The sequence below is a fragment of the Cyanistes caeruleus genome, unplaced genomic scaffold (assembly GCF_971803275.1).
Source record: "Cyanistes caeruleus unplaced genomic scaffold, bCyaCae1.hap1.1 HAP1_SCAFFOLD_89, whole genome shotgun sequence".
Taxonomy (NCBI): Eukaryota; Metazoa; Chordata; class Aves; order Passeriformes; family Paridae; genus Cyanistes; species Cyanistes caeruleus.
In genome coordinates this window covers 1,658,566-1,800,465 of record NW_028255894.1, presented here as the reverse complement: position 1 = coordinate 1,800,465, position 141,900 = coordinate 1,658,566, and the positions used below count along the sequence as shown (strand labels likewise).

General features: G+C 50.4%; 2 protein-coding genes and 2 long non-coding RNA genes across 4 annotated transcripts; 1 reads left to right on the top strand and 3 right to left on the bottom strand.

Annotated features, from left to right (window-relative positions):
* Positions 1-68,613: 68,613 nt before the first annotated feature.
* LOC147646662 (uncharacterized) lies at positions 68,614-69,646 on the bottom strand. Its single transcript, XR_015281821.1, has 3 exons — positions 69,568-69,646; positions 69,231-69,287; positions 68,614-68,941 (listed from the first exon to the last, which is right to left on the bottom strand). It is a non-coding gene; the product is annotated as an uncharacterized LOC147646662 (long non-coding RNA).
* A 2,253-nt stretch (positions 69,647-71,899) lies between these two features.
* On the bottom strand, positions 71,900-74,529 carry LOC147646661 (uncharacterized). The gene is made up of 7 exons (XM_086873167.1): positions 73,959-74,529; positions 73,710-73,859; positions 73,376-73,440; positions 73,109-73,258; positions 72,772-72,920; positions 72,302-72,449; positions 71,900-72,052 (listed from the first exon to the last, which is right to left on the bottom strand). Exons 1-7 carry the CDS (start codon positions 74,080-74,082, stop codon positions 71,900-71,902), a joined length of 939 nt encoding a protein of 312 aa, XP_086729293.1. The 5' UTR covers positions 74,083-74,529.
* A 3,553-nt stretch (positions 74,530-78,082) lies between these two features.
* Positions 78,083-83,358, bottom strand: LOC147646660 (uncharacterized). The gene is made up of 3 exons (XR_015281833.1): positions 81,460-83,358; positions 80,394-80,522; positions 78,083-79,334 (listed from the first exon to the last, which is right to left on the bottom strand). It is a non-coding gene; the product is annotated as an uncharacterized LOC147646660 (long non-coding RNA).
* Positions 83,359-93,817: 10,459 nt separating this feature from the next.
* Positions 93,818-131,219, top strand: LOC147646659 (uncharacterized). The gene is made up of 6 exons (XM_086873166.1): positions 93,818-93,826; positions 94,385-94,779; positions 117,933-118,811; positions 125,553-125,704; positions 126,106-126,156; positions 131,152-131,219. The coding sequence occupies exons 1-6, from the start codon at positions 93,818-93,820 to the stop codon at positions 131,217-131,219; spliced, it is 1,554 nt and encodes a 517-aa protein (XP_086729292.1).
* Positions 131,220-141,900: the final 10,681 nt, after the last annotated feature.

Below are 141,900 nucleotides of genomic sequence, written 5' to 3'. Positions count from 1 at the left end.
CAGTGAAAGCCCCTCCCAAGGATGGAATTGCTGTTGTGTGGGTTCTCTGATGTGCTGGGTGCCCTCACAACCCTCCTGGCCAGAATGTCTGCTGAGGGCCAGCCAGGCTGCTGCAGTGGCACTGACCTCACAGCCATCACCATTGCAGCCATGTCCCCTGGGCCTGGCTCTCCCCTTTCCTCTGCCCCTGCCTTGTCTCTGCTGCCATGAAGAGTTGTTTCATTATTATCTTGTCCCCAAGGTGCTGGGGCCAATTGCTTCCCAGTCAGGCTCCTGGAGCAGCAGTGGCTTTTCAGAGCCCAGCCAGAAACGAGCCCTGAAGCAGCAGCTCTGCAGTGCTGGCCACCAGGCCGGGGTGCCAAGGGAGCCTTCTGGCCATGGCCTGGGAGCAGCTGCTGCTGCCAAGGTGCCTTTGGTGCCTCAGGCTGTCCCTGGCACAGCTCCCAGCACAGCACTCTGCACTTGTGCCCGAGCCCTTCCCTGGCTTGGGGCTGGCCTGGGGCTTTTCCTGCAGCGGGATCTGCCCTGGCCATGGCACAGGAAAGGCAGTTCCTGCTGGAGCAGGAGGCTGTGCCTGGAATGGGCTCAAACAACTCCAGCAAGGCCCTGTTTACTTCAAAATTGCTTCCTAGGGCACTAAATTCTAATAATTGTTATAGCTCCTATACTGTGGAGTAAATAACTATTTTTCTTTATTTACTCTGTGGTGTAAATAAATCTGTCTAATCATATTCAGAATCAGTCACTGTTGTATTTGTATAAATATATCCGATATTCCATTGTTAATCATGTGGGACAAATTGCATTATGGTTCAGTTCCACCTGTCCAATATTTACACATAAACCTTTGACAAACTCAGGCTGGGATTGAATCCAGCTGCTCCCAGTCTCCTCTCTTAGAAAGAATTAAAAAGTCTAGGTGACCTGGAGGGGTTTGAGGATCCCTGGTGGCTGTTGGGTGTCATTTCTCCACCTCATGACCCAGCAGGTGTTTCTCCAATAAAGAAATAAAGCTTTTGCCTGAAGCTCCCACTCTGCCCATGACAGGAAGCCCTGGGAGTGTCTGTGACATCCCGGCTCTTTGGCAGCCTGGGGACTCCTGGGATGTCACCGTGGAGCCCCCGGGAGTGCCTGTGACAGAGCGGTGCCTTTGCAGCCCAGGGTGCCCTGGGATGTCACCATGGAATTGCTGGGACTGCATCTGAGCACACAGCTCTTCAGCATCCCCAGAAACCCCTGGGAGGTCTCTGTGGAGCCCCTGTCTCTGCCTGTGACATTCCAGCTCTTGAACAGCCTGGAGACTCTTGGAATGTCCCCATGGAGCCCTTCTGAGGGCCTGTAACAAATGTGATCCTTGGTAGGCAACCATCACCAGCCCCATGTAGCGATGGTCTGATTCCATGGCAACTATCACCAGGACCTGTTGCCATTGTCTGTTTCCATGGCAACCATCACAGCCCCTGTTGCTATGGTCAGTCCCTTGGCAGCTCCATGGAGACCCCATGCCAGGGGTGGTTGCCATGGACACCAGCTCAGACCTGGAGCCAGAGTCTGTTGCCATGGCAACCATTTGCAGTCCCATCCCCAGGCTCATGGGATCCCAGAGCCACAGAATTGGCTGAGTTGGGAGGGAGCCATGGGGATCCTCCAGTCCAACTGCTGGCCCTGCACAGGACACCCCAACAATCCCAGCCTGGGCCTGGCAGCGCTGGCCAAACGCTGCTGGAGCTCAGCCAGCCCTGGAGCTGGGAGCCTTCCCTGGGGAGCCTGTTCAGTGCCCCAGCAGCCTCGTGGGAAAAACCTTTTCCTCACATCCAGCCTAAACCTGCCCGCCTCAGCTCCAGCCGCTCCCTCCACTCCTGGCCCTGGGCACCAGAGGGAAGAGGTTCCCGCAGCCCCCAGCCAGGGACCCGCTCCCAAGGCTGCTGCCATGGCAACCAGGCCTGGCACCAGCTGGGATGCTCGGTTTCCATGGGCTGGGCTTCAGGAATGGCATTCCCCAATTTCCTGCTCCTGCTGAAACCGCGCTGCTGCTCACTTCCCTCCCACCTCCCATGGAAAGCACAAAAGGCAAAGATCCCGGGCTGGGATAAGAACAATTTATTGAGAACAGCAACGAGATAAGGCAAAAACAGGAACAGAAACAATTTTGGTAACAGAAAGGATAAGACAAACCATTCACAGGGAAAACTAAAATACCAACAACTGACTCTTCCTGCCCACGTATTTCCTCCTGCCAAGAAAGGACACCCTTCTCTGGTGAGAGAGAGGGAGTTCTTTTCCTGCCCCTGGCAATGACCTGAGATGGGATTGAATATAATGACAGGACCATGATCACAGTCTCACATTCTTTGATCCCACATCATGACATTGCCATGGGCAGGAAAAGGTACAGGTGTCTTCCCAGCATGGATCCCAGGGAACATGGATCACCAGGTCTCTTTCCAACGTGGATCCTCCATGGGCGGATGAAGCTGGAGCAGTGCACAAAGCTCTTCCTGTATTTTGAGGCACTTGCAGGGCTTCCCTTACCGGTGCCTCCGTTGGTGTCTGCCAAAGTTAGACCTGTCTGAGAAGCTCTTCCCACACTGGGTACACTTGTAAGGCCTCTCCCCAGTGTGGATGTGTTTGTGGGTATTGAGGTTGGATCTGTGGCTGAAGCTCTTCCCACATTCCCCACACTCGTAGGGCCTCTCCCCAGTGTGGATGCGCCGGTGTCTGATGAGGTGGGAGTTTCGCTTGAAGCCCTCCCCACAGTCAAGGCAGCGGAAGGGCCTCTCATCCGTGTGAATCCGCTGGTGCAGGACAAGACTGGAGCTGCTGTGAAACCTCTTCCCACACTCGGGACACTCATAGGGCCTCTCCCCAGTGTGGATGCGCTGGTGGATGATGAGGTGGGAGTTGAAACTGAAGCCCTTCCCACACTCCCCACACTGATAGGGCCATTCCCCAGTGTGGATCATCTGGTGGCTGATCAGGCTGTTGCTCTGGCTGAAGCTCTTCCCACACTCCAAGCACTTGTAGGGCTTCTCCCCATCCTGAAGCTGGTCATGGATCACCAGCTCAGAGCCCCGGCTGGATCTCCGGCCGCCTTCCCGGCACAGGGTGGGTCTTTCCTCCTCAGAGCACCCTGGGATGGGTTTGGAGCCCCTCCTCCTGCGGGACCTCTGGGGATTTTCCTCCCTGTTGGATTCCTGCATTGTGGAGCTGCTCAAAATTGCCTCTTCCACGAGGTTCTCCGGCAGACTTTTGTCCTCCCTGGTCTCCATCCTCAGCTCCTTGTCTGGGGGAGCAAGGACAAGGAGAGGATGGGATTTGCCTCCGTGCCAGAGGGAAGGGGAAGGAGATCCCCCCAGTGCATCCCCGGCAGGACGGCGTTGGCAGCGGGGCTGTCCTGCAGCCGGGGGCCAGGCTGGGCTGGGAGATGGAGCAGGAGAGAGGGGGAAAGGGGCACTGACTTCCTCCTACCTGCCTGGGTGTCCTGGAGCATCTTCCTCTTCCTCACAGCCTCCTTCTCCATCCAGCCAAAGTTTAGGAATCAGAAATCCTGGTTTCAGAAAATGCAATGGATGAGCACTTTGGGTTAGGGGTTTCCTACTCTCCAAGTCCATCCCTAGAAGTCACCGGGCACCTGGTGCCCATATAAACCACCAAAACACTAATATTCAGTCCCCTAAAATACACAAATGGTCAAGATTCACCAAAAACACCCATCCATGCGTTTACCCTCTCTGGTCCCTCCACTGTGGGGTCCTGGAAGCCCCCCCTGTCTGGATTGCTGTGGGTCAAGTTCGTATTGCTGTTCCCCGTCTCTGTCTGCTGGGGCTCCTGGCAAGCCAGGAGGTTCCCCTTCTCTGGCCTCACCACTTTGGCATCCCAGGAGTCCTGCGTGGTCAGCACTGTTTGGGCTCCCTGGTTCAGGCTCCTGGGGTATCCCTGGGCCCCCTTGTCCATGCTCCCAACATCTGCAGGCTTCGGGAGCACCCCCAGCTCTGGCACTGCCCGTTTCTGCTGCCCCCATTGCCGCTTTCCCTGCCAGCCCCGCTGGTCCGGGCGATCCCCACGTGGCTCTGGGCTGACAATGCAGCCCCTGAGGCGGGCAGAGCAAGCCCCAGCACGGGGGGAGCCTGCATGCTCCGCTCCCTCGGCAGCCGCGCCCAGCCCCGGGCACAGAGCTCCGGCAGCCCCCATTGCCGCCCCCTCCCCAGAGACCCCCGGGGACCCCCGCAGCCGGGGCTGCCTCTGAGCCAGGCGGCCCCCGAGCCCGGCTGAGGGGCCAGGGGGGCACGGCGAGCCCGGGGCCTCTGTACCAGCGCTTGTCCCGCTCTCCCGCAGCCTCTGCCCGGCCCGGCCCGGCCCCCCGAGCCCCGCCAGGCCCCGCACGGCCACGGCCGGCCCGGGCCGCTCCCCTCGGAGCCCGCTGCGAACACGGCGCCGGCCCGGCCACACGGACCCGCCTGTGCCGGGTGCCCACGGGCCGCCCAGCGCTGCCCGGGCCTCGGCCCCGAGCACAGAGCTCTGCCCGGGGGGCTCCCGGCCCGAGGCGGCGGCTCCGGGCCCGCCCGGCCGCTCCCGGCTCCCACAGCCCGCCCGGGGCCGCCCCGCCCGGGCCGGGCCTGCGCCAGCGCTCCCCGCACCCGCGGGGCTGCAAACCGCTGGGCACAGCTCACAAAAAAACATTCCCCCAGCCCCGCAAAACACCAAAATCACAACCGGCCATCACCCCCCACAAAAATCAATCCAAACCCCAAACCCACAAACCGACGGCTTCCAGCCTCTCCTGCGCCTTCCCAGGGATCCCAAGGCCGCGGGAATGCCCCCGGAGCGGGACAGAAAGCTGCTCCAGCCCAGGCACTTTGGACACCCTGGGCTCTCCTCTGGGGGCCCTGCAACACCCGCCAGTGGAACCTCGCCCTGCAAAGGAACCATTTTGGTGCTCCCTGCGGAGGCCAGAACTGAAACTTTGTTCCTTTGGCCTCGGGCCGGAGACCCCCGGGCTGTTTTCTGCACACACTTCCAGCCCCCAGCGCTTGCTGCAGCCGCTCCCTGCAAATGTCCCACTGCCAGGGCCCTGGCCTTGCTGTCACCCGCTGGGGCTGGCCATGAACAGAGCTCCTGCACTTGCATTTCCAGCTGCTGTGCACCCAGAGCTGAGGGATCTGCAGCTGCCTGAATGCAAAACCTGGCAGAGGAGCCTCTCTCCAGGGGGAAATCTCCCCTTCCTGAGCCAGCCCGTGGCAATGCTGCCATTCTCTGCTGCTGCTGCTGCTGCTGCTGGAGCACTCGGGGCTCTGGCCGAGCAGGAAAGGTGACCCTGAGCCAGGAGCTTTCCTTGGCTGCAGCAAAGCCTCGGTGCACAAAGACCTTCCCGGCGCTGTGCTTGTTTGTTTTTTTAAATTATCTCCCCCTGTGAGCTGTGGGCAGAGCTCTGTAACTGTGTGTGACACTTGTCTGTGGCACTGTGGGGGTGGCCAAGGGCACCTTCCCCGAGCTGTGTGCAGAGGAATCCACAGCAGCCCAGGCCGGGGGTGCTCAGTGGCCGCTCAGTTCCGCTGACTGGACGCGGCTCTGGCCGCTTCCCTTGGAGCGTCTCCAGGGAGGGAACGCTGGGGCTGCTGGCCCGGCTGTGCTGTCACTGCCAGGGGAACGCTGGGGCTGCTGGCCCGGCTGTGCTGTCACTGCCAGGGGAACGCTGGGGCTGCTGGCCCGGCTGTGCTGTCACTGCCAGGGGAACGCTGGGGCTGCTGGCCCGGCTGTGCTGTCACTGCCAGGGGAACGCTGGGGCTGCTGGCCCGGCTGTGCTGTCACTGCCAGGGGAACGCTGGGGCTGCTGGCCCGGCTGTGCTGTCACTGCCAGGGGAACGCTGGGGCTGCTGGCCCGGCTGTGCTGTCACTGCCAGGGGAACGCTGGGGCTGCTGGCCCGGCTGTGCTGTCACTGCCAGGGGAACGCTGGGGCTGCTGGCCCGGCTGTGCTGGCACTGCCAGGGGAACGCTGGGGCTGCTGGCCCGGCTGTGCTGTCACTGCCAGGGGAACGCTGGGGCTGCTGGCCCGGCTGTGCTGTCACTGCCAGGGGAACGCTGGGGCTGCTGGCCCGGCTGTGCTGGCACTGCCAGGGGAACGCTGGGGCTGCCCCGCTCCTGCCCCACCCCATCAGCTCTGCCAGCGCCTCCAGGGGACACAAAGGCTGAGCCCAAGGGTGAGAGTTGCACAAGGGGCTGAGCTGGCATCTGGGACCCATTGGGATCATGGAGTGCAGCCCCCGGCCCTGCACAGACACCCCAACAATCGCAGCCTGTGCATCCCTGGCAGCGCTGGCCAAAGGCTCCTGGAGCTGCGGCAGCCTCGGGGCCGTGCCCATTCCCTGGGGAGCCTGGGCACTGCCCCAGCCCCCTGGGGGGGAAGAAGCTTTTGCTCATCTCCAGCCCAGCCCTGCCCTGGCCCAGCTCCAGCCGTTCCCTCGGCTCCTGTCCCTGCTCACCTGGGCAGAGATCAGAGCTTGCCCACAGAAGCTGTGGCTGCCCCTGGATCCCTGGAAGTGTCCAAGGCCAGGTTGGACGGGGCTTGGAGCAGCCTGGGATAGTGGAAGGTGTCCCTGCCATGGCAGGGGATGGAATGAGATGAACTTTAAGGTCTCTTCCAAGCCAAGGCATTCTGTGATTCTGTGATTTTGGGGGAGATGCTGAAGCTCTGGCTCAGCTTTATCTCAGCAAATGTCTGGAGCCAGCAGCAGCCATGGGTGGGATCATCTCCTCCTCCCTCTTGCTGTGGCTGTAACTCACCCAAGGGCAGTGATAATAATCACAATAAATCAATATTAATTGATTAATAATTAATCACAATAAATCAAATTGAAATTTGGACAACTAGGTCTATTGGGTTAACAGCAGTGTAATAACAAGAAAAAAAAGATACAATTTAGTGAATTGAATACAAGAATCCAATTTAATAAAATAATACAATTTAGTGGATTGAATAGCAATTTAGTGAATAGTGAATATATTCATATATATATATATATATATATGTATGTATATATATATGTATATATATGTATGAATATAGATATGAATATAGCTTGCCAGTAATTATGATTAAAGCATAAGCAAAACTGACCGGGGTACAGAGAGGGCTTCTCAACCCCCTTACATATGAAATAGAGCAATTAAAACTAAACTTATATACTGTATACTTATACATATTCATTCATGTTTCCAGTAAGTCTCCTCCAATTTCTGATTCTTTAATTTTACATCACTATTCTTCATAGTGCATGCTTCACTTGTTGCTAGGGGGTCTTCAGTCTTCTTTTGGTGGTCTTTTGGATGAAGGCTTACACTCATCCTCATTGTCCTCTGGATAACCTGACAGGCTGTGTGTGTGTCCTAAGCGTTGTGTTACGTAAGTGAGCATTGTGCTCCACTAATTAGTCTTATATTTTATAATTTTCAGGCCCTATGCCTAAAGTCATTCCAACTTTATCCATCTCAAGGTCGATTTTGTCTTAGGACATTCCTTATCTCAAAACTACATCCTGTACCTTAATTTTAACATGTAACGTCTGTAGAGGGGTACATCTGCCTTGTAACACCAATTCCCTTGATTGCTTCTAATAATAACTTCTCAAATAGTTACACTTTAGTTAGCATGAATCATTTCCATTTGTTACAGGAGGGTGTGAAAACAAGAGCATTGTTTGGTGTGGCCTCCTCTCTGCCTTTCACACCTTTCAGTGCTTTGAGCCAGCCAAGAGCTTTCTCCAGGAGTGCAATGAAGCAGCTGTTGCTGCTCCCAGCTCTGGCTCTTCCCAGTCTCTGCCCCTGCCTGGTTTTGTCCCTCTTGCTGTGCCCTCTGTTCCCCCAGGGGGCTGCCCCAGGCTGAGGGATCAGATCCAGGCACTGCTGCTGCTCCCTGGGGACCAGCCCCAGTTTGGTTGTTGCTGTCAGTGCCAGCAGAAGCGGTGGCTGGAGCAGCGGGTGCTGACAGTGGCCCAAGGCCCGGGGCTGGAGGGGTCCCTGGGCTGGGGCTGGGAGGGAGCTGCCCCTTGTTCTCCCTCTGCCTCCCGCAGAGCTGGGCCGGGCACAAGTGGGGCAGCAGAGCCAACAGGGAGCCTGCGAGTCTCTTGCAGCCGTGCCTGCTCAGAGTTTGGCCTTGGAGCTTCAGGTGGGCAAAGGCAGCTGCTCTGCTCCCTCTGCGTGTGCCCGTGTTCAGCAGTGCTGCTCCATCAGTCTGTGCCCAGCAACGGGGAAAAGCCTCAGCCCTGCAGGGCCAGGAGCTGCCGGGCTCTGCCTGAGCAGCTCAGCCAGCGGGAAGGGAGCTGCTCCACACGGGAACCAGGAGCAAAGGACGTGCCTTTTCTAGGACATGTTTTATGTATAAAAAAACCCAAAGCATAATAACAAGAAACAAAAAACAAAAAACAAAACAAAACATAAAAACCACCAAAAAAAAAAAAGAAAGATAAAAATTACCCTCAAATGTGTAGTGAAAAATGTTCTATAACTCTGCAGTAAGAAAGAGGTAACTGATCTTTTGAAATAGAGAACTCAGCTTTGATTTTAGTTCCTTAGTTTGTACACGTGCTAGTGGAAAGGATCCATTAGCTGCCTTCCTTTACAGATTTGATGGATCTTTTCCAATATCGAGATATTTTACACTGCAGTTAAAGGAATAGGAAATTGAAATTCATGTTCTTCATGACTGTGTCTTGAATGTAAAAATTTTGCAGTTTGAAACTTGGACCTCAAGTGTTGCAAATGGAAGTGATAAATCCCATTGGACTGAGGGAATGCAGCTTTTCCTATGGGATGTGCAGCACTCCAAGGACTTCCTCAGTGGGGCTGTGGCTGCTTGGAGCTTTGTCCTGTGCCACTCGGGATGTCATGAAATGGGACTTCACCTGCCACCAGCCCAGGTCACGCTCTGCCACCCCAGCTCCTTGGACCTTGTGTCCCCAAAGAAGACACAAGGTGTTTCTGCAGCTCCACCTTTGCACAGATCCACAGAGAGCTGGGATTATCCCAAGTCTCGTGTCTCCATTGTGCCATATTCCTAAAGAACCAGCAGCCCATCCTGACAAATATGGTGAGTTATGTGGATGGTTGTCAGCTCCCTTTCCTGCCTAGAAATCCTGAAACTGCTTCTAAATGCTGTTCCCTTCAGCTCTTGGACACCTACTGACACAGAGCTGGGAAAAAAATGCCCTGGCCATGGCTAACAAGGTGAGTTATGCCAAAGTGAGAGCTCTGTGGGAAATCTCTATCCATCCCTATCCTTTTAATATATCTGTACGTGGGGGTGTGCATGGATGTGTCTTGGATGGAAAGGAAGGAGTGTGCGAACAACGTGACTGACACTTTCACTCTGTGTTCATTCTATACTCATGGGTACCAAGATATTATGGAAATCTTTGCAAGGACAGAGCTTCTGTCCATGGATACAGAGACATCCAAGAGCCCCTGGCACAGACAGACCCTTCTGTCCATGGATACAGAGACATCCAAGAGCCCCTGGCACAGACAGACCCTTCTGTCCATGGATACAGAGACATCCAAGAGCCCCTGGCACAGACAGACCCTTCTGTCCATGGATACAGAGACATCCAAGAGCCCCTGGCACAGACAGACCCTTCTGTCCATGGATACAGAGACATCCAAGAGCCCCTGGCACAGACAGACCCTTCTGTCCATGGATACAGAGACATCCAAGAGCCCCTGGCACAGACAGACATTGCTGCTCTTCAGCCAGTGACAGGATGAGTCCCTGAGACTGGGGCTTGGCCTTCCTCGTGGTGAGGGGCATCAAGGAAGGCTGCAGTGTGATGGAGACTGTGATGGGCTGGGAACTCACTGGGGGAAAGGAGGGAGCAGTTGGGAAGTAAAAGGCAGGTGTGGGGACACAACTGTTCAGGGAAGAGCTGAGCTACAGCTTGAGCAAGCTGAAAAATGTCATTTGGAGTCATCCCAGATGGATTTCATTTCAGAAGTTATGGAACAAGTTTAATTTTTGGGGGGTGTCATGTTTTCCCTTGGAGGTGGACACTCTGCAGACTTGAGCTGCATTGCCAAAATGCTCAAGTCTCTGCTGCAGGTCACAGCGTTTCTTCTTTGGCTGATCCCGGCCCGGTGCTGAGCCCAGCAGAGCCCTGGCAGAGCCCAGAGCAGCCTCAGCATCCGCAGAGCCCGGCTGCAAGGAGAGAAAGCAGAAACCGCCCGTCAGCTGAAGGCTCCTGTCCCCTTGTCCCAGCCAGCCGCGGTGCCCAGGCCATGCTGGCCGTGCTCAGAGCTGGGCCCAAAGCTGCCCATCACTGCTGCCTTGGGGAGCAGAGCAGGAGGGCAGGACATGTGCCCAGCCTGCAGCCAGCCACGGCAGATCCAGCCCCTCAGCAGCTGCCCAGAGCGGGATGCTCCTGTGCCCGCTGCCATCTCCCAAAAGCTCTTGTCCCTCCCATGCCAAGGAGATGAGGACCCACCTCACACCATCCGCTGCCACAAGAAAAGCTGGTCCCAAACGATGTCCTCAGTCTTCTCCAAGGGCACGGCCCATCCACGCCACAGCTGGTCCCAAGCACTTCCTGATCCAGACTGGATCCCACCTGGAACGCTTCCTTTAGAAAAACAAACAACAAATTAATGAAAATAGGTTACAGACAAAAAGGGGAAACAAGAAAAATGGTAAAAAATCTTATGTCTGTCAGGAGCTTGAGGAAGGCCCAACCCCTACATTCTAGGGAAAAACCCACCCATGGGTGAGGGAAGCCCATGCTTTCTCCCTTTCCCCCTGCACTGTCCCCCAAAATCACGGTGATCCCAAAGCAAAGCAGGGGAGTGGAGCAGCCCAAGCCCTTCCTGGGCTGCACAGCAAAGCAGCCGTGCTCAGGTTCTGGAGTCCCACCTGTGCTCCGGCCATGGGGTTTGTTTGTGTCGGGCTGGCTGCCCCAGCCCCAGCCCGGGGCACGGTGGGTGCTGGGGGCTGTTGGCAGGGCCAGGATCCCACTCCCATTTCGTAACCACCCCAGCCCACGTCCCCAGCCCTGCCAAAAACCAGCTGGGCAGCCACTGAGGAATCAGTTGCATCTGCCCCAGCAAAGGGGATACCTTTGGTTCCCAGCCAATGCACAAATCTGGGAGCATCCCCCTGGGTCTGGACTTACCTGAAAATTCCCTGTGGAGCCTGGCTTTGAAGAAGGTGCCAGAATCAAAGTCCATCATCGCCAGCTCCCGCTGGCCAGGTGGAGGAAGAGGTTGTCATCCTTGCTGCTGTCCTCCATGTCTCCAGGAGCAGCAGCAGCAGCCCCACCTGGTACAGCTTCTCCAGGGGCTCCTTCTTCCCTGGGATGACACCAGGCTGTCAGGGTTCTGCCCAGGGCCCGGCTGTCAGTGAAGCAGGACAAGCAAAACCAGCTCAGATGGTGCCCACCAGTGCTGGGCAGAGCAGCTCAGCTCCAGTACAAGGGCTGTGTGTTCCCATTCCATGACCCCAGTGCAGTGACACAGGCAGGACAAAAAAGTCTGGGTTTCTTTGCTGCTGATTGCCAGGGCATGTGTGGAGCTGTAACTTACCAGGTCCCTGCATCACTGTGCCTGTGGCTCTCTCCCTTCTTCTAGGGCTGATGAATATCCTGCATCCAGGGATCACAGGACAGGTCTTCTAATGAGGGCCTGTCCAAGGAGTTCAGGGATAAACACCACCTGATCAGAATCTGGCAGTCTGGGGAGAGAAACCACAAACCACTGGTCAGCTGGAGAAGGCTCCTGCCTGCTTTGCCCCACTATTCCCATGCCCAGGCCACGCTGGATGTGCTCAGAGCTGGGCCTAAACTTTCCCATCAATTCTTTGTTTTGGAGGAGAGCAGGAGAGCAGGACATGTGCCACCTCCTCAGCAGCTGCCAGAGCGGGATGCTCACGAGCCCGCTGCTGTCTCCCAACACTGGTGTTCCCCCCGTGCCCAGAGATGAGGATCCACCTTGGGAGAGCCGTTGTGGCAGCGGGAGCTGGCCCCATCTGATGTTCCTGCCCCTCCTGAAAGGGTGCTCCCCGCAGACCATCTCGTGCAGCAGGATGCCCAGGGACCAGACAGTCGCTGCCTCGCCATGGTACCAGCCGAAGTCGTTCCATTCCGGGGGGCTGTATGACGGTGTTCCTATGGAATATGGATGGAGCTCATCAGGGGGATGCTGCTGCTCCCAGAGCCTGGGCCCAGCATCCCTGGGCATGTGGGGGCTGCCCCAGTGGCACACGGGGTGACCTGCTGCCCTCTCACCTGCACCTGGGACTTGGGTACAAACCTGGGGTTGGAAAAGAAGCCACTGGTGTTGGAAGAGGGCAGCAGAAACCCTGGCAAGGCCCGACCATGACACACAAAGGGAAATAACCACTCAGTGCTGGGGAAAAACCACACCCATATCCTCCCTGCTGGCATTGCCCAAAAAACATCTTGAACCAAGGAAAACCAGGTGAGCAGAGCAGTCCAAGCCCATTCTCACCTGCACACCAAACCAGCTGGTGCACAGGTCCTGCCACCCCATCTCTGCTACCCCCACCCATGGGGGTTTTGTCAGTCTGGCTGCCCCAGCCCCAGCCCCAGTCCTGGGCAGAGTGGCAGGCAAAGGCTGCCAGCAGGCCTGGAACATGGGTTCTCACCCAACTCTGCTGAAAAGCAACTTGGCTGAAGACTCAATGCTGTGACTGGCAGCAAAAGGGAGAATCCCTCCTGCCACACCCAGGTTGGGCCAGGAGATGCCAGGACCAGGATCACCACCCCTGTGTGGGCTCACCTGCAAATTGAGTGTAGGCTGTGTCCTGCAGGTAGGTGCCACAGCCGAAGTCAATCAGTTTTGCCTCGCCGGTGTCCAGGTCTACCAAGACGTTCTCAGGTTTGATATCTCTGTGCAGGACCCCGCAGCTGGTGCAGTGCCGCACGGCCGCCAGCACCTGCTGGAACAGCTCCCGCGCCTCTTCCTCGGACAGGAACCTCCGTGCCCGAATGAAACGCCGCAGGTCCTGACACCGCTCCGGGCGCTCCAGCACCATCACGATGGTGTTGGGGAGCTCAAGCCATTCCAGCAGCTGCACCACACCGGGGAAGCCTGTGGACACCTTGTCCAGCAGCACTATCTCCAGGGGTGCGCTGGTGCCGTCGGGCTGCGGGAGGAGCACGGTGCCGTCAGTGGGGCTGAGGCCGTGCCAGGGCTCGGGAAGCCCTCAGCCAGCCCGGGATGCTCTGTGCCCTCCGCTGGCCCCACGCCCGCTCTCCCTCCAGGTGTCCTGGCGGCTCCCACCCTGCCGGGCCCCGGCTCATCCCCGCCCGGCACGGCCCGGCTTCTGCCGCTGGCCCCGCTCACTCACCAGCTCGCCCCAGTGCCGGACGCGGTTCCGTGGCACCTTTTTGATGGCCACCTGCAAGCCAAAGGGAACAGCGGATTCAGCTCACCGCCCACCGTGTCCAGCCCCATCCTCCTCCTCCGCCCCCTCCTCCTCCTCCGCCCGCCGCCGGCCCCTCTGCTCACCGGGAGTCCGTCCGAGAGCCGAGTGGCCGCAAAAACTCTGCCAAAGCCGCCGCGCCCCAGCAGTGAACCCACTCGGTAGCGCTGCTGCAGGGCCTGCTGCGCCTTCCCTGGGGAAGAGACGCGGCCGTCAGTGCTCGGCCCGGGGCCAGGAACGGCCCCCGAGCGCTCCCCGAGCTCCCCGGGCCGGGCACCCGCAGGCGTTCCCTCATTGGAACGCGACAGCGGCGGAGCTCGGGCCGGGGAAGCCGCAGCGGAGGCGGCGGCAGCGGCCGCACCGCCTGTGTCCTCCGCGGGCCCCGGGAGGAGCCGGGGCCGGGGCCGGGGCCGGGGCCGGGGCCGGGGCCGGGGCCGGGGTCGGGCCAGGCGGAGCCAAAGGGCAGCGATGCCGCCCCAGCCCCTGGCACTGATGCCCGCCCAGCACAGCCAGAGCCAGGCGAAGAGGAGACCTCGGCGGGATGGGCGGGGACGGGAACGGGGACGGGGCCGGGGCAGCCCCACCCGGGGCCGGGGGCGGGCAGGGGGCATGGCCCGGGCGGGCACGGGGAGAGGGAAACTGGACGAAAAGGGGACCCAGGAAAAGGGAGACCGGGAGAAGATGAGGGACAGTGGGAGAGGGAGAAGAGAGAGAGAATTGATAAATTTTCTGCTTTCGCTGCTTTCGCTGCTGCTGCTGCCGCCGCTGCCGCTGCAACTGAAGCCCCGGGGCCGTTTGTCCCCGTGTCCGTTTGTCCGTTGCCCGCTCGGCCCCGCCCCGAGCCCCGCGCTCCCCGGGCAGCCCCTGAGCCTGGCCAAACACGGCAACTTTGCCCTGCTGAGCCAAGAGCCAGAGTCTGGACTCCTGCACAGGGGCACAGCAATGCCCTTGGCTGCTGCTGTGCCTTGTCCCTGCTGAGGCTCAGACACCGTCTGAGCACATTCCCTGAATGCAGAATTTGTACCTGAGCCGAGCACTGCACTTGTGTCTCCAGCATTGCTTTCCAAGGAAAACAGGGCAAGGCAAACTGGCTATAGCTCATGGTATTTTACAGGGTCTAAAACTTGCCAAGTCTCAGATCTTAGAGGTGAGAGCCATTTGGAATGAATGGGATGGAGAAACAGTGCAAGATGGAAAAGGGAAACATAAAAATAGAGAGAGAAAAATAGAGAAAAACATATTGGTTGTTTCTTTTGATGTTATTTTCATTTCTTAAAAAAGCTGTTTCCATTTTCCCAGATTCTTCTTCCCGTCTGTTCTTTCCAAAAACCTGTCCTGGAGAACAAGGCGCAGCTCCTGTCACAAGATGTGCCCCCAGCTGCAGCTTCTCTTGGCTTCCCACACTGTGAGTGCAGCACAACTCTTGCAGCAAAGCAGGACAAATGTTTGAAGAACTTGACAACTTGTTCTTTCTTTTCCTTGTGCACAGGGGAGTTGTGCCATTGGTGAGGTTTTCATTGTTCCTCTTCTACCCAAAGAAAACATGATGGGCTACCAGGAATTGTTGGGGAATACAAGCCTGGCTGAATGTGGAGAAAGAATCTCCAGAGCCTGCAGCCAGCAGTGGAGAGCTCATCATTCCAACAGCCCCATGGACATCTGGAAAGTGATCTGGAACATGAAGATGGGCTGACAGAGGGAGTTTGTTTCTGTGTTCAGTTGAGATGATTCTACATCTCTTGCAGTGGGAGAAATCAAGAGCACAATCAGGTGATGATAAGCAGCAGAACATGATAAGCTGGAGCTCTCAGTGGATGAGAGAAAGAATGTGAAAAGGAGAAATGCAGGGAATGACTTGGTGAACTTTGTGTGTAAGAAGGGTCATTTTTTCTTAATAATTCCCAATTCATTCCCTTTGCTTTTATCCTTTTAACCAGGCAAATTGCATCTCAGATTCCCAATGAAATGAGAACCCTGAGCTTGTGGAGCTGCCTGAAAGGTGCCCTGTTCCTTTTTCTTCTGCTGCTCAGAAGAAACAATGAAGCGAGTTGGGAAGTTCTGGTTTTTCTTTCTCCTGGTGGATTTTTTCATTTTATTTGCCACTGCAGAGGCAATTTCTGTGATGGCCTCTGTCAGTTGATTCTATTTCAGCAGCAGCAGCAGCAACAGGGCTGTGTTTGAGCACTGCAAATGTGACCTGTGTGGCTTTAATTCCCCTCGACTTAGTGCTCAGGGACTTGGGAGCATTTTGATCTCTACTGATCATGATGCCTGAAACAAAAATCCTGAGTTCCCTGTGACAAAAGCACAGTGGGTAGCACTGATTGAAAGAGGCAATTGCAGCTGTACTGCTAAAATTCAAGTGGCAAGCAGAAGAGGGGCAAGAGCAGCCGGGATCTACAATTGCCAAGACAAATGTAGATTAAATAATTTTGTGGGACTTTTCTGGAATTTGGTGGGATGTTTCAGGAATTTTGTGGGATTTTTGTGGAATTTAGTGGAAATTTGAGGATATTTTGTGGGATGTTTCTGGAATTTGTTGGGGGTTTAAGAAGATTGAGGGATTTTTTTTTAATTTTTTGCAATTTCATGGGATTTTTTTTGAGTTTTATGGGATTTTGCAAAAGTTTAAATAATTTTGTGGGATAATTCTGGAATCTTGAGGGATTTTGAGGAGACTTGAAGAATTTTGAGGTATTTTCTTAGATTTTGTGGTAATTTGTTTAGATTTTGTGGGATATTTCTGGAATTTGGTGGGTTTTTGAGAACATTTAGGGAATTGTGTGGGATTTTTCTACAATTTGGTGGGATTTTTCGTGAATTTTGTAGGTTATTGAGGAGATTTTGTGGGAGATTTGTGGAATTTTGTGGGCTTTTGCAGAGTCATGAAGAATTTTGAGGTATTTTCTAAGATTTTGTGGAAATTTGTTTAGATATTGTGGCATGTTGCAGGAATTTGTTGGGCTTTTGAGTAGATTGCTGCAATTTTGTGGGATTTTCCTTGAATTCTGAGGGTTTTTGTGGAGACTTGAAGAATTTTGAGGGAGTTTTCCTAGCTGCTTTGGAATTTTGTGGAGATTTGGTGGGATGTTTCTGGAATTTGGCATGGTTTTGGAAAGATTCAGGGAATTTTGTGAGATTTTTTTCTGGAATCTTGAGGGATTTTGAGGAGACTTGAAGAGTTTTGTGGGATTTTTCTGAAATTTTGTGGAAATTTGTGGCAATTTGGTGGGATCTTTCTGGAATTTGGTGGGATTTTTTTGTACTGTTGTGGAATTTTCTATTATTTTGTGGGATTTTGAGGAGACATGAAGGAGGTGTTTTCTTAGATTGTGTGGAAATTTGTAGGGGTTTCGTGGATTGTTTCTGGAATTTGGTGGGGTTTTGAGAACATTTAATGAATTTTGTGGGATTTTTCTGCAATTTTGTCATATTTCTCTTGAATTTTGTATGATATTAGGGAGATTTTGTGGGAGTTTTTTGGAATTTTGAGGGATATTGAGGAGACATGAAGTATTTTGAGGTATTTTTTTAGATTTTGTGGAAATGTGTGGGGATATTGTGGGATGTTGCTGGAATTTGGTGGGGGTTTGAGAACATTTAGGGAATTGTATGGGATTTTTCTGCAATTTGGTGGGATTCTTCTTGAATTTTGTAGGATATTAGGGTGATTTGTGGGATTTTTGTAGAATCTTGAGGGATTTTGTAGCGACTTGAAGAATTGTGTGGGATTTTTCTGAAATTTTGTGGAAATTTGTGGGTATTTGGTGGGATATTTTGGGAGTTTTCTGGGATTTTTTTCCACTGTTGTGGAATTTTCTGGTATTTTGTGGGATTTTAGCATTGAAAAATTGTGAGAGATTTTTCTTAGATTTTGTGGAAATTTGTGGGGATTTTGTGCGATGTTTCTGGAGATTTGGTGGGGTTTTGAGAACATTTAAGGAATTGTGTGGGATTTTTCTGCCATTTTGTGGAATTTTTCTTGAATTTTGTAGGATATTGAGGAGATTTTGTGGCAGTTCTGTGGAATCTTGAAAGATTTTGAGGTGACATGAAGAATTGTGAGGGAATTTTGTGGAAATTTGTGGGATTTTGTGGGATATTTCTGGAATTTGGCAGGGTTTTGGGAAGATGTAGGGATTTTTTTTAGATTTTTTTTCTGGAATTCGGTGTGATTTTGAGGAGACTTGAAGAATTGTGAGGGATTTTTCTTAGATTTTGTTGAGATTTGGTGGGATGTTTCTGGAATTTTGTGAGATTTTTTTGTACTGTTGTGGAATTTTCTGGTATTTTGTGGGGTTTTGAGGAGACATGAAGAATTTTGAGGTATTTTTTAGATTTTGTGGAAATTTGTGGGGATATTGTGGGATGTTTCTGGAATTTGGTGGGGTTTTGAGAACATTTAGGGAATTGTATGGGATTTTTCTGCAATTTGGTGGGATTTTTCTTGAATTTTGTAGTATATTGAGGAGATTTTGTGGGAGTTTTGTGGAATCTTGAAAGATTTTGAGATGACATGAAGGCTTTTGAGGTATTTTCTTAGATTTGCTGGAAAACTGTGTGGGGATTTTGTGGGATATTTCTGGAATTTGGTGGAGTTTTGAGCAATTTAATGATTTTTGTGGGATTTTTCTTCAATTTTTGGGATTTTTCTTAGATTTTATAGGATATTGGGGGATTTTGTGGGAGTTTTGTGGAATTTTGAGGGATTTTGAGGAGTCATGAAGGGTTTTGAGGTATTTTCTTAGATTTTGTGGAAATTTGTGGGGGTTTTGTGGGATGTTTCTGGAATTTGGTAGGCTTTTAAGAAGCTTTCTGCAATTCTGTTGGGAGTTTTTTATGGAACTTGGTGTGATTTTGAGGAAACGTGAAGAATGCTTAGGGATTTTCTTAGATTTTGTGAAATTTTGTTGAGATTTGGTAGGATGTTTCTGGAATTTTGTGGGATTTTTTTGTTCTATTGTGGAATTTTCTGGTATTTTGTGGGATTTTGAGGTGACATGAAGGGTTTTGAGGTATTTTCTTAGATTTTGTGGATATTTGTGATGATATTGTGGGATGTTTCTGGAATTTGGTGGGGTTTTGAGAACATTTAATGAATTTTGTGGGATTTTTCTTGAATTTTGCAGTATATTGTGAAGATTTTGTTGGAGTTTTTTGGAAATTTAAGGGATTTTCTGGAGGCATGAAAGATTTTGAGGTGTTTTTTTAGATTTTGTGGAAATATGTGGGGATATTGTGCGATGTTTCTGGAATTTGGTTGGGGTTTGAGAATATTTAGGGAATTGTATGAGATTTTTCTGCAATTTGGTGGGATTTTTCTTGAATTTTGTAGTATATTGAAAAGATTTTGTGTGACTTTTGTGGAATCTTGAGGGATTTTGAGGTGACATGAAGAATTGTGAGGGATTTTTCTGAAATTTTGTGGAAATGTGTGGGGATTTTGTTGGATATTTCTGGAATTTGGTTGGGTATTGAGCAATTTAATGAATTTTGTTGGATTTTTCTTCAGTTTTTGGAATTTTTCTATGATTTTGTAGGACATTGGGGTGATTTTGTGGGAGTTTTGTGGAATTTTGAGGGATTTTGAGGAGACATGAACAATTTGAGGTATTTTTTTAGATTTTGTGGAAATTTGTGGGGGTTTTGTGGGATGTTTGTGGAATTTGGTAGGTTTTTAAGAAGCTTTCTGCAATTTTGTTGGAGTTTTTTCTGGAATTTGGTGTGATTTTGAGGAGACGTGAAGAATGATTAGGGATTTTTTTAGATTTTGTGAAATTTTGTTGAGATTTGGTAGGATGTTTCTGGAATTTTGTGGAATTTTTTTGTTCTGTTGTGGAATTTTCTGGTATTTTGTGGGATTTTGAGGAGACATGAAGGATTTTGAGGTATTTTCTTAGATTTTGTGGAAATTTGTGATGATATTGTGGGATGTTTCTGGAATTTGGTGGGGTTTTGAGAACCTTTAATGAATTTTGTGGGATTTTTCTTGAATTTTGCAGCATATTGTGGAGATTTTGTAGGAGTTTTGTGGAAATTTAAGGGATTTTCTGGAGGCATGAAGGGTTTTGAGGTGTTTTCTTAGATTTTGTGGAAATGTGTGGGGATATTGTGCGATGTTTCTGGAATTTGGTGGGGTTTTCAGAACATTTAGGGAATTGTATGTTATTTTTCTGCAATTTCATGGGATTTTTCTTGAATTTTGTAGGATATTGGGGTGATTTTGTGGGAGTTTTGTGGAATTTTAAGGGATTTTGAGGAGTCATGAAGGGTTTTGAGGTATTTTCTTAGATTTTGTGGAAATGTGTAGGGGTTTTGTGGGATGTTTCTGGAATTTAGTAGGTTTTTAAGAAGCTTTCTGCAATTCTGTTGGGAGTTTTTTCTGGAAACTTGGTGTGATTTTGAGGAGACGTGAAGAATGGTTAGGGATTTTCTTAGATTTTGTGAAATTTTGTTGAGATTTGGTAGGATGTTTCTGGAATTTTGTGGGATTTTTTTGTTCTGTTGTGGAATTTTCTGGTATTTTGTGGGATTTTGAGGTGACATGAAGTATTTTCAGGTACTTTTTTAGATTTTGTGGAAATTTGTGGGGATATTGTGGGATGTTTCTGGAATTTGGTGGGGTTTTGAGAACATTTAGTGAATTTTGTGGGATTTTTCTTGAATTTTGTAGGATATTGGAGTGATTTTGTGGGATTTTCGTAAAATCTTGGGGGATTTTGTAGTGACTTGAAGAATTGTGAGGGATTTTTCTTAGATTTTGTGGAATTTTGTGGAGATTTGGTAGGATGTTTCTGGAATTTTGTGGGATTTTTTTGTACTGTTGTGGAATTTTCTGGTATTTTGTGGGATTTTGAGGAGACATGGAGAATTTTGAGGTATTGTTTTAGATTTTGTGGAAATTTGTGGGGATATTGTGTTATGTTTCTGAAATTTGGTGTGTTTTTGAGAACATTTAGGGAATTGTATGGGATTTTTCTGCAATTTCCTGGGATTTTTCTAAGATTTTGTAGGATATTGGGGTGATTTTGTAGGAGTTTTGTGGAATCCTGAAAGATTTTGAAGAGTCATGAAGGATTTTGAGGTATTTTCTTATATTTTGTGGAAATGTGTGGGGATTTTGTGGGATATTTCTCGAATTTGGTGGGGTTTTGAAAACATTTAATGAATTTTGTGGGATATTTCTGGCATTTTTTGGGATTTTTCTTAGATTTTGTAGGATATTGGGGTGATTTTGTGGGAGGTTTGTGGAATTTTTTAAGGATTTTGAGAAGACATGAACAATTTGAGATATTTTTTTAGATTTTGTGGAAATTTGTGGGGATATTGTGGGATGTTTCTGGAATTTGGTGGGGTTTTGAGAACATTTAGGGAATTGTGTGGGATTTTTCTGTGATTTTGTGGGATTTTTCTTGAATTTTGTAGGATATTGAGGAGATTTTGTGGGAGTTTTGTGGAATCTTGAAAGATTTTGAGGTGATATGAAGAATTTTGAGGTATTATTTTAGATTTTGTGGATATTTGTGGGGATTTTGTGGGATTTTTCTGGCATGTGGTGGGATTTTTCTTAGATTTTGTAGGATATTGAGGTGATTTTGTGGGATTTTTGTAGGATCTTGAGGGATTTTGGAGAGACTTGAAGAATTGTGTGGGATTTTTCTGAAATTTTGTGGAAATTTTTGGGGATTTGGTGGGATATTTCGGGAGTTTTCTGGGATTTTTTTGTACTGTTGTGGAATTTTCTGGTATTTTGTGGGATTTTTAGACTTGAAGAATTGTGAGAGATTTTTCTTAGATTTTGTGGAAATTTGTGGGGATTTTGTGCGGTGTTTCTGGAGCTTTGCTGGGGTTTTGAGAAAATTTAGGGAATTGTGTGGGATTTTTCTGCAATTTGTGGGATTTTTCTTGAATTTTGTAGGATATTGAGGAGATTTTGTGGGAGTTTTGTGGAATCTTGAAAGATTTTGAGTTGACATGTAGGGTTTTGAGGTATTTTCTTAGATTTTGTGGAAATTTGTGGGATTTTTTGGGATATTTCTGGCATTTGGTAGGGGTTTGGGAAGATGTAGGGAATTTTTTGGAGATTTTTTTCTGCAAATTTGAGGGATTTTGAGGGGACTTGAAGAATTGTTATGGATTTTTCTTAGATTTTGTGGGAATTTTGTGGATCTGGCGGGATGTTTCTGGAATTTGCCAGGGTTTTGAGAACATTTAATGAATTTTGTGGGATTTTTCTTGAATTTTGCAGGATACTGGGGAGATTTTGTAGCAGTTTTGGGGAAATTTAAGGGATTTTCAGGGGACTTGAAGAATTTTGAGGTATTTTTTTCGATTTTGTGGAAATTAGTGGGGATATTGTGGGATGTTTCTAGAATTTGGTGGGGTTTTCAGAAAATTTAGGGAATTGCATGTGATTTTTCTGATATTTTGTGGGATTTTTCTTGATTTCTGTAAAATATTGAAGAAATTTGGTGGTAATTTTGTGGAATTTTGAGGAATTTTGAGGAGACATGGGGAATTTTGTGGTATTTTTCTAGATTTTGTGGAAGTTTGTGAAAATTTGGTAGGATGTTAGTGTAATTTTGTGAGGTTTTGAGAATATTTCTGCAATTGTATTGGAGTTTTTTTCTGGAATTTTGTTGGATATTTTATTGATTTTTTGGAGATTTGTGGAGATTTTGTGGGATGTATCTGGAATTTGGTAGGGTTTTCACAAGATTTCTGCAATTTTGTGAGATTTTTCTGCAATTTTGTGAGATTTTTCTGCAATTTTGTGGGATTTTGAGGAGACTTGAAGGATTTTGAAGTATTTTCTTAGATTTTGTGGAAATGTGTGGGGATTTTGTGGGATGTTATTGGAATTTGGTAGGGCTGTGGAAGATTAAGGGAATTTTGTGAGATTTTTTTTTGGAATCTTTAGGGATTTCGTGGAGACTTGACAAATATTGTGGGATTATTCTTAGATTTTTTGGAAATTTGTGGAGATTTTGTGGGATTTTTCTGGAATTTGGTAGAGATTTGAGAATATTTCTGCAATTTGGTGGGATTATTTTCCAGAATTTTATGGGATTTTGTGGAGACTTGAAAAATTTTGACAGATTTTTCTTGATTTTGTGGAATTTTAGAGATCTGGTGGGATGGTTCTGGAATATGGTAGGGTTTTGAGAAGATTTAGGGAATTTTGTGGGATGTTTATGGAATTTTGTGGGATTTTTGTGGAATTTTGTGGGATTTTGAGGAAACGTGTAGGAGTCTAGAAATGCAGGGACATTTCTCTGTCTATTCAATTATTTAAAGAATATATGAATCATATATAATATTGACAGAAAGGCTTCCAAATATCCCTGAGCATGCCAGAGTTTGTAAGAAATATGATGGAAAGTAGAAAAATGTTTCATTTAACACTGAGGTGAAAATACAGATTTTTTAGAGGGTTTCACACGTGGAGTAAAGATGAAGGAAAAAAGGTTTAGTTTTTAATCCTTCTTCTTCCTTCTTCTCCATGCTTCTGCAGTTTTTAGAAGCACAAAGAATGATTGGTTTAGAGTTAGTCGCACTTTTAATTACATGAGTAGATCTAGAAAACCTATTTGTTGAGTTATAATAACAATACACGTGTCTGTAGTTAATAGGGTAAAAATTGGTATAAAGGTGAAAAGACCGCGTGGTTCGGGGCCATTTTGTATCATTAGAACGAGATGAGCCAGGCTGTGGTGATTTAAGCTTGTGCAGCTCGTCTGGATAGACCTGCCAGGTTTTTGTAAGGATCCTTCAATAAACACCAGAAACCAGAATCTAATGAGCCCGGGAGTTTTCTTCGAATGTTAAGGACTGAGATAAGTGGGACTCCCCATGAGGGAGGATCCCAGAGGAATTCAGCCCAAAGGAAGCTGAGAGACTAGAGAAAAGTTGTAACCACAGAGAATTCAGCACAAAGGAAGCTGAGAGACTAGAGAAAAGTTATATCCACAGGGGATTCAGCACAAAGGAGGCTGAGAGACTAGAGGAAAGTTATATCCACAAAAAATTCAGCCCAAAAGAAGCAAAAAGAGAAAAGTTACACCAATCCCCATCCCACCCATCCTGCCCCACCCAATGCCCATCTCACCCCTCCTGATTTCCATCCCACTTCACCAAATCCCCTTCCAACCCCATTCCACCTGATGCCTTCAGAAGGCTGACCTAGAACAGAGGCTGGATAGAGTTAAGAATAAAGTTTATTAAAAGGCCTTAAAGGATACACCTTGGGCAGTACAAGAACCTGGCCAGAGCTACACCCAGGACTGACCAAAAATGGTCACAAAAATGGACAACTCATCACGAGGTCTCACATTTTTAGAAGTTTAGGTCCATCTGGATATTGGGGCTCATTGTGCAGTGACAGCTTCAGATGATGAAGTCCCATCCTTCTTGTTTTCGCTCTTCAGTCCACCCTTGTTCATGCTTTTGGGCCTGGAACTTGTAACAATTGTCCTTGGTATCAAGCTAGAAAAGGAATTGTTTTGTCTACCTACTCTGTGAAGAGAGCTCACTAACACTTAATAGGAAGTTCAAAACTACAAACCTAGGCAGTGCAGAATATGAAAAATAGGAAAGCTAAAACTTAAGGCATCACATGCTGAGGGGCTGTGGAATGCAGTAATTTTGGTGTGGGATTGAGTAGATTTCAATGGCACTGAGTGGTTTTGAGGTGACAGAACTCGCTCATCTCCTTGAGTGCCAAGAGATGGAGACAAATACACCAAATACCCCCAAAACCCTCCCCATTACCTCCCTGAATACCAGAATCCCTTCAAGCACTAGTAAAAAGTGAGGCTTTAGATGCCTTTGATGAATTTCTTGACTTTTTACCCCAATTTTGTCTATTTTAAAGGGATGAAGATGAATTAAAAGAATATCAGGGCCAAATCAAAATGACCACCAGCCCAGTGTCTTCCCAACACAGATCACAGGGAACGTGGGTCATCAGGTCCTGCCCAACGTGGGTCCTCTGATGGGGGATGGAGCTGAGGCAGCACACGAAGCTCCTCCTGCACTTGGGGCACTCACAGGGCTTCCCTTACCGGTGCCTCTGTTGGTGTCTGGCCAAGTGAGAGCTCCTGGAGAAGCTCTTCCCACACTGGGGACACTCGTAGGGCCTCTCCCCAGTGTGGATGCGCCGGTGCCTGATGAGGTGGGAGTTGTGTTTGAAGCCCTTCCTGCAGTCAGGGCAGCGGAAGGGCCTCTCATCCGTGTGAATCCGCTGCTGCAGGAGGAGATTGGAGCTGGTCTGAAACCTCTTCCCACACTCGGGACACTCATAGGGCCTCTCCCCAGTGTGGATGCGCTGGTGGATGATGAGTTCGGAGCTGCAGCTGAAGCCCTTCCCACACTCCCCACACTCGTAGGCCCATTCCCCAGTGTGGATCATCTGGTGGCAGATCAGTTTGTTGCTCAGCCTGAAGCTCTTCCCACACTCCAAGCACTTGTAGGGCTTCTCCCCATCCTGAAGCTGCTCATGGACCACCAGCTCAGAGCCCCGGCTGGATCTCCGGCCGCCTTCCCGGCACAGGGTGGGTCTTTCCTCCTCAGAGCACCCTGGGATGGGTTTGGAGCTCCTCCTCCTGCAGGATCTGGGGATTTTCCTCCCTGTTGGATTCCTGCACTGTGGAGCTGCTCAAAATTGCCTCTTCCACGAGGTTCTGCCGTGGGGATTTGTCCTCCCTGGTCTCCATCCTCAGCTCCTGGTCTGGGGGAGGAAGGACAAGGAGAGGATGGGATTTGCCTCCGTGCCAGAGGGAAGGGGAAGGAGATCCCCCCAGTGCGTCCCCGGCAGGACGGCGTCGGCAGCGGGGTTGTCCTGCAGCCGGGGGCCAGGCTGGGCTGGGAGATGGAGCAGGAGAGAGGGGGAAAGGGGCACTGACTTCCTCCTCACCTGCCTGGGTGTCCTGGAGCATCTTCCTCTTCCTCACAGCCTCCTTCTCCATCCAGCCAAGGTTTGGGAATGGGAAATCCTGGTTTGGGGAAATACAAGGGATGAGGACATTGAGTTTGCAGGTCCCTCTGTCCAAGCTCATCTCTAGAAGTCACCGGACATCTGGGGTCCATAAAACCTCAAAAAAACACCAAGATTCAGCCCTGAAAATGCCTCCCAGGAGTTCCCCATCTCTAGTCTCCCCTGTCTTCAAGGAGAGAAGGTTCAAGGGTTCCCCCCTGTCCCAGCTGCTGGGAGTCAAGCTTGTACTGGGGACAACCTGTCTGCTCGGTCCCTACCATCCCCAGGCTGCTGGGAGTGCCAGGAATCTGAATAGTTCCCCCTGTTTCCATTTCCCCACTTAGGGATGGTGAGACCCCCCAATGTCCCCCCAAGTAGGATTTTCCACTCAGCTTTGGAGTTCCACATTCTCCAAACATCCCTGCCCGCAAAATAAACCCAACCCAGGGACCCCCCCAGGATATCCGGGCAAAGCTCCCACTCCCCCATCACCTGTGGGATGGTGGGTGATGATCCCACAGGAGGGGGCTATGAATTCAAGGAGTGCTCAACCTTGTGGTTACTTCTCCTTTCCCTGATCCTCCTTTGTCCCTCCTCTTCCTCCCTCTCCTCCCCTTCCATCCTTCCTCCTCCTCTTCCTCCCTAACCCCACCTCCTTCTCCTACTTCCATCCCTTCTCTCTCTCCTTCTTCCTCCCTCCTCTTCCATCCCTCCCCCTCCTCCCCCAGGAGCAGTGACACCCTCGGTGCCCCGTTCCCAAACCCCTCACAGCCCACGGCAGGAGCGGGGATGGAGCCGGGACAGGTCGGGATGGGCAGCGCGGGGCTCTCCGCTGCTCCCACCCGCTGGGGACGGGGGGAACCCGGCCTGGGGAAAAGGAGAGGGAAACTGGGAAAATTGGGGGCTGCAGATCCAACCTGGGGCTGGCTGGGGACCCTGGCTGGGGACTGCCAGCCCTTGGGGCTCCTCTGGGGAGATGTGGGAGGGGGGAACACAGAGAGGGCTGGGGGATCCTAGGAGTGGCAGCACTGGCAGAGACTGGTTTGGACTGGGATCATCCTGGCAGTGGCTGAGATTGCACTGGCTGTGTACTGACATCATACTGGGATCATACTGGGATCAGACTGGCAGTGAGTAGGAGCCTCCAGGGGGCAATTGAGACCAGGTTGTGAGGAGCTGGGAATATGCCCTGCACTCCCCAGAACCCCAGGATCGCCCCCCATATGTCCCATGTGTCCCCCAGACCCTTCAGGATCCCCGAGTGCCCCCTCACTGCCCGTTCGGGACCCCCCAAAGTGTCCCTGGATCCCAGAATGCTCCCGACCCCACAGATTCCCCTTCCAGCCACTGCTGGGAATTCATCTCCCATCATCCCACAACACGGTTCCGCGCCCAAACCTCCTGCCGTGCCCCGCGCCCTAAAGAGCCCGGTCACAGCTCCCCAGGCTCCCCCCAAGTGCTCCCGAGCCGTGTACATTCGCCCCGAGCACCTGCAGCCACGACTCGGACGCAGAAGTCTTCTCCAAGTGCTTCCCCACACCGCCGAATGCGCCTTCTGAGCCACTTCCGGGACTACAGCTCCCATCATGCTCCGCGGCGCCCATAGAGCGCTATACCGACCGGGACTGCATCTCCCGTCATGCCCCGCGCCTTACCGGAACCTATTGGAGCTGCGCCTATAACTCCCGTGATGCTCCGCGGCCCCACTAAGCCGTATTATACCGGCGCCTACAACTCCCATCATCCCCCGCGACCCAGAGATTCCCCGTTACAGCCCCCCAAGTGCCTGCCCGGACCCCGAAGGGCCCCCAGATTCCCCTCCCTGACCTCCAAGTGCCCCCCTGGACCCCCAAGTGCTCTCCCGAACCCCGAATTGTCTCACAGAATCCCTAAATGCCGCTCCAAGTGCCCTCCCGGCTCCCCATGTGTCCTCCAGACCCCCAAGTTCTCTCTAAGTTCCATCCCCCGACCCAAAACTGCCCCAAATGTTCCTCAGAAAAGTCCCCATGGACCCCAAAGTGGCCCCTTTTACCCTGTCTGAGAAAATGATAAAAATGATGATCAAAGGACTAAAAATATGTGTAATTAGCATAAAGAGGGAGAAATAGTGACCAATTAATTAATGAAGGGAATTGTGGTACTTGGAACCAAGGACCGATAATGTTTTTAGTTGCGCAAAATGTATCAATTCTTTTATATAAATATAAATATTAGGTTATAAAAATTCAGAATAATAGTATTATAAAAATAAAAATTTATTTTTATTAATTAATTAGATTTTAATTATAAAGAAAAATTATAAAGATAAATGTTTTCAATGTTTTGGGATGTCAGTCCCAGGTGGGCGATGTCAGACATGCTGAGGCTCGGGGTGAGGAGCAGGTTGTCCAAACAGGGGCAGCCCACAAGGGGCTCATTCTTCTCTGTGACCAGACCTCCTCAGGAGACATTCAGCATCAGGATTGTAAAGAGTAAATCGTTACCCCCTGATCAGTACACAAAGATGTTTTACAGTTTGAACAGTAGAATGTTGTCACCGTAAGGGGCCTTCTTTGTTAATATAGCTCATGTTGTGTCATGTTTGGTAAATACCAGTGTTGTTGTAACAGCCTTCTTTGTTAAAATATTGTTATAAATGAAATTAGAATTTTGACAACTAGGTCCCTTGGGTTAATGGCAGTTTAATTAAAAATGAATACAATTTACTAAATTGAATAGTAATGTCGTATAAAAGAATACAGTTTAGTAAAATACTACAGTCTAATAAAAATTAAAATGTATATTATATAATCTGCTAGTAATTAAGTATGATTAAAGCATAAGCAAAACCGACCAGGGTACAGAGGCTTCCCACCCTGCCTCAAGTTCAAAACAAAGCACTTCAAGCTAAACTTATATACTGTATCCTTATACATATTCCTTAATGTTTCCTCTAAGTTCCCTCCTATTTCAAGTTTTTCTGACTTTACATCACTTTTCTTCACGGCACATGCCTCACTTGTTGTTAGGGGGTCTTCAGTCTTCTTTTGGTGGTCTTTTGGCGAAGGCTTCTCTTCTTCCTTGTTGTCCTTTGGATAACCTTACAGGTTTGTGCATACATACTGAGCATTGTGTTATGTAAGTCTATTAATTAGCCTTATGTTTACTAATCTTTAGGCCCAATGCCTAAATTTGTTCTAATTTTGGTCCATCTCAAGGCAATTTTGGTCTTGAGACACCATTTATCTTCTAAACTACATCCTGTACCTTAATTTTGACATGTAACATCTGCAAAGGGGTACATCTGCTTTGTAACATTGATTCTTGATTGTTTCTAATAAGAACTTTAATAACAGTTACAATTTAGTTAGCAGGAAACAATTCCATTTATTACAACTGCAAATACCCCTTATATCCCTTTTTATTGGTTTCCATGCAAACTGCCTTGCTTTCCTCCTTGTTATGGATAAACTTGTATTTTCTCAATTTCTTCTTTTGCTACCTCAATTGTTTGGCCTGCAGATCAGCTGCTAAGCCCATCCACATTCAGCTCTTAGTCTTCAGAGGGAAACTGTGAGCACAGTGAGAATCTCACAGTGTGCAGGAGGGTCCCTGTGTGCCAGCTGCAGCTGGGGCCTCAGCCATCTCCTCTCTCAACAGGTTCCCCTCTGCAGCTTCACAGGAAAGGCCAAACACCTCCCTCAGGGACACCTGCACCACACATTTCACATCTCCATGCCCATACGTGATGTCCCTGTCACAGCTGCATTACCAGCTTGCTGCTGTGCAGATGCTGCCACCACCCAAAGCAAGGCCCTGTGTCCCTGAAGGGACCCGCCCTGCTCTGTGGCCTGGACTGAAGGTGGGTCCCTCCTGCCAGGGCAGGGCCCAGCACAGCTCTTCTGTTCCAATAAAGAGATGGAGCTCTCACCCCAGTGTCTGGCTGGTACCACCAGCAAAGCCCACACAGCACCAGCCCTGGCTGAGCTCCATGTCCAGGAGCAGGCAGGGCTGACCCTGGTGTGGGCAGGCAGGAGCCAGGCAGGGGCTGCTGTGACCAGAGGCAGGGCCCCAAGGGGCTGGGGGAGTCTGTGTTGAGCATCCCTGGGATGAGGGCACATTTCCTTCAGTGGCATCACCTGGGCCTGGACCTCCTCCAGTGCCATGCCCAGGAAAAGAGGCAACCATCAAGAGCATCTCCTGGGACAGCGCCTGACCAGCAATGTCAGCAGGCAAAACCAAGGTTTTGTTTAGCAATGACCCTTTGATCAACTCAAAGATTTACATTAAGGCCAGAGCAGTTGGACAGATGGGAGTACTTCCCTCTGGGACGGGGCTCCTGTCACTTCACAGTCTCCATCCCCTGCCAGGAACTGCAGAACTCCGGCCAGCCCCTTTCCCCCTGCGGCCTTGTCCTGTTTGGGGGGGAGGAGGATGAACCAGAGCCCTGTTACCTCTTCAAAAGCCAGAAACCAAAGAGAAAGATAAATTCCCGGGCTTAAGTTTTAAAGGGTGGTGTTCACAGGTTGATATCACTTTTCAATGGTCAAAACTACTGTCAGTTCTCGGAAATGACCGGTTATAGGCCAGGAGAAAAAACTCCCATCAGCCTCCAGCAACCTTAACATCCTTAGCTGTTCGTCTTTTTTTCTTAAATGTCAATCTATCACACACCACAGCAGTGACAGCCCCAGTGTTCCCCTCTCTGTGACACCACAGCTGTGACAGCCCCAGTGTTCCACTCTCTGTGACACCACAGCAGTGAAACCCTTGTTACTCTGGGGTTAAATGTTTCTGAAAATGTTTCTGAAAACCATGTAGAAGTAGGCCACAAGAATGTCTGGTATTGGGGATGGGCTAGCAAGCTGAAATGTTTACAGTAACGGGAACTGGTACTTGGGGATTCCAAGACACCCACCCAGAGATAAGATTCGTACATGTTCGTACAAGGACGAGCTAACTCTCATGAAGCAATATTGATAAAGCTAATCAAGCAATATTAATGAGGCAATATTGATAAGGTTGTTACAGTGATTACTGCTACAGCTGAAATTGTATAAATATGTGCACTTTGGACAAAGACGATGGAGCTAGATTTGGGTTGCTGATACCCCTAGTTCCCGTGTGCTTCAATCAAGCACCTGCATATAATCAATCTGTGATTATGTGTGTTCCTGAACGCTGACATCAGCGTCTCCCTGCACCCAGGGCAGCTCCCACCAGAGACCCTGCCCTGATTTAATTCCCAATCCAGGAGCTACAACAAGCATGGGTGAAGTTCTGGGGGCTGGCAGGGAAATGTCACTGTAAGATCTTGCTGCACTTGGCTCTCGGCCCCTTCTCAAGAGCTTTGCCTTCAAGGGCAGGAACATCTTTTCCTTGCTGGCAACTGGAATTCCAGACTCTTGGAGTGTGTGCCATGCAGGACCACACAGACTGGGATCCATGGGCTGGGATTGCACAGATTGGGATTGCACAGACTGGGATTGCACAGACTGGGATTGCACAGACCGGGACCGTATGGATCAGCACCAGAGATTGGGACCACGTGGACCGGGATGGCTGCACCAGAACGATGCGAACCGAGGCGGTCCCGCCTTGCCCAGGGCTCCCTCCCAGTTCCCTCCCAGTTCTCTCCCAGTCCCTCCCAGCCCTCCCCAGTCTCGCCCAGGGGCACAGCCAAAACTGCCCGGAGTGAACGCGGTGGTCCCAGAGCCATCCCAGAGCTGATTGTGGTCCCGGTGTCGATCTCTGTCCCGGAGCTGTGGTGGTCCCAGTGTCGGTCCCAGAGCGCTCCCAGTCCCAGTCTTTGTCTCCATCTCACTCTCAGTCCCGGTCTCGGTCCCGGAGCGGTGCCAGTCTCAGTGCTGGTGCCAGTGCTGGTTTCAGTCCTGGTCTCAGTCTTGGCTTCGGAGCAGTTCCTGTCCCAGTGTCAGTGCTGCTCCAGGAGTGATCCCGGTGCTGGTCCCAGTGCTGCTCCAGGAGTGATCCCGGTGCTGATCCCAGTGCTGGTCCTGGAGTGATCCCGGTGCTGATCCCAGTGCTGGTCCTGGAGTGATCCCGGTGCTGATCCCAGTGCTGGTCCTGGAGTGATCCCGGTGCTGATCCCAGTGCTGGTCCTGGAGTGATCCCGGTGCTGATCCCAGTGCTGGTCCTGGAGTGATCCCGGTGCTGATCCCAGTGCTGCTCCAGGAGTGATCCCGGTGCTGATCCCAGTGCTGGTCCTGGAGTGATCCCGGTGCTGATCCCAGTGCTGCTCCAGGAGTGATCCCGGTGCTGATCCCAGTGCTGGTCCTGGAGTGATCCCGGTGCTGATCCCAGTGCTGCTCCAGGAGTGATCCCAGTGCTGATCCCAGTGCTGCTCCAGGAGTGATCCCAGTGCTGATCCCAGTGCTAGTCCAGGAGTGATCCTGGTGCTGATCCCAGTGCTGGTCCTGGAGTGATCCCGGTGCTGATCCCAGTGCTGGTCCAGGAGTGATCCCGGTGCTGATCCCAGTGCTGGTCCTGGAGTGATCCCGGTGCTGATCCCAGTGCTGGTCCTGGAGTGATCCCGGTGCTGATCCCAGTGCTGCTCCAGGAGTGATCCCGGTGCTGATCCCAGTGCTGCTCCAGGAGTGATCCTGGTGCTGATCCCAGTGCTGTTCCAGGAGTGATCCCGGTGCTGATCCCGGTTCTGGTCTCAGTCTCGGTCTCGGATCACTCCTGGTGTTGATCCCAGTCCCTGTGCTGGCCTCGGTCTCAGTCTCGGAGCAGTCCCGGGGCACTCCCGGAGCCGATTCCGGTCCCGGTGTCGATCTCAATCCCAGAGCGGTGCCGGTCCCGGTCTCAGTCCCGGTCCCGGAGCGGTGCCGCTCTCGGTGCCGGTGCTGGATTCAGTCCCAGTCTCAGTCCCGGTCTCAGTCTCGATCTCGGTCTCGCTCCCAGTCCCGGTGCCGCTCGAACCGAGCCCTTTTTGGGTGATTTCAGGTCCCTTTTGGGCGTTTCAGGCCAGGCTGGGGGATGCTGGGGCCCTTTGGGTGATTTGAGGCAAAACCAGCGACTTTCAGGGTGGATCTTGCACCCATTTGGGAGATCCAAGGGTGATTTTAGGCCATTTGGAGTGGGTTTTACACCAGTTTGGGCATTTTTATGCCCTTTTGGTTGCACTTTGGACGCCTTGGGATGATTTTAACCCCATTTGGCTGATGTTTGGCCAAACCATGCGGATTTAGCGCGGAATTCAGGTCCCTTTGGATGGTTTTGCTTTTAACCTTTGTTTACCGAAATTTCAGCAGTTTTACACTTTTATTTTTCTATTTGATTCATCAAAATCTTCATAAAAATTGCCCCAAATGTTCTCAAAATTTTACAAAATTCCAGAAAAAATCCACAATATTCAAAAAAATCTCAAAGAATTCCCTAAATCTTCGCAAAACCCTATCAAATTCCAGAAACATCCCACAAAATACCCACAAATTTCAACAAAATCTAAGACAAATCCCACAAAATCCTTCAAGTCTTCACAAAACCCCACAAAATTCAAGAAAAATTCCAGAAAATTCCAAAGCAATCCCATAAATTCAAGAAAAAACCCAGAAAATTATTTAAATTTTCTCAAAATCCCATAAAATTCTAGAAAAATCCCCACAAAATTGTAGAAAAATCCCAAAAAATTCCCTAAATCTTCTCAAAACTTTACCAAATTGCAGAAACATCCCACAAAATCCCCACTAACTTCCACAAAATTTCAGAAAAATCCCACAAAATTCTTCAAGTCTCCTCAAAATCCCTCAACATTCCAGAAAAAAATCTCACAAAATTCCCTAAATCTTCCCAAAACCCCAGCAAATTCCAGAAACATCCCACCAAATCTCCACAAAATTCTAAAGAAGCTAAGAAAAATCCCTCATAATTCATCAAGTCTCCACAAAATGCCACCAAATTCAAAAAAAATTCCACAAAATTGCAGAAATCTTCCCAAAAGACCACCAAATTCCAGAAACATCCCACAAAATCTAAACAAATTTCCACAAAATCTAAGAAAATACCTCAAACTCCTTCATGTCCCCTCAAAATCCCACAAAATTCCACAAAAATCTCCCACAAAATCTCCTCAATAGCCTGCAAAATTCAAGAAAAATCCGACAAAATGGCAGAAAAATCCCACAGAATTCTTTCAATTTTCTCAAAATTCCAGAAAATTCCAGGGGAATAGTACAAAATCTCCACAGAACTCCACAAATTCTAAGAAAAATCCCTCACCAAATTCTTCTAGTCTCATCAAAATCCCTCAAAATTCCAGAAACATTTTAGAAAGCTTCTCAATATCCCACAAAAACCAAGAAAGATCCCACAAAATTCCAGGAAAATTTCCCAAAATTGCCTAAATCTTCTAAAAACCCAAACTAATTCCAGAAAAGTCTCTTAAAATCTCCATAAATTCCCACAAAATCTAAGAAAAATCTCAGAAAATCTAAGAAAAATCCCACAAAATTCCCTAAATCTTCTCAAAACCCCACTAAATTCTAGAAACATCCCACCAAATCTCCTCAGATTTCCACAAATTCCACAAAATTTGGATACAATTAAAGAAAATACCACCAAAGTCCAAAAAAATCTTACAAAGTTCTTGAAATTTTCAAAAAATCCCACAAAATTCCAGCAACATCCCACAAAATTGCAGAAATGTTCTCAAAACCCTGCCAAATTCCACTCCCATCTCACCAAATCGCCATAAATTTCCACAAAATCTAAGAAAAATCCCACAAAATTCTACAAGTCTCCTCAAAATCCCACAAAATTCCACAACATTCAGGAAAAATACCACAAAAATCCTGAAAAATACCACAAAATTATTTAAATTTTCACAAAATACCACAAAATTGCAGAAAAACCCCACACAATTCCCTAAATGTTCTGAAATCACTACCAAATTCCAGAAACATCCCACAAAATCGTCACAAATTTCCACAAAATCAAAGAAAAATCTGACAAAATTCTTCGAGTCTCCTCAAAATACTACAAAATACCAAAACATTGGGAAAAAATCACACAAAATTGCAGAAACAACCCACCAAATCACCACACATTTCCACAAAATCTAAGAAAAATCCCACCATATTCTTCAAGTCTCCTCAAAATCCCACAATATTCCAGAAAAAAATACGACAACATTGCAGAAATCTTCTCAAAACCCCAACAAATTCCAGAAACATCCCACCAAATCACCACAAATTTCCACAAAATCTAAGAAAATACCACAAAATTCTTCAAGGCTCTTAAAAATCCCTCTAAATTCCACAAAACTACCAGAAAATCTTTTCAATATCCTACCAAATTCAGGAAAAAACCCACCAAACTCTAGAAATTTCCTAAATTTCCTCAAAACTTCACCAAATTCCAGAAACATCTCACCAAATCGCAACAAATTTCCACAAAATCTATGAAAAATCCCACAAATTCTTCAAGTCTCCTCAAAATCCCACAAAATACCACAACATTGCAAAAAAATCCCACAAAATTGCAGAAAAACCCCACCAAATCACCACAAACTTCCACAAAGTCTCCTCAAAATCCCACAAAATTCTTCAAGTCTCCTCAAAATCCCACAACATTCCAGAAAAAAGTACCACACAATTAGCTAAATTTTCTGAAAACCCTGCCAAATTCCAGAAACATCTCAAAAAATCCCTGAAATATTTTTACAAAATCTAAGAAAAATTCCACAAAATTCTTCATGTCTCCTCAAAATCCCACAACATTCCAGAAAAAAATCCCACACAATTACCTAAATTTCCTGAAAACCCTGCCAAATTCCAGAAACATCTCAAAAACTCCCTTGAATATCCCACAAAATCTATGAAAAATCCCACACAATTGCACAAAATCACACAAAATTGCAAAAATCTTCTCAAAACCCCAACAAATTCCAGTCACATCTCACCAAATCCCTACACATTTCCACAAAATCTAAGAAAATAACTCAAAATTCTTCATGTCTCCTCAAAATCCCTCAAAATACTACAAAACTCCCACAAAATCTTTTCAATATCCTAAGAAATTCAAGAAAAAACACACTAAACTGCAGAAATTTCCTAAATTTCCTCGAAACTCCACCAAATCCCAGAAACATCCCACCAAATCACCACAAATTTCCACAACATGTATGAAAAATCCCACAAATTCTTCAAGTCTCCTCAAAATCCCACAAAATTCCAGAACATTGAAAAAATATCCCACAAAGTTCCTGCCACATCCCACGAAATCGCCACAAATTTCCACAACATCTATGAAAAATCCCACAAAATTCTTCAAGTCCCCACAAAATCCCACAAAATTGCAGAATTCTTCTCAAAACCCCACCAAATTCCAGACACATCCCACCAAATCCCCATGCATTTCCACAAAATCTGAGAAAATACCTCAAAATTCTTCATGTCTCCTCAAAATCCAACAACATTCCAGAAAAAAGTACCACACAATTACATAAATTTTCTGAAAACCCTGCCAAATTCCAGAATCATCTCAAAAAATCCCCTGAATATCCCACAATAATCTAAGAAAAATCCCACACCATTCCACAAAATCACACAAAATTGCAAAAATCCTCTCAAAACCCCAACAAATTCCAATCACATCCCACCAAATCCCTACACATTTCCACAAAATCGAAGAAAATACCTCAAAATTCTTCATGTCGCCTCAAAATCCCTCAAAATTCCACTAAACTCCCAGAAAATCTTCTCAATAGGCTATGAAATCCAGGAAAAACCAAATTGCAGAAAAATCCCACACAATATCCTACAAATTTTCTCAAAACCCCACCAAATTCCTGTCACATCCCACCAAATCCCCACACATTTCCACAAAATCTAAGAAAAATTCCACAAAACTTTTCAAGTCTTCTCAAAGTCCTACAAAATACCACAAAACTCCACAAAATATTCTCATTATCCCATGAAATTCAAGAAAAATTCAAAAAAATTGCAGAAAAATCCCACATAATATCTTATAAATTTTCTGAAAACCGCACCAAATTCCTGAAACATCCCACCAAATTGCCACAAATTTCCACAAAATCTAAGAAAATACCTCAAAATATTTCATGTCTCCTCAAAATCCCAAAAAAATTCCACAAAACTCACAGAAAATCTTCTCAATATCCTATGAAATTCTGGAAAAATCCCACCAAATTGCAGAAAAATCCCACACAAATCTGAAATATTCCCAAAACCACACCAAATTGCAGAAACATCCCACCAAATCGCCGCAAATTTCCACAACATCAAAGAAAAATCCAACCAAATTCTTCAAGACTCCTCAAAATTCAACAAAATACCACAACATTGCAAAAAAATCCCAAAAAATTCCAGAAACATCCCACCAAAAAGCCACAAATTTCCACATCTAAGAAAAATCCCACAAAATTCTTCTAGACTCCTCAAAATCCCACAACATTCCAGAAAAAATCCCACCAAATTGCAAAAACTCTTCTCAAAACCCCACCCAATTCCCGTCACATCTCACCACATCCCCACACATTTCTGCAAAATCTAAGAAAATACCTCAAAATTCTTCATGTCTCCTCAAAATCCCTCAAAATTCCACAAAACTCCCAGAAAAGCTTCTCAATATCCTATGAAATTCAGGAAAAATCCCACCAAATTCCAGAAAAATCCCACACAAATCTGAAATATTCCCAAAACCCCACCAAATTCCAGAAACATCCCACCAAATCACCACAAATTTCCACAACAAATAGGGAAAAATCCCACAAAATTCTTCAAGTCCCTTCAAAATCCCACAACATTTCAGAAAAAAATCCCACAACATTGCAGAAACCTTCTCAAAACCCCACCAAATTCCAGTCACATCCCACCAAATCCCCACACATTTCCACAAAATCTAAGAAAATACCTCAAAATTCCTCATGTGGCATCAAAATCCCTCAAAATTCCACAAAACTCCTAGAAAATCTTCTCAATATCCTATGAAATTCAAGAAAAATCACACAAATTGCAGAAAAATCCCAAACAATCCTGAAATATTCCCAAAACCACACCAAATTGCAGAAACATCCCACCAAATCGCCGCAAATTTCCACAAAATCTAAGAAAAATACCTCAAAATTCTTCATGTCTCCTCAAAATACCACAAAATTCCACAACATTCCCACAAAATCATCTCAATATCCTATGAAATTCAGGAAAAATCCCACCAAGTTGCAGAAAAATCCCACACAATATCCTACAAATTTTCTCAAAACCCCACCAAATTCCTGTCACATCACAGCAAATCCCCAAACATTTCCACAAAATCTAGGAAAATACCTCAACATTCTTCATGTCTCCTCAAAATCTCTCAAAATTCCACTAAACTCCCAGAAAATCTTCTCAATAGCCTATGAAATTCAGGAATAATCCCACCAAATTGCAGAAAAATCCCAGAACAATATCCTACAAATCTCTTCAAAACCCCAACAAATTCCAGTCACATCCCTCCATATCCCCACACATTTCCACAAATTCTAAGAAAAATTCCACAAAATTTTTCAAGTCTTCTCAAAATCCCTCAAAATTCCACAAAATTTCCGGAAAATCTTCTCAATATCCTATGAAATTGAAGAAAAAACCCACCAAATTGCAGAAAAATCCCACACAATCCTGAAATATTCCCAAAACCCCATGAAATTCCAGAAACATCCCACCAAATCGCCACAAATTTCCACAACATCGAAGAAATATCCAACCAAATTCTTCAAGACTCCTCAAAGTCCTACAAAATATCACAACATTGCAAAAAAATCCCACCAAATTCCCGACACATCCCACCAAATCACCACAAATTTCCACAACATCTAGAGAAAAATCCCACAAAATTCTTCAAGTCTCCTCAAAATCCCACAACATTTCAGACAAAAATCCCACAACATTGCAAAAACCTTCTCAAAACCCCACCCAATTCCCGTCACATCCCACCAAATCCCCACACATTTCCACAAAATCTAAGAAAATACCTCAAAATTCTTCATGTCTCCTCAAAATCCCACAACATTCCAGAAAACACCCACAAAATCTTCTCAATATCCTATGAAATTCAAGAAAAATCCCACCAAACTGCAGACAAATCCCACACAACATCATAAATTTCCTCAAAACCCCACCAAATTCCACAATCATCCCACCAAATCCCCACAAATTTCCACAAAATCTAAGAAAAATTCCACAAAATTCTTCAAGTCTCCTCAAAATCCCACAACATTCAAGAAAAAAATACCACACAATGACTTAAATTTTCTGAAAACCCTGCCAAATTCCAGAAACATCTCAAAAAATCCCCTGAATATCCCACAATAATCTAAGAAAAATCCCACAAAATTTTTCATGTCTCCTCAAAATACTACAAAATACCACAACATTGGGAAAAAATCACACAAAATTCCAGAAACATCCCACCAAATCACCACACATTACCACAACATCTAAGAAAAATCCCACAATATTCTTCATGACTCCTCAAAATCCCACAACATTCTAGAAAAAAATACCACAACATTGCAGAAATGTTCTAAAAACTCTACCAAATTCCAGAAACATCTCAAAAAATCCCCTGAATATCCCACAATAATCTAAGAAAAATCCCACACAATTGCACAAAATTGCAGAAATCTTCTCAAAACCCCACCAAATTCCAGTCACATCCCACCAAATCCCCACACATATCCACAAAATCTAAGAAAATAACTCAAAATTCTTCATGTCTCCTCAAAATCCCACAACATTAAAGAAAACTCCCACAAAATCTTCTCAATATCCTATGAAATTCAAGAAAAATCCCACCAAACTGCAGACAAATCTCACACAATTTCATAAATTTCCTCAAAACCTCACCAAATTCCAGAAACATCCCACCAAATCGCCTCAAATTTCCACAACATCTAAGAAAAATCCCGCAAAATTAGTCTAGTCTCCTCAAAATTATATAAAAATTCCAGAAAACCTTACAAAATTCCACAAAACTCCCACAACATCTTCTCAATATCCGACAAAATTCAAGAAAAATCCCACCAAATTCAAGAAAAATCCCACACGATTCCCTGAATTTCCTCAAAACCACAACAAAGTCCAGAAATATCCCACCAAATCTCCACAAAATTCCAAGATAGGTTAGAAAAATCCCTCATAATTCTTCAAGTCCCTACAAAATCCTACCAATCTGCAGAAAAATCCCACACAATTCCCTAAATTCCCTCAAAACCCCACCAAATTCCAGAAACATCCCATAAAATCTCCACAAATCTACCCAAAATTGCAGAAAAATCCCACAAAATTGCTGAAATCTTCTCAAAACCGTACCAAATTTGAGAAACATTTCCAAAAATCCCCTGAATATCCAAAAAATCTAAGAAAAATCCCCTAAAATTCTCAGAAAATCCCACCAAATTGCAGAAATCTTCTCAAAACCCCAACAAATTCCAGTCACATCCCACCAAATCCCCACACATTTCCACAAACTCTAAGAAAAATACCTCAAAATTCTTCATGTCTCCTCAAAATCCCTCAACATTCCAGAAAACTACCACAAAATCTCCCCAATATCCTGCAAAATTTAAGAAGAATCCCACAAAATTGCAGAAAAATCCCACACAAATCATTAAATGTTCTCAAAACCCTACCAAATTCCAGAAATATCCCACCAAATCTCCACAAAATTCCATAGAATCGAAGAAAAATCCCTCACAATTCTCTAAGTTCCCACAAAATCCCACAAAATTCCAGGAAAAAATCCGATAAAATTGCAGAAATTTTCCCCAAAGCCAAACAAATTCCAGAAACATCCCACAAAACCCCCACAAATTTCCACAAAACCTAAGAAATTACCTCAAAATCCTTCATGTCTGCTAAAAATCCCTCAAAATCACAGAAAGCCCCCACAAAATGTCCTCAATATCCTATAAAATTCAAGAAAAATCCCACAAAATTCCAGAAAATTCTACAACAGTACAAATAAATCCGAAAAATTCCAGAAACATCCCACCAAATCCTCACAAAATACCACAAAATCTAAGAAAAATCCCACAATTTGGAGCACAGGGACTCCAGAACCTGAGCACGGCTGCTTTGCTGTGCAGGCAAGGAAGGGCTTGGGCTGCTCCACTCCCCTGCTTTGCTTTGGGATCACCGTGATTTTGGGGGACAGTGCAGGGGGAAAGGGAGAAAGCATGGGCTTCCCTCACCCATGGGTGGGTTTTTCCCCAGAATGTAGGGGTTGGGCCTTCCTCAAGCTCCTGAAAGAGATAAGATTTTTTTACCATTTTTCTTGTTCCCCCTTTTTGTCTGTAACCTATTTTCATTAATTTGTTGTTTGTTTTTCTAAAGGAAGCGTTCCAGGTGGGGTCCAGTCTGGATCAGGAAGTGCTTGGGACCAGCTGTGGCGTGGATGGGCCGTGCCCTTGGAGAAGACTGAGGACATCGTTTGGGACCAGCTTTTCTTGTGGCAGCGGATGGTGTGAGGTGGGTCCTCATCTCCTTGGCATGGCTGGGACAAGAGCTTTTGGGAGATGGCAGCGGGCACAGGAGCATCCCGCTCTGGGCAGCTGCTGAGGGGCTGGATCTGCCGTGGCTGGCTGCAGGCTGGGCACATGTCCTGCCCTCCTGCTCTGCTCCCCAAGGCAGCAGTGATGGGCAGCTTTGGGCCCAGCTCTGAGCACGGCCAGCATGGCCTGGGCACCGCGGCTGGCTGGGACAAGGGGACAGGAGCCTTCAGCTGACGGGCGGTTTCTGCTTTCTCTCCTTGCAGCCGGGCTCTGCGGATGCTGAGGCTGCTCTGGGCTCTGCCAGGGCTCTGCTGGGCTCAGCACCGGGCCGGGATCAGCCAAAGAAGAAACGGTGTGACCTGCAGCAGAGACTTGAGCATTTTGGCAATGCAGCTCAAGTCTGCAGAGTGTCCACCTCCAAGGGAAAACATGACACCTCCCAAAAATTAAACTTGTTCCATAACTTCTGAAATGAAATCCATCTGGGATGACCCCAAATGACATTGTTTCATTTTGCTCAAGCTGTAGCTCAGCCCTTCTCTGAACAGTTCTGTCCCCACACCTGCCTTTTACTTCACAACTGCTCCCTCCTTTCCCCCAGTGAGTTCCCAGCCCATCACAGTCTCCATCACACTGCAGCCTTCCTTGATGCCCCTCACCATGATGAAGGCCAAGCCCCAGTCTCAGGGACTCATCCTGTCAGTGGCTGAAGAGCAGCAATGTTTCAGAAGTCTGGTGGGAGTTAAGTGTCTTTCAGAGCTGCTCTCCAGCCCTCAGCTCTCCTCACTCCTTTTCCTCATCCATCAGGATGTGCTCCGTGAATCCCCTTGTGATAAATGGAAATGATTCGTGTTAACTACATAGTAACTGTTTGGTAGGTTATTATTTGAAATTAGTTATTATTAGAAGTAATCAAGGGAATTGGTGTTACAAAGCAGATGCACCCCTTTACAGATGTTACATGTTAAAATTAAGGTACAGGATGTAGTTTTGAGATAAGGAATGTCCCAAGAGAAAATCAAGCTTGAGATGGATAAAGTTGGAACGACTTTAGGCATAGGGCCTGAAAATTATGAAGTGTAAGACTAATTAGTGGAGCACAATGCTCACTTACATAACACAACATTTAGGACGCACACACAGCCTGTGAGGTTATCCAGAGGACAACGAGGATGAGTGTAAGCCTTCATCCAAAAGACCACCGAAAGGAGACTGAAGACCCCCTAGCAACAAGTGAAGCATGCACCATGAAGAATAGTGATGTAAAATTAAAGAATCAGAAATTGGAGGAGATTTACTGGAAACATGAATGAATATGTATAAGCGTATAAGATTAGTTTGAATTGCTTTGTTTTGTACCTGAGGCAGGGTGAGAAGCCCTTCCTGTACCCCGGTCAGTCTTGCTTATGCTCTAATCATACTTAATTATGGGCAAGCTATATTCATATATATGTATATATATATTTTCATATATATATATTTATATATATTTCATATATATATATGAATATATTCACTAAATTGTACTCTTTTACTAAATTGTATTTCTTCTGTATCAAACTGCTATTCAATCCAATAAATTGTATTTTTTTATTTAATTGTTTTCTTGTATTCAATTCACTAAATGGTATAATTTTTTTTCTTGTTATTAAACTGCTGTTAACCCAGTAGCCCTAGCTGTCCAAATTTCAATTTCATTTATGACACTGCCCTTGGGTGAGTTACAGCCACAGCGAGAGGGAGGAGGAGATGATCCCACCCATGGCTGCTGCTGGCTCCAGACATTTGCTGAGATAAAGCTGAGTCAGAGCTTCAGCATCTCTCCCAAAATCACAGAATCACAGAATTCCTTGGCTTGGAATAGACCTTAAAGTTCATCTCGTTCCACCACCTGCCATGGCAGGGACACCTTCCACTATCCCAGGCTGCTCCAAGCCCCGTCCAACCTGGCCTTGGACACTTCCAGGGATCCAGGGGCAGCCACAGCTTCTCTGGGCAAGCTCTGATCTCTGCCCAGGTGAGCAGGGACAGGAGCCGAGGGAACGGCTGGAGCTGGGCCAGGGCAGGGCTGGGCTGGAGATGAGCAAAAGCTTCTTCCCCCCCAGGGGGCTGGGGCAGTGCCCAGGCTCCCCAGGGAATGGGCACGGCCCCGAGGCTGCCGCAGCTCCAGGAGCCTTTGGCCAGCGCTGCCAGGGATGCACAGGCTGCGATTGTTGGGGTGTCTGTGCAGGGCCGGGGGCTGCACTCCATGATCCCAATGGGTCCCAGATGCCAGCTCAGCCCCTTGTGCAACTCTCACCCTTTGGCTCAGCCTTTGTGTCCCCTGGAGGCGCTGGCAGAGCTGATGGGGTGGGGCAGGAGCGGGGCAGCCCCAGCGTTCCCCTGGCAGTGACAGCACAGCCGGGCCAGCAGCCCCAGCGTTCCCCTGGCAGTGACAGCACAGCCGGGCCAGCAGCCCCAGCGTTCCCCTGGCAGTGACAGCACAGCCGGGCCAGCAGCCCCAGCGTTCCCCTGGCAGTGACAGCACAGCCGGGCCAGCAGCCCCAGCGTTCCCTCCCTGGAGACGCTCCAAGGGAAGCGGCCAGAGCCGCGTCCAGTCAGCGGAACTGAGCGGCCACTGAGCACCCCCGGCCTGGGCTGCTGTGGATTCCTCTGCACACAGCTCGGGGAAGGTGCCCTTGGCCACCCCCACAGTGCCACAGACAAGTGTCACACACAGTTACACAGCTCTGCACACAGCTGACAGCAGGATTCAATTAAAAAAAAAATAAAATTAAAACCACCAAAGAAACAAGATAAAGGGGACTCCTCCCAGCAGATCCTTTCCACCCTTCAGTTGAGACACCTTCATGCACACAAGACCTGGGGCTGTAAAAAACGAGGCTTCATAGGCACATTTGCAGGAAAAACGGGTTTAGGACAGGCTATCAGCAGACCTGTTCTCAGCTGGGTGAAAAAGGCCCCTTTGGCAGCTGCAGAGCCATTGAAAATGCAGATCCTCAGGCCATGGGAGAGAAAAGGGCTCTGAATTCCCCTCCCCTGACACACAAATCCTGCTCCCAGGCTGCTCCCCACACAGGATTCTACTGGAGGACTGTGGAAAGCTGAGAGTTGGCTCTGGCTTCTCCATGTTCCATGTCCTAAAGCTGCCTGGGAGAAGAAATTTAGGGTCAGCTCCACTGGCACAATCCCTCCTGGCCCAGGGCACAGCCCCAGGAAGGTCTTTGCTCCTCCCTCGGCCCTCCCTGAGGAGGCTGGCAGGGCTCGCAGGTTTATGGCATTTGTCCTTGCTGCCCCTCACATCCCACTGCCCCACAAAGAGCCCCGAGCCACCCGTGAGGGACAGGCCCTGCTGGGCCAGGCCTGGGCTCAGGGCTTGGCCTTTCTGCTTCCTCCAACCCAGCCAGGCCTGGCTCAGCATTGCAGTTCCTGTGCTGTGCCCCAAGCTCGCTCGGGCCCTGCTGGAAAGGGACCTGAGGTACCTCCATCCCCTCGGGCAGTGCATGGGAGAAAACAACAAACTTCTCAGGAGGATGGGAAACAAACTTTCAGCTGCAGACTTTAGAGAATGAGGTACTTGGGAAATCATAAATCTGCATGCAATTAGAGGAAATCACTTCATTAAGCACTGACTGAGCCAACTCGTCCAACCCATCCAACTTCAAGCTATCCAGATTTTGAAAACTGGAAGTCAGGAGAAAAGAGAGGGACAGAGATCCACAGTCAGCCTTGGATCCAGCACCATCTCAGCTGCTGTGAGCTCCAGGGCTGTGGCACATGTCAGTGTCACACCCGTGTCACAGCCTCACTTGCTCTGCTCCCTCTCCCAGCTGGGGTTTTTGGGGTGCCAGGGGCTTGGCAGCCACTTTGGGGCTGGAGCAGAGGCTGCAGTGGCTGGGCTGGGGCAGTGACCGCCCCACACAGGCAGAACTTGCTCTGCCCCCAAACACACCCTGGAGATGTCTGGGGCCATTCATCATTTCTCTGCTCTCCAGCGCTGAGGCAACGCACTCTGGCTACAGCTCTGAGCTCGTGCCCATGGCAACCAGCCCTGGAAATGGGGCTCCATGGAGCTGCTCTCAGGAACACCCCAAGAGTTGGGGAGTGCCCCAAAACCTCCCGAGAAATCTGAGATACCTTAAAATCTCTTTGGGAACATCCAAATATCCAAAACTCACTAACGGGTTTCCCCTCCATTCATCATCCCCAAACTTTGGCTGTCTCATTGCAGATCCAACCCCACCTCCCCAATCCCAACCCCAACCCATCCCATCCCATCCCATCCCTGCTGGACATCAAGATCCCCTTCCCAAGCCCAATTTCCCGCATTTCACACCTCCCAAACTCCATCCCACCCATCCTGCCCCACCCAATGCCCATCTCACCCCTCCTGATCTGCATCCCACTTCACCCAATCCCCTTCCAACCCCATTCCACCTGATGCCTTCAGAAGGCTGACCTAGAACAGAGGCAAGACAGAGTTAAGAATGAAGTTTATTAAAAGAATTTAAATACCCCTTGGGCAGTACAAGAGCCAGGCCTACACCCAAGATGGACCAAAAATGGTCACAAAAATGGACAAGTCTCACATTTTTAGAAGTTTAGGTCCATCTGGATATTGCAATCTGTTCACTGTCCAATTACAGCTTCAGATGATGAAGTCCCATCCTTCTTGTTTTCTCTCTTCAGTCCACCCTTGTTTATGCTTCTGGGCCTGAAACTTCTAACGACTGCCCTTGGTATCAAGCTAGAAAAGGAATTGTTTTGTCTACCTACTCTGTGAAGAGAGCTCACTAACACTTAATAGGAAGTTCCAAACTGTAAACCCAGGCAGTGCAGAATATGAAAGATGAAAGCTAAAACTTAAGGCAACACACCCTGAGGGGCTGTAGAATCCAGGAATTCTGGGTGGGAATGAGTAGAATTCAGTGGCATTGAGTGCTTTTGAGGTGACAGATTGAACCCTCTCATCTCTTTGAGTGACAAGAAATGAAAACTACAACAGATAGCACCACAATCCCCAAGTCCTCCCAAGTATCTCTTTTAATCCCAGATTCCCTTAAAGCAGTAGAAAGTGAGGCTTTAGATGCCTTTGATGAATTTGCAGACTTTTACCCCAGTTTTGTCTGTTTTAAAGGGATGAAAATGAATCAAAAGATAGAACCAAAATAAAATGGCCACCAGCCCAGTGTGTACCCAACACAGATCACTGGGAATGTGGGTCATCAGGGCTCTGCCCAACGTGGGTCCTCTGGTGGGGGATGGAGCCAGGGAACCGCACGAAGCTCTTCTTGCACTTGGGGCACTCACAGGGCTTCCCTTACCGGTGCCTCTGTTGGTGTTGGGTCAAGGCAGAGCTCCTGGAGAAGCTCTTCCCACACTGGGGACACTCGTAGGGCCTCTCCCCAGTGTGGATGCGCCGGTGCCTGATGAGGGTGGAGTTGTGCTTGAAGCCCTTCCTGCAGTCAGGGCAGCGGAAGGGCCTCTCATCCGTGTGAATCCGCTGGTGCCTGAGGAGAGTGGAGCTGGTCTGAAACCTCTTCCCACACTCGGAGCACTCGTAGGGCCTCTCCCCAGTGTGGATCATCTGGTGGAGGGTCAGTTGGTACCTCCATCTGAAGGTCATCTCACATTCCCCACACTCATAGGGACGTTCCCCAGTGTGGATCCTCTGGTGGAGGATCAGGCTGTTGCTGTGGCTGAAGCTCTTCCCACATTCCCCACACTCGTAGGGCCTCTCCCCAGTGTGGATGCGCCGGTGCCTGATGAGGTTGGAGTTGTGCTTGAAGCCCTCCCCACAGTCAGGGCAGCAGAAGGGCCTCTCATCCGTGTGAATCCGCTGGTGCACGAGGAGAGTGAAGCTGGTCTGAAACCTCTTCCCACACTCAGGACACTCGTAGGGCCTCTCCCCAGTGTGGATGCGCTGGTGGATGATGAGGTGGGAGCTGCAGCTGAAGCCCTTCCCACATTCCCCACACTCGTAGGCCCATTCCCCAGTGTGGATCATCTGGTGGCAGATCAGGCTGTTGCTGTGGCTGAAGCTCTTCCCACACTCCAAGCACTTGTAGGGCTTCTCCCCATCCTGAAGCTGCTCATGGACCACCAGCTCAGAGCCCCGGCTGGATCTCTGGCCGCCTTCCCAGCACAGGGTGGGTCTTTCCTCCTCAGAGCATCCTGGGATGGGTTTGGAGCCCCTTCTCCTGTGGGATCTCTGGGGATTTTCCTCACCGCTGGATTCCTGCACTGTGGTACCGCTGAAAACGGCCTCTTCTACGAGGTTCTGCCGTGGGGATTTGTCCTCCCTGGTCTCCATCCTCAGCTCCTTGTCTGGGGGAGGAAGGACAAGGAGAGGATGGGATTTGCCTCCGTGCCAGAGGGAAGGGGAAGGAGATCCCCCCAGTGCGTCCCCGGCAGGACGGCGTCGGCAGCGGGGTTGTCCTGCAGCCGGGGGCCAGGCTGGGCTGGGAGATGGAGCAGGAGAGAGGGGGAAAGGGGCACTGACTTCCTCCTCACCTGCCTGGGTGTCCTGGTGCATCTTCCTCACAGCTGCCTCCTCCATCCAGCCAAAAGTCTGGGAATGAGAAATCCATGTTTGGGGAGAAATACAATTCATGTGCACATTGGAATAGGGGGTTCCTCCTGCCCAAGTCCATCTCTAGAAATCACAAGCCTTCCATAAAAACCTCCCAAACACCAAGATTCAGCCCTGAAATTGCCTCCCAGGAGTTCCCCATCTCTAGTCTCTCCTGTTTGGGGTTCAAGGGTTCCCCCCTGTCCCAGCTGCTGGGAGTCAAGCTTGTACTGGGGACAACCTGTCTGCTCGGTCCCTGCCCTCCCCAGGCTGCTGGGAGTGCCAGGAATCCGAAAAGTTCCCCGTTTCCATCTCCCCACTTAAGGATGGTGAGACCCCCCAATGTCCCCCCAAGTAGGATTTTCCGCTCAGCTTTGGAGTTCCACATTCTCCAAACATCCCTGCCCGCAAAATAAACCCAACCCAGGGACCCCCCCAGGATATCCGGGCAAAGCTCTCACTCCCCCATCACCTGTGGGATGGTGGGTGATGATCCCACAGGAGGGGGCTATGAATTCAGGGAGTGCTCGACCTTGTGGTTCCTTCTCCTTTCCCTGATCCTCCTTTGTCCCTCCTCTTCCTCCCTCTCCTCCCCTTCCATCCTTCCTCCTCCTCTTCCTCCCTAACCCCACCTCCTTCTCCTACTTCCATCCCTTCTCTCTCTCCTTCTTCCTCCCTCCTCTTCCATCCCTCCCCCTCCTCCCCCAGGAGCAGTGACACCCTCGGTGCCCCGTTCCCAAACCCCTCACAGCCCACAGCAGGAGTGGGGATGGAGCCGGGACAGGTCGGGATGGGCAGCGCGGGGCTCTCCGCTGCTCCCACCCGCTGGGGACGGGGGGAACCCGGCCCAGGGAAAAGGAGAGGGAAACTGGGAAAATTGGGGGCTGCAGATCCAACCTGGGGCTGGCTGGGGACCCTGGCTGGGGACTGCCAGCCCTTGGGGCTCCTCTGGGGAGATGTGGGAGGGGGGAACACAGAGAGGGCTGGGGGATCCCAGGAGTGGCAGCACTGGCAGGGACTGGTTTGGACTGGGATCATCCTGTGATCACACTGGCAATGACTGGAACTGTATTGGATGTGTACTGACATCTATATGATGTCACAACTTTATGATGTGTACTGACATCACACTGGGATCATACTGGGAGCAGCTGGGCCCATGCTGAGGGGCACTGGGATCCCACTGAGGGTGACTGGAATCATACTGGGATTGACTGGGAGTGGCTGGGAACAACTGGGATCATGCTGAGAGCAACTGGGAGGAGCTGGGAATGACTGGGAGCGTGCTGGGGCTGACTGGGATATACTGGGAGAGACAGGGAGTCCCAGGGATCACACTGGAGGCTACTGGGGTCACAGTGGCACTGCCAGGGAGCAACTGGGGGCCACTGGCCTCATACTGGGAGTGACTGGGATTAGACTGGGAGTGTGAAGGAAACTGGAAAATTGGGGAAAAAACGAAAAAAAACCCAGGATAAATTCAAGGAAAATGGAAGGGAAAATTCAGGGAAAAACCAGAAAAGTATCAGGGTGAAATCCAAAAACATCAGGGGAAAATCAGGAAAAAATTGGGAAAAATTTGGGAAAAATGGGAAAATTTGAAAAAATTGGGGAAAACCAGGAAAAATTTGGGGGGAAAAAAAGAGAAAACTCAAGGAAAAAATGGGAAAAAATTGGGGAAAAAAGTCAGGAAAAGAAAGTGGAAAAAAATTTGGGAAAAATCAGAAAAAATGGGGGAAAAATCAGGAATAACCAGGGAAAATTGGAAAGAATATTGGGGAAATCAGGAAAAAAATTGGGAAAGAACTTGGAAAAATTGGGGAAGATCCATAAAAGAAAGAGGAATAAAATCTGGAAAGAAATAGGAAAAATCACAGGAAAAATCAGGTAAAAACTAGGAAAATTTGAGAAGAAATTGGGAAAAAGCTAGAAACGAATTGGAAAAGGAAAAGAGAAGAATCAGAAAAAAGTGGGAAATACATGAAAAAAATTGTGAAAAATTTTGAGAAATCAGGGAAAATATCAGGAAAAGAAAGCCAAAAAGACCCTGGGAAAAATCAGGAAAAAATTAGGAAAAATATTGGAAAAATGAAGGAAAAACCAAAAATATTTGAGAAAAAAAATTGCAAAAAAAATCTGGAAAATAATTGGGAAAAAATCAGAGAAAAAATGTGGAAAAAAAGGAAAATCACGGGAAAATCAGGGAAATGAAATGGAAAAGGATAAAAATATCTGGAAAAATCAGAAAAAAGATAATGAAAAAAAATCAGGAAAGAATTGAGGAAAACCAGAAAAATTAGGGAAAGGATAAGGGAAAAATCTGGAAAAAAATGGGAAAAAAAGGAAAAAACACAAAAATCAAGGAAAAGTTTGAGAAAAAAAAAGGGAAAAATTGGAAAAAAAAAATCAGGAAAATAAAAAAAAATCATTGAAAATATTATGAAAAAAAATAAGGGAAAATCAGGAAAAATATTGAGAAAAAATTGGGTAAAATCAAGAAAAGAGGGAAGAAACCTGGAAAAAATTAGGGAAAATCAGTAAAAAAATTAGGAAATACAGGGAAAAATCAGGGACAAATTGTGAAAAAAATTGGGGAACGATGAGGAATAAATTGCGAAAAGAAGAGGGAAAAGTCAGGAAAAAACGGGGAAAAATCAAGAAAAAAATTTAGGAAAAGAATTGGGAAAAAACAGGGAAAAATCAGAAAAAGAAAGAGGAAGAAGACTGGGAAAAAACTGGGGAAAATCAAGGAAACAAATCAAGGAAAAAATCAGGAAAAGAAAGTGAGGGAAAAAACTTTGGAAAAATGGGAAAAAAATTGGAAAAAAACCAAGAAATATCAAGGAAACAAACAGGAAAAAATCAGGAAAAATTAGGAAAAAAAAGGGGAAATATTAGGACAAATCAGAGGGAAAAATCAGGAAAAAAATTTTAAAAATATTCGAGAAAAATTGTTTGGAAAATGAGGAAAAAAATCAGGAAAAGAAAAAGGGAATAAAACCTGAAAAAAATCAGGGAAAAAAATAAAAAAAAAAAAAAAGAAAAAGAAAAAAATTGCAGGAAAATCAGGAAAAGAAAATGGGTAAAACAGGGGAAAAAATCGTGGAAAAAAATGGGAAAAAACAGAAAAATTACAGAAAAATTGGAGAAAAAGTTGGGAAAAAGACAGAAAACTTTGGGAAAAGAAGAGGAAAAAATCAGGAAAAAATGGGGAAAAAAATGGGAAAAATTCAGGGGAAAATGAGGGAAAAATCAGGAAAAAATAAGAAAAAAAACAAAGAGAGAAAAAAATTGGGGAAAATCAGGAAAAGAACAGGATGAAATCCCCCTATCCCATTTTTCCATGGAATTTTGGGAATTGCGTGCCTGGGAGGTTGTAGAAGAATTTCCAGATCTGGGAATCCAGGGAGAGGGGAAAGGTGGAATTTCAGATGAGCTGGTCAAAATTTTTGGGAAGGTTGATAGCCTGGTCCTCTTCCAGCTTCCAGAATGTTCAGATGAATCCCACGCCTCCTTCCAGCTGGAAATCATGGAAAAATCACGGGAAAGCTGTGATTCAAATTCATGGAGTTTTGCCCCCAAAGCACCCTTTTTTCCCACCAAAATTTCTATTTATCCCCCAAATTTCAATTTTTGAGATAATTAAATGGCGAAGATAATGGGAAATGGGGAAAAATAAGATAGAAATTGAGGAAGAATGGGGAAAAGTTGGGGAAACTAGAAAAATATGGGGGAAAAGTGAGAAAAATGGGAGGAAAAATGGAGCAAAATAGAGGAAAATAGGGAAAAATGGGGAAAAAATAGGGAAAAAATGGGATAAAAATAGGAAAAATTTGAGGAAAATGAGATGGAAATGGAGGAAAAATTGGGAAAAATGGGAGAAAGAAAGGGAAGAAAATTAGGATAAAATTGTGGAAAAATGAGATAAAACCAGGATAAAAATGGGGGGGGGGGAAATAAGGAAAACTGGGATAAAAATGGGAATAAAAATGGTAAAGACGAGGCAAAAATGGGGGAAAAATGGTAGAAATTGGGGAAAATAGGAGTAAACATGGGGAAAAAACTGGGAGGAAATGGAGCAAAAATAGGGTAAAATGGGGAAATAATAGATTAAAAACGGAAAAAAAAATAGGAAAACATAAGGAACGATTTGAGTAAAAATGGAGGAAAAATAGGAAAAAAATCAGAAAAACTGGGAAAAAATGAGGACAAATGAGATAAAAAAAGGGAAATTGAGGGAAAAAGGAAAAAAAAGGGGGGAAATTGGGGAAAAATAAAAAATAGGATAAAAATTGGGAAAATTGTTATGAAAATGAGGAAAAATTAGAAAAAATAGAGCAAAAATGGGATAAAAATCTGGAAAATGGGATAAAATGGAGACAAATTGTACTCTAATAGGGAATGACTGGGAGTGATTTGGCTTATTGTGGGGATCACAGGAAACTGGAGGCACACGGGGTGAGCAACTGGGCAATGCTGGGAGCAGCCACTGCCGGCACCGGGAGCCCCGAACCCCTTTCCCGGCCATGCCGGACCCGCATCCCCCCGGCCCCTCTGCCGGGGCTCTGCCGCCACCGCCACCGGGACCCCCCAAAAACACCTCCCGGGGACCCCCGGGGTGCCCCCGAGGGGCATCTGCGGCTCGGCTCTGGAGCCCTGCCATCCCCAAACATCCCCCCCAAAAACCCCAAAGCCAGGGAGCCCCGGGGTATTTGGGGCGAGCTCCCCCTCCCCGGGCACCTGCGGGATGGGGGGCGATGGTCCCGAAGGAGCTGCAGATGCAGAGAGCGGGGAGCGCAGGTGGAGCCTCCTCTGCCTGCTCCAGCTCTTCCTCCTCCTGCTCCTCCTCTTCCTCCTCCTCTGTCCCTCCTCTTCCTCCCCCTCTGTCCCTCCTCTGTCCCTGGGCGTGGTTCGGAGCCCTCGGGTGAGCGGGGCCGGGCCGGGACACGATGGGAAAGGGCTGGGTCCCCCCCAAACCGAGCTGGGGGCAGCGGAGCTTTGGGGGAACAATGGGAACGGGGCGGGACAGGGGAACAGGGGGAGGTGGGAGCACTGAGGGTCCCCCAGTTCACCCCAGGAGCCCCAAGCCCCGTCCCAGCCCCCCCAGTTCCCCCCGCAGCCCCGGCTGAGGGGGGCTCAGCCCAGGAGCCGCCGTCGTTCGGGGCTCCCCCGAGTGCAGGAACGGGAGAGTTCCCGGCTCGGGGAGGCCCCAGCACAGGAGGGGATCTTGTCCCTCTTCCAGGGCCTTCCAGGGTCTTCAGGCCCCTCTCAAGAGGAGTTTTTCTCTTTTTCAGGTTTTTTTGGGGGGGATCCCACCACTACAGGGGTGTTATTTCCTCCCCATTTTAGGGTGTTTGTGCGGCTGCAGCCCCACAAGCCCCTTTTGAGGGGGGATCATGATGGCTTTAAGTGACATTTTTAGGGGTGTCCCCACCCCAAGCCCCTGTAGGGGATGTTTTGTCCCCCAGGGTGGATTTTGGGGGTTCTCTCTACCATGGCCGCTTTAAGGGCCCCCGGTGTTGTCGGGTCCCACTGTAACTCCTCTTAAAAGGGCAACACCGCTCCCGTTGGTCCCGGGAGGGGTTTGGGGGTACCTGGGTGATGCCGATGAAGGCGATGGGGTCCCCATGCTGGGTATAAACCTTCGTGAGGGGTTCCTGGGGGGTTTTCGGAAGTTCTGGGTGGTTTTGGTGCCATGGTGGTTTTTGGGGGGTTCTCAAGGGGGTTTACAGGGGTCCCGATGGGGGAATTTGGGCGATCCCGGGGGTGGAATTGGGGGTCCCAAGGCTGTTTTGGGGAACCTGCTGGTGATGGAGATGGGGACCCCATGACAGGTATGAACCTTCTCAATGTCTGTATGGAGTTTTGCGGTTTTTTGGGAGTTTTTGGAGCATCCTGGTCTGTGTTTAAGATCCAAGAGAGGTTGGGGTGTCCCGGGGGGTTTGGGGGTTCTCGGCAGGTTTGGGGGTACCTGGGCAATGCAGGTGGCAGTGCTGGGGACCCTGTGCCGGGTTTGAACCTTCTCACTGCCCACGGGCAGCGTCAGCGTGCTCAGGGAGATCCTGGGGGGCCCGGGGGGTCACCCCAAATCCCAGGGACCCCAAATGCTGAGGGACCCCCCGAACTGCCCTCACCGCTGGATCTGCTGCAGGCAGGGGGGCACCAGCACTCGGCCCCCACCCTCCACCATCACAGGGGGGCTGTGGAAGAAATCTGGGGGTGCACGGACAGGTCGGGTGGGACCCCCAAAGTCCTGGGGGAGGGGATACGGGGGGACTTCCAGGAATTCCTGTCACAGGGGGATGAGGGGGAACCCAGGAAGAGTTTGGGGGGGCTGGATGGGTCCTAGGGGGGACCCCCAGGAGTCTTGTGGGGGGTGGGGATGTCAAGGAACAGGGCAACCCCCAGGATGGGTTTGGAGGGGAACCGGATTGGGGCTCTCATGGCAGTGGGATGGGGAGATCTGCCCATGGAATTCTATGGGAATGGCATGGCAGTGAGATCCATCCACAGAATTCCCATGGGAATGGGACAACAGCGGGATCCATCCATGGAGGTCCCGTGGGAATGGGATGATGTCTGAGATCCATCCATGGAATTTCCATGGGAATTGCCACGTTCCCAAATTTTGCCTACTGAAATCCCACATTCCCATTCCCATATTCCCATGGGATTTCTGCCCTCCCCACCTTTACACTCCAGCGCCTCCCGCCCATATCTGACATATTTCTGGAGACATTCCCTGCAGCTGTGAGCCAGGGAATTCATTAATCCCTCAGCCTGGATCTCAGGGATCCCCATGGCGGTGCCACAGTTGCCATCGCAGCCCCACAGATCCCCCAGCCCCGGCTCCCCCCGCTCAGCCCCGCTCTGGCTGTGCCGCTGCTGCAGCATCTGCAGCTCCCCGCTGGCCCCGCCATTGGCGCCGCTCTTTGCTGCCCGCCAGTGGCAGCCCGAGGCTGCAGTGACGTCACCGGTCGCCGGGCAGATCCCGGCGGCGCAGGGCGGCCAAGGCGGAAGCGAAAGTGCCCGAGGGAGCGCGGGGGGAGGGGACGGGGCAATTCCAGGGAATTCCCCTGGATCCCCTCCCGGGATCCCCCGGGACCCTCCTCGGCCGCGCACTGCGGGACCCCCGGGACAAACTGGGCTGAACTCCCGGGCCCTGCGCCCAAACTCTGCCTGCAACCCGCCGGCTTCGGCCCAAAGCGGGGGAAGCCCCGGCATCCGCGGATCCCATTTTTCCTGCGGCTGCGGCTCCCCAGCCCCGGCGGAGCAGGAGCGGGCGCTGGGAGCCCGAGCCCCGATTCCCGATCTCCTTCCCTCTCTCTCTGCTGCTCTCTCCCTCTCCTTTGGGTGATCAGAAATGCCAGAGCGGCTGGAGAGCCCCGTGCCCAGCTCGGCTTTCCCTGGAAAGGGAGGCCTGGGGGTGCGGTGCCCCGGGATGGCCGGGAATGGGGCTCCGGGGGTCCCCGGGCTGACGGAACCGGGGGATCCAGGGGCTGCCAGGGGAGGATCCCCGGGAAAGGGGGTGCAGGGCGCTGTTGGTGCAGGAGAAGGGGCTGCAGGGGGTCCCGGAGCTGGGGAAGGAGATGCGGGGGGGTCCCAGGGCCCAGGAATGGGGATCCAAGGGGGTCTGGAAAAGGCTGAGCAGGAAATCCAGGAGTGCAGACCTAATTCACATCAGAGACACAGAAATCCGGATGCAACAGGAAACCAAACACTAAGGACTCCACAACTTGGAAACAATGAACACTAAACCAATGGATTTCTATGGGTTCAGACTGTATAAAGTTCAGGAAACATCTAGGAAAACTCACATGTCATGGAATGATTTTCTCTGCACATGCAGACTGTGTGTGGTTGAAATGATTCTGTTCAGAATCAAGTCATACCTTATTTCTCTGGAGACATTGTTGGAGAGTTTTCGCTTTTCACAGTTTCAGCGAAAGGATCACACCATTAGAAGAATTTTTTGCAATAATTCTACTTTTCTGTTGTCAGTTCTGCTTGGCCCAGGGGTGTGAGAATCAGTTTTTAGTCAGAGAAGAAAAAGAAAATACTTGATTTCTTTCTAATTTTTTTTATGTTTGTGCATGGCTCTTTGGGATGGCAAAATTATGGTATGGGTTTTTCCATGTTCACCTTTAAGCTGCATTTTGAAAACTAGAAGACCTTGAAAGGAGGCCCTTTAAAATGTAAACAGTTAATAGAAAATTGTTTAAAAAAAACAACAAAGAAACAGCAGATGGGGGAGGGAGCCCTCCATGTGAGTCATCCCATGGCTGCCCTGGAAGAGAAGCTTCATTCCAGGCAGCCAGCAGAGGAGCTTTAGAAATGCAAATTAACACCCCTGGGGCAAAGCCTGGACAATGTACCAGGGTGTTCCTGCCTGGGGGAGGAATTGGGCTGAATTCCTCTGCCCCTCACCCCAAGCTCTGCCTGGGGGCACAGATGGAATTTGCACAGCTAAAGGCAGAGCCCATGGTGAGGATATCTGACTCTGCAGCAGAAATTGGTTAAGCTGCAAAGGAAAACTGCAAATGGACAATGTTGTGAAAACTTCACTATAAAAAATGGGGGAGAATCATCCCAGTCCCCACCTCAACTTGTGTTCTCACTTTCTATGTTATCCAGGGTGAATTAGAGCACTGGGGTTTTTTTGCTACCCCAAGCGAAATCAGTTGGGAATCCAAGTATGTGCTGATTTAATTAGAGGAAAGCCCAAAATTGATGCTGCCCTGACTGGAGGGAGCACAAAAAAATGGGGAAAAGATGAATGGCCACCAGAACAAATCCTGCAACACCATGGGCCAGCCCCGGGGAACCCTAACAAATTCATATCTGGAGTCAGAGAACCCATTTATCATTTCCATGGCATAATTAGATTACAGGATGTCTTCAAAATAATCCCCAACCAGACAGCTCCAGTTCCAGATTTCCCAACCAATCCACCCAGATGAGGAACACATTTCACCATGGGATAGAGTCACATTATCTTTTAGCAGAAAAAGGAGGCAGAGTCTGTGGAAAGTTAAATGACTCAAACTGCTGTTGGCAAATAGATCACAGAGGAAAAGTGGAGAAACAGATAACAAAGGATATAAGAAAAATGTAATGTACCGGTCCAAATGTGGAAAGGATGGGAACGGGCAACTTTTTTGTGGTTCCCTGGCAGACCATGGGTTAAACTAATGCAGTTTCTCCTCTTATGTTCTACAGCAACTCTCATCTCTTCACCATACACGGCACCTTGCTGAGTGCAGCTCATTCAGCAGCTGAGCAAGGGGATGCAGGTGGCAGCCAGGCCTCCTGAGCCACAAACGGCTACAAAAGGACAGAGAATGAGGGCAATGAGAGCAATCCCAAAATCAAAGAACACCCAGGAAGAAAAAACAGAGTCAATGAGTGAATCTGCTTGCAGATATGGATTTGCACATAAAGAAGCAACGGGAGAAAGCATCAGTTTCAGAAAATGTTACCAATTGACAAGGACCGCTGCTCTGACAAAGTCCCGCTAAATTCCTGAACTTCCAGAAGAACAAAGACTTAACAGAGCCATCAATATCGGATGTTCTACAAAAGTGGTGGGTACATATTAACCGGGACATGCAGGAGGCAGATGGGGAAGTCTGAACCTTCCAAGCACCTCCGCCAGTGGGGAAAGGGACAGGGACACGCGGCCGGGAAAATCAGGACAAAAACGAGGCCGCGTCCTCCAGCAGCTGGAGAGAGCGCACGGCAAATGCCCCACGGCCTCTCCCTTTGGGCAGCAATAAAGTCACTCTCACACCGCTCCTCGGGCTCCTTTGGCCACACAAACCTCTGGCGCCGGGAATTTTCCCGCCCAGCCCCGGGCACAGCGCAGCCACCTCCGGGCTACCGACACGAACCGGGACGAGCCAGCGCTGCTCCGGCACCGGCTCCTGCCGAGGCCCCAGCGGGAAGGAGACCGCGGGCAGCCGCTCCCGCAGCGCCCTCACGCCAGGGCCAACACGGGCCGGCCACGGCACAAGCCACCCGCCACAGCCCCCTGCCGCCCCCTCCCGGGCCCGCAGCGAGCCCCGAGCCCCCGCAGAACCGAGCGCGGCTCCCACCTGCGATGGCTGGGGCCGCCTCCGAGCTCCGCCGCCGCCTCACCGGGCTCCGGCCGCTGCCGCCGCTGCCGGGCCCGCACAGACGCTCCGGCAATGGCGGCTCTCCTGCCCCACGGCCGCCCTGGGGGCGCCAGCGGGGCCGGGCTTGTCCCCGCTCTGCCCAATCAGCGCGCGCCAGAATCACGAGTGACGGCAGCAGCAGCCAATCGTAGCCAGCGGTGGGCTCTGCACACGGCACAGCCCCGCCCCGCGCTCTCAGGGCCCCCCGGGCTGTGTGAGGGGAAGGGCGGAGATGAGGAACAGGCCTGGAACGGGCCCGGCCCGAGCTGCCATTGAGCTCCCAACACAAACAAAGTTCTCCGCAGCTCCCGGCCCGCCTTTCCCAGCCCTGGGTGTTCGGTGGCTCCGGCTCAGCGGGAAGCCCTGGAGCCGCACTTCTCCCACCTCTAATTAGGAGCATCAGTGCATCGCTCGTATTTCCCCCCAAAAGGGAAAACTGCCCCAAATCCCTGTGGATGAGTGGGGGAGGAGAGAGATTTCTGGCAGAAAACTCAGGAAAGGATCATGAGAGGTAAAGTGATAGCCCTAAAACCAGCTTCCCCCCACCCCTCCCTCCTCCCAGCTGTGCCTCCTACCCCTCCTACCCGCAGTGCAGGTGCGGTGAATTAAAGGGCCAGGAGACCTTCTGCTCCCTTTAACAAGCCTTTATTAGAGAGAACTGGGCCTAGAGGTGGGGGCTCGGGGTGCGCGCCGCCGCTGCTCCCCGTGGTCGATGTCGAGGAGGAGGATCACACAGGCCTGTTGTCATCCACTGTCAGCAGGACCAGAGCCTCTATCCTCGCCAGGATCACCCAGAGACTCTGTCTTAGGTTCAAAGGTCTAGGGGTGTCTTCCCTCTCAAGTCCTGCCCAGGTCATGGCAACCAGCTTGCTGGACTGGGATTGGCACACCCAGTCTCCACAGGTCCCCGCTGCCTCCACAGTGGGGTCCTCCAGATGTTCCCTGAGCGTGGCTCGTTGTCCAGGGCTGTCTTTGCTCCCAGGTGGTAATATGATTTTAATATGCACCCATGTGCAAGTCTTTATGGGAAATGGGGAAGTTTATCCTGGGTAGCAGCGGCTAAATTGCCCAACGGGTTGGAAGAGAATAAGGGGTGGGGGTACAAATGCAAGGATAAAACAAGTACAAACTTCTTGACAGTGGGCCCTTTTAGGGCTTGCAACACCAAAAAGAAATAAAACAAATATGAACTCCTTAACAGTGAACCCTTTTGGGACTTACAACACCAAAACCCCTTATCCAGGGACCTAAACTGGGATTGAAACAGGAACATATAATTTGAACACTGGGATTTTTATTTATAACAATATCCCCCCTCTTTTAATTTGACCAGGCATCAGCCTGCGTCAATTTGTTATTTCAGGCTCCTGGTAGTGAAACTTCTTTAGTCTTTGGTATTGGTCATATACCCTTTTTGCTTCTTTCAGCTCTGAACTTCCTAACATTAGGATCTTAGTTTTTCCCTTCTCTTGGGTTATTTCTAATGAGTTGTAGATCGTGCTGCTGGACTGTGTTACTGAGGTAATCATTCTGATCAAACACGGGATGATGCAGGGAAGAAATAACAGTCCTGCTAGTCCCGCTATACCGATGAATGCCACCTTTTCCCACCAGCCCTTAAAGGACCAGAAACTATCCCATCAATCAGTATTCAGGATCGGTGTCCATTCTTGGTTCCCTACGTAGGAGATTTTTCTGATCTCTTTAGAAATGTTCCAGATTACTTCACTTTTATCATCTATTTCTAGGCAGCATTCAGAGGTGTTGAACTTCCCACAGATTCCCCCCTCATCAGCGAGAAGGTAATCTACTGCCAGTCGGAGTTGGTACACCAGGTACATCAGGTCTGGGAGAGGTGGTCACTTATATGATCAAGGGCCAGGGCTGTTTTGTTCCATGTTATTTCAATTACAGCTTGGAGCCTGATTATTCTGTTTAACATGTATATTGGGGTCCTATATCCCCAGGACCCATCCTGGGCCCAGGTTGCTGGCCCATAAGTTCTTATTATTTCCTCCAGGGTCCAGACTGTTCCTTTCCAATCCTGGGTCCCTCCTGTGCTTATTACACTCCTCTTCTTCCTTTTTAGGGGCCTCTTTAGGTTGTCATATAGTGGTACTCCAAGCTCTGAGCCAATCTCTTTAGGGAGCAGGAAGAAAGCTGGCTTTATCACCCCAATCGTGCAGCTACCTGACCAGTCTCCTGGTAGATGTGTATAAGCTGCATCCCCGCAGATCCAAAAGAAATCATCTGGGGCTTCCCAAAAACCCTCCCTGTCTTCATAGGGGTACTCCCAATGCTTTGATAGGCTTCTAATTCCCCAGAAGGGATTGATCCCTTTTTCTGCACATTCATAAAGGTTATATCCTTTGTGATGAATGCACCCTTTTCCCCTTTTCTCTAAGGACCAGTATCAGTTGGGCTCTTGGGGAACCCATTTAGTTCCTAGATTCTTTGTTATATCTTTTGCATGCCATCCGCCCCACCAGGGTTCTATATCTTTTTCCAGTTTGTAGAATACAGTCTTCCCCAATTACCTTAGCCTTTAACTCCCATTTTTCTCTTCTCCTTTACCCTGGTGTTCTTTGGTCTTCCCCAGTTCATTTTATGCTTAAAATTTCTCGAGGTTTCAAGCTAATTCCCTTCCAGCCAAATATCAGACATTTTAGTACTCCCACATACCAAACAATCAGTTATATTTAATTCCTTGCTGATCTTTTCAGCTGAATCAATGAACAAGTTCTTCCCACTCAAATTTTCCTATTCTTCATTTCCCACCCTCATGTCCACTCTTTTCTCCTTTACTACATCAGGTTCACCTTTTACTGGTTCGTTCATTTCAAAGCACAGCCAAGTATCCCTCATGGGACAGTCTCCCAGAAGACGTTCTCTAAAAGTGACTGTATTTCTGGTAATCCAATATGTTTTTCCGTTTTCTTGGCATTCTTCTAATTGTGATTTGTTGTGACAAGAAGGACTCAAATTTGTGTGGACCCTTACCAGGGACCCTAGATTTTCCCCATCATACAAGGGATAATAACATTTCATGCAAGAGTCTGTCCCCATGGCATTGGTGAGGTGCATTGCTATCACCAGACCTACCATGAGCCTTGTGATGATCCTTTTAGGCTCCCTCCAGTCCGTGACTCCCAAAAGTCCAGCAGGAACCATGTTTGATCTCCCCTGGTCTTCCTCTTGGGGTTTTCCTCACACTTTTTTGGGGGTCTGAGTCCAAGGCTTACAGCTTTATTATTTTTTTTGTCCTTCTCCTTTTTACTGTTGTCGGTTTTGGTCTTGGGAAAAGCTGCCCAGGGAGGAATATAGTCTTGGCTAAGAAATTGGAGCCTTATTCAGGGGGGGAGGGGTTCTTTTACTTTTTCAAATAATAATAATAATAATAATAAAAATAATAATAATAATAATAGTTACAAGTTAACCACAACTGGAAAACACCTTAACATTAGTTCACAGACTTTAAAGAAACACTTAACCACAAATGTAGCAGCCAAGAGAACACTTAACAACAACTGTTGTAATTCCAGTTCCTGATTGGGGACTTTAGTCTCTGGGTTTCCTTCTTTAGGTTATTTTCAAGTCCTTGGCGTTGGGGACAACAGTCCAGTTAGAGGGATCTTTTTCAGAGTTGACTTCCCCATCTGGTGGTGCCACTGGTCCTTTAACTCGAGTCACGTGTGTCCACCCTTTTTCCCGGGTTCTCACAGCCGTATGTGTGGTGAGTTGAACTTGGTAGGGTCCTTCAAACTTTGGAGTGAGAGGAGAGTTAGCCCAAGATTTTACCAATACCCAATCCCCAGGGTTAATATGGTGTGTGTCTACCTCTAAGGGAGGAGTCTGGGGGAGATACCCTTTTTTCCTGAGGTTTTCTAAAGTTTTAACAACAGTTTCCAAATACCTCCTTGAGGTTTCTTCCCCTTCCGTATACTGGGCAGTGCTGTAAGGAGTAATTAAAAAGGGGAGTCCAAATAACATTTCATAAGGGGATACCCCTAAATCTGCTCGAGGTCGGGTTCTTATCTGTAATAAAGCCAAAGGGAAACATTTTATCCAATCTAATTTAGTCTCCAGAGTCAGCTTGGTTAAGGTGGTTTTTATGGTCTTATTCATCCGTTCTACCTGACCGGAGCTCTGGGGATGCCATGGGGTGTGTAACCTCCACTTTATCCCCAGGGCTTCAGTGGTTTCCTGGAGGACATGGGCAGTGAAATGGGGGCCGAGTCTATGTTATTGATTAACCCATACCTGGGGACAATATGTTCCAAAAGTATTTTGACTACTACTCTCGCTCTTTCATTCCAAGTGGGAAAAGCCTCTGGCCAATGGGTCAGGTGATCTACAATCACTAGCAGGTGTTTGTATCCCTGTGCTAGAGGCATTTCTGTGAAATCAATTTACACATTTTGGAAGGGTCTCTCCGCTAGTTCCCTCCCCCCTGGTACGGGTTTCGTCATCACTCGTTGGTTTACCCTTTGACACGTTACACAGCCCTGAGTGATGGCCTTTGCTATATCATAAACCCCTATGCAGATGTTCTCCCTCAAGGAGTGGTCACATAGACCCTGCGTCCCCCAATGTGTCAATTTGTGTATTTCATCCAATACCCTGCTATTGCAGTCCGCAACTCCAGGATCTCGTCCAGAGAAGCAGCAGGATTCTGGGGACCAGCATCAAACACCAACCGAGACGGGCTCCCGGTTCACGAAACCATTTATTCAGCATGGGAACAAAGTCAGGTCCAGAACAGAGAGCCCTGAACAGAGGCACAGCAGGGGTTTTTGAGGGACAGAACCCCCGAGGGTTTCCACCTTTGAGGGTGGAGTTCAGGGTCAGGGACCAGTAGAAGCACAGCAAGGGAGAACCCTGCAGGGACTCAAACCCAATCAGAACACCTGGGCCGCCCTTCTCAAGGGGTTTGGGGTGGGACAATGTAACTCTTTGTCTCCCCTGAGGCCGCTGCCACATCTGCTCCTTTTTTATTTTTTTTTTTTTATTTTTTTTTTATTATAATTAGGAGTTTAAAATGTTTCCAAACATATACCTTAAAATCTCCCCTCCTCCACAGAGCACCCGCTTTGCTTTGTGGGACAACAAAAGCTCAATAACAAAACACATTAAGCAAACAGAAAAAACAATATTGAAAACAAACATTTAAATCTCGGACCATGCCGGGCAAATGAAACGGTGATGGTACTTAATGCAAACATAATGGTTTTTTAGTTCAGTCTCTTCCAGTTTAGGATTCTCTTTGAGGAAGGGTGCAGCTCTTAGATCTCCTCTCACGAGGGGCAGAGTTCTTCCATCTCCAGTTTCGGCTCTGGTTCCCATGTGGGCATCGCTGCTTTAGATGATCTCGGTGAAACCCTGGCTTTGGGAGCTCAGGTTCCAGTTTCGATCTCCCCGGAGGAGGTGTTGCCCACGATGGAAAAGGCAGAGCCCCCAGGGGTGGAGCACCGAACAAAGGGGTGGGAGCGAAGCAGGAGTTACTGGGGGAAGGGAAGGTTCGGGGCTGGAAAAGAAGGAGCAAGGTGGGAAACAAGGAATCCCAGACCGCGTGGCCAGAGCCATCTTGGGATGGGGGGGGAGGCCGGGATGGACTTTCCCGGACCGGGAATGGGGAATATGGAAAGACAGGGGGTGAAGGAGGACACGGAACAGCGGGCAGACGGCAGCAGACCTGCATCACTCTGGATGTTCTCTGTCCCTTGCCTGCCTTAGGAACAGGGATGGGATGGCAGAAAGACACCGGGGTGATGGGGAGTTGGCAGCAGCCCCGAGCCATCTTGGCTTTTTTCACCCTTTGTCCTGCCCTTAGGAACAGAGGAAAGGGGAAGGTACAGGGAGGTATACACCAAAAAAAAAAAAAGGAACTTCACAGAAGACAAAAACAGTCCACCAGAAGAGCCATACCATCCATAATCGTCCATAATGTTAATATAATCGTCCATAATGTTAATATAATCGTCCATAATATGTCTCGTTGGGTGATGGAAGGTGTCCCAGTGTCTGGTCTTGGCTCCCACACCTCCGTAAGCCCTTTTCGTCCCCATGCCCGAGGCACTCCCAACCCAGCCTTCCTGCCAGGTACTCTCGAGTCCTCATTTCTTAGGCGGAAGTCTCGCCAGCTCTCAAGCCATCAGCCGGTGACTTACGAGGTGTCCATGGAGCCGGGTCCTGCTGTTCTCATGCTTCACTGGAGGCCACGCAATCTCTCACCATATGTTGCAGTCAGCAACCTCAGGATCTCATCCAGGGAAGCAGCAGGATTCTGGGGACCAGCATCAAACACCAACCAAGACGGGCTCCCGTTCATGAAACCATTTATTCAGCATGGGAACAAAGTCAGGTCCAGAACAGAGAGCCCCGAACAGAGGCACAGCAGGGGTTTTTGAGGGACAGAACTCTCAAGGGTTTCCACCTTTGAGGGTGGAGTTCAGGGTCAGGGAGCAGTAGAAGCACAGCAAGGGAGAGCCCCTGCAGGGACTCAAACCCAATCAGAACTCCTGGGCCGCCCTTCTCAAGGGGTTTGGGGTGGGACAATGTTAACTCTTTGTCTCCCTGAGGCTGCTACCACACCACTATAATATTTTTTCCCCTGATCTATCATGCTGAGCACCATGCAAGGCTGTAGAGAGGACAAGACAACCTCTGTTTTTAAAACTCTGCCCTGCAGCTATTCCTTACGGTGCTGTCAGCAGGGAAGACATTTTGTCTTCTAAAACCTTACCTCTGATAGTTTTTCCCATCTGAAAACTATCTGGGCCAGGGGCAGCACCCAGGGACCTGCCCTGCCAGGGGGAACTTATACCTGGATCTTATAACTAAGTATCAGAAACAAGGGCACACACTCTGTATTCCAGACTCCAACATTTTATTCTTATTCTTAATTTTCCATGTTTTAAGTAGTACTACGTCTTCATCTACTTCAGCTTCTACCTCTTCTTCCTAATATTCCTATTCTTATTCTTTATAATTTTTTGGTTTCTGGAGGGTCTTATGCAGGTTTTGGGGGGGGGAGGGGGGGGCAGGGTTTGGGGTTTTTTTCTTTTCTACTACTACTTCCTAAACACAACTTTCTTTTCTTTTGTTAGAATTGTGTGTGTTGCAGTCCAGCAGGCCGCCGTCGTGTCCTGGAAGCAACACCTCCTGTCTGTGTCCATTCCTCATGGCCAAAGGCCACAGGATCAGCATGGAGTCCTTTCCTGAGGAGAGGAAATGGCCTTGGAGTCCAGCAGGGAGGAGCTGGAGCCAGTGTCCCTGCAAAGGGCCAAGAGCCGTGTGGCTGTGGCCCTCGGGGACCCGGTGCAGGGGTGCCGCTGGCGGTGCCAGGCTGCCGCTGGGAGCCGATGACTTTCCAGGTGCCTTCCCGGCCGGACGATGGGCCGGGATGCGGCGCTGAGCCCCGGCAGTGAGGGTCCCCCTTTGGGTGCTGCTTTGGGCTGCCGTGTGCCCTCGGGGAGCCGCCCCGGGGGTGCCGCAGAGCGGCCGGGGCCGGCTCAGCCCGCAGGGCCAGCACATGCCGGGGCAGCCCGTGCGGCTCCCTCGGGGCTCTGGGCAGGCCGCGGGGCAGCCGCCATCTGCAGCCCGGTGCTGCTGGCAGCGGGCGCTGATCCTGTGGCTGTGCCGCCAGGCAGGGGCAGCGGAACAGCCCCCGCAGTGCCTGCAGCGCCAGCAGTGCCCGCAGTGCCTGCCTCAAGAGCGAGCGGCCTTTCCTGTGGGGAAGCGGCTGCCCAGGAGAAGAGACATCTTCCACCGTGGCTTGGGCTGCCAGAGGGCCAGGCCCGGCACAGAGTTGCTCTTGCGGGCACAGCTCGGGCTCCTGGCACTCCACCCAAGCTTCTCGAGGGACAGGCAGCAGGATTCCCTCTTGGGCTAAATCTGCCAGTCTCTGCTGCCTGGCCTCTTCTCCTTCCTCGTGCAGCTCCAGGACGCTCACCTCATCCCAGTCATCGTCCTCCCGCTGCCAGGCCTTGAGCTGGCTGCACAGGATGTCGCAGTATTCCCTGCTGTCCTGAGCCAGCTCTCCATCACTGTCATCATCCCTGCTGGACCTGGAGGATTTTCTCTTTGCTTTGCCTCCAGTCACCTCCTGGCCATCCTGGCACAGCTCTTGCTTGCGGCAAGCTTCCCAGTCCAAGAGTGCCTGGCGGCTCGTGCCTTCTCCTGGGGACAGCCGCTGCTCAGGAGATTCTTCCCAATCTGAGAATTCCTGACAGTGATCGCTGTCCGCCTGCCACGGCTCCTGCTCCCTGCACTCGCCCCACTCGGAGACAACTGGGGAGGGCTCTTGCTCCCTGCCCTCATCCCAGTCCCAGAAATGCCAGTAGCTCCCCCATACTTGGACCAGCTCTTGCTCAAGGCCTTCATCCCACTCAGAGAGCTCCTGGCAGCTCTGGGCTTCTCCTGGGGACATCTGTGGCTCAGTGCAGGCTTCCCCTGGAGTCCCTTGCTGGAACTTGTTCATTTCTCCTCGGCAGAGCTCTGGCTCTTCCTCAGCGCAGGACTCCACGGCTCCTCTCCTCCCTCTGCTTGCCCTCTCAGCCTCCTCTTGCTGCTCCCTCAAGGCCTGGGCTCTCTGTGAGCCGGGCCAGGGCCTGGGGGGCTGGGACTTGGGCTTCACCTTCTCCTCCTCCGTGCCTGCAGTCCTCTGGCGCACACAGGTACCTGGACACAGCCACTGTCCTGGGACTGACCCAGGCCCCGCAAGCCCTTTATATACCCCCCAGCCGGGGCAGGGCTCTGCCATGTCACAATGGACTTTGGGCACCGCAAGGTCCCGCGTCACCACGGGCCCTGACACCCCGTGCCTGTGTCACAAAGGCCACCCCGGCACCCCGTGCCTGTGTCACAAAGGCCAACCCGGCACCCCGTGCCTGTGTCACAAAGGCCACCCTGGCACCCCTTCAACAGCCCAAGGCACCAGGAGCGGCCTGGAGCAGCCCAGGCCTTGGGGGATTGCAGCCCCTTCTTCTGGGCCGCTCCTTCAAATGATCAGGAGCGGCTGGGGCCAAGTGAAGGTGCAAAAGGAGACCGTGTGTGTCTTCCTTTGAAAGACAGGGGCCTGCTAAGGGAGGCAGGAGGCTCCTTTGCAATGGAAAATGTAAACCCCCTCCCTCCCAATTATTATCCCTTTGAAAGGCACTCTCTGGCAAAGATAGGAGGACAGGAAGAACAGTTTGTGCTGCTTTTGCATGAATTGCTATTTGGTGAGCAGGGAAGAAGCCCCCCATGGAAATGATTTTACTGAGAGGAGCTGCTAAGCGAGAGCTGCCCCTGTGCCAAGCAAAATCCAAGAGCTGGCTAGCTGTGGGAACTGACTACCTATTAAAGCATTTAAAAAGCTGGATCCACCTCGGTGAGATTGACATTTTGCAGACAGGCAAGCCAGGGAAATCTCTCTCTTGCTTCCACCTTTGAGGAGGTACCCGGCTGCCGGTCGGGCCGGGCCCCGCTGCACTGCGGCCCTTGCAGTCGTGCTGACAGTGGCCGCAACAATCCTTAAAGCTTCAGGGTCCCCTGACACCCGGGCAACCGAGGAGGAAATTAAAGGAGCGGGTTCACTGGAGTCCCCAAAACCAACTGGAATAGGAAAATCAAGTAGGGATGAGGCCCATAAAGCCTGCGCAGCACAGGAGCAAAGTGCAAAGACCAGGCCTAGGGGCAGACACAACAATATCTAGGGGAGGTGTGAGGGCGCAGTCTGAGGGCATGGGTCCAGACACAGACTGGGGTTAGAAAGATGCAAAATACTGTGATGAATTGCAACCAATCGGGGGAGAGATACAGGAAGATTCTAGAAACATAACTTTCAGTGGGGTGACTTGATGAATGTATGAATTGCCATCAAGCCTTTGGCAAGTGCTTCCCAAGGCTTGAACTCAAAGCCTGCTGCTTCAGGGCTGAAGTCTTTCTGGCCCTGTGTCCCAGAAGGGCTGAATCGCACAGGCTCGGCCTGGCGGGGCCGGGCTGGCCCCAGCAGTGACCGGGTGGGGACGGGAGGCTGCGGGACCCCGGCTGAGGCTGGGCCGGACCACGGCTGCTCACACCTTGCCGAGCCTGAGCCGTGCCCCGCTGCCGGCCCCCGCTGAGCTGGAGTCCGCTGGGCTCCGGGAGGAGCTCCGGGTGGGTCCAGGCCCCCTCGGCCACGGCCCGTGCAGCACATGGTAATTGAAAGAAATTGGCCAGGAGACAAAACTCCTGTTTGATGCCTTTATTAGGATTCAGCTCTTGGGGTGGCGGGGGCCCAAGGGATTGCTTGCATCACGGCCATTCCCACACTGTCAGCTCCAAGGAGGAGACACAATTCAGCTTTGTAGCACACACTGCAGAGCTGGGGCTTCCATCCTCATGAGAGTAGTCAGGGACCTGTCATCCTGGTTTGCTGTCTAGGGCTGTCAGTCCTTTCCAGTCCTCTTAGCTCATGGTGATGCAGGAAGATGGTTTTTAAGCAGGTGTAGGTGATGCAGGGAGATGATCTTGCATCATTGCTTGCTCAAATATGTTTCATTGTCCTTTTATTCCTCTGTTAGCTCATTGTTTTGGTGTCCTGCACGCCTTAGTTTGCATATTACTCGGTTACACAGCTTCCTGGGAGTTTCTTTGTTCTAGTGTGGCACAGAGACCATGGGAGTTGCCTCCTTCTGTGGCATACCTTTCTAATGGGTTGCTTTTGTTAGTTGGATTTAGCTCCCCTGGGAGCAGCTCTGTTACAAGGTAGCAGGGAAGTAAGGGGAAAGGGTACAGGAATGTCTCATAAGAACCTTTAAAACACTTCAGAAACTGGTAAGTAATTAACATTACTAATAACCATCAGAGTAAACAAGGGGTACAAGGTTTACAAATGGGATAAGAACATTAACTGTACATAACTAAACACAGTATTTTATCTGGGGTGGATTTCTTGAGAGATTTTATTCATGACACCTCTCTTCCCCTATGCCCTGTACACCATGGGTAGCAAAAAAAAGGTCTTGTGAGACTGCCTATTATAACTATATGCCTATGTAATATGCTATATTTATATACATAAGGAAAAAAAAATAAAGGAACAATGCTAGAGAAAAGGAAAATCGCTGCTCTCTCAGGTGGTGCCCAGCAGACAGAGCCTGCCAGATCAGCTCTCTGCAGAGCTCCAGCAGCACAGCCAGCCTAGGCCCGACAGACGAGGCTTTGTCCTCCATGCCCTGCGTAGCTGATCTTGCAGGTTATCAAAGATGGAATATCGAGCCCTCTCTATTGCCTGTAGGATGTACAGTGTTTGAATTGCCAGGTTTACAATGGCAGGGCTGCTGCCATCCACCATGTTCACAAGGGCTGGAAGAGAGACGAACAGAGCCACGGTCAGATCCCAGACCTGTGAGGGCCCACGGATAGCCCCCTGCCAGGGCCATCCCAGTCGGCTCTTGCCATGGCCAGCAGGGAGCAGGGACCAAGGGGATCAGCCTGAAGCTGCTGGCCACGAATGCCCCATGTGCCCCTGAAATCTCGGTGTGCTCTGCTCACACTGCCCCTCATCCACACGGGGAGCAGAGCCCTCCGCAGCCAGGCCAGGACCTGCAGCTCCACCCGCCAGCCCCACTGACAGCCCGCTGCCCTCACTCACATTTGTAAATGAGCTGCATCTCTTCCTTCTGCCCCCTCAGGAGCCGCCCGGCTATCCCTGGGAACACAGAGCCTGTCAGGGCCCCAGCGGCACAGCTCCCTGCCAGCGGCGCTGCCAGCCCTGTGGCCACACGGCCTCCCGCCCCGGCAGGGCTCAGCCCGGGCCCTTGCCGCATCCTGACTCAGCCCAAGGGCACGGCTGCCAGAGGCCGGCAGCAGCAGCCCCGAGGGCAGCCGGGGCTCCAGGGCGCCGGGCCCGGGTGCCGCTGCCGGGGCAGCAGCCGGGGCCGGGGCCGAGCTGCGGCGGGGCGGGGAGGGAGCCCGGGTTCGTGGCTCACCGATGAACCTGATGGCCGCCTCTTGCAAGGGCTCCTGTGGGCAGTCCAGGTACGGCAGGGCCCGGCGCAGCTGCTCGGCCGCTCGGTTCCTGTTCTGTGCCAGCTGCAGAGAGCGGCAGGAGGGAAGGGTTGGTGCGGGCTCTGCCCCTCGGCCGGGCACTGCCTGCGGCCAGCCCCGGCCTCCCGTGCCCGCCCAGCCCTGAGGCCCGGCCAGCAGCCGCTGGCGCCGGGCTCTGGAGGGGGCAGAGGGCCGGCTGCTGCCCGGGGAGCCGCGGTGCCGCCCCTGCCCGCAGCCCCAGTGTGGGGCTCCATTGGCACCCGGCTCGGGGCCCCAGGAGCCTGGAGAAGAAGCCGTGTGGCCGGCTGCGGCACTGGGCAGGGGCACAGCTGCCAGCCCCACAAACCGAGCGCCGGAGACAGGGGGCTTCTCCAGGCTGAGGCTGGGCCTTCCAAGCCGTCCTTACCAGGCACTCGGTGATCATCCACAGCTTCTTCTTCTTCACTGGTCTTTCCAGATCTCTCCTCTTCAGGAACTCAGCCGCACAAAGCAGCGTTGCCCAAGAAGCCTGGAGAGCAGCAGAGACCCGCAGATGGCCCCACAAGCCAGGACACAGGACCCGCATTTGTGTGCCAAGGCCTGGAGGAGGCTGCAGCCGGCAAGGTGCCAGGGCAGGAGGCAGCCGAGCCCCGTGCCCGGGTGACAGCAGCAGCCCAGGAATCCTCACCTCCGCCACCTGCTGGTTCTCGTCGTGGCAGTGGAAGAAGAGTGGCAGCAGGCTCTGGTGCACGTGTGACTTCAGGGCCTTTTTTTCCTTTTCCGTTAGAACAGTCATCAGCGATCGGAAGAATAATATGGACACCAGCTGCACCTGGCTATTATCCTATATGAAAGGAAGGAAAAAACACCTCAGCCCTGTCTGCATGGGGCTCAGCAGGGCGCAGGTGGGCAAATCCCCAGGGCACCAAGTGTCTGGGCAGCACCCAGTGGCCTCGGCTGGGGGCACAGAGTCTTACATGGTCAAAGAGTGGCAGGAGTGCCTCAGCCAGCTGCAGAGCCATGTGGCTGGGTATCAGCATGTCCTTGTCCAAAACTATAAAGCTGAGCACCATGATTGCCTTCCTAACTATCTCTCCATCTGCATCCCACAGGAGCTCCACAAGACTTTCAGTCAGGCTCTGCATTTTTTCAGCCTGTGTGGAAGACAAGTCTGTGAAACGCCACCCTGCTGCCACAGGGCCAAGAGGCCAAAGGCCTGTCCCAAAGCACTCAGGCAGCTGAAGCAGGAGGCAGGAGAGCTGGGAGCAGCTGCCTCGGTGCCCGAAGCCCAGCCGAGCCCAAGTGACTGCGTTCCCCAGCACTGCTTCAGCCACTGCCCACTTCTCACCATCGAGGGATCATCAATCAACTTGAAAAGGGCCCTGAGTGCCAGGTGACGCTTGTCCCTGCTCTCGCTACTCAGGTGCCTTGAGAAGATTTCCAGGACTCTGTTAGCGCTGCGTTCGCTCAAGTCCAGGTAGTCCAGGATCTGAAAGGCACAGGGCAGTGACAGGGGAGCCAGCTGGCAGGAGCCCAGAACCAACACAGGGCATGGGCACCATCCCAGGCAGCTGCAGCTGTGAGAGGGCAGAGAGGTGGCAGGCAGCTCTGCAGGGAGGCAGTTTTGGCCATGGGGCTCACCTCCACAAGGAATGCCAGGGCAGGCAGATCCCAGCGTGCCTCCTGTGTGCTGAGCAGCTGGAGCAGGTAGGGAACAATGCGGGAACACAAGGGGATAGAGGCAGACGACATCTCCCTGCCAGGGTGAAAAAGTAGCCAAGACCGTGAGCCAGGGGGACAAACATCTCCCAGGACTGATTCACAGAGTTCTGATCTTTGACCACTGTCCTGCAAGGGGACCTGGGCCCTTGGGGAGGTGACTCCTTGTGGGCACCCGCCTCTCCCAGCCTTTTCCAGTCTCCTTAGCTGTCCCTTGGTGACGAGGCCCTCTGGCCCACAACAGTGGGGACTGTGTTGGGAAACTTCAGCACAGGGCACAAATGTCAGAGGCAGTGGGGAGAAGGGGGTCTCACCTGGCCAGCAGACCCACGGCATAGTGGTGGGTGTCAGCACTGAGCAGCTTGTCCCAGCCACGCTTGTGTTCCATTTCCACCACCACTTCCTCACGATGCATTTGGCAGAGCAGGGACTTCAGGGCCTGCACTGCAAAGCTGTGTGCACAGCAAAGCCCAGGTCACGCTGGGAGCACTGGCTCCTGCCGTGGAGACATGGCAGGGACAGGAGGAGTGGGATAGAGCACCTGTTGGGGCTGATGGCAAGGCCGTGTTGCTCCTGTCATCCCTTCCAGAAGGCATTGAGATCCTCTGGCATCTCCAAAGTGCTGAAGAACACTTGGAAGAGCAGATGCACAAAGAGGCGGGGGAAATGCACTGTCACTACATGTGGGACACAGGGCATCTGAAGGATCTTCCACATCAGCACAGTTGCCTGCAGAGGACAGAGAACCCAGAGACAGTGCTCAGTGCTGAGGTGTCTCTGTGGCAGGGCCTGAGAATGGGAGGGAAAGGTCAGGGGAAACCCTCGGGGAGCATCAGGCCTGGTGCCCCTGAAGCTGCCCCTAGGCCGGGTTTCAGTCTGGTGCCTGAGGCAGGGAGATGCAGTGGGAGAAGGAGGAAACAGAGCTGCTGAAGACACGGCTGGCCATGGGCTGAGCAAAGGCCAGTTGCAGAAACTCACAGCCAGGGCAAAGACACCCGTGTTGTCCCCATCAGAGGTGCACGTGCTGTGCTCTGGCCAGTTCCCCAGCACATCGAGGACTATCAGGTATGCCTGCTCCGCTGTCCTGGGCGAGCACAAGATCGTCTTCCACATGGTCATAGCAGCTCTGCGGGGCGACAGCTCTGTCTCACGGGGGTCTCAGACACATCCCCGTGGCCTGGGCAGCAATGGGGAGCTGAGCTGGCTGCCAGCTCTGCCTCTGCCTGCTGCCCCTCGCCAGCAGCAGCACCCAGGCAGCCCAGCCCTGCGGGGACAGGGCCCAGAGGGGCCATGGCATGGCAGCAGGCTCAGGGGCCGATGGAGCAGGGCTGGGAAAGGTCCCAGGTACACAGGGCCCTGGAAGTCTCTGTTGCTCAGACACCTGGGCAGGGCTGTGCAGGCTGATGGGCTGAGGAGCCCTGAGCCCTCTGGGCACGTGGGCCCTGTACCTGTCACACGTTGGGGCCACACGCAGGAGAGCAATGACCACATCAGTGGGCTGTGCCTCGCTCAGATCCAGCAGGGTCCTGTTCAGCCTGTGCTCAGAGAACTGATTGGCCATGAGCCACTGGTGGATGTACCTCACCATGGCAGGCACCTGGAGAAAGCACAAGGGGAGACTTTGAAAGCTGCCACAGGGAGTCAGGAATGTCCCCAGCTTCCCCAGAGAAGTGCTTCCCTTCTCACCACGCTGCAATGGCCTCAAAGGCTTAGAGTGATCAGCAGGTGTGGCTTGGGAGGCCAAGTGATCCCTGGAGGATCAAACCCTGGCCACAGGCTGCTTACTTGCTTTTGACTGTAAAAACCCTCCTCTACAAGCATATCCAGCAGGGCAGCAGTGGCCTTGGTGTTGAAGATGTATGAATAAGGTGTGACCCCAGTGGCCATGGCACTGGTCCCTTCCTCCCGAATTCTCCTGATGAAGTTGCAAACCAGCTGTAGGAGAAGGGCAGGAGACAGAAACATCGGGGATATTCTATGGAGTGCTCCAAGCGTGGTGCTGGGCTGAGCAGTGCCAGCAGGCCCAGCCCAGGTGGGGATGGCTGCAGGTACCTGCGCTGCTCTTCGGAAGCGGCCACGGGCAGGCTCCTGCTCTTGTGTCTTTTCCATGGCTGCATCTGGCAAAGAGCAGCCAGAGCTGAGGGGCTGCAGGAGAGGCCAGAGAACACAGCCCAGCCCTGCACTCCCCAGGCAGGGACAGCCCTGGGGTGGCTCAGGGGATGGAGCACAGCCACTGCTGGGGGGGCAGCACCAGTCCCTCTTTTATCCTGTCCATGGGTGTGTCTCCACAGGACAGGGTGGGATGGGATGAGATGGGATGCAATGGGATGGGATGGGGCCAAGATGACTGCAGGCACCAGCCCTGTGGCCCAGCTCTGCCACTCACCCTCCTCCAGCGGCTGGAACTGCTGCACCTCTTCAGTCTCTGGTCCTGGGGCAGCTCCAGGGCCTTCTTCCTCTTCCTCCTCCTCCACCCAGGCCAGCTTGGGCACTCTTGGGGGTCGCTGCTCCGTATCTTCTTCAGGACTCTCCCATCCTTTCCATAGGAACAGCACCAGGGGATGGCATGGCATGTAATGGGATGGGGCCAAGCTGGACACAGGCACCAGCCCTAAGGCCGAGCTCTGCAACTCACCCTCCTGTGGTGCCTGGAACTCCTGCACCTCTTCAGACTCCTGTGCCAGGACAGCTCCAGGGCCGCCTTCTTCCTCCTCCTCAACCCAGGCCAGCTTGGGCACTCTTGGGGGTCGCTGCTCCATGGCAGGGACTGGATTTATGGTACTTGCAGGAGAGATGGCTTGGGAAAGCTCAAGTCAGCAAGTTCTGCAGTCGTGCCTGGAAGGCACCTGCAAGACAGTCCTGGCAAGACAGCAGGACAGCAAGTCCTGCACTTGGGTCTTGAGGGCTCCTGCCACAAGGACAGGAGGCTTCTCGTCAAGGATTGTGGTCTGGTTTCAAGGGCAGTGACTGCAGGGATGGGCGATGCCTCAGAAAAGCTCCAGGTCACCAAATCCCACAGTCTGCCCTTGAGAGAACCTTAAGAAAAGAAGCCTTGGCAAGGCCACAGGTCAGCAAGTCCCGTGGTCTGGCCTCGAGGTCACCTGTAGGAATAACGGCTCAGAAAAGCTCCGGGTCCGACACAAACGAGTGCGCTGTGCGGGGGCTCCTCACAGCACCGCTCTGCCGCGTCCTGTCCCGTCGCGTGCACTGGGCACTGTGGCATGGCCCTGTCACCGCCAGCTCCTATGTCACCACGTGTCACAAAGGGCTCTCTGACACCCTGTCCATTTCCATCCCATGGTGACCATGTGTCACAAAGGGCCCTTGCACACACTGCCACCTGCCCTTGGGCTGCCCCCATCCCCCCCAAAGTGGCCCAGGTTGGAAGGAATCCCTTGCCCAAAGTGTCTTAGACAGCCCAACAGGATCTTTAGGAACGCCTCAAACCATCAGCAAACGCTGCCCTGCTCTGCAGGCTCAGGGCAGCAGAAGGAGCCCCCAGGGCTGCCGATGCAGCCACAGCAGGAAGGGCATGGGGCCTTGCACAGAATCTGGAACGGCCTCCTTGGGACATGTCCCGGCTGGTGGCCATTCTAAATTCACAGGTGTGACACAGACAAGGAACATCTGGGCCAAGGCACGAAGTGTCCACTAGAATGTATTTTAGCACATTAGAAAGACTTGGGAGGAATCCCAGAGGGTCATTTTTTGAAGCAAAGTGATCTGATTAAATACTGTAACCAACGGTAGGCTTGGTAAAAATTAGAAAGTGGTGAAAATGGACTGCCTAATGGAACTTTAAATGATCATCCACTGTTACAGTTGATGTTATTTTTAAGAAAAGAAGACAAATGAGACCAAGTGATATGTGCAGACACATTTTTTTACCCTGAAGAATAAACCTGAGTGGCACAAAGAATATGGCTTTGATTTAGACCCCCAGGAGACTTTGGTCCTTCCTTTGGAAAGAGATAACAGGTGGAAAATAAAGAGATGTTGTTCAGCATGTAGTTTAGGGCAGAGATGTTTGAAACTGGCAAAAAAGCGCGAGGAAGACACTGTTATAGATGTCCAAGACTCACAGCCGAGTTATTCCAGGCCAGCTCTACCTTCCCCCTCAAGCAACCAGTCCTCTCCCTCAATTAAATGAAAGTGAAAATGAGGTGAATAATCCTGGTGAGGGGACAAGTGTGGGGATGCCAGTGACAACATGTACAAGGAATAAAACCAAGAAAGCTTTGCCTTTAGTCACCCCCTTAAGGAAAGCAGTGGGTCCCACAGGAGAAGCTGTGTGGGTGAAGATCCCCTTTTCTACTGGTGACCTGAATAACTGGCAGGAAGACGTTCATAATTATAGAGAAAACCCTAGCAAAGTGGCAAAAAGATTGGAGTTAATAGTCAAGAACCGAGACCCAGACTGAGGTGATTTCATGATGACAGCGCTAAGGAAAACAGATAAGGAGTTGGTGATGAAGATGGTCAGAGCACATGTGCAGGGAGAAATTGCTAGTGGAGCCTTACAGGGTACAGTGGACCAGTTGTTTCCTATTGTAAACCCTTTGTTGGGCCCGAATGATGCCAAGAACTGTGCGATGTTAACTGGATACTGGGAACTGTGGGGGCCGAGGAAGAAGCCAATGCTGTAGCCACTCTCCCCTGGAGGAAAAGCCCATAGGAGGCTTTCAGTGACCGCTCTCCCCCAGAGGCTAAAGGCCTCGATGGGGAGCTGTCATTTTTACAGCCACACGTTAAGTGGTTCCCAACATGTCTTTCCCCCTGTATGCATATTATTTTTACTCTGTTGGCCCTTCCCCCTTGTTCCACCCCTGACTCCTCAGACCATTGTCCCTGCTGCTCCACCCCACCCCCTGCTTTTCCCATATAATCCCTGCTCTCACTGAGCCTGGGCCAGTTGTTGTCTCTGGGACCCTTCAGGAGAGAAGAATAAAGACCTCCTTGGAACCCCACACGGTGCCTCCCGTCTCTTTTCTTCGGCACCACCCGAGGAACAGTGGCCATTCCAAAAGCCCTTTGAAGGACTCGCAGCTGAATCCCGGGGGCAAGGCAAGCGTGCCTGTGCGCCCAGGGGAAGTGCCACAGGAGACGCTTCCCTGGGAAGGTCGCGGCACCCTGACCACCTCCGCTCGCCGCGACAGGTGGGGCCCAACAGGGAGCTCTGCCAGCGGTTCCCTGGTTCCCTGGTTCCCTGGAGAAGCGTCTCCTGCAGCACCAGCTGCAGAAAGCAAGTCGCTCTTGGGTCTGTCACTTCCCTGAGGAAACCCCATTGCGTTTTAGCAAGAGCTATCCAAGGGGACACCGGGACCCTCCTAGGACCATCCGGGGAGTGAGGAGAAGATTTCCCCAAGGACCAGCCAGTGGGTGACACCACACCCAGCAGTTTTGGTTCACCCAGTGGAGGTGGAAAAAGCTGCTAAAATCGGGATTTGGCCTTTCTGGGAGGGTTTTGGAGACAGTTTTTTACCCACGGGGAACAAAATCCTTCCTGGTTTTAACAAATCCTTTTGGAATGCTGCACATGACTCACCTGGGCTGGGAGAAAATGGGAAAACATCTGGGAAAATCATAGATTTCCCACTTAACAGCTCCATCCCTTTGGAATGCTGCACATGACTCACCTGAGCTGGGAAAACCTGGGAAAATCCTGGAACACACACCTGAGGGAGAGGTTTGTTAATCCTGGCTCATCCCAGGAACTTCCATTCCTCAATCCAGAAAGGATGGGTTAGGGAGACCCCCAGTCTGGGAGTGCCTATGACACCTCCTAAAAAAACGTTTCCTTGCTTTTCCAATTCCAGAAAGGAAATTCCTGTATTATTTTCCATCAGGAAATTGGGTTAATTAAATTAGTGCAGGCTTTTCCACCAGCATTCCAGTCCTTGTCATTCCAGCAGTTCCACTAATCTCGATCCCAGGTGTGATTCAGAGGGTTGGGATTTCCTGGTCCTGAGCAACAACGTCTGCAGTGGCACAGGAAACTCACAGCTCATGGGAACAAACTTTCTGTGTGACTCCAGAGGCCACGACAAACCTGAGTGGTTTCCCTCCCATCCCCCAGCCCTTCCTGGCCCCAGGGGCTGATGACATTTGTGCTCCCTCAGGTTCATCTCCCCACAGCAGCACCATGGGGGTGCTGACGCCTGCTCTGGGCAGTGCAAACAGGGGCTCCTGAGCCAGTGCTGCCGTGTCTGTGCCTGCAAGGATGCGGCACCTCTCTGAGCTGGGGGAGAGGCCAGGGCTGCACAGGGGGATGTTGTTGGCAGCTCCATGAGGACGCTCTGGGACGCTGCCCTGGGGTGTCCAGCGCAGTGGGGATGGATCAGCCCCTGCTCTGCTGCTCCTTCCCATCTCCCCCAGGGACCTTGCAGAGCCCCAGCCATGCTGTTTGCCCCCAGCCTGCCCACGGCCAGCCTGGGGCTGCTCACGGGGGTTTTCTGTGCTGAGCTTTGGCCTGGCCGTGTTCTTGAGAGAGCCTGGGCAAGGAGCCTGGAGCCCCCAGGCCCTGCCCTGAGGCGTCAGCGCTGCCCCAGCAGTGCCCATGGCCTGTCCCTGCTGCAGCCCCGGCACTGCCACCCCCAGGGCTGTGCCCGGCCCCGAGAGCACTCAGGCCCTGCAGCAACACCAGGGCCAGGAGGGCAGCGGGGCAGTGGCACGGGAGCAGCACTGGCAACACCAAGTGCTGCTGCTCCTGGGCACAGCTGCTGTGCCAGCACTGATCTGCCCCCAGCTCTGCACACAGACACTGCTGCTGCAGCTCCAGAGAAGGGAACAAAAGGGGAATCTCTGGAGAAAACTTTGCTGGGAGATTCTTTAGTTCATTGAAAGCCACCAAGAGCACAGCCTCTCATTGTCACAGTCTGTGGCCTCAGGCAAGGTGGAGAGAAACAAAATGAGAAATGGCACAAAACAATGACATTTTATTGAAGACAATTTTAAAACACAAAACTAAGTAAATGAACCTCCTAAATGAAACCACCAAGAAGTATCAAAGATAAGTTTTATTACAAGTTATTTGCAGGAATTGGCCAGCAGTTTAATGTTTCTGAAATGATCCAGTGATCATTCTCCACACTGCAGCCTTGAGCTCCTGGTTCCTCAGGCTGTAGATGAGGGGGTTCAGGGCTGGAGGCACCACTGAGTACAGAACTGACACTGCCAGATCCAGGGATGGGGAGGAGATGGAGGGGGGCTTCAGGTGAGCAAACAGGAGAGTGCTGATAAACAGGGAGACCACAGCCAGGTGAGGGAGGCAGGTGGAAAAGGCTTTGTGCCTTTGTCCCTGCTCAGAGGGGATCCTCAGCACAGCCCTGAAGATCTGCACATAGGAGAAAACAATGAACACAAAACAGCCAAGTACCAAACAGACACTGACAGCAATGAGCCCAAGTTCTCTAGTGTAGGAATTGGAGCAGGAGAGCTTGAGGATCTGTGGGATTTCACAGAAGAACTGGCCCAGGGCATTGCCATGGCACAGGGGCAGGGAAAATGTATTGGCCGTGTGCAGCAATGAATAGAGAAAGGCACTGGCCCAGGCAGCTGCTGCCATGTGGGCACAAGCTCTGCTGCCCAGGAGGGTCCCGTAGTGCAGGGGTTTGCAGATGGACACGTAGCGGTCGTAGCACATGATGGTCAGGAGGAAATACTCTGTTGCAGCACAGAAAACAAAAAAAAAATACTTGTGCAGCGCATCCTGTGTAGGAGATGTGTCTGGTGTCCCAGAGGGAATTGTGCATGGCTTTGGGCACAGTGGTGCAGATGGAGCCCAGGTCAGTGAGGGCCAGGTTGAGCAGGAAGAAGAACATGGGGCTGTGCAGGTGGTGGCTGCAGGCTACGGCGCTGATGATGAGGCCGTTGCCCAGGAGGGCAGCCAGGGAGATGCCCAGGAAGAGGCAGAAGTGCAGGAGCTGCAGCTGCCGCGTGTCTGCCAATGCCAGCAGGAGGAAGTGGCTGATGGAGCTGCTGTTGGACATTTGCTGTGGCTGCACATGGGGACCTGTTCATGAAGAAAAAGAGCAGTGACAAATCAGGAGAGACTGGGACTCACCCAGCCTTGTTCCTGCTCTGGGAAAACTTCACCCAGGTCCCTGACTGAGCTCCAGCTGTGCTGTCTGAGTGTGCCAGGAGCAGCCAAGCCTGTGCCTGGGGGCTCTCCAGGAGCCATCCCTGCCCTGCTGCCCTGGGTTTGTGGCCATGCGGCAGAGGGACAAGGCTGGAAATTCAGGGTATATTCAGGGGAATCACTCCTAATGCAGAAGGGCTTGGTAGCATCTGCACACACACTTCTAAAGTATAGCAGGAGTTGGTTTTACAAATTGTTTTCCTACCCACAAACCATTCCTGGTTCTCTGAGGTCAGAAATCCCCAGCATTTCTGCTGCACTCAGAATTTCCCACTGAGAGATGTGAGAGGCAAAGGATTCCCTGTGGCTTAGGGAAGGTGAGGGGCTGGATGGGCTTGTTCCCAACTGCCCTGGGTTTGCACCTTTGGCTGGAATCAGAGCACAGTCACACTCCTGTGTCACCCTGGCATAAACCAGACCCTGCCCAGAGCAGAGGGATCCCTGAATGTCTCACCCTCTCTAAAGGTCTCTGGGCAAGGGGGCTCAGCACCCCCTCTGCCAAGGAGACTCACGGCTCCCTTGGCAGAGCCAACAGCATTTCCTCAGCTGTGGCATCTCTGTCCTTCCCTGTGGGACATTCAGGGAACTCTGAGAGGCTCTGGCACAGATTTGCAGCCAGGAGGGCAGCTCAGAGCTTGGAAGGACACAGCAAGGAGATCCCCAGGTGTGCCCATGATGGGATCTCAGGGAGGGGGCTCAGCTCATTCCCCTTTGCCATGGACTGCTTTGCCCACAGCCCCACAGGTCACAGGGAAGCTGGGACACCCCATTCCCATGGACACACCTGCCTGGCAGCAATCCCAAGGGCAGGGCCTGACTCAGCTGCTGCAGATGCCAGAGCCTCCCTGAGAGCCCCAGATACCAATGACAATATCAGAGCAGTGCATTTAGGCTGTTTAGGAGGCTCCCAGCAGAGAGACTGAGCACCCAAACTTAAAATTCTGGCATCTCTGTAAATGTTCCAACATTACTTTGCTGTTCCTGGTGTGTCCCTTTCAACTCAGAATGTTCTGTGATTCTGGGATTACAATTCCTCTTCTGCTTCTCTCATCCTCCTCTTGTCTATAATCAAAAGAGAAAAAAACCCCAAACCTTTGCAACAGTGTTAGAACAGTAAAGTAAAAACCAGACCTTTATTGGAAACTTCCAGGTGTCCCACTGGGGTTGAGGCACACCCGGCCCCTTATTTCAACAATTTATTAAGATTGATTAATTAGGATATTTAACAGAAACATTCAATAGGAGATTCAGCTGCCCCGGTTACACATCCCTGAGTCAACCCACTGGAGTAGGTCCAAGGGTTTCTTTGCCCCACTTTCTGTTATGACTGTTCATATTCTGGTTAAAAAACAAAATGTTCTTCTTGTAGCTCCTCTCCCTGACGATAAGACTATACAGTATTTCAGAAATCTATTTAGAAGATGAGATTATAGTTCTAAAATCTAAGAGAAAGGTTAGGAAACATACCAGAATTAATTAATGATAATAGTTATATAAGTATATAATAGTAGTTTAATAGAGTTAATTAAGGATTATCATTTTATAACTACATAATAATAGTTTACAGATCTAAAAATATATTAAACATATATAAAAAGCAAAAATCTTTTTGTCATCATCCCAGCTTTCCCACCCTGCTTAAAGCAAGACATTGAAAACAGTCTCAGGAAAGCTCCTGATCTTTACAGCAATCCCAGGCTCACCTTCTTTTGGGAAGTGTCCTCTGGAGCTGTGCCCAGGCAGGACTGGAGCTGGGAGCAGCCCTGCCCCACACAGCCCCTCTCAGCAGCAGCCCCTGCCCTGCTCAGGGTGGTTCCTTCCCCCCACAGCTTCTCCCCAGCGCTGGGAGCAGCTCCCCGGGCCGGCTGAGAGCTGTCCCTGGCAGGCAGCAGAGTCCCTGCCCCAGCACAGCGCCCTGGGCTGCAGGACCCTGCTCTGCAGGACAGCCCTGGGCACCCCTGGCTGCTCTGCACAAGGGACAGGCAGAGAATGTACTCACAGAGTCTGTAGGCACTGGCATGTTCCAGCTTTAGGAGATGCCTCCAGGAGCTGCAGCTGCATTGTCCTGCAGCCAGAGGCTTCCTGTGCCAAGGGCTGGCAGGGATTCTGCCCCAGGCACTTCTCAGCACCTTCCCAGCCCTGACTGATTGAAGCTCTCTGTGCCTCTGGGCTGTGCCCAGGGTGGCTGCAGGCAGTGCCCCAGCCCTGCTGGGCTGGCAGAAGAGCTGCTCAGCAAGAGAAATGTGCTTTTGAAGCTCTTCTTGGTTTCCAGCAGCTGCCTCTGTGCCAGGAGCCCGGCCCAGCTCAGCAGCACAGACACAGCAGCAGGACTTTAATGAGCCTCTTGGGGCTTTGTGCTGAGGCCCTGAACATCAGTCCCTGACAGGGAGGGGAAGAAAGCTCTCAAGAACTCCAAGTCAGAATCCAACTCCAAAGTTTCTTTCACTTTTAATGGGTCCCACTGAGGGATGTGACTGAGAAAGTGTCCCCAGGCCCCAGGCAGAGCAGAGCACTGGAGGCACTGATGACAGCTGGGGACAAAGAGAAGCCAAGGCTTGGTGCCCTGGGCCACAGCAGCCAATGCTGTGCCAGCAAGGGCTGTGAGGAGACACCTTGTCCTGAGGCCCTGGGGCCTCCTGGCACAGCCCCAGCAAGGCTGGCCACTGTCACCCCCTTGGCCTGCCCTCAGCATCCCCCCTAGCCCACATGCCAGTGGCCTCAGGGATCTGCTGGAAGGAGTCCCTGGGGAGCCTTGCTCAGGAATGGCCCTGGGGGCTCCTTCATGCTCCCAGGGACTGCAGCTTTTTCAAAGGACTTTGGCTTTTGCCTTGGAGTCTCTGAGAGCTTTGTGCAATCCTGGCCTCCAATTATCTGCTGTAATTAGTCCCTTGAGAGGCTTTGTCAGTAACAACACTCAGTGGGGCTCATTAATGCTTCAAGGTACTTCAGGTTCTTAAGGCACTTTCCTTTTTCCTTCCCACCCTGAGTCTCTGAGAAGTTTGTGCAGTCATGGCCCCAATTATCTGCTTTAACAAGTCCCTTGGGAGCTTTGCATTGACACTCAGTGGGGCTCATCAATACTTTGAGATACTCAGGGCTTTTTCAGCTACTTTGGATTTTCCTTCCCACACTGAGTCTCTGGGAGGTTTTTGTGCAATCCTGGCCTCCAGTTCTCTCCTCCAAGGAGTCCATGAGGAGCCTGTGTTGGGGATGGACCTCAGTGGGACCCATTAATGCCTCGAGAAACTTTGGGTGTTTCCTCTGACTTTGACTTCTGGAAAGGTTTGTGCAATCTCCTCTCAGGCCCTGAGGTTCAAGGGCTCAGCTCCAAATGCACCACGGGGCTCATTAGGATCAAGCAAATCCTAACAAACCATGGCTGTGCCTTGATTTCCCTCTGGTCTGGTGCAGTTCTTAGGAAAGTTTCCTACAATGGTTATGGAGAAATAGTTCAAAGAGCTTCTAAGAAATATCTGTTCCTATTTTAAAGGGTGTCTTCTATACCTGTTCTCTTTAGAGCAGAGGTGACTGCAGCATTCAGTGATGGATATTGATCCAGGGTCTTTCCTAAGGAGGTCTGGCCAGGTCAGAGAAGCTGTGCCTTGAGGTCTGACCCAGTGGGGACAACCTTGCTCCACATTCCCCAGCCCCATCCTGTCTCTCCTCACTCCCCTGGGACCTGCTTTGCTCACAGAACTGGCTGCACTCAGGCAAAGAGGGGTTTTCCTTCTTTGATTTTAGCAATCCAAAACTGCTGAGTTTCCCCATGGAAAACAGACACCCTCCTCAAGTGTGTGCCAAGCCCAAGGTGCCACCAAGGAGGTTCCCCTTCCCCAAGGCAGAACCACACAAGGAATGTTTCAGACACACAGGGAGTTCTACAATAAACACAACCCCAGAGTTGGCTGAAGGCAGAATTAGAGCAGCTGCTGAAGGACAGACAAGCTTTGAACTCCTTGCAGCTGAAAGCACCAAGTGGGTTGTTGGGAGGTTTGTGAGTGAGGCAAGAGTGAGGGAAGGGAAATGCAGAGAGCCATGGAAGTGTTTCTGTGCAGACAGGCTGTGGGGAAGGGCACTGCAGAGCTGCCCTGGGCCAGCTGTGAGGGTGGATTTTCATCCCAACCTGCACTGGGCCATTGCAAGGGGCTGTTGCCATGGACACTGCACTGACCCCACTGCTGGGTTTGGGTGCCACAGCAACCCCCATCAGATGTGAAAACTTGAATCAAGTTATTCCCAGAGGCTTGGCTTGTTAAGGAGTTCTGAATGTGAGTGAGCCCTGGGGCACTGAATTCCTGACCTGAAGAGCTGAAGGCTGAACAAGCCTTTGGAGAAGTAAAACTCAGCAGCAGCAGCAGCCTCCAAGTGGCTGAGGATGTCAGCAGCCCCCACTGAGGCCATCCCTGCCCAGAGACCGTGGGGGAATGGGCAGACAAGGAGAGCGTCCCTGGGGCTGGGGAAGCAGAACTCACCAGCAGCTCCAGGTGGGAAATGGAGTGTGGAATGGGGCTGTGAAAGCCCTGCCTGGGCTGTGCCAAGCAGGACAGACAAACCCTGATCCTCATCCCCCAAACAACTCTCTCAAGGAGACATTTAAAAGGAATTACAATTGTTTGTGTCCTCTGAGTTGGATGCACTGGACAAATACTGATAAGAGATCTTGAAGAGGTCAAAACCAGAAAACAATCTTTACTGGTAACTTTAGAAATTCTGAGAAAGTTTGACAAATTATTTAATATGACATTCAATCAACAAAAAACACTTCTCAAAGCATTAACTTGGCACATTCAACTTCACAAACTATAAACCTATTTATTTTTAAGTGAATGCAAATTTGCAAGAGGACAGAAATAGAAGAAGACACAAAAAGAAAGACAAAGAAGATACAGAGAAACACACACACAGCTACCAACTCCTGGATTCCAGCAGTATTCAGATAGAAATTTCAAGAGGAGGTAGGGTCAAGATGTGTGCTTGCCTTGTGCTCAGCCTTAAGTTCCCCTTGGTTTTCCTGGGCCATTTCCGAAGCTGGGATTTCTGATCATTTGGTCACTCAGGAGCTGGGCTGGGGGCTCCAGAGGTGGGTGTGGAGCATTGCCTTTGGTGTGCCAGGGACTGGCAGACACTGCAGGGCTGGGATAGAGGCTCTGGGGGGATTGGGGTTCCAGGGCAGTGCAGTGCTGGGGTTACAGGGCAGGACAAGGCTGGACCTGACCCTTCCTCCCCCCCACACAAAATGTTTCCAGCCAACAATCTCTTCCAGTCTCTCACAACAGTCTCTCCTCCAGTCTCTCACAACAGGCAAAGCTGGAGGTGGAATCCCTATTTTGTCATGGGCACCTGGCTGAGAAGGACAATTCTTTTCCATAGGAAGGAAAGAGGCACAGGGTTTGGAAAGCAGGTGAGAGCTGGACATCAGGAGGCCAAGGCCAGCCCAACTTGTCAGTAATGGCAGATTTTGTCTGGGAGCAGGCTTTGGATATAGCAGTCATTTGGAATGTTGGAGGTGGAATCCAAATTTTGGCCATGGATGCCTGGAGAAGCAGGACAGTTTTTTCCTGTAGGAAGGAATTCACAATGCCTTAGTGAATTTAGTGTTTTAATAGCAGATGAGAAGAGACCCTCAACATGTCAGGGTCAGTTGGACCAGTCAGGTGCCCCTGGGAGGCCAAAGCAGCCAGACCTGTTCTGTGTTCCCTTGATTTTATGAAGCCCCATAGAGTCACAATGGACCCTTACTTCCATGGGGCCCTGCAGTGTCATAATGGTGCTGTGATTCCATGGGATCCTGCAGTGTCAGAGTGGAGCACTGATTATAAGAAGACCTGCAGTGTCACAGTGGACTCTTGATTCCATGGAGTACCACAGTGTCACAATGGCCTCAGGATCCATCAGGCCCTGCAGTGTCACAATGGTCTCTGTGGTTCCACAGGCCCCTCAATGACTCCTCTGTTCCATGAGGCCTGAAATGTCACAATGGACCTTGGCAGTTTGCAGTGTCACAAAGGTCTCCTGTGGTTCCACAGTGTCACCCTGGACCTTTGGTTCCATGCAGCCCTGCAGTGTCACAAAGGCCTCTTGGTTTCACGAGGCCCCACAGGATCCCAATGGTCCTCTTGGTTCTGTGGGGACCACAATGGTCTCACTGGTTCGATGAGGCCTCACAGAGTCACAATGCTTTGTTTATTTCATGGTGCCCCACAGTGTCACAATGGTCCTTTGGTTCCATGGGGCCCTGTGCTGGTGCATTCCCCCCTCCCCTTCTCAGGCCACCCTGCCAGCTGAGAAATGCTCCTTGGGCCTGGGCCTTGGCCAACAGCCCCTGGGCTCAGCTCCTCTGCAGCTCATCAGAAACACTGTCTGCTCCCAGGCACTGCTGCTGCCCAAGCAGCTCCTGCTTGCTTCAGGAGCAGCCCTGGGAACTGTTCCTGTTCCCTGCGTGGCACAACATCCCTGTTCTCAGCCTTGCAAAGAAAGCTGTTGATGCCAGGTGCGGCCAGGATGAAACATTGCTGTGCCTGAAGCCCCTCTCTTGGGGCCCTACAAACAGCGCTCCAAAAGGAGCCCCTTGCAGCTCTCCTGGGCCAGCCACCTCCCTCGGAGTGGGGCCTCTGTGAGCCGGGAACTCTCCCGTTTGCTGCACTCGGGGCATCCCCGAAAAAGGACGGAGCCTGGGCCGATCCCCCCACTCCTCCAGGCTCAGCCCTTGGCCCGCTGGGGAGATGCCAAAGCATCGGCAGGGAGCATTTCCCTGCCCTGCAGGGGAATTTCTCACAGCTGCCTTGCACTGCCTCTTTGTGTCTGTGTGCACACACCAGTGCTGTGCCCTGGCAAATGTGGCAGAAATGCTGCTCTGGAAGGGGCTGGAGTGCCTTGGAGATCTGAGTCAGTCAGGCCTGTGGGTGAGGGTAAGTCACGAGGTATAAGCTAAGTTAAATAATGCCTAGTGTTCTTCTTTTGCTCCGTTGTTAGGATTAATATAAATTATGAGCTAATTTAAATACTGTTTAGTATTATTCCTCTGCTAATTTGATAAGTCATAGGTTGTGAGTTAGGTTAAACACAGTAAATGCTGTATTTTAATTAGCAAAATGTTTTGCTAAATTGTGACATTTGAGGTTTCATTTAAGGTTAAGGTATAACTGAAGTCCTGTTAGGTTTGAGCTCTGTTAAGTGAGCCAACTCTGGGATGTTATCATGTGTTGTCACACAACTGTACTGTGATGTCACAGAAGACTGTGATGTCAAAAATTCAACCTGTGATGTCACAGTCTGTTCTGTGATGTCACATCCTGGTCTGTGATGTCACAGAGCTACCCTCTATGATGGCAGTCTCTGCTCAATGGCCTCACACCATCCTTTATGATGTCACAGTCAGCTCTGTGATGTCATAACCCCATCGGTGATGTCACACAACCATCTCTGTGACGTCATACAGATACCCTGTAATGTCACAGCACATACTTTGACCTCACAACCAGGTCTATGATGTCATAAAGCCATGCATGATGTCACAGCCATCTATGTGATGTCACACAGTCCCCTCTATGATGCCATAGCTGCTCAGTGACCTCACACAACAAACTCTGTGATGTCACAGCCCCATCTGTGACCACACACAACCCACTCGGAGCTGTCACACAGCCCCTTTCTGACATCACAGCTGCTCTGGGGCTCCAGGACACAGCCACAGAGGTGATGCTGGGACACAGCCACCTCTGGCACATCCCACAGCCCCTGCCAGTGCTGAGCCCCTGGCAGCTCTGTCTGGGCCTGCTCTCTGTGTCCCTGAGCTGCCCTGGCAGGGCCCCAGCCCTGCTGGGCTGTGCTCAGGAGCTGCTCCTGGCCAGAGCTGTCTCCCTGCTGTGGTCTGTTCCCATGGCAACATCTGCCCCATTGTTATGGTCTGTTTCCATGGTAACCATAACCAGTCCCCTGTTGCTATGCTATTTACATGACAACCATCACAGCCCCTGTTGCTATGGTCAGTCCCTTGGCAGCTCCATGGAGACCCCATGCCAGGGGTGGTTGCCATGGACACCAGCTCAGGCCTGGAGCCAGAGACCGTTGCCATGGCAACCATTTGCAGTCCCATCCCCAGGCTCATGGGATCCCAGAGCCACAGAATTGGCTGAGTTGGGAGGGAGCCATGGGGATCCTCCAGTCCAACTGCTGGCCCTGCACAGGACACCCCAACAATCCCAGCCTGGGCCTGGCAGCGCTGGCCAAACGCTGCTGGAGCTCAGCCAGCCCTGGAGCTGGGAGCCTTCCCTGGGGAGCCTGTTCAGTGCCCCAGCAGCCTCGCGGGAAAAACCTTTTCCTCACATCCAGCCTTAACCTGCCCGCCTCAGCTCCAGCCGCTGCCTCCACTCCTGTCCCTGGGCACCAGAGGGAAGAGGTTCCCGCAGCCCCCAGCCAGGGACCCACTCCCAAGGCTGCTGCCATGGCAACCAGGCCTGGCACCAGCTGGGATGCTCGGTTTCCATGGGCTGGGCTTCAGGAATGGCATTCCCCAATTTCCTGCTTCAGCTAAAATTGTGCTGCCGCTCGCTTCCCTCCCACCTCCCATGGAAAGCACAAAAGACAAAGATCCCGGGCTGGAATAAGAACAATTTATTTGGAACAGCAACAAGATAAGGAACAAACGGGAACAGAAACAATGTGGATAACAGAAGGGATAAGACAAACTATTCATAGGGAAAACTAAAATGCGACTGACTGGCTCTTCCTGGCCACATATTTCCCCCTGCCAAGAAAGGACACTCTTCTCCTCTGGTGAGGGAGAGGGAGTCCTTTTCCCGCCCTTGGCAATGACCTGAGATGGGATTGAATATAATGACAGGGCCATGGCCAGACTCTCATGTTCTTTGATCTCTCATCATGTCATTGCCATGGGCAGGAAGAGGGACAGGTGTCTTCCCAGCATGGATCCCAGGGAACACAGATCACCAGGTCTCTTCCCAATGTGGATTCTCCAAGGGGGGATGAAGCTGGAGCTGTGGAGAAAGCTCTTCCTGCACTTGGGGCACTGGCAGGGCTTCCCTTACTGGTGCCTCCGTTGGTGTCTGGTCAAGTGAGAGCTCTGGCTGAAGCTCTTCCCACACTGGGGACACCCGTAGGGCCTCTCCCCAGTGTGGATACGTTTGTGTGTATTGAGGTCGGACCTGTTTCTGAAGCTCTTCCCACATTCCCCACACTCATAGGGCCTCTCCCCAGTGTGGATGCGCCGGTGCCTGATGAGGGCGGAGTTTCGCTTGAACCCCTCCCCGCAGTCAGGGCAGCGGAAGGGCCTCTCATCCGTGTGAATCCGCTGGTGCCTGAGGAGAGTGGAGCTGCTGTGAAACCTCTTCCCACACTCAGGACACTCGTAGGGCCTCTCCCCCGTGTGGATGCGCTGGTGGATGATGAGTTGGGAGCTGCAGCTGAAGCCCTTCCCACATTCCCCACACTCGTAGGCCCATTCCCCAGTGTGGATCATCTGGTGGCGGATCAGTTTGTTGCTCTGGCTGAAGCTCTTCCCACACTCCAAGCACTTGTAGGGCTTCTCCCCATCCTGAAGCTGCTCATGGACCACCAGCTCAGAGCCCCGGCTGGATCTCCGGCCGCCTTCCCGGCACAGGGTGGGTCTTTCCTCCTCAGAGCACCCTGGGATGGGTTTGGAGCCCCTTCTCCTGCGGGATCTCTGGGGATTTTCCTCCCTGTTGGATTCCTGCACTGTGGAGCTGCTCAAAATGGCCTCTTCCATGAGGTTCTGCCGTGGGTATTTCTCCTCACTGGTCTCCATTCTTAGCTTCTTGTCTGGGGGAGGAAGGACAAGGAGAGGATGGGATTTGCCTCCATGCCAGAGGGAAGGGGAAGGAGTTCCCTCCAATGCGTCCCCAGCAGACGCAGGAGAGAGGGGGAAAGGGGCAGTGACTTCCTCCTCACCTGCCTGGGATTCCTGGGGCATCTTCCTCTTCCTTGCAGCCTTCTCATCCATCCAGCCAAAGTTTGGGATGGGGAAATCCTGGTTCGGGAGAGAACAAGGAATGAGCATCCTGAGTTTGAAGGTCCCTCTGTCCAAGTCCCTCTCTAGAAGTCACCAGGGCATCTGGGGGGTCTTGGTTTGAAAGGAAAGGTGTTTGCTAAGGAAAGCAGAAACCCCCATTGAAATTGATAAAAATGTAAGCAACAGCCCTCTCCAAATTATTATAATCTTGATATCAAAATGGTCTCAGATAAGCAATGAAGCAATGATCCCATAGAATTGTGTACATTACCTCTGAAGTTCCCGTGCTGTAGATGGGTCTGGTCTCTCCTCTGGGAATCCAGTGGAGAAAGACTGCCTGTGGTGTTCTGATTCCCAGATTATATCCAGTCAGGAATGCTTGGCTCCTCCTCCTGGGTGGAGCATATCACAATGGGATGATGTCATTTTATCAGTCCTGCACTGAGACTCAATGGCCCATTAACAGAAGATATCCCCCTGCAGGAAGGATGGGTGGTGGAAGTGATAAAGAACACTGCCCCACCTGGTTTTAACAGCTGGCCCATTAACAGAAGATATCCCCCAGTTATGAGGGATGGGTCATGTAGGAGATAATGAAAACTGCTCCACTAGTTTTTAACAGATGGTGATAGAATACATGCTTTTGGTTACATCTTGCATTGCAACCCAGGACATGGGGTCCATAAAAATTGTACACCACTAAAATTTGGCCCTGAAAATGCTTTCCAGAAGTTCCCCATTTCTGTTCTCTCCCTTTTGGTGTTCAGGCTTTCACCCCTGTCCCAGCTTCTGGGGGTCACGCTTGTACTGGCGGTCCCCCATCTACTCAGTCCCTGACCTCTTCTTGCTGCTGTGAGTGCCAGGAATTTGAAAAGTTCCCCCCATTTCCATCTCCCCACTTACGGATGCTTGGGGTTTTTTGGGTCCCATGGTCCCTGCTCCCCTTATTTCCTGCTTGGGGATGCATGGGGTCCAAGGAGACCCCCCTGCCCCTCTCTATTTAATTGAGGGTCCCGCAAATCATGGCACTCCCCCTCTCTGGGATCCCCACTTTGGGGTCCTCGGGGACACAGGGCTCTGCTCCTCCAGGCTGCCTCTGCCACCAGCTGCCACTGGGAACCCCAAATGTCCCCCCAAAGGGCATTTTTTTCTCAGCTTTGGAATTCTTCATTCTCCAATAATCGCCCCAAAAAACCCAACCCAGGAACCACCCAGGATACCTGGGCCGAGCTCCCCCTCCCTGGTCACCTGTGGGATAGAGGGGTGTTGATCCCATGGATTGAGGGGCTGTAAATTCAGGGAGTGAATCCCAGCTTGACTGGGATATACTGGGCCTGAGATCATACTGGGATAACAAGCACCTAACTGGGATTACTAGGAGTGTCTGGGAATGGCTATGGACATGCTGAGGGCAGCTGGGATATACTGGGGGTGTCTGTGACCATACTGGGGATGACTGGGAACACAATGGGAACAATGGGAACCATGCTGGGGACAACTGGGAACAACTGGGAGTGACAGGGTCTACACTGGGGGCAACTCCAGCTGGGCATGACTGAGACCATGCAGGGAGCAGCTGGGATCATCTGGGGAGCAACTGGGACTGTACTGGGGCCAACTGGGTGCAACTGGAATCACGCTGGGAGGAACAGGGAGTGACTGGAACCAACCTGAGGGTAACTGGCATCCTACTGGGATCACAGTGGGAGCAGTTGGGCCATACTGGGCAAGACTGGGACCATACTGGCAGCAACTGGGACTGCACTCAGGGTGACTGGGAGTGGCTGGGAGCAACTGGGATCAGGCTGGAAGCACCTGAGGAGTGACTAGGAGCAACTGGGATAGACTGGGAGAGACTGAAACCACAGTGCAGGTAAATGGGAGGAACTGGAACCACACTGGATAATCCTGGGAGCAGCTGTGCCCATGCTGGGGTCATACTGGGATCCTACTGGAACTAGCTGGGATCATACTGGGGGTGACTGCAAAGGTGCTGGCTGGGACTGGAACCATACTGGAGGTGACTGGGAGCAACTGGGCCCATCCTGGGAGTGACAGGGAGTCACTCTGGCCATGACTGGAATCATACTGGGAGGGCCTGGGTGTGACTGGAACCATACTGGGGGTGGCTGGGTGCAACAGCTCATACTGGGAGTGACTGATAATTGTAGTGGGAGTGACTGGGATCATCCTGGAAGTGTTTTTCTGTAGATCTTCTGTCCTTCTGTTTTCTATTTCTTCTCCTTCTAATCCTATGTATCTGGAACATTTTTGGATAGATAACATCTTAAGGGTTAACACTTTTTAGGTTAAATGAGCTAAGTTTGCAAAGTTAAGGCTATGGTAAGAGTTCTTTGTGCAGTTGGATGTTGTATTAAACCCTTTGCCATAGTTCCTTGATTGTCTGTATTTCGTCAGTTAAATTTTGTGTCATTTTGACCTCTTAGCTCAGTTGGTCAGAACATGGTGCCAGTATCACCGAGGTTGTGGGTTCGATCCTTGTGGGGCCATTATCTTAAGAGCTGGACTTGATGGTCCTTGTGGGTCCCTTCCTACCAAGAATATTCTTTGCATTTGTCCATGCTGAGAAGATCTGGTTGTTGTTTCTCCTGTGCACCAAATTCAAGCACAGGAACCTTTGGTTACCACCAGCATTGAAGTGTTCTTGGGTGTTACAGCCCTGCAGGCTCACAGTGGCCTCTTGTTTCCATAAGGCGTCAGACTGTCCCACTGGTCCCTTGGTTCCATGGGCCCAAGAGTGCCACAATGATCCCCTTGGTTCCACAACTTCCCATGGTGTCACACTGACCAATGTTTCCATAAGGATCTGGAGTGTCACACAGGTTTATGGCATTTGTCCTTGCTGCCCCTCACATCCCACTGCCCCACAAAGAGCCCCGAGCCACCCATGAGGGACAGGCCCTGCTGGGCCAGGCCTGGGCTCAGGGCTTGGCCTTTCTGCTTCCTCCAACCCAGCCAGGGCTGGCTCAGCATTGCAGTTCCCTGCTCGGAGCCTTTGGCTCCCGGCAATCCTGGCCTCCAGGATCTGCTCTCACCAGTTCCTGGGGAGCCTTTGGCAGTCCCTGCCCTCAGTGGGGCTGATTGAAGCTCCAAGGGACTTGGAGTTTTGCTTCTGACTCCTTGAGCAGCTTCTTCAGCCTGAAGGAGGGACAAAGGAGGATCAGGGAAAGGAGTAGGAACCACGAGGTCAAGCACTCCCTGAATTCACAGGCCCCCACCTATGGGATCATCACCCCCCCATCCCAGAAGTGCCCAGGGTGGGGGAGCTCAGCCCAGATATTCTGGGGTGTCCCTGGATTGGGTTTTTTTGGGGGGATGTTTGAAGAATGAAGAACTCCAAAGCTGAGTGGAAATGGGGGAACTTTTTGGATTCCTGGCACTCCCAGCAGCCAGAAGAGGTCAGGGACCGAGTAGACAGGGGACCCCCAGTACAAGCATGAACCCCAGCAGCTGGGACAGGGAGGAACCCCTGAACACCAAAGGAGGGAGACCAGAGATGGGGAACACCTGGGAGGCATTTTCAGGGCTAAGTCCTGGTGTTTGGGAGGTTTATATGGACCCCATGTCTTGGGTTGCAATGTAAGTTGTAACCAAAAGTATGTATTCTATCACCATCTGTTAAAACCAGGTAGAGCAGTTTTCTTTATCTCTTTCATCACCCATTCCCTCATAACTGGGGGATATCTTCTGTTAATGGGCCAGCTGTTAAAACCAGGTGGGGCAGTGTTCTTTATCTCTTCCACCACCCATCCTTCCTCCAAGGGGATATCTTCTGTTAATGGGCCATTGAGTCTCAGTGCAGGACTGATAAAATGACATCATCCCATTGTGAGATGCTCCAGCCAGTGGGAGGAGCCAAGCATTCCTGACTGGATATAATCTGGGAATCAGAGCACCAGAGGCAGTCTTTGTCCACTGGATTCCCAGAGGAGAGACCAGACCCATCTACAGCACCAGAACTTCAGAGGTAAGCTACAATCTTCTATGGGATCATTGCTTCAACAGAACCACATCTGTTTCTCCAGGAGGACTGCAGCCACCATTTAATCAGACTGCTACCAGCACCCTGACCAACGGGGTGTAAGGTCCTGACTCTGTTGGTGTGTTGCTTTTTGTTCGTTTTGTTGGGGGTTTTTTGTACTGCTGCATTTTCATTTTCCTTTCTTTAGTAAAGAATTTATATTCCTTTTCCCATATTGTTACCTGAGAGCACTTTGGTTTCAAGATTATAATAATTCGGAGGGGATGGGATACTTATATTTTTTATCCATTTCAGTGGTGATTTCTGCCTTCCTTAGCAAACTCCTTTCAAACTAAGTCACGTCAGAGGCCCGGGTGACTTCTAGAGATGGGCTTGGTAAGAGGGACCATCAAACTCAACGTGCTCATTCCTTGTTTTCTCTCAAACCAGGAGTTTCCAATCCCAAACCTTGGCTGGATGGAGAGACAGGCTGTGAGGAAGAGGAAGATGCCCCAGGACACCCAGGCAGGTGAGGAGGAAGTCAGTGCCCCTTTCCCCCTCTTTCCTGCTCCATCTCCCAGCCCAGCCTGGCCCCCGGCTGCAGGACAACCCCGCTGCCGACGCCGTCCTGCCGGGGACGCACTGGGGGGATCTCCTTGCCCTTCCCTCTGGCACGGAGGCAAATCCCATCCTCTCCTTGTCCTTCCTCCCCCAGACAAGGAGCTGAGGATGGAGACCAGGGAGGACAAATCCCCACGGCAGAAACTCGTGGAAGAGGCAATTTTGAGCAGCTCCACAATGCAGGAATCCAATGGGGAGGAAAAGCTCTGGAGATCCCACAGGAGAAGGGGATCCAAACCCATCCCAGGGTGCTCTGAGGAGGAAAGACCCACCCTGTGCCGGGAAGGCGGCCGGAGATCCAGCCGGGGCTCTGAGCTGGTGGTCCATGAGCAGCCTCAAGATGGGGAGAAGCGCTACAAGTGCTTGGAGTGTGGGAAGAGCTTCAGACAGAGGAAAACCCTGATCTGCCACCAGATGATCCACACTGGGGAATGGGCCTATGAGTGTGGGCAATGTGGGAAGGGCTTCAGCAGGAGCTCCCACCTCATCATCCACCAGCGCATCCACACTGGGGAGAGGCCCTATGAGTGTTCTGAGTGTGGGATGAGGTTTCACAGCAGCTCCAATCTTGTCCTGCACCAGCGGATTCACACGGATGAGAGGCCCTTTCGCTGCCCTGACTGTGGGGAGGGCTTCAAGCAAAACTCCCACCTCATCAGGCACCGGCGCATCCACACTGGGGAGAGGCCCTACAAGTGTCCCCAGTGTGGGAAGAGCTTCTCAGACGGGTCTAACTTTGGCAGACACCAACGGAGGCACCGGTAAGGGAAGCCCTGCAAGTGCCTCAAAATACAGGAAGAGCTTTGTGCACTGCTCCAGTTTCATCCGCCCATGGAGAATCCACACTGGGAAGAGACCTGGTGATCCATGTTCCCTGGGATCCATGCTGGGAAGACACCTGTACCTTTTCCTGCCCATGGCAATGTCATGATGTGGGATCGAAGAATGTGAGACTGTGATCATGGTCCATTATATTCAATCCCATCTCAGGTCATTGCCAGGGGCAGGAAAAGGACTCCCTCTCTCTCACCAGAGAAGGGTGTCCTTTCTTGGCAGGAGGAAATACGTGTCCAGGAAGAGTCAGTTGGTGGCATTTTAGTTTTCCCTGTGAATGGTTTGTCTTATCCTTTCTGCTACCAAAATTGTTTCTGTTCCTGTTTTTGCCTTATCTCGTTGCTGTTCTCAATAAATTGTTCTTATCCCAGCCTGGGATCTTTGCCTTTTGTGCTTTCCATGGGAGGTGGGAGGGAAGCGAGCAGCAGCGCGGTTTCAGCAGGAGCAGGAATTTGGGGAATGCCATTCCTGAAGCCCAGCCTGTGGAAACTGAGCATCCCAGCTGGTGCCAGGCCTGGTTGCCATGGCAGCAGCCTTGGGAGCGGGTCCCTGGCTGGGGGCTGCGGGAACCTCTTCCCTCTGGTGCCCAGGGACAGGAGAGGAGGGAGCGGCTGGAGCTGAGGCGGGCAGGTTTAGGCTGGATGTGAGGAAAAGGTTTTTCCCGTGAGGCTGCTGGGGCACTGAACAGGCTCCCCAGGGAAGGCTCCCAGCTCCAGGGCTGGCTGAGCTCCAGCAGCGTTTGGCCAGCGCTGCCAGGCCCAGGCTGGGATTGTTGGGGTGTCCTGTGCAGGGCCAGCAGTTGCACTGGAGGATCCCCATGGCTCCCTCCCAACTCAGCCAATTCTGTGGCTCTGGGATCCCATGAGCCTGGGGATGGGACTGCAAATGGTTGCCATGGCAACGGACTCTGGCTCCAGGCCTGAGCTGGTGTCCATGGCAACCACCCCTGGCATGGGGTCTCCATGGAGCTGCCAAGGGATTGACCATAGCAACAGGGGCTGTGATGGTTGGCATGTAAATAGCATAGCAACAGGGGAATGGTTATGGTTACCATGGAATCAGACCATAACAATGGGGCAGATGTTGCCATGGGAACAGACCATAGCAACAGGGAGACAGCTCTGGCCAGGAGCAGCTCCTGAGCACAGCCCAGCAGGGCTGGGGCTTTGCCAGGGCAGCTCCGGGACACAGAGAGCAGGCCCAGACAGAGCTGCCAGGGGCTCAGCACTGGCAGGGGCTGTGGGATGTGCCAGAGGGGGCTGTGTCACAGCAGCACCTCTGTGGCTGTGTCCTGGAGCCCCAGAGCAGCTGTGATGTCAGAAAGGGGCTGTGTGACAGCTCCGAGTGGGTTGTGTGAGGTCACAGATGGGGCTGTGACATCACAGTTTGTTTTGTGATGTCACTGTGCAGCTATGGCATCACAGAGGGGACTGTGTGACATCACTGAGAAGGCTGTGACATCATGGCATGGCTGTATGACATCATAGCGCCATGTGTGACATAGGCGGGCAGCAAAGAGCGACGCCAATGGCGGGGCCGGGGGCGGCTCTGGGGGCGGGGCCGGGGCTGTGGGCGGGGCCGCAGCGGAGCAGCGCGATGGCTCCAGCGCTGGGGCCGGGGGCGCTCTCGGGGGGCAGCGAGAGGTGAGGGGGACCCCTGGCACCAGGACTCTTTGATCGCCCATTCTGGAGCACCGAGGGGCCCCTAAACCCCCATTCCTGGGTGCCGCCATCCCACCGAACCCCCATTCCCGGCCGTGGGTCCCACCCTGCACCCCCTTATCCGGCACCAGGAACGCCTGCACCCCTTTCCCGGCCATCCCGCCTCTCGCAGCCCCCAGAGCCCCCTTCTTCTTGACCCATTTACCCCCTGGACCCCTATTCCTGCCTCTCCCAGCAGCCAGCCCCTCCTTTCCTCAGCACTCAGGACACCCAGGACCCCTATTCCCAGCCATCCCGGCTTTCCCTGCCCTGTCCTGGCAATGGGGACAGCGGGGACCCTTGGAGCTCCCTTTCCTGGGTACAGGAACGCCCTGAACTCCAGCCATGCCACATCTAGCCAGCCCTAGCCTCCCCTCTTGTCACTCCTGCCATCCCCAAATGCCCTTCCCGGCTCTCCCCATTCCCCCTTTCCTTCAGCCGTGACCCCCCCGATCCCAAATCTCCAAATGTCCCCCCAGTTCTCCTCTCCCTGCGTTCCCTGCACGCGGCGCTGTCGGAGCCCGGCCCGGGCTTCCCGCAGTCCATGTCCATGGGGTCCCTGGCTGGGATCCCCTTCCAGCGCCGCCGCAGCGAGCGGGGCCGGGCGGAGCCGAGCCGGGATCTTGGGATAGCCAGGGCTGGGATATTGGGATAGCCAGGGCTGGGATATTGGGATAGCCAGGGCTGGGATCTTGGGATAGCCAGGGCTGGGATATTGGGATAGCCAGAGCTGGGATATTGGGATAGCCAGGCCTGGGATATTGGGATAGCCAGGGCCGGGATATTGGGATAGCCAGAGCTGGGATATTGGGATAGCCAGGGCTGGGATATTGGGATAGCCAGGGCTGGGATATTGGGATAGCCAGAGCCGGGATATTGGGATAGCCAGGGCTGGGATATTGGGATAGCCAGGGCTGGGTTCTTGGGATAGCCAGGGCTGGGATATTGGGATAGCCAGGGCTGGGATATTGGCATAGCCAGGGCCGGCACAAGGAGCGGCACCGGCACGGGGCCAGCGGGGAGCTGCAGATGCTGCAGCAGCGGCACAGCCAGAGCGGGGCTGAGCGGGGGGAGCCGGGGCTGGGGGATCTGTGGGGCTGCGATGGCAACTGTGGCACCGCCATGGGGATCCCTGAGATCCAGGCTGAGGGATTAACGAATTCCCTGGCTCACAGCTGCAGGGAATGTCTCCGGAAAGATGTCAGATTTGGGCGGGAGGCGCTGAAGTGTAAAGGTGGGGAGGGCAGAATTCCCATGGGAATATGGGAATGGGAATGTGGGATTTGGGAGGGCAAAATGTGGGAATATGGCAATTCCCATGGAAATTCCATGGATGGATCTCAGACATCCCATTCCCGTGAGACCTCCTCGGATGGATTCTACTGCTGTCCCATTCCCATGGGAATTCTGTAGATGGATCTCACTGCCATGCCATTCCCATGGAATTCCATGGGCAGATCTCCCCATCCCGCAGCCATGGGAGCTCCAATCCGGTTCCCCTCCAAACCCATCCTGGGGGGTTGCCCTGTTCTTTACCCTCCCCACGTCCCCCAAGACTCCTGGGGGTCCCCCCATAACCCACCCAGCCCCCCCAAACTCTTCCTGGTCCCTTTTCTTTCCACCATAATGGGAATTCCTGGAAGTCCTCCCCGTGTCCCCTCCCCCAGGACTTTGGGGGTCCCACCCGACCTGTCCCTGCACCCCCAGATTTCTTCCACAGCCCCCCTGTGATGGTGGAGGGTGGGGGCCGAGTGCTGGTGCCCCCCTGCCTGCAGCAGATCCAGCGGTGAGGGCAGTTTGGGGGGTCCCTCAGCATTTGGGGTCCCTGGGATTTGGGGTGACCCCCCGGGCCCCCCAGGATCTCCCTGAACACGCTGACGCTGCCCGTGCGCAGTGAGAAGGTTCAAACCCGGCACGGGGTCCCCAGCACTGCCACCCGCATTGCCCAGGTACCCCCAAACCTGCCGAGAACCCCCAAAGCCCCCGGGACACCCCAACCTCCCCTGATCCCAAACACATCCCTGGATGGTCCAAAAACTCCCCAAAACCGCAAAACCCCATAGAGACATTGAGAAGGTTCATACCTGTCATGGGGTCCCTATCTCCATCTGTCGCCAGAGGTTGGGGATTACCGGAGCCGTGGAAGACAAGCCTCATGCTATCATGGTCAGCAAGTCTCAGTTTATTGACATCTTATGCACAACTTATAATGCTTTTAATTAGCTTATACATATTGCAAAAACTCAGCTCATTATTGGTCTGCTACCATTGACGCATATTGTTCTTTGTGGTTGGCCTTGCAGTTACCAGTTCTTTATCTTCAGCTTGCAGTTCTGCATATTTTGGCAGTTTCAACATCTTGTTATCTATGTAACTCTCTCTTCAGGGGCATACTGACCCTGAGGCCTCATACTTTAACTAACCTTACAGTATCATGTCCTTTTTCTCTTAGCCATTCTTCTGTCAGGCTCTCAACATGCATGCAGCTTTATGATTTTCCGAGTACCTCACTCTCTAAAGTTTGCAGCTGAAAGTTTGTTCCCATCCTCCTGAGAAGTTTGTTGTTTTCTCCCATGCACTGCCCGAGGGGATGGAGGTACCTCAGGTCCCTTTCCAGCAGGGCCCGAGCGAGCTTGGGGCACAGCACAGGAACTGCAATGCTGAGCCAGGCCTGGCTGGGTTGGAGGAAGCAGAAAGGCCAAGCCCTGAGCCCAGGCCTGGCCCAGCAGGGCCTGTCCCTCACGGGTGGCTCGGGGCTCTTTGTGGGGCAGTGGGATGTGAGGGGCAGCAAGGACAAATGCCATAAACCTGCGAGCCCTGCCAGCCTCCTCAGGGAGGGCCGAGGGAGGAGCAAAGACCTTCCTGGGGCTGTGCCCTGGGCCAGGAGGGATTGTGCCAGTGGAGTTGACCCTAAATTTCTTCTCCCAAGCAGCTTTAGGACATGGAACATGGAGAAGCCAGAGCCAACTCTCAGCTTTCCACAGTCCTCCAGTAGAATCCTGTGTGGGGAGCAGCCTGGGAGCAGGGTTTGTGTGTCAGGGGAGGGGAATTCAGAGCCCTTTTCTCCCCCATGGCCTGAGGGTCTGCATTTTCAATGGCCCTGCAGCTGCCAAAGGGGCCTTTTTCACCCAGCTGAGAACAGTTCTGCTGATAGCCTGTCCTAAACCTGATTTTTCTGCAAATGTGCCGATGAAGCCTGATTTTTTGTAGCCCCAGGTCTTGTGTGCATGCAGGTGTGACAACTGAAGGATGAAAAGGATCTGCTGGGAGGAGTCCCCTTTATCTTGTTTCCTTGGTGGTTTTAATTTTTTTTTTTTTTTTAATTGATTCCTGCTGGCAGATCTGTGCAGAGCTGTGTAACTGTGTGTGACACTTGTCTGTGGCACTGTGGGGGTGGCCAAGGGCACCTTCCCCGAGCTGTGTGCAGAGGAATCCACAGCAGCCCAGGCCGGGGGTGCTCAGTGGCCGCTCAGTTCCGCTGACTGGACGCGGCTCTGGCCGCTTCCCTTGGAGCGTCTCCAGGGAGGGAACGCTGGGGCTGCTGGCCCGGCTGTGCTGTCACTGCCAGGGGAACGCTGGGGCTGCTGGCCCGGCTGTGCTGTCACTGCCAGGGGAACGCTGGGGCTGCTGGCCCGGCTGTGCTGTCACTGCCAGGGGAACGCTGGGGCTGCTGGCCCGGCTGTGCTGGCACTGCCAGGGGAACGCTGGGGCTGCTGGCCCGGCTGTGCTGTCACTGCCAGGGGAACGCTGGGGCTGCTGGCCCGGCTGTGCTGTCACTGCCAGGGGAACGCTGGGGCTGCTGGCCCGGCTGTGCTGGCACTGCCAGGGGAACGCTGGGGCTGCTGGCCCGGCTGTGCTGTCACTGCCAGGGGAACGCTGGGGCTGCTGGCCCCGCTCCTGCCCCACCCCATCAGCTCTGCCAGCGCCTCCAGGGGACACAAAGGCTGAGCCCAAGGGTGAGAGTTGCACAAGGGGCTGAGCTGGCATCTGGGACCCATTGGGATCATGGAGTGCAGCCCCCGGCCCTGCACAGACACCCCAACAATCGCAGCCTGTGCATCCCTGGCAGCGCTGGCCAAAGGCTCCTGGAGCTGCGGCAGCCTCGGGGCCGTGCCCATTCCCTGGGGAGCCTGGGCACTGCCCCAGCCCCCTGGGGGGGAAGAAGCTTTTGCTCATCTCCAGCCCAGCCCTGCCCTGGCCCAGCTCCAGCCGTTCCCTCGGCTCCTGTCCCTGCTCACCTGAGCAGAGATCAGAGCTTGCCCAGAGTTATGCCAAAGTGAGAGCTCTGTGGGAAATCTCTATCCATCCCTATCCTTTTAATATACCTGTACGTGGGGGTGTGCATGGATGTGTCTTGGATGGAAAGGAAGGAGTGTGCAAACAACATGACTGACACTTTCACTCTCTGTGTTCATTCCATACTCATGGGTACCAAGATATTATGGAAACTTTTGCAAGGACAGAGCTTCTGTCCATGGATACAGAGACATCCAAGAGCCCCTGGCACAGACAGACATTGCTGCTCTTCAGCCAGTGACAGGATGAGTCCCTGAGACTGGGGCTTGGCCTTCCTCGTGGTGAGGGGCATCAAGGAAGGCTGCAGTGTGATGGAGACTGTGATGGGCTGGGAACTCACTGGGGGAAAGGAGGGAGCATTTGTGAAGTAAAAGGCAGGTGTGGGACAGAACTGTTCAGAGAAAGGCTGAGCTACAGCTTGAGCAAGCTGAAAAATGTCATTTGGGGTCATCCCAGATGGATTCCATTTCAGAAGTTATGGAACAAGTTTAATTTTTGGGGGGTGTCATGTTTTCCCTTGGAGGTGGACACTCTGCAGACTTGAGCTGCATTGCCAAAATGCTCAAGTCTCTGCTGCAAGTCACAGCGTTTCTTCTTTGGCTGATCCCGGCCCGGTGCTGAGCCCAGCAGAGCCCTGGCAGAGCCCAGAGCAGCCTCAGCATCCGCAGAGCCCGGCTGCAAGGAGAGAAAGCAGAAACCGCCCGTCAGCTCAAGGCTCCTGTCCCCTTGTCCCAGCCAGCCGCGGTGCCCAGGCCATGCTGGCCGTGCTCAGAGCTGGGCCCAAAGCTGCCCATCACTGCTGCCTTGGGGAGCAGAGCAGGAGGGCAGGACATGTGCCCAGCCTGCAGCCAGCCACGGCAGATCCAGCCCCTCAGCAGCTGCCCAGAGCGGGATGCTCCTGTGCCCGCTGCCATCTCCCAAAAGCTCTTGTCCCAGCCATGCCAAGGAGATGAGGACCCACCTCACACCATCCGCTGCCACAAGAAAAGCTGGTCCCAAACGATGTCCTCAGTCTTCTCCAAGGGCACGGCCCATCCACGCCACAGCTGGTCCCAAGCACTTCCTGATCCAGACTGGACCCCACCTAGAACGCTTCCTTTAGAAAAACAAACAACAAATTAATGAAAATAGGTTACAGACAAAAAGGGGAAACAAGAAAAATGGTAAAAAATCTTATGTCTGTCAGGAGTTTGAGGAAGGCCCAACCCCTACATTCTAGGGGAAAAACCCACCCATGGGTGAGGGAAGCCCATGCTTTCTCCCTTTCCCCCTGCACTGTCCCCCAAAATCACAGTGATCCCAAAGCAAAGCAGGGGAGTGGAGCAGCCCAAGCCCTTCCTTGCCTGCACAGCAAAGCAGCCGTGCTCAGGTTCTGGAGTCCCTGTGCTCCAAACTGTGGGATTTTTCTTAGATTTTGTGGTATTTTGTGAGGATTTGGTGGGATGTTTCTGGAATTTTTCGGATTTATTTGTACCGTTGTAGAATTTTCTGGAATTTTGTGGGATTTTTCTTGAATTTTATAGGATATTGAGGACATTTTGTGGGAGTTTTCTGGGATTTTGAGGGATTTTTAGCAGACATGAAGGATTTTGAGGTAATTTCTTAGGTTTTGTGGAAATTTGTGTGGGTTTTGTGGGATGTTTCTGGAATTTGTTTGGCTTTGGGGAAAATTTCTGCAATTTTATTGGATTTTTTCCTGGAATTTTGTGGGATTTTGTGGGAACTTAGAGAATTGTGAGGGATTTTTCTTCGATTCTATGGAATTTTGTGGAGATTTGGTGGGATATTTCTGGAATTTGGTAGGGTTTTGAGAACATTTAATGATTTGTGTGGGATTTTTCTGCAATTTTGTGGGATTTTTCTTGAATTTTGCAGGATATTGAGGAGATTTTGTGGTAGTTTTCTGGAATGTTGAGGGATTTTGAGGAGACATGAAGAATTTTGAGGTATTTTTCTTACAGTTTGTGGAAATGTGTGGGGATTTGGTGGGATGTGACTGGAATTTGTTGGGGTTTTGAGAAGATTTCTGCAATTTGGTGGGATTTTCTGAGAATTTTAGGGGATTTTTCTTAGATTTTTTGGATATTCAGGGGATTTTTGGAAATGTTTCTGAAATTTGGTAGGGTTTTGAGAAGATTTCAGCTATTTTGTGGGATTTTTCTTCAATTTTGGGTAAATTTGTGGAGATTTTATGGGATGTTTCTGGAATTTGGTGGGGTTTTGAGGGAATTTAGGGAATTGTGTGGGATTTTTCTGCAGATTGGTAGGATTTTGTAGGGACTTGAAGAATTATGAGGGATTTTTCTAACCTATCTTGGAATTTTGTGGAGATTTGGTGGGATCTTTCTGGACTTTGTTGTGGTTTTGAGGAAATTCAGGGAATCGTGTGGGATTTTTCTTGAATTTGGTGGGATTTTTCTTGAATTTTGTCGGATATTGAGAAGATATTGTGGGAGTTTTGTGGAATTTTGTAAGGTTTTCTGGAATTTTTATATAATTTTGAGGAGACTAGAATAATTTTGTGGGATTTTTCTTAGATGTTGTGGAAATTTGAGGCAATTTGGTGGGATGTTTCTGGAATTTGGTGGGATTTTGAGGAAATTTATGAAATTGTGTGGGATTTGTCTGCAGTTTGGTGGGATTTTTCTTGAATTTCATAGGATATTGAGAAGATTTTGTGGAAGTTTTCTGGAATGTTGTGGGATTTTGAGGAGACATGAAGAATTTTGAGGTATTTTCTTAGATTTTGTGGATATGTGTGGGGATTTGGTGGGATGTTTCTGGAATTTTGTGTGATTTTTCCCAATGTTGTGGTATTTTGTAGTATTTTGAGGAGACATGAAAAATTTTGTGGGATTTTTCTTAGATTTTGTGGGATATTCAGGGGATTTTTTGAGATGTTTCTGGAATTTGGCAGGGTTTTCAGAAAATTTAAGTCATTGTGTGGTATTTTTTTCTTGAATGTTGTGGGATTTTGAGGAGACTTGAAGAATTTTGTGGGATTTTTCTTAGATGATGTGGAAATTTGTGGGGATTTGGTGGGATGATTGTGGAATTTGGTGGGGTTTTGAGGAAATTTATGATGTTGTGTGGGATTTGTCTGCAGTTTGGTGGGATTTTTCTTGAATTTCATAGGATATTGAGAAGATATTGTGGGAGTTTTCTGGAATGTTGTGGGATTTTGAGGAGACATGAAGAATTTTGAGGTATTTTCTTAGATTTTCTGGAAATGAGTGGTGATTTTGTGGGATGTTTCTGGAATTTGTTGGGGTTTTGAGGAAATTTAGGAAATTGTGTGGGATTTGTATGCAGTTTGGTGGGATTTTTCTTGAATTTGGTAGGATATTGAAAAGATTTTCCGAGAGTTTTGTAGAATTTTGAAGGATTTTGAGGAGACATGAAGAATTTTGAGGTATTTTCTTAGATTTTGCGGAAATGTTTGGGGATTTGGAGGGATGTGACTGGAATTTGTTGGGGTTTGAGAAGATTTTTGCAATTTGGTGGGATTTTTTTTCTGGAATGTTGTGGGATTTTGTGGAGACTTTAAGAATTTTGTGGTATTTTTCTCTAGATGTTGTGGAAATTTGTGGTTATTTGGTGGGATGTTTCTGAAATTTTGTGGGATTTTTTTGCAATGTTGTGGTATTTTGTGGGATTTTGAGGAGTCTTGAAGCATTTGGTGGGATATTTCTTAGATGTTGTGGAAATTTGTGGCGATTTGGTGGGATGTTTCTGCAGTTTGGTGGGATTTTTCTTGAATTTCATAGGATAGTGAGAAGATTTTCTGGGAGTTTAGTGGAATTTTGAGGGGTTTTGAGGAGACATGAAGAATTTTGAGGTATTTTCTTAGATTTTGTGGAAATGAGTGGTGATTTGGTGGGATGTTTCAGGAATTTGGTGCGGTTTTCAGAAAATTTATAAGATATTATGTGGGATTTTTCTGCAATTTTTTTGAATTTTTCTTGAATTTCATGGGATAATGAGAATATTTTGTGGTGTTTTGTGGTATTTTGTGGGACTTTGAGAAGACTTGAAAAGTTTTGTGGAATTTTTCTTAGATTTTGTGGAAATGTGTGGGGATTTGGTGGGATGTGACAGGAATTTGGTGGGGTTTTGAGAAAATTTGTAGGATATTGTGTGGGATTTTTCTGCAATTTGGTGAGGTTTTTCCTGAATTTCATAGCCTATTGAGAAGATTTTCTGGGAGTTTAGTAGAATTTTGAGGGATTTTGAGGCGACATGAAGAATTTTGGGGTATTTTCTTAGATTTTGTGGAAATGTGTGGGGATTTGGTGGGATGATTGTGGAATTTGGTGGGGTTTTGAGGAAATTTATGCAATTGTGTGGGATTTGTCTGCAGTTTTGTGGGATTTTTCTTGAATTTCATAGGATATTGAGAAGATTTTGTGCGAGTTTTCTGTAATGTTGTGGGATTTTGAGGAGACTTGAACAATTTTGTGGGATTTTTCTTAGATTTTGTGGAAATGTGTGGGGATTTGGAGGGATGTGACAGGAATTTGTTGGGGTTTTGAGAAGATTTTTGGAATTTGGTGGGATTTTTTTCTGAAATGTTGTGGGATTTTGTGGAGTCTTGAATAATTCTGTGGGATTTTTCTTAGATGTGGAAATTTGTGGTGATTTGGTGGGATGTTTCTGGAATTTGGTGGGGTTTTGAGGAAATTTATGATGTTGTGTGGGATTTGTCTGTAGTTTGGTGGGATTTTTCTTGAATTTCATAGGATATTGAGAAGATTTTGTGGGAGTTTTGTGGAATTTTTTTTGGATTTTGAGGAGACATGAAGAATTTTGAGGTATTTTCTTCGATTTTGTGGATATGTGTGGGGATTTGGTGGGATGTGACTGGAATTTGGTGGGGTTTTGAGAAGGTTTCTGCAATTTTGTGGAATTGTGTGGGATTTTTCTTAGATGATTGTGGGATATCCAGGGGATTTTTTGAGATGTTTCTGGAATTTGGTAGGGTTTTTAGAACATTTCTGCAATGTTGTGGTATTTTTTTCTGGAATGAAGTGGGATTTTGAGTAGACTTGAAGAATATTGTGGGATTTTTCTTAGATGTTGTGGTAATGTGTGGTGATTTGGTGGGATGTTTCTGGAATTTTGTGTGATTTTTTCCCAATGTTGTGGTATTTTGTAGTATTTCGAGGAGACGTGAAAAATTTTGTGGGATCTTTCTTAGATTTTGTGGGATATTCAGGGGATATTTTGAGATGTTTCTGGAATTTGGTAGGGTTTTTAGAACATTTCTGCAATGTTGTGGTATTTTTTTCTGGAATGAAGTGGGATTTTGAGTAGACTTGAAGAATATTGTGGGATTTTTCTTAGATGTTGTGGTAATGTGTGGTGATTTGGTGGGATGTTTCTGGAATTTTGTGTGATTTTTTCCCAATGTTGTGGTATTTTGTAGTATTTCGAGGAGACGTGAAAAATTTTGTGGGATCTTTCTTAGATTTTGTGGGATATTCAGGGGATATTTTGAGATGTTTCTGGAATTTGGTAGGGTTTTTAGAACATTTCTGCAATGTTGTGGTATTTTTTTCTGGAATGAAGTGGGATTTTGAGTAGACTTGAAGAATATTGTGGGATTTTTCTTAGATGTTGTGGTAATGTGTGGGGATTTGGTGGGATGTTTCTGGAATTTAGTGAGGTTTTGAGGAAATTTATGAAATTGTGTGGGATTTGTCTGCAGTTTGGTGGGATTTTTCTTGAATTTTGTCGGATATTGAGAAGATTTTCTAGGAGTTTTGTGGAATTTTGAGGGATTTTTAGGCGACATGAAGAATTTTGAGGTATTTTCTTAGATTTTGTGGAAATGTGTAGGGATTTGGTGGGATGTGATTGGAATTTGTTGGGGTTTTGAGAAGAATTTTGCAATTTTGTGTGATTTTGTGGAATGGTGTGGGATTTTTCTTAGATTATTGTGGGATATTCAGGGGATTTTTTGAGATGATTCTGGAATTTGGTAGGGTTTTCAGAAATTTTATGTAATTGTGTGGTATTTTTTTCTGGAATGTTGTGGGATTTTGAGGAGACATGAAGAATTTTGAGGTATTTTCTCAGATTTTGTGGAAATGCATGGGGATTTGGTGGGATGTTTCTGGAATTTGGTGGGGTTTTGAGAAGAATTCTGCAATTTTGTGGGATTTTGTGGGGACTTGAAGAATTTTGTGGGATTTTTCATACATGTTGTGGAAATTTGTGGCGATTTGGTGGAATGTGACAGGAACTTTGTGGGATATTTTTTCAGTGTTCGGGTATTTTGTGGGCTTTGGAGGAGACTTGAAGAATTTGTGGGATTTTTCTTAGATTTTGTGGAAATTTGTGGTGATTTGGTGGGATGTTTCTGGGATTTGGTGGAGTTTCGAGGAAATTTAGGAAATTTCTGCAGTTTAGTGGGTTTTTTCATAGATTTTGTAGGATATTGAAAAGATTTTGTGGGAGTTTTGTAGTATTTTGAGGGATTTTGAGGAGACATGAAGAATTTTGAGTTATTTTCTTTGATTTTGTGGAAATGTGTAGGGATTTGGTGAGATGTTTCTGGAATTTGTTGGGGTTTTCGGAAGAATTTCTGCAATTTTGTGGCATTTTGTGCAATTGTGTGGGATTTTTCATAGATTTTGTGGGATATTCAGGGGAGTTTTTGAGATGTTTCTGGAATTTGGCAGGGTTTTCAGGAAATTTATGTAATTGTGTGGGATTTTTTTCTGGAATGTTGTGGGATTTTGAGGAGACTTGAAGAATTTTGTGGAATTTTTCTTAGATTTTGTGGGATATTTTGGGGATTTTTTGAGATGTTTCTGGAATTTGGCAGGGTTTTCAGAAAATTTAGCTAATTGGGTGGTACTTTTTTCTGGAATGTTGTGGGATTTTGAGGAGACTTGAAGTATTTTGTGGAATTTTCTTAGATTTTGTGGAAATGTGTGGTGATTTGGGGGAATGTGACTGGAATTTGATAGGATTTTGAGAAGATTTCTGTAATTTGGTGGTATTTTTTTCTGGAATGTTGTGGGATTTTGAGGAGACTTGAAGAATTTTGTGGGATTTTGAGGAGACTTTGTGGAAGTTTGTGGTGATTTGGTGGGGTTTTTCTGCAATTTTGTGGGATTTTTTTGCAATGTTGTGGTATTTTGTGGTATTTTGTGGAGACTTGAAGAATTTGGTGGGATTTTTTTTTTAGATGGTGGAAATTTGTGGGGATTTGGTGGGATGTGACAGGAACTTTGTGGGATATTTTTTCCATGTTCTGGTATTTTGTGGGATTTTGAGGAGACTTGAAGAATTTGTGGGATTATTCATAGATTTTGTGGAAATTTGTGGCGATTTGTTGGGATGTTTCTGGAATTTGGTGAAGTTTTGAGGAAATTTAGGAAATTTCTAGAGTTTGGTGGGTTTTTTCCTGAATTTTGTAGGATATTGAAAAGAATTTCTGGTAGCTTTGTGGAATTTAGAGGGATTTTTAAGAGACTTGAAGAATTTTGTGGTATTTTCTTAGATTTTGTGGAAATTTGTGGTGATTTGGTGGGATGTTTCTGGAATTTGGTGAAGTTTTGAGAAGATTTCTGCAATTTTGTGGCATTTTGTGGAATTGTGTGGGATTTTTCTTTGATTTTTTGGGGATATTCAGGTGATTTTTTGAGAAGTTTCAGGAATGTGGTACGGTTTTTAGAAGATTTCTGCAATGTTGTGGTATTTTTTTCTGGAATATTGTGGGATTTTGAGGAGACTTGAAGAATATGGTGGGATTTTTCTTAGATTTTGTGGAAATGTGTGGCGATTTGGTGAGTTGTTTCTGCAATTTTGTGTGATTTTTTTCCCAATGTTTTGGTATTTTGTAGTGTTTTGAGGAGACTTGAAGAATTTTGTGGGATTTTTCTTAGATTTTGTGGAAATTTGTGACGATTTTGTGGGATGTTTCTGAAATTTGGTACTGATTTCAGAACATTTAGGGAATTGTGTGTGTTTTTTCTGCAATTTTGTGGTATTTTGTGAAAATTTAAATAATTTTGTGGTATTTTTCAGGAATTTTGTGGTATTTTTCCTGAATGTTGTGGAATTTTCTGGGATTTTGTGGGATTTTGAGGAGACTTGTAGAATTTTGTGTGATTTTTCTTAGATTTTGTGGAAATTTATGGCGATTTGGTGTGATGGGACTGGAATTTGGTTGTGTTTTGAGAACATTTCTGCAATTTTGTGGGATGTTGCTGGAATTTTGTGGACTTTTTTGAAAATTTCAATAACTTTGTAAGATTTTTTGAAATTTTGTAGTATTTTTTTTAATTGTATCCAATTTTTGTGGAATTTAATGGAAATCTGAGGAGATTTGGTGGGATGTTTCTAGAATTTAGTGGTGTTTGAGAAGATTTCAGGAATTTTGTGGGATTTTTCTTAGATTTTCTGAGATTTTTCTTAGATTTTGTGGGAATTTTTGGAGATTTTGAGAGACGTTTCTGGAATTAGTTTGGGTTTTGAGAGGATTTACACAATTTTGAGAAATTTTTCTGGAATTTTATGGGTTCTTTCTTGATTTTTGTGGGATATTGAGAAGATTTCTGAAATGTTTCTGGAATTTTGAGGGATTTTGATGAGACAAGAAGAATTTGGTGGGGGATTTTTCTTAAAATTTGTGGAATTCTTTGGAGATTTTGTACTATTTCCTTGGAATTTTCTGGAATTTTGAGAAAATTGAAAGAATTTTTTGGGATTTTTCTGCAATTTTGTGGGATTTTTCTTTAATTTTGCAGGCTATTGAGGAGATTTTGTGCGAGATTTGTGGAATTTTGAGGGATTTTGAGGAGACATGAAGGAGTTTGAGGTATTTTCTTAGATTTTGTGGAAATTTGTTTAGATTTTCTGGGATGTTTCTGGAATTTGGTGGTCTTTTGGGAAGATTTCTGCAATTTTGTGGAATTTTTTTTGAATTTGGTGGCATTTTGTGGAGACTTGAAGAATTATGAGGGATTTTTCTTAGCTTCTTTGGAATTTTGGGGAGATTTGGTGGGATGTTTCTGGAATTTGGCAGGGTTTTGGGAAGATTTAGGGAATTTTGTGAGATTTTTGTCTGGAAATTTGAGGGATTTTGAGGAGACTTGAAGAATTTTGTGGGATTTTTCTGAAATATTGTGGAAATTAGTGGGGATTTTGAGGGATGTTTCTGCAATTTGGTAACGTTTTCAGAAGATTTAGGGATTTTTTGGGGATTTTTCTACAATTTTTTGGGGATTTTTCTAGAATTTTATGGGATTTTGAGAAAATTTAAATAATTTTCTGGGTGTTTTCTTGTATTTATGGGATTGCTTTGGAATTTTCTGGAATTTTTCTTTAATTTTGTGGGGTTTTGTGAAGACTTGAAGGATTTTGTGGGATTTGTCTTACATTTTGTTGAAATTTGTGGGTATTTTGTGGGATGTTTCTGGAATTTGATAGGGTTTTGCGAAGATTTAGGGAATTCTTTGAGTTTTTTTGGAATATTGTGGATTTTTTATGGAATTTTGTAAGATTATGAGGACATTTGGGGCAATTTTTATGAAGATTTTGATGAATCAAATAGAAAAAAAAAAGGGTAAAACTGCTGAAATTTTGGTAAACAAAGGTTAAAAGCAAAACCCTCCAAAGGGACCTGAATTCCGCACTAAATCCGCATGGTTTGGCCTAACATCAGCCAAATGGGGTTAAAATCATCCCAAGGGGTCCAATTGCAACCAAAAGGGCATAAATTGCCCAAACTGGTGTAAAACCCACTCCAAATGGCCTAAAATCACCCTTGGATCTCCCAAATGGGTGCAAGATCCACCCTGAAAGTCGCTGGTTTTGCCTCAAATCACCCAAAGGGACCCAGCATCCCCCAGCCTGGCCTGAAACGCCCAAAAGGGACCTGAAATCACCCAAAAAGGGCTCGGTTCGAGCGGCACCGGGACTGGGAGCGAGACCGAGATCGAGACTGAGACCGGGACTGAGACCGGGCCTGAGACTGGGACTGAATCCAGCACCGGCACCGAGACCGGCACCGCTCCGGGACCGGGACTGAGACCGGGACCGGCACCGCTCTGGGATTGAGATCGACACCGGGACCGGAATCGGCTCCGGGAGTGCCCCGGGACTGCTCCGAGACTGAGACCGAGGCCAGCACAGGGACTGGGATCAACACCAGGAGTGATCCGAGACCGAGACTGAGACCAGAACCGGGATCAGCTCCGGGATCACTCCTGGAGCAGCACTGGGATCAGCACCAGGATCACTCCAGGACCAGCACTGGGATCAGCACTGGGATCACTCCTGGAGCAGCACTGGGATCAGCGCTGGGATCGCTCCAGGACCAGCACTGGGATCAGCACTGGGATCACTCCTGGAGCAGCACTGGGATCAGCACCGGGATCACTCCAGGACCAGCATTGGGATCAGCACTGGGATCACTCCAGGACCAGCACTGGGATCAGCACTGGGATCACTCCTGGAGCAGCACTGGGATCAGCACCAGGATCACTCCTGGAGCAGCACTGGGATCAGCACTGGGATCACTCCTGGAGCAGCACTGGGATCAGCACCGGGATCACTCCAGGACCAGCACTGGGATCAGCACCGGGATCACTCCAGGACCAGCACTGGGATCAGCACTGGGATCACTCCAGGACCAGCACTGGGATCAGCACTGGGATCACTCCAGGACCAGCATTGGGATCAGCGCTGGGATCACTCCTGGAGCAGCACTGACACTGGGACAGGAACTGCTCCGAGGCCCAGACTGAGACCAGGACTGAAACCAGCACTGGCACCGGCACTGAGACCGGCACCGCTCTGGGACCGAGACCGGGACTGAGAGTGAGATGAAGACAAAGACTGGGACTGGGAGCGCGCTGGGACCGACACTGGGACCACCACAGCTCCGGGACAGAGATCGACACCGGGACCAGAATCAGCTCTGGGATCGCTCCGGGACCACCGCGTTCACTCCGGGCAGTTTTGGCCCTGCCCCCAGGCGAGACTGGGAAAGGCTGGGAGTGACTGGGAAAGAACTGGGAGGGAACTGGGAGGGAGTCCTGGGCAAGGCGGGACCGCCTCGGTTCGCATCGTTCCAGTGCAGCCATCCCGGTCCATGTGATCCCAATCTCTGGTGCTGATCCATACGGTCCCGGTCTGTGCAATCCCAGTCTGGGCAATCCCAGCCCATGGATCCCAGTCTGTGTGGTCCTGCATGGCACACACTCCAAGAGTCTGGAATTCCAGTTGCCAGCAAGGAAAAGATGTTCCTGCCCTTGAAGGCAAAGCTCTTGAGAAGGGGCCGAGAGCCAAGTGCAGCAAGATCTTACAGTGACATTTCCCTGCCAGCCCCCAGAACTTCACCCATGCTTGTTGTAGCTCCTGGATTGGGAATTAAATCAGGGCAGGGTCTCTGGTGGGAGCTGCCCTGGGTGCAGGGAGACGCTGATGTCAGCGTTCAGGAACACACATAATCACAGATTGATTATATGCAGGTGCTTGATTGAAGCACACGGGAACTAGGGGTATCAGCAGCCCAAATCTAGCTCCATCATCTTTGTCCAAAGTGCATATATTTATACAATTTCAGCTGTAGCAGTAATCACTGTAACAACCTTATCAATATTGCCTCATTAATATTGCTTGATTAGCTTTATCAATATTGCTTCATGAGAGTTAGCTCGTCCTTGTACGAACATGTACGGATCTTATCTCTGGGTGGGTGTCTTGGAATCCCCAAGTACCAGATCCCGTTACTGTAAACATTTCAGCTTGCTAGCCCATCCCCAATACCAGACATTCTTGTGGCCTACTTCTACATGGTTTTAAGAAACACTTTCAGAAACATTTAACCCCATAGTAACAAGGCTTTCACTGCTGGTGTGTCACAGAGAGTGGAAAACTGGGGCTGTCACTGCTGTGGTGTCACAGACAGTGGAACACTGGGGCTGTCACTGCTATGGTGTGTGATGGATTGACATTTAAGTGAAAAAGAGAAACAGCTAAAGAAGTTAAGGTTGCTGGAGGCTGATGGGAGTTTTTTCTCCTGGCCTATAACCGGTCATTTCCAAGAACTGACAGTAGTTTTGCCCATTGAAAAGTGATATCAACCTGTGAACACCACCCTTTAAAACTTAAGCCTGGGAATTTCTCTTTTTCTTTAGTTTCTGGCTTTTGAAGAGGTAACAGGGCTCTGGTTCATCCTCCTCCCCCCAGAACAGGACAAGGCTGCAGGGGGAGCGGGGCTGGCCTGAGTTCTGCGGTTCCTGGCAGGGGATGGAGACTGTGAAGTGACAGGAGCCCCGTCCCAGAGGGAAGTACTCCCATCTGTCCTACTGGTCTGGCCTTAATGTAAATCTTTGAGTTGATCAAAGGGCCATTGCTAAACAAAACCTTGGTTTTGCCTGCTGACATTGCTGGACAGGCAGTGTCCCAGGAGATGCTCTTGATGGTTGCCTCTTTTCCTGGGCATGGCACTGGAGGAGGTCCAGGCCCAGGTGATGCCACTGAAGGAAATGTGCCCTCAGCCCAGGGATGCTCAACACAGACTCCCCCAGCCCCTCGGGGCCCTGCCTCTGGTCACAGCAGCCCCTGCCTGGCTCCTGCCTGCCCACACCAGGGTCAGCCCTGCCTGCTCCTGGACATGGAGCTCAGCCAGGGCTGGTGCTGTGTGGGCTTTGCTGGTGGTACCAGCCGGACACTGGGGTGAGAGCTCCATCTCTTTATTGGAACAGAAGAGCTGTGCTGGGCCCTGCCCTGGCAGGAGGGACCCACCTTCAGTCCAGGCCACAGAGCAGGGCGGGTCCCTTCAGGGACACAGGGCCTTGCTTTGGGTGGTGGCAGCATCTGCACAGCAGCAAGCTGGTAATGCAGCTGTGACAGGGACATCACGTATGGGCATGGAGATGTGAAATGTGTGGTGCAGGTGTCCCTGAGGGAGGTGTTGGCCTTTCCTGTGAAGCTGCAGAGGGGAACCTGTTGAGAGAGGAGATGGCTGAGGCCCCAGCTGCAGCTGGCACACAGGGACCCTCCTGCACACTGGGAGATTCTCACTGTGCTCAAAGTTTCCCTCTGAAGACTAAGAGCTGAATGTGGATGGGCTTAGCAGCTGATCTGCAGGCCAAACAATTGAGGTAGCAAAAGAAGAAATTGAGAAAATACAAGTTTATCCATAGCAAGGAGGAAAACAAGGCCATTAGCATGGAAACCAATAAAAAGGGATATAAGGGGTATTTGCAGTTGTAATAAATGGAATTGGTTCGTGCTAACTAAATTGTAACTGTTATTAAAGTTCTTATTAGAAACAATCAAGAATCAGTGTTACAAAGCAGATGTACCCCTTTGCAGATGTTACATGTCAAAATTAAGGTACAGGACGTAGTTTAGAAGATAAATGGTGTCTCAAGACCAAAATTGCCTTGAGATGGACCAAAATTAGAACAAATTTAGGCATTGGGCCTAAAGATTAGTAAACATAAGGCTAATTAATAGACTTACATAACACAATGCTCAGTATGTATGCACAAACCTGTAAGGTTATCCAAAGGACAATGAGGAAGAGGAGAAGCCTTCGCCAAAAGACCACCGAAAGAAGACTGAAGACCCCCTAACAACAAGTGAGGCATGTGCCGTGAAGAAAAGTGATGTAAAGTCAGAAAAACTAGAAATAGGAGGAAACTTAGAGGAAACATTAAGGAATATGTATAAGGATACAGTATATAAGTTTAGCTTGAAGTGCTTTGTTTTGAACTTGAGGCAGGGTGGGAAGCCTCTGTACCCTGGTCAGTTTTGCTTATGCTTTAATCATACTTAATTACTAGCAGATTATATATATACATTTTAATTTTTATTAGACTGTAGTATTTTACTAAACTGTATTCTTTTATAACACATTACTATTCAATTTAGTAAATTGTATTCATTTTTAATTAAACTGCCATTAACCCAAGGGACCTAGTTGTCAAAATTCTAATTTCATTTATAACAATATTTTAACAAAGAAGGCTGTTACAACAACATTGGTATTTACCAAACATGACACAACATGAGCTATATTAACAAAGAAGGCCCCTTACGGTGACAACATCCTACTGTTCAAACTGTAAAACGTCTTTGTGTACTGATCAGGAGGTCACGATTTACTCTTTACAATCCTGATGCTGAATGTCTCCTGAGGAGATCTGGTCAGGGAGAAGAATGAGCCCCTTGTGGGCTGCCCCTGTTTGGACAACCTGCTCCTCACCCCGAGCCTCAGCATGTCTGACATCGCCCACCTGGGACTGACATCCCAAAACATTGAAAACATTTCTCTTTATAATTTTTCTTTATAATTAAAAACTAATTAATTAATAAAAATAAATTTTTAAGTTTATAATACTATTATTCTGAATTTTTATAACCTAATTTTTATATTTATATAAAAGAATTGATACATTTTGCGCAACTAAAAACATTATCGGTCCTTGGTTCCAAGTACCACAATTCCCTTCATTAATTAATTGACCACTATTTCTCCCTCTTTATGCTAATTACACATATTTTTAGTCTTTTGATCATCATTTTTATCATTTTCTCAGACAGGTAAAAGGGGCCACTTTGGGGTCCATGGAGATTTTTCTGAGGAACATTTGGGGCAGTTTTGGGTCGGGGGACAGAACTTAGAGAGAACTTGGGGGTCTGGAGGACACATGGGGAGCCGGGAGGGCACTTGGAGCGGCATTTAGGGATTCTGTGAGACAATTCGGGGTTCGGGGGAGCACTTGGGGGTCCAGGGGGGCACTTGGAGGTCAGGGAGGGGAATCTGGGGGCCCTTCGGGGTCCCGGCGGGCACTTGGGGGGCTGTGACGGGGAATCTCTGGGTCTCGGGGGATGATGGGAGTTGTAGGCGCCGGTATAATACGGCTTAGAGGGGCCGCGGAGCATCACGGGAGTTATAGGCGCAGCTTCAATGGGTTCCGGTACGGTGCGGGGCATGACGGGAGATGAAGTCCCGCCCGGAATAGCGCTCTATGGGCGCCGCGGAGCATGATGGGAGCTGTAGTCCCGGAAGTGGCTCGGAAGGCGCGTTCGGCGGTGTGGGGAAGCGCTTGGAGAAGACTTCTGCGTCCGAGCTGCAGGTGCTCGGGGCGAATGTACACGGCTCGGGAGCACTTGGGGGGAACCTGCGGAGCTGTGACCGGGCTCTTTAGGGCGCGGGGCACGGCAGGAGGTTTGGGCGCGGAACTGTGTTGTGGGATGATGGGAGATGAATTCCCAGCAGTGGCTGGAAGGGGAATCTGTGGGGTCGGGAGCATTCAGGGATCCAGGGACACTTTGGGGGGCCTTGAACGGGCACTGAGGGGGCACTCGGGGATCCTGAAGGATCTGGGGGACACATGGGACCTATGGGGGGCGATCCCGGGGTTCTGGGGAGTGAAGGGCATATTCCCAGTTCCTCGCAACCTGATCTCAATTGCCCCCTGCAGGCTCCTACTCACTGCCAGTCTGATCCCAGTATGATCCCAGTATGATGTCAGTACACAGCCAGTGCAATCTCAGCCACTGCCAGGATGATCCCAGTCCAAACCAGTCCCTGCCAGTGCTGCCACTCCTGGGATCCCCCAGCCCTCTCTGTGTTCCCCGGTCCCACATCTCCCCAGAGGAGCCCCAAGGGCTGGCAGTCCCCAGCCAGGGTTCCCAGCCAGCCCCAGGTTGGATCTGCAGCCCCCAATTTTCCCAGTTTCCCTCTCCTTTTCCCCGGGCCGGGTTCCCCCCGTCCCCAGCGGGTGGGAGCAGCGGAGAGCCCCGCGCTGCCCATCCCGACCTGTCCCGGCTCCATCCCCGCTCCTGCCGTGGGCTGTGAGGGGTTTGGGAACGGGGCACCGAGGGTGTCGCTGCTCCTGGGGGAGGAGGAGGAGGGATGGAAGAGGAGGGATGAAGAAGGAGAGAGTGACGAGATGGAAGTAGGAGAAGGAGGTGGGGTTATGGAGGAAGAGGAGGAGGAAGGATGGAAGGGGAGGAGAGGGAGGAAGAGGAGGGACAAAGGAGGATCACGGAAAGGAGAAGGAACCACAAGGTTGAGCACTCCTTGAATTCATAGCCCCCTCCTGTGGGATCATCACCCACCATCCCACAGGTGATGGGGGAGTGGGAGCTTTGCCCGGATATCCTGGGGGGGTCCCTGGGTTGGGTTTATTTTGCGGGCAGGGATGTTTGGAGAATGTGGAACTCCAAAGCTGAGTGGAAGATCCTACTTGGGGGGACATTGGGGGGTCTCACCATCCCTAAGTGGGGAAATGGAAACAGGGGGAACTTTTTGGATTCCTGGCACTCCCAGCAGCCTGGGGATGGTAGGGACCGAGCAGACAGGTTGTCCCTAGTACAAGCTTGACTCCCAGCAGCTGGGACAGGCGGGAACCCTTGAACCTTCTCTTCTTGAAGACAGGGGAGACGAGAGATGGGGAACTCCTGGGAGGCATTTTCAGAGCTGAATATTGGTGTTTTTTGGAGGTTTTATGGACCCCAGATGTTCGGTGACTTCTAGAGATGAGCTTGGACAGAGGGACCTGCAAACTCAATGTCCTCATCCCTTGTATTTCCCCAAACCAGGATTTCCCATTCCCAAACCTTGGCTGGATGGAGAAGGAGGCTGTGAGGAAGAGGAAGATGCCCCAGGACACCCAGGCAGGTGAGGAGGAAGTCAGTGCCCCTTTCCCCCTCTCTCCTGCTCCATCTCCCAGCCCAGCATGGGCCCCGGCTGCAGGACAACCCCGCTGCCGACGCCGTCCTGCCGGGGATGCACTGGGGGGATCTCCTTCCCCTTCCCTCTGGCACGGAGGCAAATCCCATCCTCTCCTTGTCCTTCCTCCCCCAGACAAGGAGCTGAGGATGGAGTCCAGGGAGGACAAATCCCCACAGCAGAACCTCATGGAAGAGGCTGATTTGAGCAGCTCCACAGCACAGGAATCCAATGGGGAGGAAAATCCCCAGAGATCCCGCAGGAGAAGGGGCTCCAAACCCATCCCAGGGTGCTCTGAGGAGGAAAGACCCACCCTGTGCCGGGAAGGCGGCCGGAGATCCAGCCAGGGCTCTGAGCTGGTGGTCCATGAGCAGCTTCAGGATGGGGAGAAGCCCTACAAGTGCTTGGAGTGTGGGAAGAGCTTCAGCCAGAGCAACAGCCTGATCTGCCACCAGATGATCCACACTGGGGAATGGGCCTATGAGTGTGAGGAATGTGGGAAGGGCTTCAGCTGGAGCTCCCAACTCATCATCCACCAGCGCATCCACACTGGGGAGAGGCCCTACGAGTGTCCCCAGTGTGGGAAGAGGTTTCAGAGGAGCTCCACTCTCCTCAGGCACCAGCGGATTCACAGAGATGAGAGGCCCTTCCGCTGCCCTGACTGTGGGGAGGGCTTCAAGCAGAACTACACCCTCATCACCCACCGGCGCATCCACACTGGGGAGAGGCCCTATGAGTGTGGGGAATGTGGGAAGAGCTTCAGCCGGAACTCCAGCCTGATCTGCCACCAGAAGATCCACACCGGGGAACAGCCCTATGAGTGTGAGAAATGTGGGATGACCTTCAGCCGGAGGTCCCATCTGACCATCCACCAGATGATCCACACTGGGGAGAGGCCCTATGAGTGTCCCGAGTGTGGCAAGAGGTTTCAGACCAGCTCCCATCTCCTCGAGCACCAGCGGATTCACACGGATGAGAGGCCCTTCCGTTGCCCCGACTGCAGGAAGGGCTTCAAGCACAACTCCCACCTCATCACCCACCGGCGCATCCACACTGGGGAGAGGCCCTATGAGTGTGGGGAATGTGGGAAGAGCTTCAGCCACAGCTCCAGCCTCAACACCCACAAACGCCTCCACACTGGGGAGACACCCTACGAGTGTCCCCTGTGTGGGAAGAGCTTCACCTGGAGATCTATCTTGACCCAACACCAACGGCAGCACCAGTAAGGGAAGCTCTGCAAATGCCCCAAAGTACAGGAAGAGCTTTGTGCACTGCTCCAGCTTCATCCCCCCTTGGAAAATTCAAGGTTGGCAGAGACCTGGTGATCCATGTTCCTTGTGATCCATGCTGGGGAGACACCTGTACCTTTTCCTGCCTATGGCAATGACATGATGTGGGATCAAAAAACGTGAGGGTCTGGCCATGGCCCTTTTGTTATATTCAATCCCATCTCAGGTCATTGCCAGGGGCAGGTGTTGGGGGTTAGGTGTCTTTTTTTTTTTAATTCTGGATTGCCCGTGGAATTTTTACCCATTAGTTGTGGGGACAGCCTAACTGTGGGTACTTGGTGGGTGCTTGACAAAAGGCAAAGAGTTTGGCCGGGCCCAGGGAGGGAAGGGGGACAGGAAAAGAGGAGAGCGGGGACAGTTTGGGGGGCTTTCTTCAGCTTCGGAGAAGGACACTTTGGGTTCAGAGATGCTGCGGTGGGCACAAGAGAATTTCACCATCACCCACAAAGAGCTGCTGCTTTTTCTCCTTCTCCCCTCTTTGTTGGTGGCCTCACACCCCCTGTCCTGCCGGGACGTGTGGCAGTGCCAGGCACCGCCGCGGAGCTGCTGATCCACCTCAGCCACCGGCCCAGGATCTCAGCTCATCCCTGCTGTTCCAGCTGAGTGTTCCTCAGAGCCCTGCAGGAGCACCGAGACTGCCCGCCCGAGGGGGTTTGTGAAACAAAGCCTCTCCTCCATCCCTTCCCGTCTCAGCTGAGAAGGTTGTAACAGGGGCCCTGGTTCTGTTTTCTTGTTAATGCTGAAGTTATTGTTGTTTGTTTGCCTGGTTATAAATACTAATAAAGAACTGTTATTCCTATCCCCAGATCTCTGTCTGAAAGCCCCTTGATTTCAGAATTATAATAATTCAGAGGGAGGGGGACTACATTTTCATTCCAGGGGAGGCCCCTGCCCTCCCTAGCAGACACCTGTCTTCCAAAACAAAGACAGATGGGGAGTTTCTCCATCCTCCTTATCTCTGTGGGGCCAGCAGTGCTCTTGGTTCCTCATGCTCTTTTTGTGGGGCCTTTTGTGTCTGTGCCCCTCCGACTTAGGAGGACAGGGGATATTTTCTGCCCCCTTTCTGCTTCTGGGAAGCCTGTGTGGGCTCTTTGTCCCCCTCTGACTTGGGGGCTGCTGTGGGCTCCATCCATCTTTTATTCTGGGAGCGGGGCATGTATTGATCTCCCTTTAGTTTGAGGGGCCTGGAAACTGCCTCCATCCTCCTCCAGTTTTGAGGGGCCTGGGAGTAGTCTCTGTCTCCCACCGATTTGGGGGGACTGGTGCAGGCTCCACCCCCCTCTGATTTTGAGGGACAACCTGGAGAAAAGGCACCAAAATTTTGACAAAGGCTGAAGGGAACGCTCTGATTACCCCTTTTGCCAAGAGGTTCCCTTAGCTGAAGTTGCTAACAAGGACCAGACTCGCCAGCCTGCAGTGGGTTTTGGGTTGTTTTATTTCCTGGGCCCTCAGTCCTGCGTGGGACACGGGAACTGGGTGCTGCAGAGGCTGTGGCAAGGCATCAGAAATGCCCACCCAACACCCAAGGGTGGTAGAAGATCTGCTCCAGCACTGGCCGGTCCATGGGGTGCTTGGACAAACAGCAGCGGATCAGATGTTGGCACTCTGGGGAGAGAAGGCAGAAAGCGGCGCTCACTTGCAGAAGGCTCCTGCCCAGCTGCTCCCGGCGCCTGCAGAAGCCGGGCCACGCTGCGTGTGCTGGGAGCTGCCCTTGGCGGGAGAGCGGCACGGCAGGACAAGCGTCCCCTCCTTCAGCCAAGCGTGCCACACCCAGCCTGCCACGGGCCACCTGCTGCAGCCGGCCCTTGAGGGCACATGGACGTCCCGCGCAGCTGCGGGAGGGCCGGGCTGGGCTGCGCGGTGCCACCTGCCAAAGCCTGCCTGCTTCAGGCTGCGTACCAACCTGGAGAGACCTCCTGCGGGAAGAAGAGCTGCCCCAACACGATGTCACACTCGTTCTCGAAGGGCAGGAACCCACACACCATCTCCAACAGCAGCACGCCCAGGGACCAGATGGTCACTCCATCGCCGTGGTAGCAGCGCAGGCCGATCCACTCGGGCGGGCAGTACGTGCGTGTTCCTAGGGGAGACGGGCGGCACTGCTCAGGCGCAGGCTGCTGGCTTCCAGAACCTGGCGCCAGCCTCCTGCCAGAGGCAGGGGCTGCAGCCGTGGCCACAACTTCCCCCCAAGGCCTGCCCGCCTCCCCCTGACAATGGGCCAAAGCCAAGAATCCATTCTGCAAGGCTGAGAACGCCAGTGGAGCAGCCCAAGGCCGTGTGGGCCTGCCAAGCCGAGGAGCCGGGGCCCGGCTTCTGCAGCCCCTTTCTGTCGGCAGGGCCGGCAGCCGGCTCCTGGGGCACAGCAGCTGCCCCGTGCCACAGGGCAGCCGGCAGCCGGCTGAATGCTGCACCCCGCAGCCCAGGAGGGAATGGGGCCGTGCAGTGCCTGGCACTGGGAGCAGCAGCAGCAAACTGTGCAAAGGCCCACTCCTGGAGGAAGGTGCCGCAACTGAAGTCCATCAGCTTCAGGTCCCCAGTGTCTGGGTTGACGAGGAGGTTCTCTGGCTTGATGTCCCGGTGCAGGACGCTGTAAGCCGTGCAGTGCCATACGGCCTCTCTGAGGGATGGAGGCTGTCAGAGATAGTGGAGGCTCCTGGCACCATGGATGTTCTCTGACCGCCTGAGCTTCTTGCACGGATGGCGGGTCTTCTCTGCTGTGCCATCCTTGCAAGGCTTGAGGCTCTCCCAAGGATGGCCAATCTTGCTGGGAGCATCCTCCTGAAGGGATGGTGGCTTCTGGAGAAGCTGGGAGAGCCACAGCAGGGCAGGTGGCCTCACCTCATCAGCTTCTCCAGTTCTTTCCACAACGCCAGCCACATCCCAAAGAAGAGTGGCACATATGTCCCATTGTGTGCCCAGTGCTGGATCATCACTTCCTGCAGGTCTTGGGCCACTGCCATGCAGGGACTGCAGCTGCTGGAGCTCTCCAGAGGGGTTGCGGGAGCACCTGGCCGCCGGCGAGGGGTGGCCCGAGGCCTGGAGAACCTGGGAGCCTCAGGGGCTGCTCGGTTCCTCCATGGGCCTCTGGGCCTAACCCTGGGGCACTTCCTCGTCTGCCGCCTCCATGGTTGCCAGTGGCCACCGGCCCAGCAGACAGCCACAGCGGCCAGCAGCAGGACAAGGGCAGGCATCAGGACGCCACCGTCACCCATGGCTACGGCACGTCCCATGGCGACTGCACTGGCAGCTGCGGGGGCTGGCCCGGTTTATATAGGGCTGGCGCGGTGATGTCACAGTGCTGTGGCCAGGACAGCTGTGTGACATCACGGCCCTGCATCACACCAGAGCTTAACCCCTTTGTGACATCACAGCCCTGCGTCACCCCAGCCCTCACCAGTTCCACGGGAGCGAGGAAGGGGCTCCCTGTGGGCACTCGAGCACCCTCTGGAGCAGAGGAGAAGGAAGATTCTTGTCTAAATAGGACACGGGGATGAGGAGGGGAACGGTGATGGTGTCACCTCCTTGCTGGCTGAGCATGGGACATGGATTGTCCAGTCGGGGATTGCAAAATCCATGGACAGGACAAACCCTGCTCAGCAACATGGAAACCTTCGGTGTGCTGTCCACTACATTCCCATGCTGAATCCGAACTTGGATTCAAATCCAGCTCTGTGCCTCTTACTGGGAATTAAATGGATGTTATCCTATTGAAAACCAGTACCTTTAATACTTTAGGGATCTCTGACTTCAGGGAATTGAGGTGCAAATAAAATGAAAGGGTATGATGGAGTTTGTGTCCACCTAAAATTAACACTTTAATGAGAAATAAAATAAGGACAACGCCCATAAACCGTGCGCAGTATAGGGACAAACTGCAAAGACCAGGACTACGGGCAGACACAAAAATATACAGGGTAGGTCTGAGGGCAGAGACTGAGGGCATGGGTCCAACCACAAACTGGGGTTAGAAATATGCAAAATACTGCAACAAATAACAACCAATCAGGGGAGAGAACCGGGAACATTCTAGATACATAATCTTATAAGGGGTGAGATGATTAACATATTAACTGCCATAAGCCCTTTCTCTTTGCCATAACTTAAACAAATGCTTCCCAAGGCTTGAACTTAATCCCTCTTTTTTTTCTGGGTGAAATTCAGCTGGCTTGGATCCCCAGCGAGGCACATTCCCATATCACATTAGTCTGTTCTTCACCCAACACTCCCTGTCCCGTTCATTTCACACCAGCACTTCTACTCCAGAAGGATTCTCTGAGGGACACAATAAAAAGTCTCTCATGGAATGGGAGGATCCAGATTTAACAAGTGGGAAAGAGATTAACCCCACTATCTGTTTAACTGGTCCCAAGGGTGGAGACCTGAAGGAAACTCATGACTGGATTCAGGTCATAGATCTGCAGGTGCCAAGGAGATATTAAATTATCCTCCTTGGAATTAAAGCTGGGAATTTTTCTTTCTCTGGAGCAGTAAATTAGGATGTTGATGGGCCCCCCTTCTCTGCTCGCTCTGACCCTCCTGCCCCAGCCTCACTCGGTTCCATTCACGTTCCACCTGTCAGGGACACTCTCCACACAGATCATGGCTCGGATTCCTTGGATCCTCAGCACTGTTTTCCTTGGATTTTAGCCAGGGCTGTCCATGGTTTTGGGGCAGGCTGGAGTGTGTGGAGCTTTCTGCAGCCACCGTTAGGGGTGTGTGTCTCCCTTTTCCCCAGCAATTTCCTTCTGTCTTCTCCTTCCTGACGTTTCTCCTCTCCACCTCTTCCAGCTCCATGCCATGTTGACAGGAGCTCAGAAAGAGCAGGAAAACAGAAACAAGCTCCACAGCGAATTCCTGGAAGAAAAATCCATGGATGGCCGGGAGGCTGCTGTGGCTCCTTCCTGAAAATCAGGGCTGTTGGGAGCACGGCACAAGGTGTCCCAGGACTTAGAGCTGGACACTGAACCCTCCTGGATCTCCTTGGCACCCGTCCCAGGCAGGGATGGTCCTGGATATCCTCCTGGATCTGCCCCAGGACGGTCCCTGCTCCCTGGGGTGGGATGGGACAGGTAGAGGACAAGGAATGAAGGTCAGGAGAAGAATACAGAGATGCTTCTTGCCACTGCAGCAAGAAATCTGGTGCACGGAAAGCTCAGCTGGAGATGAAGGTGGCCAAAAATGTGAGGCACAATAAAAATTGACTTGTTAAATCCATTAATAAAAAAAAATTAAAAAATAGAAATTACATCATCCCCTTCCAGGATGTGGGTGGTCACCTGACAAACACGGACACAGACACAGTGCAGGTTTTCTAATGTATTTATTGCCTCTGTCTTCAACACTCACCCCTCCCTTCCCAGAGGAAAACACGCATTGTACCAAGGGACACTGCAAAGTCCTTGAAGAGGGCCTGTTCAGCAGAAACCAAACCACCCCAGACTGAATCACAGCATTCCCATCTTGAATCCAAACCCAGCATGTGCCAGCTCTTGGGAAGAGAGGAACCCCATGGCAGTCAAAACTAGAGCAGTGGGACAAGCATGAGTGCTCTTTGGAATATCCAGATTTATTTAGAGTGGAGGCTCTGCAGAAGTTGGTGAGCTGCTATGAGAAAACTCTTGCAGTCCTCGCCAGCCATTTCAGGAGAGCTCCCCAGAGACAGAGGAACTTCCCCTCCCTTTGTCTCTGGGGGATCTTCTCTGGCACAGGGTAGTGGTTGTTTGAAGTTGGTGCCACTGTGGCGTCCTGAGATCCGGGGGCTTGACACAGGTGGTAGCAGCACTCTTCCTGATGTGCTGCCATTTGCTCCAGGGAAGGATCCACTGCAAGGGGCTGAGCTCCGGTTCTGATTTCCAGGCTTTTCCAGGCCATGTTCATCTTCAGGGATGAGCCAGGGCTGTGATCCCTGAATTGGGTGGGGCCGTAATGTCACAAAGGGGCTGAGCGCTGGTGTGATGCAGGGCCGTGATGTCACACAGCTGTCCTGGCCACAGCACTGTGACATCACCGCGCCAGCCCTATATAAACCGGGCCAGCCCCCGCAGCTGCCAGTGCAGTTGCCATGGGACGTGCCGTAGCCATGGGTGACGGTGGCGTCCTGATGCCTGCCCTTGTCCTGCTGCTGGCCGCTGTGGCTGTCTGCTGGGCCGGTGGCCACTGGCAACCATGGAGGCGGCAGACGAGGAAGTGCCCCAGGGTTAGGCCCAGAGGCCCATGGAGGAACCGAGCAGCCCCTGCGGCTCCCAGGTTCTCCAGGCCTCGGGCCACCCCTCGCCGGCGGCCAGGTGCTCCCGCAAGCCCTCTGGAGAGCTCCAGCAGCTGCAGTCCCTGCATGGCAGTGGCCCAAGAGCTGCAGGAAGTGATGATCCGGCACTGGGCACGCAATGGGACATCTGTGCCGTTCTACTTTGGAATGTGGCAGGCGTTGTGGAAAGAACTGGAGAAGCTGATGAGGTGAGGCCACCTGCCCTGCTGTGGCTCGCCCAGCTTCTCCAGAAGCCACCATCCCTTGTGGAGGCTGCTCTCAGCAAGATTGACCATCCCTGGGAGAGCCTCAAGCCTTGCAAGGATGGCACAGCAGAGAAGACCCGCCGTCCGTGCAAGAAGCTCAGGCGGTCAGAGAACGTCCATGGTGCCAGGAGCCTCCGCTATCTCTGACAGCCTCCATCCCTCAGAGAGGCCGTATGGCACTGCACGGCTTGCGGCGTCCTGCACCGGGACATCAAGCCAGAGAACCTCCTCGTCAACCCAGAGACTGGCGACCTGAAGCTGATCGACTTCGGTTGCGGCACCTTCCTCCAGGAGTGGGCCTTTGCACAGTTTGCCAGTGAGCCCAGTGCGCGGGCCCTGCTCCCAGTGCCAGGCACTGCACGGCCCCATTCCCTCCTGGTCCGTGGGGTGCGGCATTCAGCCGGCTGCCGGCTGCCCTGTGGCACGGGGCAGGTGCTGTGCCACAGGAGCCGGCTGCCGGCCCTGCCGACAGAAAGGGGCTGCAAAGCCGGGCCCTGGCTCCTCGGTTTGGCAGGCCCACAAGGCCTTGGGCTGCTCCACTGGAGTTCTCAGCCTTGCAGAATGGTTTCTTGGCTTTGGCCCATTGTCAGGGGGAGGCAGGCAGGCCTTGGGGGGAAGTTGTGGCCATGGCTGCAGCCCCTGCCTCTGGCAGGAGGCTGGCACCAGGCTCTGGAAGGCAGCAGCCTGCGCCTGAGCAGTGCCACCCGTCTCCCCTAGGAACACGCACGTACTGCCCGCCCGAGTGGATCGGCCTGCGCTGCTACCACGGTGATGGGGCGACCATCTGGTCCCTGGGCGTGCTGCTGTTTGAGATGGTGTGCGGGTTCCTGCCCTTCGAGAACGAGCGTTCACCGTGTTGGGGCAGCTCTTCTTCCCGCAGGAGGTCTCTCCAGGTTGGTACGTGGCCTGAAGCAGGCAGGCTTTGGCAGGTGGCACCGCACAGCCCAGCCTGGCCCTCCCGCAGCTCCTCGGGACGTCCATGTGCCCTCAAGGGCCGGCTGCAGCAGGTGGCCCGTGGCAGGCTGGGTGTGGCACGCTTGGCTGAAGGAGGGGACGCTTGTCCTGCCGTGCCGCTCTCCCGCCAAGGGCAGCTCCCAGCACACGCAGCGTGGCCCGGCTTCTGCAGGCGCCGGGAGCAGCTGGGCAGGAGCCTTCTGCAAGTGAGCGCCGCTTTCTGCCTTCTCTCCCCAGAGTGCCAACATCTGATCCGCTGGTATTTGTCCAAGCACCCCATGGACCGGCCAGTGCTGGAGCAGATCTTCTACCACCCTTGGGTGCTGGGCGGGCATTTCTGATGCCTTGGCGCAGCCTCTGCAGCACCCAGTTCCCGTGTCCCACGCAGGACTGAGGGCCCAGGAAATAAAACAACCCAAAACCCACTGCAGGCTGGCGAGTCTGGTCCTTGTTAGCAACTTCAGCTAAGGGAACCTCTTGGCAAAAGGGGTAATCAGAGCGTTCCCTTCAGCCTTTGTCAAAATTTTGGTGCCTTTTCTCCAGGTTGTCCCTCAAAATCAGAGGGGGGTGGAGCCTGCACCAGTCCCCCCAAATCGGTGGGAGACAGAGACTACTCCCAGGCCCCTCAAAACTGGAGGAGGATGGAGGCAGTCCCCAGGCCCCTCAAACTAAAGGGAGATCAATACATGCCCCGCTCCCAGAATAAAAAATGGATGGAGCCCACAGCAGCCCCCAAGTCAGAGGGGGACAAAGAGCCCACACAGGCTTCCCAGAAGCAGAAAGGGGGCAGAAAATATCCCCTGTCCTCCTAAGTCGGAGGGGCACAGACACAAAAGGCCCCACAAAAAGAGCATGAGGAACCAAGAGCACTGCTGGCCCCACAGAGATAAGGAGGATGGAGAAACTCCCCATCTGTCTTTGTTTTGGAAGACAGGTGTCAGCTAGGGAGGGCAGGGGCCTCCCCTGGAATGAAAACGTAGACCCCCTCCCTCTATATTATTATAATTCTGAAATCAAGGGGCTTTCAGACAGAGATCTGGGGATAGGAATAACAGTTCTTTATTAGGATTTATAACCAGGCAAACAAACAACAATAACTTCAGCATTAACAAGAAAACAGAACCAGGGCCCCTGTTACAACCTTCTCAGCTGAGACGGGAAGGGATGGAGGAGAGGCTTTGTTTCACAAACCCCCTCGGGCGGGCAGTCCCGGTGCTCCTGCAGGGCTCTGAGGAACACTCAGCTGGAACAGCAGGGATGAGCTGAGATCCTGGGCCGGTGGCTGAGGTGGATCAGCAGCTCCGCGGCGGTGCCTGGCACTGCCACACATCCCGGCAGGACAGGGGGTGTGAGGCCACCAACAAAGAGGGGAGAAGGAGAAAAAGCAGCAGCTCCGTGTGAGTGATGGTGAAATTCTCTTGTGCCCACCGCAGCATCTCTGCACCCAAAGTGTCCTTCTCCGAAGCTGAAGAAAGCCCCCAAACTGTCCCCGCTCTCCTCTTTTCCTGCCCCCCTTCCCTGCCTGGGCCCGGCCAAACTCTTTGTCTTTTGTCAAGCACCCACCAAGTACCCACAGTTAGGCTGTCCCCACAACTAATGGGTAAAAATTCCACGGGCAATCCAGAATTAAAAAAAAAAAGACACCTAACCCCCAACACCTGCCCCTGGCAATGACCTGAGATGGGATTGAATATAACAAAAGGGCCATGGCCAGACCCTCACGTTCTTTGATCCCACATCATGTCATTGCCATAGGCAGGAAAAGGTACAGGTGTCTCCCCAGCATGGATCAAAGGGACATGGATCACCAGGTCTCTGCCAACCTTGAATTTTCCAAGGGGGGATGAAGCTGGAGCAGTGCACAAAGCTCTTCCTGTACTTTGGGGCATTTGCAGAGCTTCCCTTACTGGTGCTGCCGTTGGTGTTGGGTCAAGCTAGATCTCCAGGTGAAGCTCTTCCCACACAGGGGACACTCGTAGGGTGTCTCCCCAGTGTGGAGGCGTTTGTGGGTGTTGAGGCTGGAGCTGTGGCTGAAGCTCTTCCCACATTCCCCACACTCATAGGGCCTCTCCCCAGTGTGGATGCGCCGGTGCCTGATGAGGTGGGAGTTGTGCTTGAAGCCCTTCCTGCAGTCGGGGCAACGGAAGGGCCTCTCATCCGTGTGAATCCGCTGGTGCTCGAGGAGATGGGAGCTGGTCTGAAACCTCTTGCCACACTTGGGACACTCATAGGGCCTCTCCCCAGTGTGGATCATCTGGTGGATGGTCAGATGGGACCTCCGGCTGAAGGTCATCCCACATTTCTCACACTCATAGGGCTGTTCCCCGGTGTGGATCCTCTGGTGGCAGATCAGGCTGGAGTTCCGGCTGAAGCTCTTCCCACATTCCCCACACTCGTAGGGCCTCTCCCCAGTGTGGATGCGCCGGTGGGTGATGAGGGTGTAGCTCTGCTTGAAGCCCTCCCCACAGTCAGGGCAGCAGAAGGGCCTCTCATCTCTGTGAATCCGCTGGTGCCTGAGGAGAGTGGAGCTCCTCTGAAACCTCTTCCCACACTGGGGACACTCGTAGGGCCTCTCCCCAGTGTGGATGCGCTGGTGGATGATGAGTTGGGAGCTCCAGCTGAAGCCCTTCCCACATTCCTCACACTCATAGGCCCATTCCCCAGTGTGGATCATCTGGTGACAGATCAGGCTGTTGCTCTGGCTGAAGCTCTTCCCACACTCCAAGCACTTGTAGGGCTTCTCCCCATCCTGAAGCTGCTCATGGACCACCAGCTCAGATCTCCGGCCGCCTTCCCGGCACAGGGTGGGTCTTTCCTCCTCAGAGCACCCTAGGCAGCGTTTGGAGCCCCTCCTCCTGCGGGATCTCTGGGGATTTTCCTCCCCATTGGATTCCTGTGCCGTGGAGCTGCTCAAAACGGCTTCTTCCATGAGCTTCTCCTGTGGGGATTTGTCCTCCCTGGTCTCCATCCTCAGCTCCTGGTCTGGGGGAGGAAGGACAAGGAGAGGATGGGATTTGCCTCCGTGCCAGAGAGAAGGGGAAGGAGATCCCCCCAGTGCGTCCCCGGCAGGACGGCGTCGGCAGCGGGGTTGTCCTGCAGCCGGGGGCCAGGCTGGGCTGGGAGATGGAGCAGAAGAGAGGGGGAAAGGGGCACTGACTTCCTCCTCACCTGCCTCGGTGTCCTGGGACATCTTCCTCTTCCTCACAGCCTCCTTCTCCATCCAGCCAAGGTTTGGGAATGGGAAATCCTGGTTTGAGGAAATACAAGGGATGAGGACATTGAGTTTGCAGGTCCCTCTGTCCAAGCTCATCTCTAGAAGTCACCGGACATCTGGGGTCCATAAAACCTCCAAAAAACACCAATATTCAGCTCTGAAAATGCCTCCCAGGAGTTCCCCATCTCTAGTCTCCCCTGTCTTCAAGGAGAGAAGGTTCAAGGGTTCCCGCCTGTCCCAGCTGCTGGGAGTCAAGCTTGTACTGGGGACAACCTGTCTGCTCGGTCCCTACCATCCCCAGGCTGCTGGGAGTGCCAGGAATCTGAAAAGTTCCCCCTGATTCCATTTCCCCACTTAGGGATGGTGAGACCCCCCCAATGTCCCCCCAAGTAGGATTTTCCACTCAGCTTTGGAGTTCCACATTCTCCAAACATTCCCCCCTGCAAAATAAACCCAACCCAGGGACCCCCCAGGATATCCGGGCAAAGCTCCCACTCCCCCATCACCTGTGGGATGGTGGGTGATGATCCCACAGGAGGGGGCTATGAATTCAAGGAGTGCTCAACCTTGTGGTTCCTTCTCCTTTCCCTGATCCTCCTTTGTCCCTCCTCTGCCTCCCTCTCCTCCCCTTCCATCCTTCCTCCTCCTCTTCCTCCCTAACCCCACCTCCTTCTCCTACTTCCATCCCTTCTCTCTCTCCTTCTTCCTCCCTCCTCTTCCATCCCTCCTCCTCCTCCCCCAGGAGCAGTGACACCCTCGGTGCCCCGTTCCCAAACCCCTCACAGCCCACGGCAGGAGCGGGGATGGAGCCGGGACAGGTCGGGATGGGCAGCGCGGGGCTCTCCGCTGCTCCCACCCGCTGGGGACGGGGGGAACCCGGCCCGGGGAAAAGGAGAGGGAAACTGGGAAAATTGGGGGCTGCAGATCCAACCTGGGGCTGGCTGGGGACCCTGGCTGGGGACTGCCAGCCCTTGGGGCTCCTCTGGGGAGATGTGGGAGGGGGGAACACAGAGAGCGCTGGGGGATCCCAGGAGTGGCAGCACTGGCAGAGACTGGTTTGTACTGGGATCATCCTGGCAGTGGCTGAGATTGCACTGGCTGTGTACTGACATCATACTGGGATCATACTGGGATCAGACTGGCAGTCAGTAGGAGTCTCCAGGGGGCAATTGAGACCAGGTTGTGAGGAACTGGGAATATGCCCTGCACTCCCCAGAACCCCGGGATCGCCCCCCATAGATCCCATGTGTCCCCCAGACCCTTCAGGATCCCCGAGTGCCCCCTCAGCACCCGTTCGAGGCCCCCCAAAGCGTTCCTGGATCCCTGAATGCTCCCGACCCCACAGATTCCCCTTCCAGCCACTCCTGGGAATTCATCTCCCATCATCCCACAACACAGTTCCGCGCCCAAACCTCCTGCCGTGCCCCGCGCCCTAAAGAGCCCGGTCACAGCTCCCCAGGTTCCCCCCAAGTGCTCCCGAGCCGTGTACATTCGCCCCGAGCACCTGCAGCTCGGACGCTTCCCCACACCGCCGAACGCGCCTTCCGAGCCACTTCCGGGACTACAGCTCCCATCATGCTCCGCGGCCCCCTTAGAGCGCTATTCCAGCCGGGACTTCATCTCCCGTCATGCCCCGCGCCTTACCGGAACCTATTGGCGCTGAGCCTCCAACTCCCGTCATGCTCCGCGGCTCCATTAAGCCTCATTATACCGGCGCCCACAACTCCCATCATCCCCCGCGACCCAGAGATTCCCTGTTACAGCCCCCAAGTGCCCGCCCGGACCCCGAAGGACCCCCAGATTCCCTTCCCTGACCTCCAAGTGCCCCCCTGGACCCCCAGGTGCTCCCCCGGACCCCGAATTGTCTCACAGAATCCCCAAGTGCCCCTCCAAGTGCCCTCCCGGCTCCCCATGTGTCCTCCAGACCCCCAAGTTCTCTCTAAGTTCCGTCCCCCGACCCAAAACTGCCCCAAATGTTCCTCAGAAAAGTCCCCATGGACCCCAAAGTGGCCCCTTTTACCCTGTCTGAGAAAATGATAAAAATGATGATCAAAGGACTAAAAATATGTGTAATTAGCATAAAGAGGGAGAAATAGTGACCAATTAGTTAATGAAGGGAAATGTGGTACTTGGAACCAAGGACCGATAATGTTTTTAGTTGCGCAAAATGTATCAATTCTTTTATATAAATATAAAAATTAGGTTATAAAAATACAGAATAATAGTATTATAAACTTAAAAATTTATTTTTATAAATTAATTAGATTTTAATTATAAAGAAAAATTATAAAGATAAATGTTCTCAATGCTTTGGGATGTCAGTCCCAGCTGGGCGATGTCAGACATGCTGAGGCTCGGGGTGAGGAGCAGGTTGTCCAAACAGGGGCAGCCCACAAGGGGCTCATTCTTCTCCCTGACCAGACCTCCTCAGGAGACATTCAGCATCAGGATTGTAAAGAGTAAATCGTTACCGCCTGATCAGTACACAAAGATGTTTTACAGTTTGAGCAGTAGAATGTTGTCACCGTAAGGGGCCTTCTTTGTTAATATAGCTCATGTTGTGTCATGTTTGGTAAATACCAATGTTGTTGTAACAGCCTTCTTTGTTAAAATATTGTTATAAATGAAATTAGAATTTTGACAACTAGGTCCCTTGGGTTAATGGCAGTTTAATTAAAAATGAATACAATTTACTAAATTGAATAGTAATGTGGTATAAAAGAATACAGTTTAGTAAAATACCACAGTTTAATAAAAATTAAAATTTATATAAATAATCTGCTAGTAATTAAGTATGATTAAAGCATAAGCAAAACCGGACAGGGTACAGAGGCTTCCCACCCTGCCTCATGTTCAAAACAAAGCACTTCAAGCTAAACTTATATACTGTATCCTTATACATATTCCTTAATGTTTCCTCTAAGTTCCCTCCTATCTCAAGTTTTTCTGACTTTACATCACTTTTCTTCATGGCACATGCCTCAGTCGTTGTTAGGGGGTCTTCAGTCTTCTTTTGGTGGTCTTTTGGCGAAGGCTTCTCTTCTTCCTCATTGTCCTTTGGATAACCTTACAGGTTTGTGCATACATACTGAGCATTGTGTTATGTAAGTCTATTAATTAGCCTTATGTTTACTAATCTTTAGGCCCAATGCCTAAATTTGTTCTAATTTTGGTCCATCTCAAGGCAATTTTGGTCTTGAGACACCATTTATCTTCTAAACTACATCCTGTACCTTAATTTTGACATGTAACATCTACAAAGGGGTACATCTGCTTTGTAACACTGATTCTTGATTGTTTCTAATAAGAACTTTAATAACAGTTACAATTTAGTTAGCACGAACCAATTCCATTTATTACAACTGCAAATACCCCTTATGTCCCTTTTTATTGGTTTCCATGCTAACGGCCTTGCTTTCCTCCTTGCTATGGATAAACTTGTATTTTCTCAATTTCTCCTTTTGCTACCTCAATTGTTTGGCCTGCAGATCAGCTGCTAAGCCCATCCACATTCAGCTCTTAGTCTTCAGAGGGAAACTTTGAGCACAGTGAGAATCTCCCAGTGTGCAGGAGGGTCCCTGTGTGCCAGCTGCAGCTGGGGCCTCAGCCATCTCCTCTCTCAACAGGTTCCCCTCTGCAGCTTCACAGGAAAGGCCAAACACCTCCCTCAGGGACACCTGCACCACACATTTCACATCTCCATGCCCATACGTGATGTCCCTGTCACAGCTGCATTACCAGCTTGCTGCTGTGCAGATGCTGCCACCACCCAAAGCAAGGCCCTGTGTCCCTGAAGGGACCCGCCCTGCTCTGTGGCCTGGACTGAAGGTGGGTCCCTCCTGCCAGGGCAGGGCCCAGCACAGCTCTTCTGTTCCAATAAAGAGATGGAGCTCTCACCCCAGTGTCTGGCTGGTACCACCAGCAAAGCCCACACAGCACCAGCCCTGGCTGAGCTCCATGTCCAGGAGCAGGCAGGGCTGACCACGGTGTGGGCAGGCAGGAGCCAGGCAGGGGCTGCTGTGACCAGAGGCAGGGCCCCAAGGGGCTGGGGGAGTCTGTGTTGAGTGTCCCTGGGCTGAGGGCACATTTCCTTCAGTGGCATCACCTGGGCCTGGATCTCCTCCAGTGCCATGCCCAGGAAAAGAGGCAACCATCAAGAGCATCTCCTGGGACACTGCCTGACCAGCAATGTCAGCAGGCAAAACCAAGGTTTTGTTTAGCAATGACCCTTTGATCAACTCAAAGATTTACATTAAGGCCAGACCAGTAGGACAGATGGGAGTACTTCCCTCTGGGACGGTGCTCCTGTCACTTCACAGTCTCCATCCCCTGCCAGGAACCGCAGAACTCTGGCCAGCCCTGCTCCCCCCGTGGCCTTTTCCTGTTCCGGGGGAAGGAGGATGAACCAGAGCCCTGTTACCTCTTCAAAAGCCAGAAACCAAAGAGAAAGAGAAATTCCCAGGCTTAAGTTTTAAAGGGTGGTGTTCACAGGTTGATATCACTTTTCAATGGGCAAAACTACTGTCAGTTCTTGGAAATGACCGGTTATAGGCCAGGAGAAAAAACTCCCATCACCCTCCAGCAACCTTAACATCCTTAGCTGTTCGTCTTTTTTTCTTAAATGTCAATCTATCACACACCACAGCAGTGACAGCCCCAGTGTTCCCCTCTCTGTGACACCACAGCTGTGACAGCCCCAGTGTTCCACTCTCTGTGACACCACAGCAGTGAAAGCCTTGTTACTATGGGGTTAAATGTTTCTGAAAATGTTTCTTAAAACCATGTAGAAGTAGGCCACAAGAATGTCTGGTATTGGGGATGGGCTAGCAAGCTGAAATGTTTACGGTAACAGGAACTGGTACTTGGGGATTCCAAGACACCCACCCAGAGATAAGATCCGTACATGTTCGTACAAGGATGAGCTAACTCTCATGAAGCAATATTGATAAAGCTAATCAAGCAATATTAATGAGGCAATATTGATAAGGTTGTTACAGTGATTACTGCTACAGCTGAAATTGTATAAATATGTGCACTTTGGACAAAGATGATGGAGCTAGATTTGGGTTGCTGATACCCCTAGTTCCCATGTGCTTCAATAAAGCACCTGCATATAATCAATCTGTGATTATGTGTGTTCCTGAACGCTGACATCAGCGTCTCCCTGCACGCAGGGCAGCTCCCACCAGAGACCCTGCCCTGATTTAATTCCCAATCCAGGAGCTACAACAAGCATGGGTGAAGTTCTGGGGGCTGGCAGGGAAATGTCACTGTAAGATCTTGCTGCACTTGGCTCTCGGCCCCTTCTCAAGAGCTTTGCCTTCAAGGGCAGGAACATCTTTTCCTTGCTGGCAACTGGAATTCCAGACTCTTGGAGTGTGTGCCATGCAGGATCACACAGACTGGGATCCATGGGCTGGGATTGCACAGATTGGGATTGCACAGACCGGGACCGTATGGATCAGCACCAGAGACTGGGATCACATGGACCGGGACCACATGGACCGGGATGGCTGCACTGGAATGATGCAAACTGAGGTGGTCCCGCCCCGCCCAGGGCTCCCTCCCAGTTCTCTCCCAGTCCCTCCCAGCCCTCCCCAGTCTCGCCTGGGGGCACGGCCAAAACTGCCCGGAGTGAACGCGGTGGTCCCAGAGCCATCCCAGAGCTGATTCCGGTCCCGGTGTCGATCTCTGTCCCGGAGCTGTGGTGGTCCCAGTGTCGGACCCAGAGCGCTCCCAGTCCCAGTCTTTGTCTTCATCTCACTCTCAGTCCCGGTCTCGGTCCCGGAGCGGTGCCGGTCTCAGTGCCGGTGCCAGTGCTGGTTTCAGTCCTGGTCTCAGTCTTGGCCTCGGAGCAGTTCCTGTCCCAGTGTCAGTGCTGGTCCTGGAGCAATCCTGGTGCTGATCCCAGTGCTGGTCCTGGAGTGATCCCGGTGCTGATCCCAGTGCTGCTCCAGGAGTGATCCCAGTGCTGATCCCAGTGCTGGTCCTGGAGTGATCCCAGTGCTGTTTCAGGAGTGATCCTGGTGCTGATCCCAGTGCTTGTCCTGGAGTGATCCCGGTGCTGATCCCAGTGCTGGTCCTGGAGTGATCCCGGAGCTGATCCCAGTGCTGGTCCTGGAGTGATCCCGGTGCTGATCCCAGTGCTGGTCCTGGAGCGATCCCAGTACCGATCCCAATGCTGGTCCTGGAGTGATCCCGGTGCTGATCCCAGTGCTGGTCCTGGAGTGATCCCGGAGCTGATCCCAGTGCTGGTCCTGGAGTGATCCCGGTGCTGATCCCAGTGCTGTTCCAGGAGTGATCCCAGTGCTGATCCTGGTTCTGGTCTCAGTCTCGGTCTCGGAGCACTCCTGGTGTTGATCCCAGTCCCTGTGCTGGCCTCGCTCTCAGTCTCGGAGCAGTCCCGGGGCACTCCCGGAGCCGATTCCGGTCCCGGTGTCGATCTCAATCCCAGAGCGGTGCCGGTCCCGGTCTCAGTCCCGGTCCCGGAGCGGTGCCGGTCTCGGTGCTGGTGCTGGATTCAGTCCCAGTCCCGCTCTAGGTCTCAGTCCCGGTCTCAGTCTCAATCTCGGTCTCGCTCCCAGTCCCGGTGCCGCTCGAACCGAGCCCTTTTTGGGTGATTTCAGGTCCCTTTTGGGCGTTTCAGGCCAGGCTGGGGGATGCTGGGGCCCTTTGGGTGATTTGAGGCAAAACCAGTGACTTTCAGGGTGGATCTTGCACCCATTTGGGAGATCCAAGGGTGATTTTAGGCCATTTGGAGTGGGTTTTACACCAGTTTGGGCAATTTATGCCCTTTTGGTTGCAATTGGACCCCTTGGGATGATTTTAACCCCATTTGGCTGATGTTAGGCCAAACCATGTGGATTTAGCGAAGAATTCAAATCCCTTTGAATGGTTTTGATTTTAACCTTTGTTTACCAAAATTTCAGCAGTTTCATCCTTTTTTTTTTCTATTTGATTCATCAAAATCTTCATAAAAATTGCCCCAAATGTTCTCAAAATCTTACAAAATTCCATAAAAAATCCACAATATTCCAAAAAATCTCAAAGAATTCCCTAAATCTTCACAAAACCCTATCAAATTCCAGAAACATCCCACAAAATACCCACAAATTTCAACAAAATGTAAGACAAATCCCACAAAATCCTTCAAGTCTTCACAAAACCCCACAAAATTAAAGAAAAATTCCAGAAAATTCCAAAGCAATCCCATAAATTCAAGAAAAACCCAGAAAATTATTTAAATTTTTTCAAAATCCCATAAAATTCTAGAAAAATCCCCACAAAATTGTAGAAAAATAAAAATTCCCTAAATCTTCTCAAAACTTTACCAAATTCCAGAAACATCCCACAAAATCCCCACTAATTTCCACAAAATTTCAGAAAAATCCCACAAAATTCTTCACGTCTCCTCAAAATCCCTCAAGATTCCAGAAAAAAATCTCACAAAATTCCCTAAATCTTCCCAAAACCCTACCAAATTCCAGAAACATCCCACCAAATCTCCTCAAAATTCCAAAGAAGCTAAGAAAAATCCCTCATAATTCTTCAAGTCTCCACAAAATGCGACAAAATTCAAGAAAAATTCCACAAAATTGCAGAAATCTTCCCAAAAGACCACCAAATTCCAGAAACATCCCAAAAAATCTAAACAAATTTCCACAAAATCTAAGAAAATACCTCAAACTCCATGTCTCCTCAAAATCCCTCAAAATTCCACAAATCTCCCACAAAATCTCCTCAATAGCCTGCAAAATTCAAGAAAAATCCCACAAAATTGCAGAAAAATCCCACAAAATTCTTTCAATTTTCTCAAAATTCTAGAAAATTCCAAGGAAATCGTACAAAATCTCCAAAGAATTCCACAAATTTTAACAAAAATCCCCAACCAAATTCTTCTTGTCTCATCAAAATCCCTCAAAATTCCAGAAACATTTCAGAAATCTTCTCAATATCCCACAAAAATCAAGAAAGAACCCATAAAATTCCAGAAAAAATACTCAAAATTGGGTAAATCCTCTCAAAACCCAAACTAATTCCAGAAATGTCTCTCAAAATCTCCAAAAATTCCCACAAAATCTAAGAAAAATCTCAGAATATCTAAGAAAAATCCCACAAAATTGCCGAAATCTTCTCAAACCCCACTAAATTCTAGAAACATCCCACCAAATCTCCTCAGATTTCCATTAAATTCCACAAAAATTGGATACAATTAAAAAAAATACTACAAAATTCCAAAAAATCTTACAAAGTTATTGAAATTTTCAAAAAAGTCCACAAAATTCCCGCAACATCCCACAAAATTGCAGAAATGTTCTCAAAACACCACCAAATTCCAGTCCCATCTCACCAAATCGCCATAAATTTCCTCAAAATCTAAGAAAATACCACAAAATTCTTCAAGTCTCTTAAAAATCCCTCTAAATTCCACAAAACTACCAGAAATTCTTTTCAATATCCTACAAAATTCAGGAAAAAACCCACCAAACTCTAGAAATTTCCTAAATTTCCTCAAAACTTCACCAAATTCCAGAAACATCCCACCAAATCACCACAAATTTCCACAAAATCTATGAAAAATCCCAAAAATTCTACAAGTCTTCTCAAAATCCCACAAAATCCCAGAAAATTCCACAACATTCAGAAAAATACCACAAAATTCCTGAAAAATACCACAAAATTATTTAAATTTTCGCAAAATACCACAAAATTGCAGAAAAATCCCATACAATTCCCTAAATGTTATGAAATCACTACCAAATTCCAGAAACATCCCACAAAATCATCACAAATTTCTACAAAATCAAAGAAAAATCCCACCAAATTCTTCAAGTCTCCACAAAATCCCACAAAATATCAGAACATTGCAAAAAAATCCCACAAAATTGCAGAAAAACCCCACCAAATCACCACAAACTTCCACAAAGTCTCCTCAAAATCCCACAAAATTCTTCAAGTCTCCTCAAAATCCCACAACATTCCAGAAAAAAATACCACCAAATTGCAGAAATCTTCTCAAAATCCTATCAAATTCCAGAAACTTCTTAAAAAATCCCCTGAATATCCCACAATAATCTAAGAAAAAACCCACCAAATTCCACAAAATTGCAGAAATCTTCTCAAAACCCCACCAAATTCCAGTCACATCCCACCAAATCCCCACACATATCCACAAAATCTAAGAAAATACCTCAAAATTCTTCATGTCTCCTCAAAATCCCACTACATTCCAGAAAACTCCCACAAAATCTTCTCAATATCTTACCAAATTCAAGAAAAATCCCACCAAACTGCAGAAAAATCCCACATAATTTCCTAAATTTCCTCAAAACCCCACCAAATTCCAGAAACATCCCACCAAATCTCCACAAATTTCCACAAAATCTAAGAAAATCCAACCAAATTCTTCAAGTCTCCTCAAAGTCCCACAACATTCCAGAAAATAATACCACAACATTGCAGAAATCTTCTCAAAACACTACCAAATTCCAGATACATCTCAAAAAATCCAATGAATATCCCACAATAATCTAAGAAAAATCCCACACAATTCCACAAAATTGCAGAAATCTTCTCAAAACCCCACCAAATTCCAGTCACATCCCACCAAATCCCCACACATTTCCACAAAATCTAAGAAAATACCTCAATATTCCTCACGTCTCTTCAAAATCTCTCAAAATTCCGCAAAACACCCAGAAAATCTTCACAATATCCTATGAAATTGAGGAAAAATCCCACCAAATTGCAGAAAAATCCCACACAATTCTGAAATATTACCAAAACCCCAACAAATTCCAGAAACATCCCACCAAATCGCCGCAAATTTCCACAAAATCTAAGAAAAATTACACAAAATTTTTCAAGTCTTTTCAAAGTCCAAAAAATACTACAAAACTCAAAAAAATCTATTCATTATCCTATGAAATTAAAGAAAAATTCAAAAAAATGCAGAAAATTCCCACATAATATCCTACAGATTTTCTGAAAACTGCACGAAATTCCAGAAACATCCCACCAAATCGCCACACATTTCCACAAAATCGAAGAAAATCCCACAAAAGTCTTCCTTTCTCCTGAAAACCCCACAAAATTCCAGAAAACTCCCAAAAAATCTTTTCAATATCCTACCAAATTCAAGAAAAATCCCACAAAACTGCAGACAAACCCCACACAATTTCATATATTTCCTGAAAGCCCCACCAAATTCCACAATCATCCCACCAAATCCTCACAAATTTCCACAAAATCTAAGAAAAATTCCACAAAATTCTTCAAGTCTCCTTAAAATCCCACAACATTCCAGAAAAAAAATACCACAACATTGCAGAAATGTTCCAAAAAACCTACCAAATTCCAGTCACATCCCATCAAATCGCCACACATTTCCACAAAATCTAAGAAAATACCTCAAAATTCTTCATGTCTCCTCAAAATCCCACAACATTCCAGAAAACGCCCACAAAATCTTCTCAATATCCTATGAAATTCAAGAAAAATCCCACCAAACTGCAGACAAATCCAACATAATTTCCTAAATTTCCTCAAAACCCCACCAAATTCCAGTGACATCCCTCAAAATCGCCACACATTTCCACAAAATCTAGGAAAAATCCCACAAAATTCCTCAAGTCTCCTCAAAATCCCACAACATTCCAGAAAAAAGTACCGCACAATGACCTAAATTTTCTGAAAACCCTGCCAAATTCCAGAAACATCTCAAAAAATCCCCGAAATATCCCACAAAATCTAAGAAAAATTCCACAAAATTCTTCACGTCTCCTCAAAATCCCACAACATTCCAGAAAAAAATACCACAATATTGCAGAAATCTTCTCAAAACCCCAACAAATTCCAGTCACATCCCTCCGATTCCCCACGCATTTGCACAAAATCTAAGAAAATACCTCAATATTCTTCATGTCTCTTCAAAATCTCTCAAAATTCCACAAAACACCCAGAAAATCTTCACAATATCCTATGAAATTCAGGAAAAATCCCACCAAATTCCAGAAAAATCCCACACAATTCTGAAATATTACCAAAACCCCACCAAATTCCAGAAACATCCCACCAAATCGCCGCAAATTTCCACAAAATCTAAGAAAACTTACACAAAATTTTTCAAGTCTCTTCAAAGTCCAAAAAATACTACAAAACTCAAAAAAATCTATTCATTATCATATGAAATTAAAGAAAAATTCAAAAAAATGCTGAAAATTCCCACATAATATCCTACAGATTTTCTGAAAACCGCACTAAATTCCAGAAACATCCCACCAAATCGCCACACATTTCCACAAAATCGAAGAAAATCCCACAAAAGTCTTCATTTCTCCTGAAAACCCCACAAAATTCTAGAAAACTCCCAAAAAATCTTTTCAATATCCTACCAAATTCAAGAAAAATCCCACAAAACTGCAGACAAATCCCACACAATTTCTTAAATTTCCTCAAAACCCCACCAAATTCCAGAAACATCCCAACAAATCCTCACAAATTTCCACAAAATCTAAGAAAAATTCCACAAAATTCTTCAAGTCTCCTCAAAATCCCACAACATTCAAGAAAAAAATACCACACAATGACCTAAATTTTGTGAAAACCCTGCCAAATTCCAGAAACATCTCAAAAAATCCCCTGAATATCCCACAAAATCTAAGAAACATCCCACAAAATTTTTCACGTCTCCTCAAAATACTACAAAATACCACAACGTTAGGAAAAATCACACAAAATTCCAGAAACATCCCACCAAATCACCACACATTACCACAACATCTAAGAAAAATCCCACAATATTCTTCAAGTCTCCTCAAAATCCCACAACATTCCAAAAAAAAAATACCACAACATTGCAGAAATGTTCCAAAAAACCTACCAAATTCCAGAAACATCCCATCAAATCGCCACACATTTCCACAAAATCTAAGAAAATACCTCAAAATTCTTCATGTCTCCTCAAAATCCCACAACATTCCAGAAAACGCCCACAAAATCTTCTCAATATCCTATGAAATTCAAGAAAAATCCCACCAAACTGCAGACAAATCCCACATAATTTCCTAAATTTCCTCAAAACCACACCAAATTCCAGAAACATCCCAACAAATTGCCACACATTTCCACAAAATCTAAGAAAAATCCCACAAAATTCCTCAAGTCTCCTCAAACTCCCACAACATTCCAGAAAAAAGTACCGCACAATGACCTAAATTTTCTGAAAACCCTGCCAAATTCCAGAAACATCTCAAAAAATCCCCGAAATATCCCACAAAATCTAAGAAAAATTCCACAAAATTCTTCATGTCTCCTCAAAATCCCACAACATTCCAGAAAAAAAT

Coding starts and splice junctions, on each gene's coding strand:
- LOC147646659 (XM_086873166.1), top strand. Junction 94,780..117,932: donor GGGAAGAGCTTCTCAGACGG/GTCTAACTTTGG, acceptor CCGGAGATCCAG/CCAGGGCTCTGAGCTGGTGG. Junction 126,157..131,151: donor CGGCCTGCGCTGCTACCACG/GTGATGGGGCGA, acceptor CGGCCCCCTTAG/AGCGCTATTCCAGCCGGGAC.
- LOC147646661 (XM_086873167.1), bottom strand. CDS start 74,082: ATGGAGCAGCGACCCCCAAGAGTGCCCAAGCTGGCCTGGGTTGAGGAG. Junction 73,441..73,709: donor GTTCCAGCCGCTGGAGGAGG/GTGAGTGGCAGA, acceptor GCTCTTTGCCAG/ATGCAGCCATGGAAAAGACA. Junction 73,259..73,375: donor GCTTCCGAAGAGCAGCGCAG/GTACCTGCAGCC, acceptor CTTCTCCTACAG/CTGGTTTGCAACTTCATCAG.